This window comes from Asterias rubens, chromosome 4 (assembly GCF_902459465.1).
Source record: "Asterias rubens chromosome 4, eAstRub1.3, whole genome shotgun sequence".
Lineage (NCBI taxonomy): Eukaryota > Metazoa > Echinodermata > Asteroidea > Forcipulatida > Asteriidae > Asterias > Asterias rubens.
The window spans coordinates 19123366-19253625 of NC_047065.1; the positions used below are offsets into that span (position 1 = coordinate 19123366).

A 130260-nucleotide genomic window follows, 5' to 3' on the forward strand; every position below is an offset into this window, starting at 1 on the left:
CTGCTCTGGCCGTGCACTTTGATTTGGGAATAAACACTAGATTGATGAGTACCAGTTTTCACGTTGATCTTTATTGAAGTTGACATTTTCAATTTCACAGTGTTGTCAGAGCTGTCAGCTCTTCCTTGCTCTGAAGAAAAAAAAAATTATTAAGAAAAAAAAACCAAAAAAACTGAAGACACAATCAGTGTAGAGTTTGTCACACAATCTTGACCCGTGTGTTACTGGGGTGTGTAATAAACCATAGGGGAAAAGGTGACTGACACTGGTGGTTTTTTTTATGGGGGGGGGGGGGGGGGTTTGAGTACGTGAACTTTTGATCTAAAGTAATAAAGCTTGCTTTACATGCCCTTGGGATTGCGTTGTGTGAACTGAAACAAAGGGTTCACTACATGTACGTTGTGCAACTAAATGTTGTCGGACTAGCTTTTGACAACTTGGGTGTTAATGGGTCATGACTTGTGATGAAAGAGACTTTAGGGTAGCAGTGGGTTTGGATGTATCATCAGAGGTGTGACTTTGCAGGATTTTTTCTGATTTCAAGATTTTCTCAAAATCTCTGAGAGACTTCAAATTTTGAAGTTCAGTAATCCCAAAGTAGAGAGAAATTTGCCATGTTGTGTTTCCAAATCTCTGGTACTGATGTGCTGCAGACAACTTTCAAACCCCCCTAAATTGTAACAATGTTGGAGGTTTTTGGGGGTGAACAAAGAATTGACTAGAGTGGGATTCGAACCAATGACCTCCGGATTAACACGCCGGAGGTCGTTGGTTCGAATCCCACTCTAGTCAATTCTTTGTTCAACCCCAAAAATCATTTCAAAATTTACCCAGTCAGTTTCCCTTGTGGTTGATATTGATAAAGTTGGAGGTTCTAAGTTCTAAGAAGGATTTGACACATTATCAAACCTCATGTGTGAGACTTGAATCATGCTTGACCAGCACACATGGTGACAGGTAATGATCAATGGAGATTGTATTTTCTCAGCGGTTACACAAATCATAAAACTATTCCCTGCTTCAATCAATGTACTGCCTACAGTCCTATGCATGGAAATCAGTTAATTAATTGCAGTAAAGGACTGCGACAACCAGCTGTGGTGTAATGAAGCTGGACTTGTCACACTGTGTGTTCTTGGTGTGATGAAACCACATGGGCTGTATTAAAGGCAGTGACACTATTGGTATTTACTCAAAATAATCATTAGCATAAAACCTTTCTTGGTAACGAGTAATGGGGAGCTGTTGTTTCCCACATTGTGGGAAACGGCTCCCTCTGAAGTAATATATTAAGTTTTTTTCAACAAAGAAGTAATCTTCCACAAATTTGATTTAGAATTTGAGGTCTCAAAATCGTGCATCTGAAAGCACACAACTTCGTGTGACAAGGGTGTTTTTTTCTTTCATGATTATCTCGCAACTTCAACGACCGATTGAGCTCAAATTTTCACAGTTGTTATTTTGTGTATTATGTTGAGATACACCAACGGTGAAGACTAGACTTTGACATTAACCAAAAGTGTCCAATTTCTTAAAAATGCAATAGGATAATAAGCAAACAAATGGTCCAAAAGCCAAAGTTATAGCTAGCCTTTAAAGCAGTAGGGTTCAAGTCTGTGTTGAGCAGTAATACCCTAACAGTATGCACTGAGAATGCCAATGGCAGGCAGCATGTCAATGTTCCAGTTTATTGGCAGGTCATAATACAGCAAACACAATCAGCTGAAAACTACTCTGTGTTAAAGATGTACGTACTTCAGATTCAAGGAATAATTTGGGGTTGAGCAAGAATGAAAGTTGACTAAAATGGGACTTGAACCTGCAGCCTTTGAATTAACAATCCGATGCTCTACCAACTGAGCTACATCTACTAGCCCTGATTTTGGGTGTCCATTTTATTCATGTCAATAAGCCTATATGTTAAGACAATACCAGGGAACATGTGCAGTAGGCCTACATGCTATGTGATTGTAATGCAAGTAATATTTTGCACAGCAAATTACCTTTAGACTAAACCTAATGTGTGGACAGTTCACAGTATAAATGCTAATCAATGAGCAAGGGGGGTAGTACAAAAGCATTAAAAAGACTAACTAACAGAAAACTGCATGAGCTTTCATGAACAGCAACAACTACTTCATCAATATTGAGGCAACAGTGGTCCAATGGTGAACTGCAGAACTTGCAATCCCACTTCACTGAATAACTTGACATTGACCACAAATCCATGATTATTCGATGATGACGTCAGGTGATTTGGGTCAATATGAAGAATCTTTAACCAACATGTCATTCACAGTCAACAGAAAAAGAGAACTAATGTCCTTTTACTCATTTGCACAAGCCATTTATTGTACATTAACCTGAGTGTAATCCAATCTTAATGTGCTGATGGTCCTTGCTATTGGCAAAAACACATTAGGGACTGCATCAACACACACATTATTCTTCTCTCTAGATGAACCAATGAAAGTTCTTCAGAATTGTTGGAAGGAAGACGTCTATGATGGGGGTGTTATTAACAGTTCAAAGGACCCATGAAATCAGGGTCAGCGGAGTAAGACGAAGACGTCATTTGTGTAATCTCTGTTTGTCTAGCCAGAAATCATTTTCTTCAAGGGAAGGTTTTCTGATGGTTACTTGGAATTCACAGTTAAGGTTAAGGGGGAGCTTTGGAATAAATAAGAAAGAATCTTGAGCAGTCTTCTTGGAAAGTAGTTGATGAATACCTGTATGAATGTGGCCAACGTCTCAAGTGGCGTTTGAAGCTTTGTATAGTGTGAATAATTAGACATAACTTTAAATAAATAGTAAACTTGCGGACAGTACAACCATGTTAATCTCTTTTGAGGGAGTGTTGGTTCAGAAAAGCTGGTTTGGTTTGACGCTTTGAACAGTATAGGCATATGTACATGTACTCTGCCAACCCACAAGGGTAGGCTTTCATACCAAAAACTGAGCATGGTTCGTTATCACTCTTCTCTCCCGACCCACACAATGGAATATTCACAGGCTTGTTTTTCATGTAGATGGTTTGGTCACACAAAAAGATGACACTGTCTCTGTCTGCAACTATTTTGTCATAACACCAAGGTAACTTCAGATCAATAAAGTGAACATTCGGTCACACTATTCATGACCCATACATGGTTCCTATTCTTAGGATAACTCCCAGGGTCCCTCTCCTCACTAGAGATTACTTCATGTGGCCCCCATGTTGTTTGTTTTAGCGGCATCTTATATCTTGCATCAATAAGATGCACCATCCGTTCTGGATCCAATCAGAGGTACCTAGAAGCGGCAGTCGTCTCTTAAAGACACTGGACACTTTTGTAATTGTCAAAGACCAGTCTTACTTGGTGTATCCCAACATGCATAAAATAGCAAACCTGTGGAAATTTTCGTCTCAATTGGTCATCAAAGTTGCAAGAGAGAAATGAAAGAAAAAAACACCCTTGTTGCAATACTTTGTGTGCCTTCAGATGCATAATAAAAGACCTGACAGCTGAAGTTTTTTATGATTTGAATGAGAATGCTCACCTCTTTCTCAAAAACTACGCCACTTCAGAGGGAGCTGTTTCTCACAATGTTTTATGCTACCAACAGCTCTCCATTGCTCGTTACCAAGTAAGTTTTTATACTTACAGCTACTTTGAGTAATTACCAAATGTGTCCACAGTGCCTTTAAGACAGCAGATGAGTCTTCCGCAGCATCCTCTTCTTATCAGCGATGACCTTATAAAAATTGTTGAGCCAAATTCCGATCATAGTCTGCATTGTTTGAGCCTGTTACTCATCATTAAGATGGTTCGTTGACTGCATAGAAGCAAGGTTAGAGACAATTCTTAAGATGTTTTCAGCGAGATCAAATTAGGCCAAATTAAAAATAAAACATGTTTAGCGGCTTGACTTTTTGAAAAAAGGGAAGGATATATATTTTGTTATCCCCTTCCTATCTTCACAAAATTTCTGGCGGACACATCTTTAGAGCTGCATGGAGTATTTTAAAAACTTACTTTTTTGTGTCTGAGATCGTGAAAATGTATATTATATATATCCTTTAATTTTGTTTTTTAATAAATAGGAAAAAAGGAGGCAAGTGAGCAGGTATGCTAAACAGTTTTTTTTCTTATTGGCCTTATACAAGCAGTGCCCTGATGATGGTTATATGGTAGTGAAAAGCTCATCAATTAATTATGCGGAATCAATTTCAAAATTTCAATTATTTGGAGGGCTTTTGTTGGTGAGGATGAGGAGGATGCGAGGTTTGCGATGAGATTAAAATGAGATATATCATTAATTTTGCTTTTGTCTGTTGATGATTTGAATGATATAGGATAGATGGATAGATCAACTCTGCCAGGCAGCCTGGCATAGCAATTAGGATATCATGTGGTGAAAGCATGTTTGTGTTCTGTATGCTACTTTATGTACAGCAGATACTGCTGTGCACAGTTGTTCACCCAACCTTACACAACCCAGCTACCATTCACAACCCATGTGGTTCAATGATTGCAAATGGTTGGTCAGTTCGCTGGAAAGTGTTATCGCTAGCAGGAGGTCACACGGTGTGCCAATCTACCAACCTCTCCCTGATTAGTGTTTTGCAGAAAGTTCCCTAAATCATAAACCAATCTTTCCAGACCCTGAAGAACAAGTTTGAAAATCTACCTGACTAATATGGAAAGTTTGTCTCTATTTTCTGTTGAATATAATTCCAAATGTCTCTCTGATTTGGGTATAAAATCGCCCTGTTTGCAAAAGGCAAATGATGGCAGCTCTGTGTCTAGCCAGGAGCACCACTACACTAGGTTACCGGCCATTTCACTAGTCTAAGCTTCTAGGGGTGATTTTCAACACTGAAACCACTTGGGGATAAATTAAACTTGCCTTTGGACCAGCGGCCCACTGTTATGGGACGACTCTGGAGGATGGGTTTATTTATTTCAAGGCAGTGGACACTATTGGTAATTACTCAAAATAATTATTATCATAAAACCTTTCTTGGTGACAAGTAATGGGGAGAGGTTGATGGTATAAAACATTGTGAGAAACGGCTCCATCTGAAGTGCCATAGTTTCGGAGAAATAAGTAATTTTCCACGAATTTGATTTCGAGACCTCAGATTTAGAATTTGAGGTCTTGAAATCAACCATCTAAACGTACACAACTTTTTGCGGGAAGGGTGCTTTTTCTTTCACTATTATCTCGCAAGTTCGATGACCGGTTGAGCTCAAATTTTCACAGGTTTGTTATTTTATGCATATGTTGAGATACACTAACTGTGAAGGCTACATGTAGTTTTTGACAATTACCAATAGTGTCCACTGGCTTTAAGCAGTGAGATGTTGTAATTCTTGAAGGTAATGGAAGCAATGTTCTCCCCGGCTTTGCCAAAAACATTGTAGTGTGATGATGACAAAATCACCATCAGTCACATTTATGTACCATGAATGAGTGTTATTATTGGTAGAGCAAGGATTAGCCCACACAAACAAATTTTTTGGTGGAAATCGCTGTATGTTGACCTGTTCTGGTTAGCTGGCTTTGGGCATGGAGAACAAAAGCAGTAAATTACTCACAAATGTACCAAATGCAATTTATTACACTGTAGAATATAGATCCAAGATTAACCCATACATCAATTTGTGTAAAGCACATTGACCTGTGCTGTTCTCCTGGCTTTGCCCAACCAGGAAAAAGCACTAAATTACTCAAAAGAGAACCATATAAATGTTATTATTGTTCTAGAGCCAGAGGAGTACAGACCCTATCATTCTAAACAGATCAGCCTGGCCCTAGGGTGTGACTGCCACACTGGCCTGATAATTGCACTGTTTGTCTGATGAACAGGGTAATAAATCACATACATTCCACAGGCTTGTTTCATTGGGGCTTTTGTTAGGGACATCTGAGGACACAGGAAGTAAGTGCACTCCACTTTTTTTTTTTTTTTTAGAGACACAATTAAGACTGGGATTAGTCACTTGTGGTAGTTGTGAACTCTGTCATTTTGTATTGTCTACAGAATCAATCAATATCTGGTTATGGTTGCACTTGAAGTCTTCCAGTTGTTTGTGAGAATGATGTTTTTTGGGGGTTCTGTATTGGGGTTTGTTTGTGTTTTTGTTGATTGTTCGGGGTTTTTTGGATGGGGAAGGGTGACTATTTTACCTGGAAACTCTGGTTAGGCCCATCCTGGTGCCCCTCCAAAGAGTTAACTGTTGACCTTGAAGATTCTCAAATGGAAGTGGCCTCCACAAAATGATAATAGCCTTGCCCTCTCAAAGATGAAACTCCTTTTTTTTTTTGTTCCTTTTGATAAACTTTACTGTAATTATACGATCATATCATACATTTATGAGTAGTGTGGTGTTTTTGTCGTATAGGCCTACACTATTGAGCAAAAGCTTGGAGAACAGCCCAACAATACACAGTGCTTAACACAATGTCCTGTATGGACTTTGTAAAACCAAATTATATTCTTTGTCCTCCGAAAAAGGATGCAGCTTGTTTTTACTTTGCTCATTTCCTACATGGGTGCATTTTACAAAAGAACAAACAGACTTTGATGTGTTGGAAACCTTTCACCGTTACACCAACTAGAATGCAATGGTTCTCTGCACAATTGTATCTAAGATTCATGTCTCCCAACCAAACACAATGTAAGTCTTTGGACCAATAATTTCTTCCAGGCAGACAGACAGACATCATGTGGTATTGTTCCTGCATGGAATTAGTTTGTGAGCAGGTTCCACACAGTAATTGGTCAGCACAGGGACAGGGGAACAAAATAGTTGAGCCACAGTGATAGGGCCATGGAAATGGGTCTGAGATTGAGTGGCAGTCTCTGTGATGATGACCCTGGTACAGACATGTGAACAAGACCAGCTAACAATACGCTATTACCCAGGGTGAGGAGTGCAGGGAGCTGGTAATCTGGCGGAGGATTAAGGGATTAATATTATGAGGATATTTTAATAAAGGGGATTATAAAGCGGAGTCATCACTGGGTGTGATACAGCTGCCATGGTCCATTGCAGACAGTGGGTGTTTATTGCCTGTAGACCATTGTGGCTGGAGGCAATAAATGCTGCAATAGCCACAGTCCAGACATCCAGTGTTGGGGCGATAAGACAGCCCTAATAGTGGCAGCCAAATTGTCTCACACTTCAATGCTTCATTGGATTGAAGGAACTCGGGCAATTGCCACAGCCTTGGGGCCCCTTAAAATGTTCCAGTGTAGGAATTGTCAGTGACATCCAGTGTAGGCTGGTAGACTTTCAGTTTGGACAGGCCTTCCTGCCCTTCACTATAGTCGCCTAATTGTCTTTCACTGGCAGGACTTATTGATACTTTATTGAGGAAACTCAGGCAATTGCCTCCATGCCCTTGGTCATTGCCTTGCTGCCCCTCATAATGTTCCAGTACATGTGGGAATTAAAATTGTCTTCATGAAGGTGTCCTCTACTTTCAGAAAAAATTGATGTGCACTTATTCAGTATCAACACTCAGGCATGTCAGGTATGGAGTTACGTGGAGGCTATGGAGACCACATGGCCTTGGTGCCCTGGGTGCCCCTTATATGCTGATTGGTCTTTGGTGTCCCTTTAAAAGTTTCACATAGGCTTTGAGATTTGTTAATAGCAGTTCCCTTTGCAAAATGAACATGTTTTTGCCCTTTCAAAGATGAAACTATGCCTGTTGCATCAACAAAAGACCATAACAAGTGTGTGCACAATGTATATTTTGCAAATATTTTGTACACAGCTCAAGGTGAAATCTTTGCCAGGCTGTTTACCTGCACAATACACTTTCCTATTTATGATCGCTTCCAAACAGCCTAGGAGTTTGTTCCCCTCAGGAATACGTCTGTAGAAAAGGGGGGTGAAGTTGAGATACAGCAGGGAAATAAATTGTTTTTTATTGGATTTAACACCTGTCCCCATTTATTAGAAGTTAGGGAACGTTCACAAACCATTTTCTGTTTGAGTTTTGACATGAAACAGAACTGCTTTCAACACCTACCACATTTACAGACTGTAAATGAAAATGTCAAAAACTTGATCAAGCAGGCTTGTGATTTGTCTTGAGTTCAGGTTTTTCTCAGTCTTTTATTTTCTTTGAAGAAAAAACACAGTCAACAAAAGGAGAAAAAAATAGTTAACCTTGCCTTTAAATCTGTGTTAAGTCGGTGAACCTACTAAATTGTAGCGACTGGGAGGTTCTTGTCTAAAATAAAGAGAACCCAAATCATTACTCAATTTTGCTAAGAGGTAATATTGGTCTTAACTGCAAATCAATCTTAGTTGATAAGCATGATGTGACGTCACAATACAAATCACTGTGGCCATATTGACAACTCATCTTAAGTTGAATCTTGGAATCTTGGAACTTTGTGAAATGAAGTAGGGGCAAGTCATTTTTCAGGAATTTATAAATTTATAATAATAATAATAACAATTTGGGGGGCTAATCGTCCTTACTCGCAGCTAAGAGCTGAATTGCGAAGGACGCGGCTACGACGTGTTCGAGAAGCAGGCATGTAAGGGCGCATTCAGCTGCGAGCCACATCAACCCATTATGACCACGGAGCACAGCCAAGATCGAAAGTGTTTGATTTTTTCCTGAGGGAGGAAAACCGGATAGTCTGGAAAACCCTCGTGGCACAGCAGAGAACCAACGCACAACTCAACTCACATATGGCCCGGACCGGGAATCGAACCGGGGTCACCTTGGTGAGAGGTGAGCACTTTACGCACGTAAGCCAACCGTGCCACCTATTGGAATCTCAATCGTGAATAATGACAAAGATAATTATCTTTACTACCCCAAAAATGACAAGCTTGATTTTACTTGGCGTCCTAAAAAAATGACACAAATAATTTTCCTCATCTCATCATCATCCTGTCCAACTGAATTCCTAACATCTTAACCAGCCAGCAAGTGACAAGTAAAGACATCCCCTGAGCAATGATCGAGTTCACTCAAGATGTGAGAGAAACGGGCAACACTCGGCCTACATAAAGAGTCTACGTGGGGTACAATGCATTAAAGCCGTGGGAGAATTTCTCACTATTTTTCTCCTGGGAGAGTCCTTCTGTAATACATTGTAAATAACCGGCTCTGAAAAACTGGCCAAAAAAACCCTGAGTGTTACTCTTGCGTTCTTGGACAATACAATGTAGTGCGTCTACAGGGCAAACATGCTCAGAAGCACAGATGCATATTTGCATTTTAGAGAAGTCATGCCTTCAGCAGTTTGTATGTTTGTGGATGGTCAGTTAGTTTAATTCATATGCTGGTACTTGTCAAAGGGTAAGGTCAAATGTCTTAGTTTGTGTTTATCTTGGCATTGATGAGAAACAGGGCATTGTTGTTGTAAGTAAAGGCTGCTCAGCAGAAAGTTAAAATTACTATGTTAACAGTTCTAAATGACACAAGGTTCACTCATGAAAATGTTGCTTTAAGGTGGGGGAAATGTTCATGCTATCACAGGAACTGACTCATGCTGTTAAAATAAACACTATTCTTTACACTCGGTGTAATTTTGAAACCTTTGTTTCATTGAATGAGTGCGGTTTCCCCTGAGGAGCTTTTTGATAGTTTCTCTCCCTCATGCTTAGAACATTGAACAAGCGGTTAGAAGTAGGAACAAGTGTAGCTTGTTATACAAGGTGATGGTAGACCAAACATGGCTGGATACCATATGTGCCTAAATTATGATATTGTCTGGCTTGCAGCCCGCTGAGTGATTTATTGCGTACCTGTTTACCTGAGTAGTAGAGAGTAAAAAGGTTGGGGTGCGACCCCTTTGATGTTGTGGCCCCTATGACCACATTGGAGTCCCTTCCCAGGCTGTCAGGCAGGATGAATGCTGAAAGGGCCATGTGGCATCGAGTAAGGATTCTACCAGTCCCATGAAGGCAAACAGAAAAGCTGAGTTTGCTTTGCTAAAATCTTGCAAAATTACAAACTTGGACAGGACACTCCTTGGTCAATTGATCACAAAAGTATCACGATATACATATAAACATTTCAAAAAACCAAAATCTTTCAAATTGTTTAACTGCATTATTTTATCAACCAGAATTAAGTGTCCCTGACTGTCATAAAAATAAATATAAAAAAATAACAGTTGTTTTAGAAATTGCTTCGTACACTCTGAGGTCATTTGAGCGAAACGTGTGAGTTTGGAGAGTACAATGCGTTAACAATTTCGCCACATGGATTAAGCAAAGCTGCATTTATTATTACACCTCAGTTCACCAAGTGTGACAATTTTGAAGCCCAGGGTCATCAAGACTATATTTATCCCAGCCTCAGATGGCTCGATCATCGTTGAATGATGATCCAATCCTGCTCTTGTCTTCCCGTTTACGTCCAAGGAGGCAAGATTTGAAACAGCATCTTGGAAAATGAATATGACACGTGTGGTATCACTTGGAGTAAAGTAGAACAATCTAATTACAGGATGAAATTTTGTAAGTACATCGCCCTTTTGAAGTGAGCCGTGTCTTTGACTGTGGACTGTCCAGAGCAGTGAACTGAAGGATAATAACTGGGTGTGGCTCTCGATAGAACGCAGGCTTGGGTCCAGTTTCATAAAGACTGTAACAGGGGTCAAAATTAAATTAAATTGTTACTAGCTAGCAGGGACAGTCGAACAAAAATTTTACTTGCCCTTCACAGAATTTGGTGGCCCTAATCATTCAGAAGGATGCGGAGAAATTGTAAGGAAGATAATTTTTTTTTTCCTGTCCAATTGGGCCTTCAGTTTTTGTGACTTCGGTGGTCTGAAGACATTTTCACTGGTCTCGCTCATGCATGCAACCGACCCTGCTGTGATAATAAAAACTACCAAGTACACAGCCAAGGCTTTGCTAAACAGCAACTAGTTACCAGACAAATTTTCATTATACAGTTTACACTGTTGCAACTGGTGCCCCAATAAACAAATTTCTGAGCAAAGAAATTATCTCTGTCCAAAAATAAAAATCCTCCTAAGCAAGGTCAACATCAGTGAAGGAATTCAGGCTGATGTTTATCTTAATACCAGTATAGGATCTAAAGAAAGTCTGCGCTAATTTAATTAGCGCAAAAACGCCTTGGGATATTGACAATATTAGATTAAGATTAATGATAGAGAGGGAGATTTTAATATGATTGTTATTATTCGTACATGGCCAATTTCAAGGCAGCCATGTTTGAACGAAGCTTTGCGTTCATTGAAAGTCTCCTTGCTTTATCTGCTAACTCAATAAAATTGTATTCAGTGTTTGTTGGTTCTATCTTCAAGGGACAAGCTCAGTAGTTGCTATGGGCATTTCCATATTTAAGATAGTTAGACAATATAAAGCTGAAATTTATAGGTAAATAGTTGTCCTCTTATAAGGGACAATTTAATTTCGCTAGGCTATCTAATTTTATTTATTTGTTGTTGAATCTTTCTCAAAAACGTTTTGGGGTGAGCAAAGAAACATCGACTAGAGTGGAACTTGAACCTACGACCTCTGGATTAGCATGCCGGTGCTCTACCAACCAAGCTACATCTAGTTGTAGTTTTTAACAAATATACCATGATGACCTTACACACAGCTTAAAGGAAGGTTGCCTATTGGTCAATCCTATGCGCGGCATACAAGGTTGCTCATTGGACTATTTGTGCACTTGTGTGTTTCCATTGTTTCAGGTCCTCGCTTGACCTCTAAGATGGCGGCAGGAAGAGGTCAATCCGTAATATCCATTCCGCAATGGCTTATCATAATTGATGGGCAGCCATCTTGTTTAAAACCTTTCATTCAAACAAATGAAGCCAAATAGAGGCTGGAGTACCTAAATAGTCTGAACCCCCCTTTTGATAAAATGCTAATCAGTATTGAATATTGCTTGTGCAGGCATGGTCCATGGCAGGGGTTGGTATGTACACACATTAAACTGTGATCAAGGTTTATTGCTCATTGCGGATCAATCCACCTTGAATAATTCAGGTATAATCAACTTATAATATCAGCCGATACCGGCCAAGCGTGAAGACCTGTTTGTTTTGCCTCTGAGCAATTTAAAATATATTTTTTGGGAAAAACAATTACATGTAGCATGACGTTTTTAAGTTGTCAGTGTCGCCTAGCAACCAGGCCAGCTGTGGCCTCGTAAACAACTGAATTTTTTGAAAATGATCAAAATTTCATGGCCAAGCTTTAATTACTAACTGAATTCTGCACTTGTAACCATGATTCTAGGAGCTGTTAGCCTCAGAGGCTTCACTGGTAATCAGATCCATGAAGTTGGGCCCTACTGCCAATGTAATGAAACTTTACGCAGCTGGTCCGTTTCAACCGATTTCTTGTCTGAGTGATGCACAACTTGCGTGATCAATTTTGCACAAGTGAACTTGCATAAAGTTTCATGAAATTGGCTCTAGGGCCCAGTCTCTTAAAGCATGAAAATTCATTGTAAGATGAGTCGTAATGCCATAGCGATTTTGTATTGTGACATCACACTTTGCTTAGCAATTAAGATTGATTCACTCTCTCTTAAGAACAATCTAAGCTCTTTGTGAAATCGGCGTCTGGTTTGTTGGTTGGGGATTTGTGAGGAATGTTCTCAGTATGATAGAGATTTGTTGGAAAGTTGAGTCGATGCTTTAGTATCAATTATTGGTTTGTGTTGTAGAACTGTCCGTATATGATGCTTTGACTTTGGGCTTAAACTTCACGGTTCAGTTACTGGGCTTTCTGATTCACACAATCAATGTAACAAAATAGACATGATCCTATTTCCGGTCTATTTTGCCCTCAGAATATCATTGGAATCGATAAAACAAGTAATCGGCTAAAGTCTGTAAAAGCCTAGTATAAATGTACAGAATGTATGTTTCCTTTTTTTTTTTTTTTTTTGGGGGGGGGGGGTGGTTCTGTATCATGCTTTCTCTACCAGCCGGGTCTGGGTTCAGATACCGGTCATGTCATTTTGTGTCCCTAGCAAGATTCTTTAGACACCAACTCAAAAGTCAGCAGTGTTCAAGCGCAGGTACATGGACCTCCTGTTCGTCTGTCGAAACTGTCCATTTGACGTTAAAATACTAAGCCTACATGTATGTATATTCAATCGTGTAGGAAGGCTGCTGTGCTTTTGCACAATGAAGCGGTTCAGCAGAATGTTCTGGCGGTCCGATGGATTGGGGGTGTGTGTCCACCGGAACGGTCTATTCAGCCTAGAACGTGCCACAGACTTTAAAAATGCTCCTTTACCATAATTGCTCTTTTGTTCGGATATGAGATTATGCTGTAGGTCCTGCGTACATTTATTTGGGTTTGTAGTGCATGCAAATAGACCAGTACACTTTACACGTATTATGGAAGAGTAGGGGTTAACCCTGGTGTTTTTTAATCACAATCACATATTACAAGCGTGTTTTTTATGCAGGGTTCCTCAAGCTTGCATTCTGCACTGATTAAGTTCACTAACGAGGCATTCTTGGTTTCATTACCTGAAATAGACAGGAAATAATACTTTGATGTGATTCTTTATAACATGACAGGCCTATACAGTTGTATAACTATCACTGTGTACAATGATGTGATAGTGTGCATACTTTAATGCCAACATAAAGTGTGTGTGGAATACTGTACAAGTCCCATTTAAAGACCCAACCCATAATTTGTGAGCCCACTCCCAGCACAGTGTAACAATGAATGGGTTCAGAAACTCAGTCAAATCAGGGAAGGTGTGTACAAAAGACCCCAGTCCAGGGTTGCATAAAGGCCATTATCCGGGCTGTTTATTTTGGGATAGAGGGACATATATTGTGTTGTAGCCCTACACAATGACCTCTTGAATGACCCTTTCAGGGTTTGGATGATGAAGATGGAGAGTCCCATTGGCATGTTTTACGAGACATTGTCTGGCAGTTATAAGAGAAAACTAACATCCCCCTTAAAAACGATAATAGGGACAATGAACTGTATTTTTTTTTTGCATTTGACTGTACGATGGCAGGGTATTGCCTTGTCTGTGTTTGAACCGGCTTAGGAGATTGTGTTGCATTTCCTTTGCTTTTGTAGCAGTTTCATTGATTTTATGAACAGTTCTCGCCAGTAGTGTGCTTGCTCAGACTTACTCGCGCAATACTGAACCTGTGCGCACACTCAGAGCCGCAAAGAAGGACCGTTATTTCTGCTGCCACCAACCTCTCAAAAGTCTCCCACTGGAGACACTTTATAAACTAAAATGCCCTTCGAATATTCCGTGCAAAGTGGCTATGTCCTTTGGTTGTTTTTTTAAAGAATGAAATTATGGCCATGTGGAGCAGTGCAGACACCCCACTCTGTTCTCCACGGGATCATTATCTCACAGTAAGGCCAAATGTTAATCTGTCTCACGATTATTATATTTTCCCTCTTTCCTCACAAACAAGGCTAATGGCATTACGAGACGACTGATTGATAAAGAGGATTGGAGCATCCCTGTTCGCTCCACATCTGCTTTGAATTTTCAATATAGAGAAAAAAAAAACTTGATATTAAGTATCTCGATTCCTGATTGGAATGCATGGCAGTCTCGTTCAAATTTACCTTGCTCAATTTCATCGTACCGTGTGTCACTCTTACCACATAGTGCATGTACCGATACCATACAGTTTCCTTGTGTTCATGCAACCACTGGCTTAGTTTGTGCTTGTACGTTAAATTCTTCAATCAAAACCACTCCCAGTATCGAGAGAAGTCAGATTAGTTACTGTAGGTGCCATATATGATTTCATAACAAGTGTCAGATCGTCATGGAGACCTACATTAAGTACTAGGGTTTTACCCCTTGATTCTCGATCCTGTCACGCACAATGAAACAAAGTGCACGAGTCGCTACTACTCCACTTTTATTTCCATCCCATCATATTTTCTTGCAGACCTCATACACCGTACATGTACATCTCAAGGAGTTTCTACTAAATCAATTTGCTGAAGCACAAAAAAGTAGCTAAGCAGAACAACAGAATAAGGTTACCAACCAAAGTACCATTTGTGACTGGTATCCTGCTTATCTGTGCCTAGAAGAAAATTGTTCAGCAATATTTTATTTTCTGCTCACAAGCAGAGCCTAAACACTTGAGCCATTTTGAGTCATGGTGGACTCATTAGGCCTGCTGTAACATTTTGATTGGGTAAATTTGTCTGTATCAAAAAGTGTAAGCACTTCTATACATGTAGTGGCCACCATACTCGTATCTCAAAAAATGCTAATGGAATTGGGCCCAGGTTCTTTTCCTACACGCTCCTCCCCAGGCGGGAAGCCTCAATACTGCTGATGTCACCAATTCATGGTCAATGGCACGATGCTGTCTCCCTCTATTCATGAAATTTGAGGTGTCTTTTATTGAAGCCCTATTGACAACATTGATTCTCATCACCATGGGATCCCTCTTTCTCTACAAACTGAAGAGCTTGACCTTTGACACACCCCGACCTCTCTCACTGTGTGACCTGCTGGTTCCCTCCAGATGGTCCATTCCTTGCAACTAGTTTGTCTGGGAGGCACTTATTTCACAGATAATATATCGGTCTTTCCCATCATCCCGAACGAGTGAGAGAGAGAGAAAGTAACATATCATTGCATTAGACCAAATAAAAAATAAAACATGTTGTGAGTCCCTGCCGGCTTCCTTTCTAGAGGCCGCCTCCCCTTGTTTTCCCTTCTCCTTTTAAATGACCTTTTTCGAAATTAAAAAAAGGGATATAATAAAATGATATCAGCCCCCCAAAAAAAAAAATTAAAAAAAATAGCCCATCTGTTTGTCTTAAAAAATATTTTGGGCTATCACTTCAGAAAAAGAAATGGCTGCATTCTTTCTTTTTTTATAAAAAGGGAGGACGCTAAACATGTTTTTGTTCTGTAAGAAAACAGGTGCCGATTTGTATTAAGGGCAGCGATCCCTGAGAAATGGAATCCGATTTAAAGATTTGTTTTAATACAAGCGGGCAGATCCAGGGGTTTCTGTTTATTTGAAATGCCAACCCCATTGATTGGACCCGGTGTGGGATACATGTTCTCCAGGGTCAGGTTTAATGTGCTGAATTTAGCAGAGGTACTAACATTTCTGCCTGTCCCACCGTCCTGTGACACTGTGTAATGTAGTCGTGACCACTGATCCAATATAAGCTACCTGATATCTGTACCTGTGTTTCATTTAAAGAGAAAGTGTTCACATTACTTGAGTGCTTGGTTAAGCAAAAAGAATCTGATAGGTATGGTTCAACATTTTGCAACCTACAACATGTAAGCATTGAAATGAACTAGTTGTGGCCAATTTGTCCATATGAATATCCTGGTCTCGAAAATATCTACTGAATACTGGTCTTAGTCCTTGGCCCAGCTTTTTGTCAAAACATTGACTACCAGAATATGATGGATGCCAACCAAAACCCATTTCACACACACGATGTGTGACTGGTTTCCTGCTGATTGGACTTAGCAGAACTAAAAACATATTTCAGCTTTAAAGACAATGGACACTATTAAGCATTTTCAAAATCCAGTCTACTCACTTGGTGTATCTCAATATTTATGCATAAAATAACAAACCTGTGAAAATTTGAGCTCGATAGGTCAAAGAAGTTGCGAGATAACTATGACAGAAAAAACACCCTTGACACATGAAGATGTGTGCTTTTTTGAGGTCTTGAAATCAAATTCGTGGAAAATTACTTCTTTCTCGAAAACTAAGTCACTTCAGAGGGAGCCGTTTCTCACAATGTTTTATACTATCAACCTCTCCCCATTACTCGTTACCAAGTGAGGTTTTATGCCGATAATTATTTTGAGTAATTACCAATAGTGTCCACTGCCTTTAAAGCAGCTCTTTGAAATTAGGCCCAGTAGAAGTGCAGAATGCTTTGAACATTGCATTTTGAATTCACCGCATTAGAATTCATTCTGCATTTCAAATCCTTATGCTGTATGCTGGCCAGCGACACCGTGATGGTTAACAATGTTGCCTGCATCACACACAGTCAGCCCGTACCCTTAATGCATACCAATGTCGACCTGACGCTGCCAAGCACCAGCGAGCCTCTTAATCGCTGCATTCAATTCAACACGGCAATATCTGCCAGTGTCAATTTGGAATTGGCTAACAGATTACTAGGCCGGTCTCCATCCACCGTTCACTCTCTGACTCGCACTGGAGACTGTTTACATGTCTAATTAGAATGTTCATAGTGGAGGTTTGAATTAATGTCTGTACAGGTGCAATGGTGTTAACTGGGTGTGGCATCTCAGTGCATAGGGATAGAGTGGGTTCTCCCATGCAGTTTTCATCATCATACACCAGGCCCAGGGTTCTAGACATTATGGGGGCATCCTGGACCAACATTTTTGAAGTTCGGCTGAAGCATGTTGAATTGAAACAAGGTCCTCTGAATATTTGTACTTGGTGTATTCTTTGGGTTGGTTGTAAAAGCCTTTAGTGCAATCATCGACATTATAAATGGTGTTATCGTGATGAGTTTCATGAATATGTTTTTACCCCCCCCCCCCCCCTCCCATTACGAAAAAAAAGAAAGAAAAAAAAAAAGTTTATGTTGTTTTGCCTATTGGCCATAATTTTGCCTGTAGTTACCTTGCAATCTACACATATTATTGGCCTAGTAGGAGAACTATACATCTACATGTACGTAGTGCTACATTGTACATCAGCAACAAGGACAATTTTACAACTCTTTTAAAAGCAGAAGGAATTGTCAGATGTAGCGGAAATTTGCAAGGAAATCATGTGGATGCAAGGTACATGTAGGCAGCAACTTCAGCATACTTAAAATAACACTCACAATCTTAGCAGGTTTGCCCTGTAAATATTGTGATTCTGTCAAATGGGGAAATAACTCATGGAGTAAGAACGACTTACTGTAGTGCTTTTCTGACCATTATTCTTTTGACAGAATGGATTCTGATACTTCTTGCAGGTTTCTCCTATAAATATTTTGGTTACGTTGTCATTTAGCTTTCGAGGAAGACTCTGCTATGGTTGAAACATCAGGCCATTAACTAATATTTTGCATAAATATTTTGATTCAGTCAATGAGTAACTGATGGTAAATGTTTACTCCTGCTTTTCTGATACTTTTGTAAAAATGTATTCTGATAATTCTTGCAGATGTTTTTAAAGATAAACATTTTAATTCAGTCAGGGTAAACGATAGTTGGATGTTTATTACTAGTGCTTTTCCCGACTAAAAGTTCTTGCAGGTATTTATATCATAAATATTTTGATTATGAGTAATTGATGGTAGATGTTAAAGGAACACATTGCCTTGGATAGGGCGAGTGGGTCTTTGAAAAGTGTTTGTACCTGTTAATTATAAAATGCATATGAATAGAGAGATATTTTAAAAGTAGAATATAATGATCCACACAAGTATCACTCAAACACGCATGGTTTTCCTTTTACCTCGATGATTAACACGGTCGGCCATTTATTGGAGTCAAATTTTCGACTCCCATTAATGGCCAACCATGTTAGTTTGCAAAGGAAAAGGGCAACCACACAATTTCGAGGCAAATTTGTGTGGATCAGTTTTATTCTACTTTTAAAACATATCTTTCTAACCAATGCGTTTTATAACAAACGGTTACGAACGGATTTTTATTGACCAACTCGGCCGATCCAAGGCAATGTGTTCCTTTAACTGTACATACTTCTGACTATATCCTGTAGTAAAAATAATTTTGGTCATTTTTGCAGATTTCCCATTTAAACCTTTTCGAGCCAGTCAATGAGTAAACGATGGTAGAATGTTTACTACTTGTGCTTTTTCGACCATATCCTCTCAATTAATAACGCATGAGTGATTAAGAATGACAATAAAACCCGCGTCAATGGACATTAAAAGACACACGTTTGGGTTCATGCACAGTTTTACTCTACCAACACAAAGAAATTAAAACATGCACGCTGGTGATGCTGTACATGTTACGCGTACAGGTACATGTATATGCTTTATGACTGAACTGAAAAATACATGCACCAGTATGCTATAAAATGATGGATAGTAAATCATTAAAGGCAGGTGTACTTTTGGTAATTGCTCTGCAGGTTAATGACCAACAGTTACTTGATAATGAGCACTAGAGAGCTATTTATAATATAAAACATTTTTAGAAACAACTCCCTTTGAAGTAGTGTAGTTTTTAGAGAAAGAGATAATTTTGCATCAACAATATTTTGCACCCAAAATATTTGAATTATGCTTCAGGCATGAAGTCTAATTTGAAAGCACACAATTTTTTGTAAAAAGGTTGTTTCATCTTTCATTACTTTCTTGCAACTTCGATTACCAATTGAGTAAAAATGCTCACAAGTTTTTTTATTGTATGCACGGACACACCGATTGGGGATACTGCATAATTGACAAACTATCAAAAATACACCCTGTCTTTAAAGACAGTGGACACTATTGGTAATTGTCAAAGACAAGTTTTCTCACTTGGTGTATATCAACATATATACATAAAATAACAAACCTGTGAAAATTTGAGCTTGATTGGTCGTCGGAGTTGCGAGATAACTATGAAGAAAAAAAAACCACTCTAATCACACGAAGTTGTGTGCTTTTAGATGCTTGATTTGGAGACCTCAAATTCTAAACTTGAGGTCTTGAAAACAAATTCGTGGAAAATTATTCTGTCTCGAAAACCATGTCACTTCAGAGGGAGCCGTTTCTCACAATGTTTTATACTAACAACCTCTCCCCATTACTCGTTACCAAGTGAGGTTTTATAAGTGAAAAATTGTATAGGTCATTAAAAAAAAAAAAATGAAAAAACATACTTCAATCATGAAGTGATATTTCCGAAAGAATACAGACACACTGTGAGCTAATTATTAAAATATTAAAAAAAAAAATCCTCCCTTTAAAGTTCTGATTTATGATTGTTACATGTATGCTAACCTCTTGTCCTGGTAGAGACAATGGAAACGGCAAAGGGGAAGAGTGGGAGACAGCCCGTAGTAGTCAAAATACTGGGTATGGGAAACACTTTTAGTCTTAGGGTCAACAACAATGGATTGCTGATTGTGTATATGACCTATGTTCTTTGTAGGACCTTCATTTGGTCTAGATGCAAGATCAACTGATTATTATGGTTTCAATTTGTTCAATTGTCAAAACAGATTTGGCAAGTTTTGTTGTTGATGTAAAGGACTAAAAATAACAACTTGGGAAAATAAGTACTTGCAGATTACATATTATTATTAACAATAAACTGCTCTTGATAAAGTGCATCGTTGTCCAAATGTGTGGTACAAATATAGAGTAGTTAAAATTAGAAGCAGAAACTGGTCACTATTGAACACGTTGGTCTTGAGAATTGGCTCCAGAGTTTGTCCTTTTTTGATGTTTTCGGGAAGTTTGTTACAAATAGTAGAGATGACAAAGAGAAAGCTCGCTTACTTCGAGACCTCATTGATAACAAAGTTCATGCCAGTATGAGATTTGATTTTATCTACAGGTGCAAAACTAGATAACACGGGTTGCATTTTGTTTTGCTACACAGACTTGTTCGCAAACATTGCAGAACATAACCCATTGTTGCGCTTTGGTGACAGCTCTTCATAAAATTAAAACTGGTTTGAGGTTTTGTGAGAATCCTTGTATATGAATCTACAGTAACATTGTCTACATGACAACGCTCAGGTCGTAATCTGTGGAATGAATTTTCTTTCCATCTTAAAGGCAGTGGACACTATTGGTAATTACTCAAAATAATTATTAGCATAAAATCTTCCTTGGTAACGAGTAATGGGGAGAGGTTGGTAGTATAAACCATTGTGAGAAACGGCTCCCTCTGAAATGGAGTAGTTTTTGAGAAAGAAGTAATTTTCCACGAATTTGATTTCGAGACCTCAAGTTTAGAATTTGAGGTCCCGAAATCAAGCATCTGAAAGCACACAACTTTGTGTGACAAGGGTGTTTTTTTCTTTCATGGTTATCTCGCAACTCCGACGACCAATGAAACTCAAATTTTGACAGGTTTGTTATTTTATGCATGTGTTGTGATACAGCAAGTGAGAAGACTTGTCTTTATCAATTACCAATTGTGTCCACTGGCTTTAAGCAAAATATTACCAGCTTTATATATAACCATGGAGGTAGAAATGGTTGAAAACTCATTTTGTTTGTGCAGTCATTGAGAATAGCATTTTACCTTGGGTGAGTGTGTTTTCTATGTAATTAATTATTTGCATTTCTCATGCGTGCACCAGGATTGCTTTTGGGTGTACATGCCGCAGTACAATCTTTCATTATTAATATTTATCATAATGCACATAGTGTGCACATACGTAACATATTTGTACAATGTAGATCTACATTATGTCAGCGCTGCACCTATATTCATACTGTACAGTGCCAGCATTTGTACTTGCAGTGATCTGATGTTTGCAATATTATAAACAGGGCAGGTAGCGTTTAGTTAAAAACTGCGCTACTACAAATGCACCGCCGAGAGTAGGCCACTATGAAATGCCAGATACACCTGTACGTGACCATTGATTCATGTATTGATTCAACATACATTATGATCAATAGAAAGTGAAGAACGGGTTTAAAGTCCAATTGATAATTTTATATTCATTATACCGTAGCAGTACTTAGAACGATATGATTTCATCCAGCGATTTGCATGGCAGAATATAGACTGAACAGATTTTGTGCACAATGAATGGATAGGCCCTAAGTGTTGGCCTGGGATGCAAAGTTTAATTGAGTATTGAGTAGCAAAGGATGATCTTTGCAGGTTTGAGTAGCAATTGAAACATTTTGCATACTCATAGGAATTTGCTTTAGTTGCTACACACGGGAAGACAGAATACCTCTAGTAGGTAGCAGGCCTGATACATCACAGAGGCAACAAAGGTGATTGCCTCCATTGCCCCCCCCCCTTGTCATTGCCTTGGTGCCCTTGCAATAATCCAGTAGAAGCCTACAATTTACTCCAAGGGGACCCTTTACCAAGGGGAAAATACCTTGGTGCCTTTGCCCTTTCAAAAATGAAGCATAAGGCCTGAGGCAGTTTGTGGTGGTATACAGGTAACTGTACATTACACATAAAACCACACAGGTGAATTCGTAACCCCTTTTTTGCGATCATTATTGTCTTTACTCAGTGTGGAATAAATGAAGCCACATGTCCGAGTGCTCAGGAAGTCACGCATTTGTTGTCGTGGTAAAAATCTGATTTCTGAACAAACATGTCTGCGGCCGGCTGTTTGGTTGCGTTTGACTCAAGGCTCAGTGCTTGGCGGTATACTGTGCATAACATGGGGTCCTCCAATGGTGGTTCTGATGTCGTGCTTGAGTCAGATGAACTGAGGCTAATTAAAAGTAAACAATAACGATTTTGTGAATATTACACACTGGCCCGTACATGTGTAGCGTTAGTATTGGATTGTTAGACAGGTAGAAAATGCAAACTAATCAAGATTTATTCTAATAATTTTACGGTTTTTTTTTTTCTCTCAAAATTATTTATAAATGTATTTCAGCTGTACATGTAGCTACCATCATCAGATTAATTAGTAAACAAATAAATTATTAATAAATGCTAGCTAATTGCCAACAATTCGACAAAATAATAACGTTTACTAATTAATTTAAAAACAAATTGCAAAATGTTTGTATTCAACAAATTTTTCAAGCAATGAAATTTGTATGACACGATCAAGGGCACAATATCATAAAACTGGTAAGCACTGACAAATATTGCTGAGCAGAAATGGCAACCGGTCAAAATCTATAAAAACACACTTTGACCAGTGATCAAGTTTATCAAATTTACCCAGTCATCAATTTCCCTTGTGGTTTATTACTTAATAGCATTCAAAGCCTACATCCGTATGGACTGTAAAGGGGTTAACCCTGTTTCAGCCCTAGGAGTACATGTAGGTGGCAACGGCCTCTGGACACAAATAATGGTAGCCCACACCTTCAGGCCTTGTGTGTCAGGCGACTTGCTTAAAAAAAAAAAAAAAAAAAAAAAAAAAAAAAAAAAAAAAATCACTTTACATGTACCACACATTATTCAAATGTACATTGTAACTCACCCCTTAATGGCTAAGTGTTGCAAACTGTCAGTGGCCTATTCATCATTCATTTTCTGTATCATTGATAAATCATTGAAAAGTCCTGCACATGTGGATCATCCTCATACATTGTCAAATCAATTATTGTTCTTCATTTCCATTTTTATTTTTTTTATGTTCTTGCAGGTGCTACGAAAGAGCTTGGTGCCTCCCTGACAAGAATGTGTATCCGGCATAAGACTATCGAACTCAAGCTCAAGTCTTTCACAAAGTAGGTTTGACTTGTTAATAAAAATTATAATAATTATGCTGATCTGAAACACAGTTCAGAGCTCAAGTCCAGTGTGCTTGACTACTTGGCCATGACACGCCAAGCTTAAGTGGAAATGACTACCAGCAAAAATACAGTCTATAGAGTACAGATTACTCACAAATTCAGTGACAGTTTTTTTACCAGAATTTTTTTGCTTTAAAGAAAAATTGACTCAAATGAGATTTGAACCTGTGATCGCTAAATATATTGTGCAATAGTTATAAATGTTTTGTGACAGTTTCCACTTTTCAGTTTTCCCCCTCTATCCACTTCCAAATGTGCGTGTCTAGTAAGGGATACAGTTACCTTAACACTGCATGACATAAGCGCCCCCCCCCCCCCCCCCCCACCACCGGATATTGTTAACCACATGTGGAAAATATTATTCCAGAATCGTCATAAAGACAAATGAATCTAGACTAATTTATGCCATCAACCTTGAAGGGTGTATAGGTTTCCATAAAAGTAGAGCGAGCTTAACTCATGCGACAACAATAAAAAACTACAGGGTTTGGTCTCCCACTCCAGTGACTACCAATGTTGACTCAAGATAGATGTCAGAGGTCAACCTCCCAAGTCTAGTCACCGCGCTCATCGATTGTGTATACTCACAGTTTGAATCATGAGTCATGAAATTCGCTAGAAATATAAACGTGGTACCTGCAGAAAATAGCAAGTGTGAGGAAATGCATCCATGTGCACTTAATGTAGTGTCCGGTGTACAATGTTCTAAGTTTGCAGCCATGGTCGCTGGGTCTCACAGTTTGTGTCAGTTATCCCTTGGTCTCCCAGGTCTTATAAAAAGGAGTCTTTTTGTTGTGAATCACAAAGATTATTTCACAGAGCTGACTCTGTCTCTTTTTAAAGTGCAACTACATGTATTTGATATCCTCAAACTACAGAACAAATATTTTTTACACATTTTGGGTCTATATTTTGCTTGTATTGCCGTGCAATGCAGATTTCAGTGCACACGGTGAAATGTCTCGTCAATAAGTAACTTCATTACAATTGACTAAATTTCCACAATAGTACCATACCATCCAACCATAAAAAACAGTTTTTATAATAAATTAAATAATAAATAATATCATATTAAACGAAATATTGCCTATCTGTGCTCAGTATTTCATTAGAAGCAAAACGAAAGATACGGCACACTGCCTGCACTTTAGGTTGAGCAAACATATTTATAATACATTGTGAAAAGTGAGTTATTGAGTTTCATTCTTGGGTCCTTCTATCTCTCTTCTCCGCAGTGCCATCATGGAGTGCCTGGTGACTCCTCTACAAGAACGAATGGAAGAATGGAAGAAGATCACTACGCAACTTGACAAGGAGCATGCAAAAGGTAATTCATCACTCACCATGCGGACTAATGGTGGTTACTCTTATTACATGTTAGTCCTAGTAAAATACATCCTATCACACATGCACAGTCTTGAGAAAAGGATTCTCTAATTGTACCAAAAGTTCAATTTGTTAAATATGATTAGAGAATAATTTTTTGGGGGGACAATGTACATGAACGCTGTCAAGTTTTCATTATTTAATTGAGTTCAATGACATTCTGTTCCCTTTGGAATTCTGGAAATATATATAAAAAACCAACCTGAAATGAACCCTATCAGAAATTCCATTACAAGGGGGCGATTCAGAATAGTGTTAAACATTCTGTTTACTTTGTTTATTAGAACAAAAAATTGTTTCGACTCTGGACTAAACCAAAATTTTGACGTTGATAATTCTGATTGGCCACTTCAAAACATCTATTAAATACCTTGATATGTTTAAATTTTTCTCAGTAGCACAAATCTTAAGTTAAAAAATAAATAAAAATGTATTTCTGACTCCCGAGGTCAACGTAAGTCATCATGGAATATGCCCCTCCAGAGGGCCTTCAGCTTATTACACACATGTAGGTATACTGTAACAACAACATTATCAAAATATATCTGACATTTTTGATCAGTTATTCCTCTTGTACCCCTCGAAGGGCCTCAATTTCTCCCCATCCTGGAAACTCGATATCTTCATCCTCCATCTCCAAGAAAGCGAAAAAAGAAAACAAGAAAAAAAGATTAGAAATGCACATCACTGATGTCTCCTTATGAAATTTTGTTCCCCTCTGGGCAAAGTCTGGAATATTCACACCCCTTATCACATTAATCAGTCTAAGGATTAATGTATGAGGCCATGGGATGCGAAGGGAGTAAGAAACTCATCTCGTGTACACATCTTTGAGTAATGTGTGTTTACTTACGGAAAAGTTTTACATAAAGAAACTTGTGAGCATGGATGGAGGCTGCGTAACATGTCCTGCCCTTTTTTATTTTAATGGGGCAGGACTCGCAAATATTGCTCAAGATAGTTCTCCGCTGAGCAAGAAATAACAGAGAACCAGTCTGAAACTATTCACACGGTATTGCATTTTGGCTGGTAACCTGTATTGCTAAGCGTACATGTACCAGTAAATCTCAAGTTCTTACAATCTTAGTATTTTGGTCGTGCTGTAAAGGTTTTTAAATGTTTTAGCAGTTGACAATTTCCAACAGTTTTGAGACTCACAAGTTTGCGGTGCATTAATAGTTTTTAGCTCAGTAAAACCACAGTCTCCAATTTGATGTGAAGCTAAAAGGCTTTCTTAACACATTTGGTAGTAAGTTTGCTTAGCAAAATTAAGCGGGTTACCGGTCTCAAGGATACATCTTTTGGCTAAGCAAGGTACATACATGTACATGTACATGTTTTTTTGGTAAATTTGTGTTTTTAAAATGATATTATCTCCGGTTTCAATCATGCTAATTTGTCTTCAGTGTCTTATTGGGGAGTCGGGGCACTCTCTGCGAGACAATAGTTTTAGTTACTAGATAAAGATCCTCCACCTTGTTCTTTGCTCATTAAAAGAACACGTTGCCTTGGATCAGTTGAGTTGGTCTTTGAAAAGTGTTTGTAACCATTTTTTAAATATAAAATGCATATGGGTAGAAAGATGTTGTAAAAGTAGAATACAATGATTCACATAAAAGTGCCACAAAATTGCACAGTTTTCCTTTTACCTCGTTGACTAACACGATCAGTCATTCATGGGAGTCAATTTTTGACTCCCATAAATGGCTGACCGTGTTAGTTCACAAAGCAAAAGGAAAACCACGCAATTTCGAGTCAAATTTGTGTGGATCATTGTATTCTACTTTTAAAACATCTTTTTAACATAATGCATTTTATAACAACGCTTTTTATAGACCAAATCGTCCGATTGTTACTTTAAAAGAACAATGTGACCAAACTGAGGCTCAAATGCAACACAGTCAAGTCCCCTTTTGGGAACTCAACACAATGCTATTAATGGCTGTTGCACACAGGGAACCAGACAGTGTTTTTCTTACATGTACCTCTGAGGTAATGGCTTTGCCCATCTCAAATGACTAAAGTTTCCAAACTCAGTAAGTAAACTACACCAGCTTTTTTAATGGACAAAACATTTTACATCGACAAAATATGTGTAAGAGTTTGTACAAGTAGGTGTTGCGGGGTTTTACATGTATGTGCCGATAATTTTCTGAAGAGAATATTTTGAATTAGAGACGAAAAAAGCCACAGTATCTCTCAGATTTGTATCCGTGGATCGGTATCACAAAACCCCTGAGGGACCTCTGTACGATCCTTCTGAATACATCAATCTTGAATATAACGGTAAATGAAAATCTTGTGAAGATTAAGACGGAGAGTCTGTGAAATCTCAGCTGAGAGGGAGAGCAAGTTGCGCTAACTTCTTGCATCAACCTCGGGCCTGGCGTAGGATCCAAGCTCCCTCGATGGCCATTAGTGTTATACAAACTTGAGTAGTGTTCGTACGTTTCATTTTAATACAAAAATTATGTGTGGGTTTTCGCTGACAGTATTCAAGACGTTGCCAGAACGACCGCATTGTCTATGATGTTATCATGCATATTGCAAGTTTATGCCATTTTTCCTTTCTGTGTGATCAAAATTGAATTTTTAATGAACAGTACACACATTTTGTTTGAGCTCTTTTCCCTGTTTTCAAGCATACACTCACTGCAGGCCTGATACTAAACTGAGGTGATGGAGGAAACTGCCGAGAGGTCCTCTTTTTCTTGCCTTGGCGCCCCTTTAATGTGACGATATGAATGTTGAGGTCGCTCATTTGCCGTTAACTCAGAAATTGCCTGGAATGTCATGTTTGAGAGGGACAAGGCCATTCTCATTTTACAAAGGGCACTTCCAACGCAAAATCTAAAAATCTATGGACACAAGTAAAGAGGCACTAAGGCCAAGACCAGGGCAATGGAGGCGATGTTCTCTGTTTTAAAGGGTCTATGTACTCTTTGTAGGACAAACAAACACAATGTCCACAGGACAAACAAACACAATGTCCACAGATTTACACTAAACTTACAGTTACACAGTTTGAAGATAATTATGGTAGAAAGCTTCCCTTAAAATATTACTTGCTGATGTGCTGTAGTTTTTGAGAAATGAGTAAAACAATGTGTTGAAAATAATTTTCGTCTCAGTGATCATGAGACCAAAATTAATTTTTGCAATGTAAAGGTCGGCAATTTCTACTATCATTATCTTCAAGCGGTGTAAGTTCAATGTAAATCTGTGGACATTGTGTTTTGTGTTACAACAAGTACCCAAATCCTTTAATTCTAGACCTGCTTGATCTTACAGAAATGAAGTAGCAACCAGCACACTTGAATTGGAATCTTGATTTGCACATGTGCTATAGGGTGAATTTACACTCAACAAATGATGTGGTGTATCAGAAGGTTTCCTAGATGCTTTCAGTGCGGTAATTGTGGCCAGATTGACAACAATGCTGTGAAGATAAACACATGTTGCAATCAATTTACAAATCAATTGATAATCAGTTAACATGACCAATTGTACGGTTGGCTCATGCCTTGATGTGGATCATTATGATAAAAATGTGTCTTTTGCAGCTGATGCTTCAGTGTTTGATGTTTATAATGTTTGTTTCCTCGGACAGATTACAAGAAAGCCAGACAGGAAATCAAGAAGAAATCATCAGATACAATGAGACTACAGAAGAAAGCCAGAAAAGGTATTTTTTCAAGACAACAAAATGTCCCCTCCCCTATTTTTAAAGGTAAATTTTAAAGGGTGCGCACATAGAAACATGGATTGAAAATAGTAACATTAGCAGATTTGCATATTATACATGTAACTGACTCATTATAAAGATGGTCATGGTCAAAGATAATAGAAAGCCAAAGGCACAAGTTGGGAACTTGTGTTAAAACATTGTAAAACGTCAAGCCATTAATTATTTTTTGCTTAAAAAAAAATAAACTTAGCAAACTTTAACAAAAGTTTGTTTGTCTCTAACATAAAAGCAATGAACACACGAAGCTGAATGTACAGTAGATTTCTTGAAAGATCTACACTGAAAAATTACACACATTCCTGAATTCTGTTTAGGATATTTGACAAGAACTAGATGCTTTAAATTGACAAGTAGTCCACCATTAGAATTTGAATAGAAAAGCACTGAATGGGAATGTATTTGACCATGATGACCTCTGGATGCCATGGAAATAAATGATTGTGTGAAATGTGGTTTCTTCATGAGCTGCACAATAGGAGCTTTGGGGCATGTGGTAATGTGATGTTCCACATTCTGTTGAGCCGCTACCCAATGCAAACCGTACCCTAGAGGGTTCTTACAGATCAATGTAAAGATTTTTATTTTTTATTGTGGTTGAGACATGAAACCCTGTTGCGTACTTTGTGCAGTGTTGGTTAGCGTCTCACGATTATTCAAACGTAGCCATCTTGTTTTTGTCAGTGGCGGCGTAGACTGTGCCGTTATACGGACGCATAATGTGCAATGTTCTGGGCATAATGTCAAATGGCATGCATCAGCTGTCATCAGTCTGTATGGATAAAAATCAGACTTAATTTATTAGCTTCACGCAAAATCCAAGCAGCTTTAATAAAGGCAAGTTATACTTTTGGTTATTTGTCAAAGACCAGTATCATCATTGGGTGGACAGTATGTACATACCATACAAAACATTTGAATCCCAAAATCTGCATAAAATAACAAACCTGTGAAACTTTGGTTCAATTGGTCATTGAAGAAAAAAACCACACCTTGTTTCAAGTAGTTGTTATTCCCTCAATGCTCTGCCCTCAATTTGCCTATGCAAATTCTACAACTAATTATGTCGAGTAAACTAAACTTATCTGCCTGACATTTTGTAGACAGGTTACTCTATTAAGGTGTCCGATCGTCAAGAGATGACATTACTCATTCGTGACATTCTGCTCTCTCAACTTCCAAACATTTCCTGTTGTTCTGACTTTCCCCATGAACACTGCTTTTACTTCTGAAATAATCTGCAAGCTGTCCACTTTCCACCATATGCGACCCTCTCTCTGCAAAAAGTTCCCTGAAAATAAATAAATCTTCCCATGTTCAGATGAACAAATTTGGGAAATCTCACTGATTAATGGAAACTCTGTCCCTGTAATGTTAAAGACCTGCTTGAACGAAAATGTCAAGTCGTGAACTTTGCTGAATTCCACTTAAAATGTTTTCGATGAATGAGGAAATCGAGTCATATGATTATAAATAGGTTTCAATTGTGTAAAAAAAACAATCATTTTGTATGCCCTTGTCCAGAGCTTTTCTGCGAGATTTGCGAAAAGCCCCGTTACGTAATCACTCTCAAAACGTCATAAGTAGATAAAGCCGCTTTGTTGCAGCGTGGATGTATAACAAAGCAAACTCCCACAAATGACGTCAGCGGCATTGTCCTTTGACGCCCGCTCTCAACGGCAGAAGTGTTTTTAGTTTTTCAAAAAACCTTTAGGTAGGGGCCTGATTTTTTAATCGATAATTACGAAAAGTTCAGAAGTGTACACATATCAAAATTACATTAAAATGGTGAACAAGTACATTATAAACAAGTAAAAAATACCATTTCTGTTGAAAACATTCCGCTCAGGTAGCTGTTTAAATGTATTCCAGATGTCTCCTTGATTGTTGTAAAGTTAAAATCTCCCTGATTTCAAGATGCAAATGTTGGCAGCTCTGTTTTGTGTAAACTTTGGCTGTTTGTTGCTTTTAATACAAATACAAATTGATGCACAAATTACCTTTTAACACTGAGTTAATGGATGGCATACCTAGGTACATGCTTTTTATTGTAGCTACTCAAAAAATGAATCACCATAAAACCTCACTTGAAAAAAAAAAAACTTGTTGTTTTATGCACATGTTGGGATAAAGACCAAGGAGTCTTTGACAACAACCAAATGACACCCCTGCCTGTATTTAAAGACACTGGACACTATTGGTAACTGCCAAAGACCAGTCATCACACTTGGTGTATCTCAACATAATATGTTTCACAGGTTGGTTATTTTATGCATAAAATAACCAACCTGTGAAAATTTCAGCAGTTGCGAGATAACTATGAAAGAAAAAAAACACCCTTGCCACACAAAGTTGTGTGCTTTCAGATGCTTGATTTCAAGACCTCAAGTTCTAAATCTGAGGTCTCGAAATCAAACTTGTGGAAAATTACTTCTTTCTCAAAAACTACGTTACTTCAGAGGGAGCCGGTTCTCATAATGTTTTATACTATCATCCTCTCCCCATTACTCATCACCAAGTACATAAGGTTTTATGCTAATATCTATTTTGAGTAATTACCAATAGTGTCCACTGCCTTTAAGTTATGAATAATAACAGTATTTTACTATGTGTTTTATTAACAATGTGTTGTTTGTGAATTTTTATAATTTTTGTTTACTCCTGCCCTACTAACCGCCCGTCCTAGGCAAGGAAGATATGTCCATAAGACATCACAATGAGAAACTGAGTATGTTCTTCCTGATTCATTTTTGTTGTCTTTTGATTTTCGGAATATTAGGTCCAAAATCCGTGTGTCCGTCATCGGTGTGCAAACTGCGGGCCTTATTCTTCACGGAGGCAACTGGTCATTGCCTTTGGTGCCCTTGAAATGCTTCAGTAGAAATTTACAATTTTCGCATGCAGGCCATAGGGTGCTCTTTATCAAGGAGAAAATGCCTTGGTGCCCTTGCCCTTTCAAAAACGAAGCATACAGGCCTGAGTGCACGATCCTTATAAATGAAAATACAGTCAAAGTAATGCAAATTTGGTTTACAGAGAAATGTTACATTGCTGGCGCTGTTCTTTTGTTTTTAATTTATGCACTATTCATGACGGACACGATGATTTTAGGACTATGTTTGGTTCTGGTTGATTGTTTCTCTCTGATGTTTGAATGCCATTCTTCTTGTTTGTGGTGTTAAAGGAACACGCTGCCTTGAATCGGACGAGTTGGTTTATAAAAAGTGTTTGTAACCGTTTGTTATAAAATGCATATGGTCATAGAAAGATGTTTTTAAAGTAAAATACAATGATCCACACAAATTTGCCTCGAAATTGCGTGATTTTCCTTTTACTTTGCGGACTAACAGGGTCGGCAATTTACGGGTATGGCTACCGTGTTAGTCGACGAGGTAAAAGGAAAACCATGCAATTTCAAAGCATCTTTCAGTCTTTGTGTGGATCCTTGTAATCTACTTTTACAACTACATGTACTTTCTACCCATGCATTTTATAGCAAACGGTTACAAATGTTTTTTAAAGACCAACTCGACCGATCCAAGGCAACATGTTCCTTTGAATGGTCTCTACTGTTGCAAGTGTCTGTAATGCCAATGAGATGTCAAATGAATTTCACTTTCTTAACCTCTAGATCATATTTTTTTGTATCAAGCAAACAATGTGTCTTGGAATTTGTTTACATGTTGAACATGGTTACTGCTCTCTTTTGATGCGTGTATCTTGCATCACCATTGGATGAGTTTAAGACACTGGGGGCAGCAGACATACTGGTTCTGTTTTTGCAGTTCTAAGTTAGCGTGCACATGCTCAGTATTGTGCGCGTACATGTAGGCCTGAGTACACGCAATACGAGAACTGGCGAGAACTGGGAAAAAGAGACCGCCCAAAAGTCTCCCATTACGTGAATTCCTAGCTGTTTATTTTAGAATACTTGAAGAATTTTAAAACTTGTGAGAAAAAAAAGTGACAAAAATAATAATTTTTGTACAGTTTGTTTTGTAAAGCACTGTCTTAACTTGCAATCTGTAACAGTAGTTCGATTTCTGAGGGTTTTCTTTTTTGGGACTTTTGTTAATTGTTGTATTGTCATTTTATTTTTTTATCCTTTTTGTGGAAATTCATTGTCTGTTGTCAAAATGTAAAAAAAAAAAATTCACTGCACCACCTCCATCATGTCCATGTACGTATCGTGTATTTTTCTTTTCTCGTTTTTAAGTCGTTTGTGAGCTTTCATTGATTATAAATCAATTTTATTTACAAATGCGTTAATTGTATTCGGGCAACCAAACTCACTTGCGGGCAACCAGCAAATTTTCATGCCTTGCTATGGGTCTAGAACATGTATCTAGACTCCCTCCTTGCTTGTTAAAGACCAATGGTTGTTCTTAAGGGCAGGTATTAAGCCGATATCCAGTATAGATTAGACAGCGCAACGCAAGACGTGACTGACATGTATCTAGTGTATAGTACCCAGACTCCTATCTTGCTTATTAAAGACCAATGTTTGTTTTTAATGGCAGGTAAAGCTGATATCCAGTATAGATTAGACAGCGCAATGCAAGACGTGACTGACATGTATCTACTCCTAGAAGAAGCCGAGAAGAACGCAGTCCGAGGAGGAATGATCGAAGAGAGAAGTCGATTTTGTACGCTCATTACCTGCTTCAAACCTGTCGTGGTAAGATCTTATCCGAGCCAATTAAGAAGAAAAATACACCTGTTGTGCTTGAAATTTAACTCCATGGCTTACATTACATCGTCCAGAAGTATCCAAAATTTTGTTATGTGCAGGGCCCATTTTCATTCAGCATGTCAGCACAAAAATTGTCTTACATGTAGCACAAACAAGATGAGCTTTGCAAAAGTATCAGTATTGCAGGCAGAATACCATACAGTTACCATTGCTGCAACTGGTACCCAACTCATTTCTTGCTTAGCAAAGAAATTTTCTCAGCAGAATATTTTGCTCAACAGCTTTATGAAATTGGGTCCAGGTCTTTTGGGAATTGATGTGTTACTGGTACCAACTTGGTATTCACGTATTTTGTTGCGAAATCATTCTGAAAATCAGGTTGTTAGAACTTGTGACATTTATTGTGACTCTCATATCTGTTGATTGTACCAGAAAACAGCTACTTTTATAGATTTGAGAAACTTATAAGCTTTTATTTTAGGTGCTGCATGAGAAAATTTCTAATGATAGTTATAGTTAATTAGAAACTCAAAATTAATTCTTGACAGGGTCCTGACATAATCTCACATTCATCAGCCAAAGAATTTTTGGATGATGTACTCTTCAGTTATCATGGTTATTCATGATCTGTTCTTTCATATATTCATAACTTGTTGCATATTGATGATGTCTGTGTCAGGATGAAGAGATCTCTATATTGTCTGAGGCAGTCATGGTTATTCATGATCTGTTCATACATATTCATGACTTGTTGCATATTGATGATATCTGTACAGGATGAAGAGATCTCTATGTTGTCTGAGGCAGTCATGGTTATTCATGATCTGTTCATACATATTCATAACTTGTTGCATATTGATGATATCTGTACAGGATGAAGAGATCTCTATGTTGTCTGAAGTCACAAGGCTTGAGGCAGTCATGGGGGAGCTGGCAGAACAAGGCAAGGATCCCTACGTCTTACCTCAATCCAGCGAGCAGGTCATCTTAGACGTCAAAGGTCAAGATCTCAAGTGGCAGTATCAGGTAAAGAAACGCAAAGAGACTCTGAAAATTTGGGGACTGTTAGAACACTAGGTGGCAGCAGACTTTTGAGGCTCTGAAAACTGCGACTTCGGCTACAGCTAGATCAGCCTGTTTGCCAGTGTTGAGGAATAGGCAGATGCACGTAATCTAGCCGTAGCTGTAGCCTTAAGTCGCCATTTTGGACACTGCCTTCCCAGGTAAATTCAATGTTCTTGGTAATGAAGGGAAATTTACCTGGTCAGTCTGATGCCACCTAGTGTTTCAAAGTCAAATCTGTCAAAGTGCTTGATGCTTTAGTTTTTAATGCACATACTTTACATTTTAAAACGTAGCCTATTTTTTACTTAGTAACTATTGTTCTTGTTTGTTTTTTCTTTAGATTCCTCTTTATTTTCTGCACACTATAGGACTAAAAGTTGCATGTTGTAAATGATTTTTTTAGCAAAGATCACTCGTTGTAAATTTCATTCGGGCTGGGCTTTAAAGTTTACTTGTAAGATGCTGAAAAAAGCCTGGTTTTCAAGCAGTAACATCTTCCAGGCATGCAGAGACCACATGTTAAAGTTGTATTTAAAACTATTTTTGTTTCTCCCTGGTTGACAGACCCCACCTGGTTCCCCTTCCCAGTCGTCTGGTTCCCGGAAGTCAAGCATGTGCAGCTTAAGCAGCATGACTAGCTCCGACTCCCGTTCGAGTAGTTCGACCAATTCCCATTCGCCGGGTACCAACTACGTTCGCCACCGCAGCATGTCACAGCCCAACAGTGCCTACCGACTCTCCAGTGTGTCATCACAAGACTCTGGTTTCACGTCGCAGGATATGCTGTTCCCCAACCAGCCCGGTACCCCGCCACAGACTGTGCAGGAAGAGAATGCACAGGTTGGTGTTTGGATCTTAAGCGGTAGTTGGTGTCCATCTGGAACACTCTACCAAAGCCTGGTTCATACTTCCTGCAAATGCTTCATGCGAATTTTATTGCGTCACAATTGGAAATGTAGCGCGTACCGATTGTTTCGTCACCAAAATTATATTAACAGGAAGTATGAACAGGGCGAAAATCTCAGATTTATTATTTGAACCACAAAATTCAAATACAAGTATTTACAGTAAGCAAACAAGGATGATCACAAGCGCAGAATTAGGTGGTTTACAGAGCGATGAACTTGGGCCCAGATTGATGCCATTGTTAAAATCAACCAATCAAAAGAGTTTTCAATACAAATTGTTTCAATTATTTTGTAATTTTATTTAAAACTCCTGGTAAAGAAGTGAGGAAAGACTAAATATAGAACATTTATAAACTTCTTCTTGTTGTATATGAATCAATCACTTCTGTTTGTGCCCAGCAGTCTCTCCTTCATAGTGCGTCAGCCCCCTATGAGCTGGAGCACCAGTCTTCCAGTGAATGCAGCACCCCATCATCTCCAACTCCGCCCCCTTCCTCCTCCTCGTTTACCCTCCCCCCATCTCAAGCATCGCAAGGTTTTGCCCCACCCCCTCCCAGCTGGTTACTCAACTTCAGCCAGTCGGAAAAGATGCAACGACCTAAGAGTATACCCACGCCTATAACGGCCTCAGTGAACCGGCCTCCGCCCCCTGTTGTTGCCGATAAACCGTCTCCGAAACGGAAGAACAGTGACAGCAAAGCAGGAGGGATGACTTATGTACCTGACTTCAACACTCCCCAATCAAACCAAAGTGAGTTTTGATGCCAGAGTTGGGCATTGGTGTTTTATTTTCGTAACTGCCATTTAAAGGGACGGTACACGTTTGGTAACTGTCAAAGACCAGTCTTCTTACTCGCAGTATCCCATCATAACCATAAAATAACAAGCCTGTGAAAATTTGACCTAAATTGGTCATCAGAGTTGAGATAAAATGATGAAAGAAAAAACACCCTTGTTGGGCGAATTTGTGTGCTTTCAGATAGGAATAAAAGACTTCTAGCTAGAAGTCTTTTATTATTTAAGTGAGAAATTACCTCTTTCTCTAAAACTACGTTACTTAGTCATTTCCCACAATGTTTTATGCTATCAACAGCTCTCCAATGCTCGTTACCAAGTCAGTTTTTAAGTTAATATTTGTTTTGAGTACCTACCAAGCGTGTACCTTCCCTGTAACTGTTTCTATCGATTCCAATCAGAAAAATGAGCCCATCTATAAAAGGAGCGGATGTCAGCAAATTATCAAGGATTCAAAATATAACACTTCATAGCTCACCAAACCATAAACCACAGTCGGCCATATACAAAACTGGAACAATTCATGGTGTAAAGAAGGCACCATGGGCCCGATATAAAAAAGAGTTTCTGAAGCAAAGACATTGTTATAAGAAAAAAAACTTTTATGTTTTGCTGCATATTGTGCCACAGCACCTTGTAAACCATTACATGGTGCTATGTATAGGAATCGGTCTCAAACTTTAAAAACAATGCTCCACAATACCTTGCATGAAACAACTGAATGTTGAAGCGCCTTGATTGTCACTGAGTGGCGGATATAAGTTGCTGTATAAGAAGCCACTATGATTATTGTTATATATTTGGTTTGCGGTAACACCATGTGTGTGTCTACATGTACTTGCCTGGTAGAGTTTGTTCTTATAGAGAACTGTCTCTCTTTATTCTACTACCGCAGAGTAGATTGCTCGGGTGTTTGGGAGACTTCTCAGTTCTGAAAAGAACTGTCCTGCTTTTTAACTACATGTATTACCCTGGCGCATGGTATAGAAAATAGGCTGGGACTACTACTTTAGCTTATAGGATCGTGATTAACTGTACTACTGCAGAGTCAGTGAAATTGGTCTCAACGTTTCAACTAACTTGCTCTCGTCATTGTCAGGAGACTGAAGAATTTTTGGCCTCCTGGTAACTGATGCAAGCCAGGATATTTGACTTGTTGAATTGAAGTGTGTTACTGACAGTTGTAGATGACAGTTACATTGATTTATGAATACACCAAGTCAGTGTCTGTGTAATGCATACATGTATGTCTTCTGTTACGGTCTTAATATTGGCTAGTCCAACCGGCGTCGATATTTTAATTATTAACTGCACTCTTATCTCTCAGTTTGGTCAAAGTGAAGTGTATTTAATATTTATTATTGAGAAATAAGTGTTAGATGTTTTCAAACTGCTTATCAAACAAAAGGACCTTTTTTTCTTCTTCTTCTGAATCATTAGTTGTGCCTCGTCCTGTTTGTGCCGGCGGCCAGCAGCAGCAGGTATCAAATGCAGAACTATACAGACAACGTAGTGCTACTCTACCAGCTCGGAGGCACACCCACGTAAGTACCAACTGCAAACCTTAAATAAGGCAATCAGTGTGTGTTGAATCGGTTTTCAACTAGTGGTTTAAACCCGCCGAGGCCTGGTTCTTGATAATTTTACCTTGACGAATACCTTTTCGGTAAAAAAACACCAACACTTTTTGGTAAAAAAGTTAAATTCATTCCAAAATTTTAATTGTCAATGATTTCTTTCAACACAACAGCCCTCCAGCTATGAAATAGTAAGGCCCTCGGGTAAACAACTCCTAAGGGTCACGTACCACGTGATGTGGCACAACTGTCCCGGCCGTTGCTCTCGACCAATGGGAATGAAGAAACTGTTTTATAAGCACAGGTGCAAGCTTGCGTGTCACGCCCATGTTTCAACACTTTTTACTGGTCATTATCAAAGGTTGAAACACCCCCACGTGGTGCGCTCAATAGGAATAGCGAAACTGTCTAAGGTATTTATGAATATATATATTTTTGTGATTGATGACAAGAACATGTCTAGCGGTTTAGCTCACTGGACCCAAGCTCTGGTGTTGTCAGCAGCAGAGTTTAAGTTTGAATCCCTGTCATACATGTCATAACACTTGTGCTGTTGAGCAAAGACTTTTAAACCATAATTGCGTCGTAAAAAATTGGGAAGGTAGTGCATTCTGCATTCAGCCAGGCTCCTAGTGAGTGATACCCTTGCCGACATCATTACGGACTGTGTAGGGAGTAACCCTGTTTCAGCCCTTAGAGTGGGTGGAAACACGCCCTGGTGACAGCTGATCGGGTTGACAGCCCAATCAATAAAGTGTGACCCTCATTCGGCTTTGAGATGTTGGGCGATTTCTCATTTTAAAGAAAAAGAAAAAACTTCAACTTGAATCTAGAAAAATGTTCTTTGTTCAACCCAAAATGTTTCGAATCTTGTCACTTTAATGTTTTGTTGAGGTGTTTCTCGTTGTACAACCATCTTTCATAATGTGTGTACTCTTAGCACCCTCTTGTGGTAAAGGGGATGGCATGGGGATGGGGTTTGTCTAGCGTTTATCATTCACAACATTGATTTGTGTACTTTTTATCAACAGAGTTCTATGCCGTCAGCGATGTATTCTTTGGACACGGATGGCAATACGAGTAGTCACGGTTCATTGAGTAACTCTAGTGGATACAGCTCCCAGTCGACCACTGGTACCACAGGGTCAGACGATATGCTACCATCTCAAGGTATTAAAGGTGTTTCATTATAAGAGGGGGTTCAATGCGAGATTTAGTTTTGTCAGGCTCTTATTTTTCAATAGACGGAGTCTTCATGAATTTTGTGAAAAATCACCACCTTATGTCTCTACCTTCGGTTGAAATTGGATGACATTTCATTTTATTTTATACTCGGAATTTTGATGTCATCGGACATCAACAACAAATGGGTTTGTACAACAATACCGGATGAAAAAGTTAAACCCAATGCTATTTTGTGGTGTTCCTCCCACATCTAAAACTGAACATTTCTCCCTGTTGCCTTATCCTGTTATTTGCACTACATGTCATTGTGCTGTAATTGGATGTAAAGTGATATGAAAAAGAAAAAAAAAAGTAATTGGAATTCACATTACCATCAAAACAGGTTAGATTATTAATGGTACGTGATAATTTTCTTCTCAGATGGCAATATGGAAAACTACATGGACAGGTCAACAAGTGGCTATTCAAACACGACTGAATCAATGTACACGACGACCCCTAACCAATCGCCAACCAGACGGCCGATGTCCATGGCGTGTATACCCTCATCGTCAATGGTTGAGTCTTCGAATAGAAATACTGCTACGACACCAGGTGGATCTCTACGTAAGAGCAAACCACCCCCACCCATCAGGCGCACGCCCTCCGGCGGATCCCTGGCGGGTATGAATATAGTACCCGATGCCCAGATAGGGGTGCTGCCTAACCAAGGGAACCGAGGGGAAACTGGGGACGGCCACTGCGACCCGTCGGGGGTGTTTCGACGCCCTCACACCCCTGGGAGGGTACGGAGCCAGAGTACAGTACAAGCTCCTTACAGCTCTGAAATGCAGCAGCCAATGACGCAGCCCAAGGGCCGAGTCAATCGAAGCCACAGTCTGAAACTAGCCGGTGATGGAGTGTCCGGTGATATGGCTAGGATTAGCCTGATGGACAGCTTGAATGCTAAACTAGCACAGAGGACTCCTCGGCCTGGACCTGACACTGGACCCAGGCAACAGAAGCAGTTCGAGCAGCAAAACTATGCACAGCAGCAGCAGCAACAGCAGCAGCAGCAGCAGCAGCAGCAGTACCAACAACCTACGCAGCAGTATCAACAGCAAATGCACCAACAGCAACAATACCAGCAACAGTATCAGCAAGACTACCAGCAGCCTCAGTATCAACCACAGTATCAAGATCCCAACCAACCACAGTCTCCAACCTATTCACAATACAGCCAATCACAGGCCCCGTACCAGCCAACGAGCCCCCCTTCCCAACAAACCTACCCCCCTCCACCGGCTCAGAATACTTCACAGAGCTTCCAACAGCGTCAACTACAAGTAAAGCAGCAGCTGCAGCAGAAACTGCAGCATGGTGGTCAGTACGCCGCTCCGGCTCCGCAGACTAACCAGTTACGACAACAACATGATGCCCAGAGGAGTTATCCTAGCGCGGGAGAGCTGTTGCAGCAAGCCGCAGCGATGCAGCATGAAGACAGCGATAGCGACGATAGCGATGTTGGTGTCGGTATTCTTGGTGAAATCAAGAAAGGAGTTAAACTGAAGCGTACTTTCTCAAATGACCGGTCCGCTCCGAGAATCTGATGAAAAGCTTCTTTAAATTTAGGGAAAAAAGGTCTGTATTTACATTATCAGCTTTAATACTAAACTTTAAGAATTTTCTCAACAATTTAAAAAAGTGAAGGTGAAGATCGTTACTAGCAGGACACAATTTGATTGAGCTGCTTAACAGAAATTCTTGCTTGGCAAAGACGAGCAGGGTACCAGTCATACATTGTACATGTGACAGTGTGTTTTGGCTGGTAACCTTTTTCTGGTAAGAATAATCTTGTTGTGCTCAGTTGCTTTTTGTGCTTAAACAGCTCTGTAAAACTGGGTCCAGATTATGCAACAATTGTATTGAAAGTTTCTCTATTTATGAGTAAGCTTTCTGTGGCTGCTGCTTGAAAAATGCACTACTGCTGCGTAATGTGACCAAGTCGCTTGTTTGTATAAGGCTCTTCGCTTTATGGAGTTACAAGGTAATGGTGTGTATTTCACACCAGGTGTGTCCTATTACAATGCAACAATACAATTAATTAATAAAGCCAGTATTATAATAGCTAGCAAGCTTGTAAGAAAAAATGTACTTAACGATTGAGTGGCGTTCGCCTCTTTCATGGATTGTGTTTGAGAATATTCTAAGATAAACAATAAATTCAAAGTTATAAACAAAAACAATCACGTAGTAAACCGCCCCCATTGACCAAATATCGATCACAATTTCTTCAATTGTCTTTGATTATTAATAATTATTGGTGCTTCCTGTTAGATCAAGAAAGCTAGTTTTCACCCGTTTGTGACAAGAAAAAGGAATTCAGGAATTAATTAAGAAGATGCTTTTAGATGGAAATTAAGTATACTTTTTATAATTAGTTTGAAATTGTAGTTGAAAAAATATGTGAAGAGAATTATTTGTTGAATTGAAACATACAAAGAAACGATCAATCAAAACCAGCTTTTTTTATAAAGTGAATTTTTTGCTTTTTAACAATTTATAACTTGCCACATTTTAGCTTTTTGATTGAAACTACTGGCCTAACCAAAATAAATTGATAACTTGTAGAAATTTTGTTACAAAATTAATAAATAAGTATGATTTTTTTAAATAACTTGATTGATAATAATATTAGAATTGTACACATTTTTCATTGTATTAGATTATTATGTATTCTTGTGAAGCTTTGAGGGAAAGTGCAACATTGGTTACTATGGAAATGATCAACTTAACACAAATGCCTTTCAGGTCTCTCGCAATCAATCATCGGAATTTACTAGATTTGTAAAATGAGACCTGGTAGTCGAACATCATAACAACATTGCGATGTCATCGTCTTACTTAGTGACAAGAAAAAAAGGAAATATTTTATTGAAAATTGTTTCTGCAAAAAAAAAAAAGACTTTATCAGTAAATATGATTAAAGAAGAAAATTATTTCCACATCGACCAATGTAGCTCATTCACCTTAAAGTTATTCCTTGTTGAAATAGATGTAAGTGCATTTGATCTGTATTTATTATTTTTTTATACTGCTTATGTACAGCCAGAATATGTTTGTTTAACTTTCATAGGTAACTTTTACAAAACACTTTTGTGTTGAATTTACTGATTAGTTTGATGAAAAAAAGTATAAAATCATTTAAGAAAAAAAATTAATAGAACAAAAATTACTGTGGTGGAAACTTTTTGACCAAAAGAAACTTATTTTTCTTTGTTGGTAGTGGGATAGTATATCTGAAGTTTCTCCTTAGAATTGACAAACGTCATACATCTCAAACTTTCATTGTAACTGCTCTTTTCCTTTCCATTTGTCAGAACAATAATACATTTTAAAAGTTGATTCTTGAAAACAATGGTATGTGCCTTTATAAAACGTTTATAAAACATTCTAATTCTGACAAACACAATGAAAGATATTACAATTGTTTACAAGAAAAAAAGTTTTATTTTGAGTTTTTTAAAGTCGGTGTTGGTGCATTTTACTGATAAAGTTTTGAAATACCACGAGCGTGAACTGAAATATAAAACATTTTGTAAAAAGCCAAAGTGAAACAAGATTTGACCTGATTGACTTTTATCATGGTGTATTCATCTTGATTTGTTCTACCATTCAATACCTGGGAGTGCAATAGTCTGGTTCCATTGTTGGTGTGATGAGAATCAGTGTTCATTATTGTTGTAGTAGGCAGGGGACAAGACAAAGATGGATGCCACCTTAAAGGTGTGATGTGTGTCAGGGTGTTTGGATTTACTTATGATACCAGACTTGTCCCTAATCCATGGTATACTGAACGAGATATTTATATTCATCTACTTTTTGGATTTTAATCTTTGAATGGTGGTGGAACAATTCTGACATTAATATTTGCAGTGACGAGATATGATAAAAGCTGTCTTTTTGTATTTTGGGTAGTTCTAAAAAGAACAACTCAACATACCATGTGGGCCCAATTTCATAAAGCTGTTTGCAGAAAATACTGCTTAACAAATTTCTTCGCTAAGCAAGCAATTAGTGGGGCACAAGTGGCAACATTGTAAACATTGTGTTGGCTGGTATCTTGTTTTTTGCTAAGAAAGATTTTCCTGTGCTTAGCAGGTTTTCAAGCTTACAGGCTTTATGAAATTAGGTCCTATGTCCAATTTCTTGACGATGCTTTATGCAGAATTCTGAGCTTATGGCCCACAGAAGACTTCTAGTGCTTGCTTTGCATGGTTCTTTTAGGCGCATGGTTGTGTGGTATGCAATTCAAAGAAACTGGACCCCATTGTCACTGCAAACATCAGTCTCAAGATTTTATAATATTGCTATTTTTTGAACTGGTGCCCCACTTTCATTTTGGTGAACTCGAACTCGAACTCTATCATTGTATTATAATGCCCAACTCTTTTGTAATATTGGATTATTTTTTAAACTAAACTAACTGTTGTTAGTTAGAGTATTAGTTTGTTAAATTAATTTTGATAACTAGTTGATTAACCAAGGTTTAAGACGATGAGCTTTGTACATAAAGCATGCCGGGCTATTGCTGTTCTATACACTGGGAGTGGTTCTTTTAACTTGTAATTAAACAGTTAGCTAATTAGTTAAGCTACAGAAAGTTGCAACGAACCAATGTCATTATGTTCAATGTTTTTTGTTGTCGTTGTTTTGAAATGAAGACGTTTTAAAGAAAATTTAAATAGTAAATTTTTATTTATTTGAATGGTATGTGCACTGCCACTTTCTGGTTTTTCGGATCTTGAAAATATGTCAACTTTGTGACTCACTCCAATCTTCCTTTTTTTAGAAAGAAAAAAAAAACAATTAAGTTTATTGGAAAGAAACTATTTATTTGGGGAGGAGGCGTTGGTTGTGGAGTTTTGTTGGTTTCTCAGAGGTTGATTGTCAAAATATTCGATAACAGAAAGAAATGTTTGTATGAAAATGTTTCTTTTGTTTGGAAAAATGGTCAGAAAGGAGGGGGAAATTGTAGTATTTATTTGCAGGACTGAACGGCATTGGCCAAGGGGGGGGGGGGGGGGGTATATCTTGGATGAACCCTGACCCCAACCACCAGTTTGACCAGTCAGGCTGATTCAAGAAGATACTCAACTGTTAGTGAAAAGAAAAATAATTCTCGGCCTAATTATTTTTTGTATGCAGCTTTTTAGGTTGAAAATGCTTGTACAAAATAAACTTATTTGCCTCTACTAACATCAGTGACAGCAAGTTGAATTATGTGGCTTTTTAGCTTGTAATAATATATACTAAATATTAATGTGCAAAGCAAAATTTTGATGAATACGCTTATGGCCTTAAAGACACTGGACACTATTGGTAATTGTCAAAGACCAGTCTTCTCACTTTGTGTATCTCAACATATGGCATAAAATAAAGTGTGAAAATTTGAGCTCAATTGTTTGTCTAAGTTGCGAGATAACTGTGAAAGAAAAAACACCCTTGTCACACGGAGTGTTGTGCTTTCAGATGCTTGAATTCCAGACCTCAAAATGTAATTCTGAGGTCTCAAAATCAATTTTGTGGAAAATTGCTGCTTTCTTGAAAACTCTGTTACTTCAGAGGGAGCCTTTTCTCACAATGTTTTATACTATCAACAGCTCTACATTGCTTGTTTCCAAGAAAGTTGTTGTGCAATTTTTTTTTTTTTTTTAGTAATTACCAATAGTGTCCACTGCCTTGAATAGTTGATTAACAGTTGAGTAACAGGCATAGGATGATGTTGTTGTATTGTTTCACTAATTCATTGTCTTTGTCACCAGGATAAGTTTCCAGTCAGTGTTTGTTTTCTCTTAATATTTTAAAGTTTATGGTATTATGTTTCAGAAGTAACCTTGCTTTTCGTTAGACAGCGGGATATATTATTTAGAAATAAAAGTGTACTTTTTGTTTGAAATGTAAGTTATTTGAGTGCTGAACTAGAAAGTAAAGACACATTTCTGCAAGTACATGTTGTTGAGAACAAAGCATGTTGTAAAATAAACGTAGTTGGACCAACAGTTATTTGTGTTTTTGGTTTGAGTTTGTTCTGTGATACAATGTGCTGTATGACAGTGATCCTTTAATAATAACAATAACATGTATTTAAAGTGCGCTTTTCCAAAACTTGATCAAAGCGCATAGCAAAGAAAAGGATAAACTAAAACAGGAAACAAATCATTAATCTACTATTAATTTAGGAAAGAGAAAAAAACTTAAAACGTATCTCTGAGATACGTTTTAAGTTTTTTCTTAAAAGTAACAACACAAGAAGATTTACGGACATTAATTGGGGGATTGTTCCAAAGTTGAGCAGCAGAGTGTCAGAAGGCGTGTTTGCCATAAGTTAATCTAGATTCATGAGTGCTAAGCTGAGTTTTATCGGAAGAAGAACGGAGTTCTTTGGCGGTCTGATTCTTCACACAGACAGTATTGCCCCTGTGGCCTCTGGGATTGCCTTGATGCCCCTTGAAGTGTTCTAGGAGAAATGTTTAATGCCCTCAATGAGTTGCCCCTTATTTTGGAAAACTGCCTTAGTTTGTTTGCTGCTAATTTAGTATTTTGCATGTCTTTTTCTAGCAAAAGATAATCAGGTATGTATTGATAACAAATGAAACGAACAACATTTTTACAAAATAACAAATGAATATACTTTTTCTTTTTTTAAATAAATAAATAATTAAAGAAGGCAAAGGTTTAATGGATATAACCCCTGGATATTAAATGGATGAAAGTTTTAGTCTGTGCATGGGCTGTAAGGGTTCTCCTTTAAGAAAAAAACCTTCCATACTAGATCCAGTGGGGCGCATGTAGGCCTGCTCTTTTTTTCTTTTTCTTTTCTTAAAACAAACAAAAATACCACCCCTACCAAAAAAAATCAACAACACTATATGCAAAGCTTTCAACATCATTGTCACAACAACATTGCAACATTGTGTGATACACTGTAGGACTTGAATTTCATTTGCAAAGAAACAAGCAATCCATTTCCTACGAAAAAACCTCTTTCCTCAAGAAATAAAAACGTATTTGGAAGTTCTGATTTTTCTTGATGGTCATCCTTTTACCGAAAGTTTTGGTAAATACTGACCATAACAATTTACTTGGTAAGACGCACAGACTGTTGATATTTAAACTCTTTTGAGAAAGGATTTCCTTTGAAGTAATTTAACGATTTGGATAAAAAAAAAATCTACTATAAACATTTGGATCAGAGATTGCTAACTGATCATTGTGTCTTCGCCCCTCCTCGATTGTCTACTCATGACTGATTGGTGGAAACTGCGCAAGAACTTTGTTGTTTTGCGCAAATTAATATTCATTGAACATCCCACTCGGCACGGGAAAAAGGCGCAGCCCAAACAATCTCAACAAGAGAGGGCGCTAACATAAATAAATACTACAAAATACAAAATACACAAGATTTCAATTCATTTTGCTACGAAAGTTCTACATTAATATCCTGCAATTTCACCCGAGAATACAGGTAAGAAACTAATGCCAGTGGGCCTATGTTTAGCTGCTGCTGGTCGTTCCTGCTGCATGCCATGCAGACAAAACAAGAGCTGGGTTTTATAGCTCCATGGACGGTTTAGAAATTATTAACAGATAACTCTGCTGTCATTCAGTTTGAGTGTGACTGTGATGTGACTACTGTAGTGTAGTAAAGTCGATATGAGGCCCAACTCGACCGTCTGCGAACGCCGTGTGTCTTGTCATTTTGCACAGCAAAATTATTGTATTGACATTTGACAATACTATGGCAATGGTACATGTAGTTGCGATAACCATGATAACGTAACAACTAAAATGGGCATGGCAATGGCATGGTCAATGGGGGCTATATATGTCACAATCACAGGTGTGTAGTATTAGTAACTAATAATAGACTATTTAGGCTACTACTACCGGATATGTGCCTTTTATTTTTAAGTTTAAGTTTGTTTATAATATAAATAATTTAATAGGAGAAAAAGTTTCCGTATGGCGCCACCACTTTTTCATTCTATATGAAATAATATAGTATCTAATTTACCTCAAATGAGATATCCCTTTTTGTAAAAATGAGTGAAAAAGTGGTGGCGCCATACGGAAAGTTATCCAAGTAGGATACTAGATAGGCCTAATCATATGATCGATTTCGAACTCAAAGTAGTCGGACTGTCAAACTCAAATTCATTTGTCCACTTGTTTTTTCGTCGGACGTCAACATTACTGTTGTAAATGTAACAACACATCACACATTTTGATGAGTATTTTTAATCTTTGAAACGTAACTACTAACTCCTTAACTAAAGTTAACTGTTCTACTTGTAAGACTTCCTGTTTTTTATAAATTATTATGTTTGTAAGGTAAAAAAAAAGGAGACAAGTTAAGTATAAAGTCAGACCTACCAAGTCTCACACATTAGGCGTGAGACTCACGCATATTTGGGCTCTGTCTCACGCTCACACGCACAGCAACCATTTTCTCACGCATTGGGGCCAGACTGTTAAAAAATAAATAAAAATAAACGACAATGCATTGCCAAATCACGCTCGTGTGTAAAAAAAACGCAATCTACAATGTTTGCAAAATCTTCAGATTGCACGCAGTTTATCAGAATCATCAGCTTGAGCTGTCGTACAAACAGAGCGCAAATTCGCAGATTGCGCACGCTTTTGCTCTCCCAGCAGGTTCAGCTAAAATTGGGGGGGGGGGGGCGGTGGTGAGCTGTGAAAAATCTCACGCTTAGCTGACCTCTGGACTTAGCATCTCTGTAAAGTTCATTATTAAAGCCATTATATACTTTCGGTAAGCAATATTGTCCAAGTCCCACACTTCGTGTATCACAACTTATATATAAAATAACAAACCTGTGAAAATTTAGGCTCAATCAGTCATCGTAGTAGGAAGAAAATAACGGGAAAACCCACTCTTGTTTCCACACAATTCGCTGTCTTGACATGTGTTTAAAATAAATCCGTAATTCTCGCTATCGAGAATTGATTTTAATGTTTTCTCAAAAAATAAAGCATTTCATGGAATAAGATTTCAAGAGAAGTCTTTCACCATTGCCTTCTGTAAACCCCGTAAGTTATTAAGTAATCTCTGAACTTTTTGTTCTTTTCTGTACCGAAAGTGTATAATGGCTTTTTAAGTAATAACGCAAACTGGAACCTACCCGCACTATTTTTTTGTCAGAAAACTTATCTTGAATTAATAATAGTATTTTTATTCGTTTTCTTTAGATTGAGAGAGGCATATAATTATTGTTTTGTAGTTTTATTAGCAATAAAAAGGGAACTGAGACCAGTCATTACTTTTCAGTTCAGTTTATAATTTGGTCAAAGAGGTGAACACCAACGGTAACAGCGGTGTTAAAAATCAGCTGTTCCCATATCAAATCTGAAGGGTTATCAACTAGACTACTACTAGTACTATGAATGAAATTGTCAATTGTGATAATTTCAATACCATTGCAAAAATACTTCGTCTTCAACAAAAATAATTTTGTTTAAATTTATTTGTTTAAATCAATTATATTGCAAAAAAGACTTCTTTTCTGACAACAGGTAGGCTTCAACGTCAGTAACTTTGACAGTTGTTTTCTTATTTGACCACTAGGATTTCCTAGCCCCCAAAAAGCTTTCTCATTCTTAGTTGTCTCTCCGTTGGATGTGTGACGCCACTGATCTTGCATCACGATGGCGTCTGAAGAAGACATCACACCTCGTACCCTAATCAAAGGACTCTTAGAAGTGAGTAGCACTAGTAAAAGTGCAGGACTGGCTGCGAGATCACGGAAGAGACAATCAAACACCACCAGCAGGATCAATCAACTCAAGAAGGAAGAGACAAAACGACCTCGCTCAATCAGCGATCTCACCCCGCGTACTTTGGTAAGATTTCTGGTTTAAAAATCGTTTGAATTTAGTCAAATAATCACCTCTCAAGAGTATTATACATTGTAGAATGGTTTACAAAATTGTCATATAAGCAGCCACATGCCAAATTGGAACAATTTACAAAATACAATTTTGTTAACCTTCTTACATGTACTTTTACAATGTTATGTATCATTCTGTATATGTGTCACAAGTTTGGCTTGTGAAATACAATAAAATCTCCAAACGCCTTTCGTTATTTCTTTTGAATATCAGATTCAAGGTTTGTTGCAGAACACTGAGGTGGAACAGCAATCTCCCGCCAAGCGAGGGCGCCCAAACCCTCCTAATGTGCAGACGACATCGTCTACCTCAAGTACTCTCCAACAGTCATCAGCAAAGAGGCGGTCTTCAAGAGTGGATAATGTGGCGTTCCCAGAGGTTGACATGACCCCAAGGACGCTTATAAGAGGTCTCGTACAAGTTGGTATGTCACTTTGTTGAAAACCTCTTCTTGTGTATGGCGTGCACAGCACAGGGCCCAATTTCATAGAGCTGCTAAGCACAAAATTTTGCTTAGCATGAAATTCCTTCCTCGATAAAAACAGGAATACCAACCAAATTTCCACATAATTTTCAGGATAAGCAAACATCATCTGAATACAAGTATCAAGCAATATGCAACAAATGAAAATTTGGTTGGTAATCCTGGTTTTATCAAGGAAGAAATGTCATACTAAGCAAATTTGTGTGCTAAGCAGCTCTTTGAAATTGGGCCCAGGTCTGTATGCTTTGTTTTTGAAAGGGCAAGGGCACCAAGGTATTTTCTTCTTGGTAAAGAGCACCCCATGAGGACATTATAAATTCTTACTGTATCATTTCAAGGGCACCGCGGCAGTGACAGGCCTGAGTATCATATAGACCGATCCTAAAGACAGATCCATGCGCACAAATGTTGCACACTGCTGCTATTGCCTGGTCGCTGGCAGCACAATTTTGTTAATACGACGAAGACATGGGAAAAATTATCGCCTTTAGCTTTTTATGCAGAATTAGTTTGTCCTCAATGGTTTACATGTATACTTGTATTCCCTGATAGCATCTAAACTAAACACAAAGCGCTTACTGAAATTCTGTCCAAAGACGTTGCCGATAAAACACATTTTAGAGACACTATGGTGCAGTTCCTGTGTTTATCATAACTGACCTATTGTATGCAGCTTTCAGTTTAGATGTAAGAATTAAACATTTATGGTCAGTGTTCTATACATCATTATGTCCTGCTGTCCTGTCAGGGAAACTGGGAAAAACATTGTGAAATACACCAAATTTACATAAAGAATAAAAATGACAATGATTTTTCAATGTCTTAGTGTACAAAACTATGCGCTGCCAGTGACCCAATAGAAAATTAATAAACCTATGTTGAAATAAATATAATGATAAGCACTTTAAGATGCCTGTAGATAAAGCGCTTTATCTACTGCTTGTACAGCGCCATGAGCGTCATGCCTGATGAACCTGAGCGCTCTATAAGAGACCACTATTATTTATAAAGACTATTATTTATTACTCTTATCAACTGCTTGATATCTTTCAGCTCCTGTTGAGACTCCTGCAGTCCGTGCGAGACGGTCAACGCCTCGTCAGCCTGTTGCTTTCCCTCAAGTAGAGGACGCCATCCAGAGAAGTTCCAACAGGTTTGTTACTGAGCATAGTGGGATGTAGAACTTGTATTCAAGGGAATGATCTGGCTTAAAGTTAAAGGAACATGTTGCTTTTGGTCTGCCGATTTGGTCTTTGAAAAGCGTTTGTAACTGTTTGTAATAAAATGCATATGATTAGAAAGATATTTTAAAAGTAGAATATAATGACCAACACAAATTTACTTCGATATTGCGTGGTTTTCCTATGCAAACTAACACGGTCGGTCAAAAATTTGACACCCATATATGCCCGACCGAGTTAGTTGACGAGGTGTGAAGAAAACCATGCAATTTGGAGTCATACTTGTGTGGTTCCTTTTATTCTCCTTATGAAATATTTTTCTAATGCATTTTATAAGGTAACAAACGCTTTTCAAAGACCAACTTGACTGATCCAAGGCATCGTGTTCCTTTACAATGGACCCCAGGTCCAAGGCCAATGGATTTAGTGATGAGCCTGTAAAATCCAGACCAGACACTTCCAGCAGTCTTATGTTTTAAGATGAGACAACATTGTTGTGCTGAGCTACTTTTTCTTCTTAGAAAGCTCCATGAAGTTTGGTCCAGGTGGCAGTATTGATATAGAATGGTTATCATAGAAGAAGAATTTTAAGTGAAAAGGATTGTTGGTTTACATTAATTTTAAGTTCTCTTTTAACACAGTACCACATTATCACCTTATATTGGGGAGACGACTACCTTGGCTACCAAACAACGCTCGACGCTAAGGAAAAGACAGCCAATCAGCAGCGAGGACTTTGCTGCCGGGGTCCATGAAAGGCTCTCCCAGAGACAAGAAGGGGAGACGGATGAAAGAGCGGAACTAGTTGGAGATGGTAGAGGGGGAGTGAGCGAGAGGAATATGACAGGTTTCTCGGAGGAGGAGGAGGAGGAGGGGGAGGAGGAGGAGGAGGAGGAGGCAGAAGAAAAAGAAGAAGAAGAAGAAGAAGAGGAGGAGATGCAAGAGGAGCATGATGTGGAGGGGGCTGTCATGGATGATGACGCATCAGTTGATCGCGATGGTGCCTTAGTGGAGGTGGGTGAAGTAGCCGAGGATGCCAGTGGTTTGTCAGATGAGGCTGGTGATATGGCAAAGGACACTGGAGATATAGCGGGGGATGCTGGTGATTTGTCCGATGAGGCTGCTGATATGGCAGAGGACACTGGAGATGTAGCCGAGGAGGCTGGTGATTTGTCAGATGAAGCTGGTGATATGGCAGAGGACACTGGAGATGTAGCCGAGAAGGCTGGTGATTTGTCAGATGAAGCTGGTGATATGGCAGAGGACACTGGAGATGTAGCTGAGGAGGTTGGTTTGTCGGTTGAGGCTGATAAAGAAGCTGAGGAGGATGGTGATTTTCACAACAATGCGGATGGTGTAGCAGAGGAGGCTGGTGATATGTCACACGAGGCTGGTGATTCGAATCAGATGCCAGAGGAGAATGAATCAGAAAATGAACAGGTTGGAATTTTTTGTTGATTGACTTATTTGATTGTTGAAATACAATATTTCAGCCCTGATGCTTCGGCTTTTAAGGGGCACGGCAGTTTTGCCTTGACTTTTTGTAAAAATTTAGGGCACCAAGGCAATTTTCAAAAATTTGGAAGGGCATCACGGCAATCATAAAAAGTTGTGAAGGGCACGACGGCAGTTTGAAAAAAAAAAACCGAGTTGCCTGTAAAAAATAGTTCTTCCAATTTTTCCATTTTCTAACTGTTAACCAGTGAAAAAAGAAAGCATTCATCTAATTCAACAAAATAAAGAACAACTACTTACAATACACAATAAATAATTTTTGTTCATACGTAATCCTACTATTGGTCATGCACGTTGTGTAGTTTTTCGTAGAGACGCTAAAATTCCCACGTAACTGTGCGCGACGACTATGCTGTACATGATGGTACATCAAATGTACCAAGCATGGGGAAAACCACTATCCCAGCATGCACAGACACGTCGAGTCTTTGTCTCAAGGCGTTTAGCATTGGTTCGTGTAATTTTACCACTAGAGGGCGTTTAATCTCACGCTATCGCTTTGTTCCGAAACGCCCTCTAGCGTTCGATGTTTCGAGTATTTTTTGTCGCACGCAAAGAACAACGATTAACGGGCCTGAAATCTGCTGTTGTGCCTTACGTGCAGGAAATTGCGGTCCTACTAAAAGCCGACAACAAGCCAACAACAAGTCCAGAGCGCCGACAACACGCCGCCAACAAGTTTTTAATACCTCAAAAATGGCCAATAAACCATAGATTATTAGAACTTTATGTGTTCTGTAACATAAACATAAATTTAATGGAAAAACTTCACGAAAAGTGTGTATTTTTTAACCAAATAAAAACTTCACTTGCACGGAAAGCGGTCGGCGCCATCTTGGCTTAAAAACCGTGTTTGGACCAGACCATTATGATACGGGTAGATTTAGAACTTTCCAACAACAGAGGGCGGGCTTCATGTGAAGACCTTCACTGCAGTTTGCACAGTGCATGACGCCCGCCCTCTACTGCTAAATCTGGTTTATCCGCATCATAATGGACTGGTCCAAACACGATTTTAAGCCAAGATGGCGTCCAAACGTTTTCCGTGAAAGTTAAGTTTTTTTTCTGGTTAAAAACTCACACTTTTCGTAAAGTTTTTCCATTAAATGTATGTTTATATTACAGAACACACATAGTTCTAATATATCTATGGTTTATTTGCCATTTTGGAGGTATTTAAAACTTGTTGGCGGCGTGTTGGCGGCACTCTGGTCTTGTTGTCGGAGTTGTCGGCTTGTTGTCGGCTTTTAGTAGGACCCTGAAATTGGGGTCTATTTCGTTGCGTGAAATTTACACAGACATCGGGACTTTTTTGCTTATTTTCGAACTTTGACAACGTTGAATATAATTTGTTTTCGTTTTCGCATGGCGGCAATGATGAGAAAAGGGCACGGCAATCATTGCCGTGAAAAATTGGGTTTCTGAAGGGCATTGCGGCAATCGGTAGGGGCAACGACGGCAATTGCCGTCGTTGCCGTCGTGAAGTATCAGGGCTGATATTTGTGTACTTTTAAAGGTTGAACCCTCTTGCTATTGTAAAATTTTTCAACAAGTTGACCAACCATTATGGGGGTGGTCAGGTCGACAAAGTGGTACGTGTATCTTTCCTTGCCTTCCACCTCTATGACCCTGGTTCGAATGACGCCGGGGCCACTACCTGTACGCTGATTAGGTTTTCAGTCCTTACCTGGCTGTGTGGGTTTACATGTACCCTGACATAATTCTCTGGGGTTTTCCTCCAACATCTAAAACTAAAACTTCATTCCTTGTCTTTTCCATGGGGTTTTTGCACAGTACAACGATTAAGTTTGCTTTTCGGCGAACTCTTTGCTTCACAAGCAGAATAAATTAAATGAAAAAAATAAATGAATATGGCTGGATGACATTCAAAACAGCAGTTGACTATAATTATTGAATGGACAGTTTGAGGGATGACTATGCCCTCCGGGTTTGAAAAGCGCTATACAAAAACTGGTTATTATTTTTAGTATGCAAGGCTGGCAAAATTGTCTTTGATGATTTTTAATGGTCAGACAGTAGGAGGGTTAACTTATAGCCTGTATTCCATTTCTTTTTGGTTTATTCACAGTCTGGTTCAGTAATCAACACATCTCCCACCCCCTCCGCACAAGCAACACCCCTCTCGGATCATTCCATTCACTCCTCAGCCAATAAGCAGGCAGCCGATTCCACATGGACGGGTAGGGAGTCGGAAGCATCCATTCCAAGTCAGAGGGTAGGCAGCCCTGGGTTGATGAGAAGGATGCCAGATTCTACAGTGGGTGACTCGGCCAGTGATGGTGATGTGGTAACGTCAGACGAGCAACCGATGGAGTTATCTTCAGCGGAGAGTGTTGTGGAGCAGCAGACAGTTGCCATGGCACAGAGCAGGTTTGTCCTGTTTCCTTATTTAACCCTTCTACTCTTGGTACCAGTATCAGGCATTTTGACCAACCATTTGAAACCATCAAACTGCATGGGTTGATTATGGTAGCACATCTGAGCACAAAACTCCATCAGTTCACTGGTTCTGTGTAGATGCATTCTTAAAGGCACTGAACACTATTGGTAATTACTCAAAAACTTACTCGGTAACAAGCAATGGACAGCTGTTGATAGGACAAAACATTGTGAGAAACTGCTCCCTCTGAAGTAATGTAGTTTGCGAGAAAGAAGTAATTTTCCACGAATTTGATTTTGAGACCTTAGAACTAGATTTTGAGGTCACAAAATCAAGCATCTGAAAGCACACAACTTTGTGGGACAAGGGTGTTATTTCTTTCAATATTATCTCGCAACTTCGACGACCAATTCAGCTCAAATTTTCACAGGTTTGTTATTTTATGCATATGTTGAGATACAACAAGTTTAGAAGACTGGTCTTTGACAATTACCAATAGTGTCCAGGTCTTTAAAGGGTTTGGGAAGTTTGGTCCGACACGAAACACAAATGACCACAGATTTACCTTAAACTTACACAGATTAATGATAATCATGGTAGAAAGCTTACCTTAAAAACATTACTTGCTGATAGGATCTAGTTTTTGAGAGATGAGAAAAACAAGTTCACAAAAATAATTTTTGTCTCGGTGAGAGGAAAATTATTTCAGCACTTTTACATGACTTTCCTGAAAACATTGCTCTCTGATACAGTGTTTGACCTTTGCTGTCAGCCAAAACTCACCCATAATACAACCTGGTTGTTCCCTCTTCTCACATAGCAGAATGGGTGATTTCTCACCATTAGTTACTCCTAGGCTACCTGAAGGTGCTGGACGCCCAACGCCATTATTGAAGAAGACGCCTGCACCTGCACGCCAGCAAGCAGCTAACAGGTTGGTGACAAGTGCGCAGCAGCCCAGCAAATCTGTTTGATGATAAATAATAATAGAGGCTTCTTATATAGCGCGCATTTTTGTCACTCAGTGATGCTATTTTCCTGCAAAGTATGTGGGACTCCTTTTAAATAGCACCATGTAATGGTTTCCAGGTGCTGTGGCGCAACATGCTGCCAATCAAACCAGTAACACCATGGTGACCCCATTCTCTTTTCAAAGAAGTGCACTGGGTTCTTTTATGTGCGTTACACAACACAGGGGACCAGCAGCTTTACGTACCACTGAAGGACGAAGCATAAGGACACGGGTGCCACGACTGGGACTTGAACCCAAACTCTGCTGATCAGAATTTCAGAGTTTGAATCCGGTGCTCTTAAACGCTAGTCCATGACTGATTTAAAGAGAAATGTTTTGCTACTTAGATAATTTGTACGATGGTTTCCGAATGAGAAATTCATAGATATAACCAATGATAAATGTACTATGTGTTCAGGCCACAGGCATCCGCTTCAGGTGTCCAGAAACCTGCCCCTACAAGAAAGCCCCCAGTCCCCAAGAAAGATGGTCCCTGCCTACCCTCCAGTCTCACCAAGAGTATCCTAACGCACTTCTCTAAGGCTAGACTGTCCAAGGATGCGCTGGCAGCCGCAGAAAAAGGGTAAGATTTCCTTCTTGGTCCGTTTTCATGGCTTTAATGTCACACTTGACTACAGGCCCTAGACCGGTGATTGTATAGCCCTGGGTCAGTATACTTGAGACCAAACAAGTCCAGCGGTCTTGTATTTTTTCAATTGAATAGAAATAATTCCAGTGTAATATCTTTAAAGGCAGTGGACACTATTGGTAATTACTCAAAATAATTATCATCATAAAACCTTTCTTGATTACGAGTAATGGGGAGAGGTTGATGGTATAAAACATTGTGAGAAACAGCTCCCTATGAAGTGACGTAGTTTTCGAGAAAGAAGTAATTTTCCACAAATTTGATTTCGAGACCTCAAGTTTAGAATTTGAGGTCTCGAAATCAAGCATCAAAAAGCACACAACTTTGTGTGACAAGGGTGTTTTTTCTTTCATTATTATCTCGCAAATTCGACGACCGATTGAGCTCAAACTTTCACAGGTTTGTTATTTTATGCATATGTTGAGATACACCAAGTAAGAAGACTGGTCTTTGACAATTACCAATAGTGTCCACTGTCTTTAATTTATGTTCAAATGTTGACTTTGAGTTTGGTAAAACCTTTGGATTCTGTTACAAGCATCCAAGTATACATGTACTTACCTCAAAGACAAATTAGATATAATCTTCTTTCAGTTATTGTTTAAAATGGAAACAGTTTACACGAAACAAAGTTTTGGGAAATTTATTTCTCGCTAATACTCTGGTCTTGTAATATAAATTCTGATCCGGTAAAAGGTTTGTAGGCCCACAAGCTCAAATTCGCCAAATTTGAGCCCTGCTTGCCTTGAAATATCAGCTATTTTACTAAGGAGCTAAAATTAAAAATGCTCAATGCTCAACTGTCCCTGATTCTGCAGAAAAGTTCCTGGGCAATAAAATAAAATATTCATTTTTTGTTTATTAAAGAAAATTGACTTACACTTTGTACAGGGCTGAGGCATTCTTTAAGCGGCTTTCTAATGATCTGACAGCTTACAGTCACCATGCACGGAGACAAACCATCGAACAAGGCGATGTGGAATTGCTTATGAGAAGGTAGATATCTTCAGTTTTCGGGGGTTGGGTTGTTGAAGTGGTATTATTTGCAGGCATGATATATTCTTTCTACTTTAGTCTGAATTCTGATTTTTGTTTGCCCATGGAAAAATCTGAAAAATTGTGATTAAATAACCTCCGAAGTCTTTTGAAGCCTACACCATGTGTTCATGTTAGTCAGCCCTTGTTTTTAATACGAATAATAATAATATCAAAGTCTTATTCAGCGCACCAAACAAGGTACTCAAGGCGCTGAGTATACACAAACTTTCAGAAAGATGGGTTATTGCAGTGATGTATTCTGCGACCCAATTATTTAGCACCTTATAAGATATTTTACAAGGTGCTACAGCGCTTACAGCAGCCACAGCCAGGAACCAAATATCATGTCTGTATCTGTGCTAACCTTCCATTCATTAGGACCCTAGTTTGGGAAACTAGTTTGGATTTTCAGTCCCTACCTTCTTGTGAGGGTTTTTGCTGGGAATAATTCTCCGAGGCTTTCCCTCAACATGTAAAACAACAAATTTCTAGACCGAGAAATCTTGGCTTCACAACCAGAATAACAATATAAAAAAATAGGAAACTATAGACCTTATGCACATGACGTCATTTCAGTAGGGCGCCCTCACCCAGAGGTCAAAAGGAGGTTGTTCATTGGCAAATACTGTGTGCCGCGCGTACAAATCTGTGCATTTCGATTGTTTCGTCACCGTTTTTCCACTAAGATGGTTGCTGGATGACTCAATGCATAAGGTCTATTGGATTGTGTATTCCAGCTAGTGATTCTTCCTGCATGGATATAACGCTCAATTTTTGTGTGTGATATCTCAAAAACTCTACAACATTTCAAAATGAAATGTTTACAGGTTAATTTAATTTTATTCATTTACAATGTTTGTAGGATTGAAACAATTAAATGGTTCCAAAAACCAAAGGTGCTCTTTGCATTTCACAGTCTTTTTGTTTGCAATAATTTGTCTTGATTAATTCCTGGTATTGTGTCTTTTCTCAACCTCTAGACAAGGCCTTGTCCAGGATCAGCAATCACTGTATGCACTGATTGAGAAGTACCTGCCCCTGGAATACAGAAAAGAGCTGATACCAATGGCCACAGCTGGGAACAAGGTTACACCGAAACCAAACCATTGAGTGTGGACCTCCTCCTTCCCAAAGGAGAACACATGGATAAATACTACATGTATGCACTGGTTGAGAAGTACCTACCCCTGGAATACAGAAAAGAGCTGATACCAATGGCCACAGCTGGGAACAAGGTTACACCAAAACCAAACCATTGAGTGTGGACCCCCTCCTCCCCAAAGGAGAACATATGGATAAATACATGTACTATGCACTGATTGAGAAGTACATACCCCTGGAATACAGAAAGGAGCTGATACCAGTTGCTACAGCTGGGAACCAGCCAAACCATTGCGCCCCCCCCCCTCGGAATAACCAAAACCATGTATAAAAATGTAAATTATAAACTGAATTCAAAGTTTGTGGATAATGGACTCTCTCCATATGGTTGCTGGTTGCAGTTTAAAAAAGCACACAAACTGAAACGAGAAATTCTGAAGAAATTTGTTTTAATGTACATAAGGTTTGCAATAACACCACGATGTATATCTACTAGGCTGCGTAGTTGTCACGCTATTTATTCTTTTGCTGGCGAGTAGACTGTTACTCGCAGTGCTTGTTTTAAAGACAATGGACACAATTGGTAATTTTGATCTCAGTTGGTCATCAAAGTTTTGAGATAATAAGGAAAGAGAAAACGCCATTGTCACACACAGTTGTGTGCTTTCAGATGCTAGATTTTGAAACCTAAAAAAAAAACACCCCAAAACGGATCTAGTTTACAATCTGATTGCTCGGGTAAATTCAGCCATGAAGTAGGGTCCCATCTCTGCAACAATATTACTTGGGTGGGATTTGAACCCACAACATTTAGCTCAACAGCTCAAAGAAGTTGAGCCCTAGTACTCCACCCTATTAGTAAATGTCATGAACTCCGAGTCAGAATGCCTGTAAACCATTACAGTCTGCACTGGGCACTATTGGTAATTGTCAAAGACCAGTCTTCTCACATGGTGTATCTCCACATATGCTTAAAACCACAAATCTGAGGTTTCAAAATCAAATTCGTGGAAAATAACTTCTTTCTCAAAAACTACGTCACTTCAGAGGGAGCCGTTTCTCACAATGTTTGAGACTATCAACAGCTCTCCATTACTCGTTACCAAGTAACGTTTTATGCTAATAATTATGTTGAGTAAAAGTGTCCACCGCCTTCACTAAACCTATTATTACCATAAAGGCTGTATTGTTTGACACAATTGTTTCAGTGGATTGCAATTAAAAACAAGTGAAGTCAATTTTGTCTCTATTGATCTATATATTGTTTACTTGTCCTTGTATTCCTCATAATCATCAGAGTCGAGATCTTTAATGTTTACTTCCGATGTTTCTTCATCTTGTACATCATCTCTAAGATTCCTAAGCCGATTTGATTTGTACGAATCCAACTCTCCCATGTAGAATGCTGCTTGTTTCCTTTCGGCTTTGCTCAGTTTTCTCTTCTTCATGAACGCTCGGAATTGTGCAAACTTCTTATCGATATTTACAGCATCTTCCAGTCCCGTCAATGGGGCGTCCTCACACTCAATTTTCTTATTTTGTGTCCGGATCATTTGGTTCAGTGCGGCATGGTCGATACCGAACAAGCTCGGCTGAGCTATCCCACCGTCATCATCTTTAGAAGTCCTCTCAAATTTCTTGATAAATTCCATCTTCCCGACAGGTTTGAGTATCTCCTCAGCTTCCTCTTCAAGATGTTTTTCTTCCGGCAGCTCCTCCTTGGGTCCAAAATCCGCGATGGAGAGAAGTCTCTCTACCTGTGAGATGTTTGCACTCACTTTGTCTTTCATGAAGAAGATCGGAGGAATTTTTCCTAAAACTCGATGGGAGATTAAGGCTCTCCTGTAATAAAAAGATAAATAGGGAAGAAATTACCCTTGAGCGACACAATCGACTCTTGAAAAGCATAACCTCTAGGGTGATTTTGATTTTAGCAAAGGTATTTACAAACCGAAACGGTTGAAAAACAGATTTGTTGTCTAGCCTTGGTCTGAAGAAAGAAACCCTTCAGGTTTTATTGAAGAGCTACAACAGTTATTGGGGTAAATAACGAAGTGGTTGCATGGAACTTACATTATATGGCCATTGGGTTTACATTTAGTGGGTTAAAGGAACATGTTGCCTTGGATCAGTCGAGTTTGTCTTTGAAAAGCGTTCGTAACCGTTTGTTATAAAATGCAATGGTTAGTCAGCCATTTATGGGAGTCACAAAAATGGCCAACCATGTTAGTTGACAAAGTAAAAGGAAAACCACACAATTTCGAGTGATACTTGTGTAGATCATTATATTCTACTTTTAAAATATCTTTCTAATCATATACATTTGATAACAAACGGTTGCAAACGCTTTTCAAAGACCAACTCGACTGATCCAAGGCAACGTGTTCCTTCAACTTTGAGGCTTTTTGAGAACTAAGAGAACAATTGTTTTCTGAGTCTATAACAACCTTATAGTGTTATGCATGTATTTACCAATAAGGTTCTCAAGGCACTAGTTAGTTTGCATACCTGAGAGGACCTCTGTATCGGTTGAGAATTTCTTCAATTCTATCGTCTTCTTCCACTGAGCCGGTTGCCATCCAGAACACTCGGCATGCGCTCATATCACCAGAGACTTGTACCTATTGTAAGCAAGGGAAATGAATGTACTTGTAGAAACTATTGTAATTCCAAAGTCCATTTTGATAATTATCCAGATCCCAAATTCTTTTACCTATGCCTCACTCAATGCACAGATATACTTCTAGCATCACATAAGTACACGTAGTTACCCTTATTATAGAGACTTGAAGTTCTTCCAGTTCATCACTGACAAGGTTTGTAGTCATCATGTCCCTCAGATTATCAAAAAGAATCTTGTTGTAGGTTCGAAGACGGATGCTATCCTCCCGCTGCACCTTGGTCTTGCCTCCGCTTACTCCAGTTGCCTAGGAAGGATTTCAATTCAATCATTTTATTTTCATTAATTATTTATTTAATTTGCTTGTACTAACAGATTAAATCACCTGCCGTCGATTACACCAAACTCTTCCTAACTTAAGATCAATCTAAGGACTTGGGTTGAGTCCCAACCCTGCACTGTAGCAATGATTAATCCTAAGTTAGGACGAGTTACTCGCCTAACTCGTCCTAATTAACTCGAGATATGATTAATCCTAGCGTTTCGTGAAATCGGCTGCAGCAGCAGTAGCTGAAAGGTTTATATAAAAATTATACAAATAATATTTGTATCATTTTTTAAGTGGGAAAAGACACTAAATAATTCACAATCATTTTCTGTCAATATTACTTTACAGGTTTTGGACCCATTTTTTATGCATAATCTATATTTAACATAAATGCATAGAAAATTGGTCACAAATGTTAAAAGTAATATCAATGACAGAAATATGACTGTGAACCATTTAAGTGTCTTGTCCCAACTAAAGTTAGTAGGCCTACTTTTTTTCTCAGAAATTTGATGAATTTGACTAAATTTACTCCAGTTTCGACTTCCAGCTTACCAATTTTCCAAGCTGTGAAACATTCATTGGATCATAGTAGAATTTTTTCCTGAAAAAACAAAAGAAAACATAACGTTGTGTGAGAGAAACAACTTTGTAATACAAGTATTTTAGAGTTATCAGTTAGACATGAAAAGGTAAAGTTAAGAAATATTTCTCGGAACCCTTTTGGTTTTATTACGTGTACCCCCCCCTCCCCGTACATCTGGCCGGGTTGTTTTATTTAACAAGATACAGCATCAATTGTTTCGACGCTTCACATTGGAACCAAGGTCAAAAGCGTATCATGGCTGATAAGCTTAATGGCCAAACAGTCTATCGCGACAAATACAGTTCTGGAAGTTTTATCACAATCACATAAGGTTTATCGCGATTCAGAAACGCACTGCATTGTGGGAAGGAATATGGGGCGGTTACTATGCAGTTTGTACAACTCGTGCACGCAACGCCTATACCTTTGTGTGGGTTCAACAGCGCCCTCTCTTGATATTTTGCTATTCGCGATAAACCTTATTGTCATGATTGTGGATCTGTGGGTTCAAATATAAAAATTTAAGAAAAAAGGTGTACAAATTTTGAGGATAAAAAACCTGGCCTGGCGTGCCAGTCACTGGGTCTTGCTTAAATATTACTAATTTAGACCAAGTAGCAGTAACTGGGGCGCTCTTTTACAAAATTGTGGACCAACGCGTCATGACGGTGTGCACTGGACTGTGTGAGGAGGGGGCGTGGATAGCATCATCAGCAATGCAACAACAAAACCACACGGACGGACCGCAGAGGAACTTACTTTTTCTGAATAAGCATCTTTTCTAGCTTCCTTATGTTGTTTCTAGTGTTAGAATATTTACACAGACTTGGTGAGCTATGATAACTACTCCCTTGTATATATGAATAACACGTAGGGCCACTGGATGTCGAAATATTAACGAATTTCTTGCACATAATTCGACGCACAAGTGAGTTCATGGAGGCCGCCATGTTTAAAATGACCTGGTTTTCTCGCTTGAGGGCGCGCTTTCATACAAGAAATATGGCGACTCGCTGGGGCAATAATGAGAATGTGTCGGTGGAATTTTATCAGGAAACGCAGGTTTGTCAAGACTTTAATTATGTAACAGTTGTTGCGTTTTGTTCGCGATATTAATTAGAAAGGATTTGTTGCTTTTTAGTTTACATCTAATCATTAATGCTCATCTCACCACTCTCAGCACAGACCATGGAGGTAGAATGAGTTCAGACCGCCTCCGGCGCGGCCGGATTGTCATGAGTGCATGGAGGGGGGAGACAGCAGACACGCAGTGCACACGATGTACTGCTGTCTGACAATATGACATGTCTGAAGTCCAAGTGTCAGTGACTGAAATTAGGGAACTGACAACAACAGAACATGGCAGTGACTCAGTCACAAATAGCCCCACTTGTGTTGGCAAGGATAGCTGAATCCTTGGCCACACAAGTGGGGCTAAGTCACAAAGTGACACAGACAGACTGACAACACTGACACTGACACTAGTGACGGACAGTGAGACAGACCACTTGTGTTGGCAAGGATAGCTGAATCCTTGGGCACACAAGTGGGGCTAAGTCACAAAGTGACACAGACAGACTGACAACACTGACACTGACACTAGTGACGGACAGTGAGACAGACCATGGAGCGAATATGTAATAAATAAAAAAAAATAGTCCAAGTTTAAGAAAGAAGAGTTACTGATAATTTGTGAAAGTTTGTTAGTGTTTACTGCTGTACTGTACACAGCGCTTATTGTAACTTATTGTTACGGGTCCTACTAATAAAAGCCAACAACAAGCCGACAACGAACGCCGACAACACGCCAGAGTGCCGACAACAAATTTCAAATACATGTACCTCAAAAACAGAAAATAAACTAAAGATATATTAGAACTATGTGTGCTTTGTTAGGCCTTGAGACTAAAAAAGATAGATTTGCGTCCATCGCCCGCATGCTTTGAAAGCTACAGCGGAAAAATTTCGTTATTTTCACAAAATTTCATTATTTTCACAAAAAAGACTCTGCATCACAAAGGTTCAAGTTCAAATCATCGAACAAGGGTAAAAGGTTGTATTAAATTTACGCATTTTAGTAGTAGTACTATACAAGGCAAACATTCCGCCGCGATCATGATTGCGATCGCGATCGTTTTATTTGCAGTAAAAACACGCATCTGCTGTCGTTCATCTGCTGTCGTTCATCTGTCGAGCCAATCAACAAATTTGTGCAAAAATATTCTGCTCAATTTTTAATTTGGTCCGTTACCTACGACAAAATCTTACACCTTAGCGGAAGTTTTGACCAGGTACATGGGCTACATCATCGAGCGAAAGGAACCCTTGTTTATTGAACGACGTCCTAGGTGAAAATGCCCATACAGCGCATGCTATTGTGGGTGCTATCTTGTCCAACTACATGTACAAGGTGATCAGGATTACCAAATCGTCATATCACTCTCGTGTCACACAAGGGTTGTTAGTTTTTTAACTTTGCAGTGGGAAATCAGTCGCGCATGGTGATAACGAATAAACAACCCACGCTCGTAATTTTTGTAGCAAGGGACCCTGGCTACATTTTGGTCGTGTGAAAAGGGCTTTACAAAGCACACATAGCGCTAATATATCTTTGGTTTATTTGCTGTTTAAAAGGTATTTTAAACTTTTTGTTGGCGTGTTGGCGGCACTCTGGACTTGTTGTCGGCTTGTTGTCAGATTTTAGTTGGACCGATTGTTTTGGTTTGACTGATGACCATGGGTATCGTCGGTCACTTTGGCATCTTGCAAACTCCGTACCTTTTAAACTCAGCACCCACCCACAAACTCAGCACATTATATGCACATACACAAACTCGGCACCCAGTTGAAAAATTGGTTGATGTAAAAGCTGAAAAGTAACAAGATTGATCTGGAAAGGTTCTTTAATAACAAAGTATTAGAAAAATGGAGGGCATGGATACGCCCTCATCGACATGGACGCAAATTCATAGGCCTATGGCCTAAACAACATTTAAAAAACTGAACGTGCGGGCGTAAGTTTCTGGAAATCGAAATATTGTCATTATCAGCGCTTAGTTACTTGGTCTAGTAGTGTACTAAACTAAGTTCAAGTCGGTTTTTATTATGTGTTCGTGCGTTACTTTATTCATGGAGGAAGAGTTTGTTTGTCAAAAATAGGCTGGTGCTGATTTACTAATGTGCCGACATTCTTGGTGCTGAGTGGGTGTCGAGTTTGCAGGTGCCTAATTGCAAGGTGGCGAATTTGCGAGGTGCTGAAATGTCCGGTATTCTTGACCATTTTGTCAATATAATCATATTGAGGTAGAAATCTGTGGACAGAGCAGAGGATGTTTTAAAAAAAGATAGTGGATATTTTGCTTATGGGTACTTGCAAAGTTTAACTATACGCTAGACCCAGTGGAGTACAGTTCAGTACTTTAGAATGTAAGTGTACATGTAACTCAGTAACTGGGGTGCTACTGTATTATAACTCAGTTTCTTTACGATTTTTATGTCAGTCACTTTGTACATTGCATCGGTCTTTTTGTACCGTCAGCTGAGTCATTCTGCCCTCTACAGTTTTTAAGATGGCGCCGTTGTATGGCGACACGGTTTTGCGTGCTCTCATTATTTTACTATTATCGCTTTTTATCAACCCATCCTCTGGAATTTATGCTTATGGGAGAGAGGAACTTCTTCTACTTCGCACCACGAAGATAGAGCTGTCAAAAGAGGTACTTTCACGTCTTCGTTTGATGAACATGTTGTCAGATTGTGATGGGCCAAGTAACGATGAATGTACAGCACAACTCATACACAATCTCGTAGTGGATCTCGTAGTGGACGAAAGCGGGGTAAGCGTGGTGGACTCTTAACCAGATTGCGTCAACGTAACCACAAACCTCCCCTCCCAAGTATGTTTTTAGCTAATGTTCGTTCACTCAGGAACAAAATTGATGAACTTTTCTGCACTATTCATAATCGGAAAGACTATCGGGACTGTTCAGTGTTTTGTTTCACTGAAACCTGGTTGGATTCAACTATCCCTGACTCGGCAGTTACTCCCTCGGGATTCACCCTTTTTCGATCAGATCGTAATTTGACTGAAGTGGGTAAATCTACTGGAGGTGGTTTATGTTTCTTACTGAACAATTTGTACAATTCTGAACAACTTTCTACCATTATTACGAAGCATGAGAACGCAAACTCAGGTGCTGTTTTCATTGTTACCGGGGATTTCAATCATTGTAACCTAAAGAAGGGGTTACCGAAGTACTACCAGCACGTGGACTGTAAAACTCGTCAAGATAGAACTCTGGACCATTGTTACACAACAATCAAGGGCGCTTATAAATCGTTAAAGCGTGCTCCTCTTGGTAACTCGGACCACAATATGGTACACCTGGTTCCAGCTTACAGACAACGGCTTAAATCCAATAAACCAGTAAAACTCCTTGTTCCTCGATGGACAGATGAGGGCGTTCAGCGACTACAAGCCTGTTTCGACTGCACTGATTGGTCTTTGTTTGTAAACAGTTCAGCTGACTTGGATGAATGCACAGATGTCACAATGGATTACAAAAGTTTTGTGAGGAGATGTGCATTCCTAAGAAATCAACAACTCGCTATCCTAACGACAAACCTTGGTTTGATGGTTCAGTGGACAAGGCACTCCGCTCAAGGGACATGGCATTCAAACGAGGGGACAACGCATCTTGGAAACAGGCGAAATACGCAGTCAGGAAGACAATTAGTGACGCTAAACGCCGTTACCAAGGGCAACTAGAGGACGGTATTTCTTCTACCAATTCCAAAGAAATGTGGAAGAGTTTCAATAAAATGACTGGATACAAGCCCAAGTCCGTAGGTGTAACATCTAATGATCCGTTATTGCCAGACCAACTGAATGAATTTTATGCTCGTTTCGATCGCCCTTTGGTCAGGGCAACAATGCCTTATTATAGCGATGACCTTCTTCCTCCATTTCAGGTTTCGTTGGACGATACCCGCCGCGTCTTGTCCAAACTAAACGAGAGGAAGGCTCCTGGTCCGGATGGGATTTCCTCTCGCCTTTTGCGATCATGCAAAAATGAACTGTGTGACATTCTCTGTATTATTTTTAATTGGTCATTGAAGATTTGTCATGTTCCTAAGGTATTTAAACATTCATTTGTCATTCCTGTGCCCAAGCGTACACCTGTTTGTTTAAATGATTACCGACCAGTTGCTTTGACGTCAATTGTTGCAAAGTGTTTAGAGTCTCTGGTACGGCAATATATTTTAGCTAATATTCCACCTGCTCTTGATAATAATAATAATAATAGCGGGATTTATATAGCGCCATTCCATCTAGATCATGGCGCTAGCAAGCAAAGCAGATAAAGATAAATAATGGTCATACTGGAAACAGGTGAGTTTTTATATATTTTTTAAAATTCGAAACCGTGTCAAGTGTTCGGAGGTGCCGGGGTAAATTGTTCCAGAGCTTAGGACCAGAGATTGAGAAGGCTTTGTCGGAAAAGGAGTTTCTGGACCTAGACACTGACAGCCATGTTTCGTCATAACAGGAACGTAAACCAGGACGACCAGGTACATATGGACAGATGAAATGATTGAGGTATTGGGGAGCTGTGTTGTGAAGACATTTGAAGATGTGAAGAGCAATCTTAAAGATGATTCTTTGCCGGACAGGAAGCCAGTGTAGTTGGGAAAGAAGAGGCGAAGCCGATACACGCCTATCGACGGAAAACAGAAGGCGAGCGGCACGGTTTTGCAGTCGTTGGAGTTTATCTAGATTTTGTTCAGTGACACCGTACAGAAGAGAGTTACCGTAATCAAGACGCGACAAGACTAGCGCATGTATGACTTGATGACAGGATTCGAAGTCGAGAAATCTGCGGTGAGATATTGCGAAGTTGAAAGTGAACACTACGACTAAGGTTAATAATGTGGCTAGACATAGACATGCTCTCGTCGAAGCAAACTCCAAGATTCCGAACGGACTGTGAAGGTGTTATCTCGGCCTCACCAAGGTCCAGGGCAATAGGAGGTAATGTGCGAAGTGTGTGAGTGGAGGCTGTTATAAGAAATTCAGTCTTGGTGTTGTTCAGCTTGAGCTTATTTTGAGTCATCCAGCGTTTCAAATCTATAATGCAGGCAGATAACTTGTTGAGTGTAGCTTGTATTGAATCTGTGCTCTTGGGGTTAAAGGGGCAGTAGATTTGAGTGTCATCAGCGTATATATGAAAATGAAGACCATGTTTGCGAATGATATCACCAATAGGCTTGATGTATATGGTGAATAATAGAGGACAAATGACAGATCCTTGGGGTACCCCATAGTCAAGTGATTGTATGCGAGATAGCTCGCTGTCAATTGAAACTCTGCATGATCTGTTGGTGAAGTAGCTGCTGAACCAGGAAATAGCATTTGTAGATAGGCCGATTGATTGGATTAGCCTCTGTAAAAGAATGTGATGGTCCAAAGTGTCAAAAGCGGCACTAAGATCCAGGAGAACAAGAAACACTCCTTTGTTTTCACTAAGTGCCAGCATTATATAATTTTTTATTGCAAGTAGGGCAGTCTCTGTGCTGTGACAAGATCTATATGCAGATTGGTGTGATTCCCATAGATTAAGATCATCCAAGTGTGATGTGATGCGAGATACAACTACCTTCTCAATAACTCTGGAAAGAAAAGGTAGATTGGATACTGGACGATAGTTGGCTAGTACATTGTTGTCGAGCGAAGGCTTTTTAAGAGATCCTTATCAGTTTGCTTACAAGAAAAACAGATCAGTAGAGGATGCAGTGTCTCTCGCATTATTTAATGTAACACGGTTTCTGGATAAAAAAATGCCTAATTATGCCAGACTTTTATTCATTGATTACAGCTCTGCCTTTAACACGATTTCGCCTTTTAAATTATATGACAAGTTGACTCTTCTAGGGTTAAATTTTAATCTTTGTAAATGGGTTTTAGACTTTCTATTGGATCGTTCTCAGATTGTCGGAAACAATTACTCCAAACCCTTGGTTTTAAATACCGGGACGCCACAGGGTTGCATTTTGTCTCCTTTGCTGTTTACATACGACTGCGTCAGTACTTCAGCCAGCAATTTTATGGTTAAGTACGCTGATGACACGACTGTATGTGGATTAATTAAAAATGGCGAGACATCGTACCGAAATGAAGTACAATCTATTGTTAACTGGTGCACTGAGAACGATTTAGAATTAAATGTCAATAAAACACAGGAATTTATATTGATTTTCGCAACAATCCTGCAGCTATTGCTCCCTTGGTCATTAATGGTTCTGAAGTGGAAATAGTGAAATGTTTCAAATTTCTAGGTGTACATTTATCATCTGATTTGAAATGGGGATGTAATGCAGATTCAATTGTTAAGAAAGGTCAGCAAAGATTATTTTTCTTGAGACGGCTGAGAAGCTTCCATGTCAGTCAGCCACTTCTGTTGAAGTTCTACCGAGCGGTGATTGAGAGTGTCTTGACACAATCAATGATCGTTTGATGGGGCAATGCAACAGCCGATGACCGGAAGCGTATCAGCCGGATCGTTCGCACTGCTAGTAAAATCATAGGTTGCCAACTTCCATCACTGTATCTCTCTCGAGTTAAAAAACGAGCCCTCTCTATAGTAGATGACCAGTTTCACCCAGCACATTCCCTCTTTCAGCCCATGCGGTCTAAGAATCGTTTTCGTTCAATTAAATCTGGATCCAACCGTACTTTGCAGAGTTTTTATCCCACAGCTGTTCGTGTTCTAAATGACAGGTTTTAATCATGTATGTCTATTTCTGATTTTAATTCTATCGTACTATTTTTATCTTTCGTATTTCGCCTGTATATTGTAATACTTTTCAGAGTTGTTTATATTATATTTCCTTGTATTTTTGTAAATGGTAAATTTTTAGTGTAATTTGTATATAACATAATATTTTTAGACACGCAAAACCAAAACGAATTTCACTGTACTTATATTTGTTTTTTTTACAAGTGACAATAAAACATTATTCTATTTATTCTATTCTATTCTATTGAGCTAGGCTTACTAGTCTCTCTGCCAAATGAAACTAAAGTTGTGTTCCATTTCTTTTTAGGCCACCGCCATGGCAGTGGACAGCACCGGAGGGTTTGCTCTGCTGGCTGGGTGAGTAATATGCAATGATAAACATCGGACATCCCTATAAAAAGCATGGTTCATACATCCTGTGAATGCGAATACTCATGCTAATTTTAGCGATCACAAATTTGATAGGCTGTACATTCACGGAGAAGCAGAGCAGAGACGTCAAATTCACTGAAAAAGTTTGAACCAGGTTTTGGACAGTGCCTAATCCTTACATTGTTTTTAAAATTGTTTTTGAAATCATCAGGAGTTGACATGTAGACCAATTACACAATGCAGAATATCCCCCAAACATAACGATTCAATGCCCGCTCCATTTTCACCATTTTGGGTGCCAATTCCTTTGTGTACATTTAAAGACACTAGACACTATTGGTTATTGTCAAAGAGCAGTCTTTTCACTTGGTGTATCTCAATATAGATGCATAAAATAACAAACCTGTGAAAATTTGAGCTCAATTGGTATCAAAGTTGTGAGATAATAATGGTAGAAAAAACACTTTTGTCACATGAAGTTCTATGATTTCAAATGCTTGATTTCGTGACCTCAAAATCTAATTCTGATGTCTCGAAATCAAATTCGTGGTAAATGACATTTTTCTCGGAAACTAATTATAACTTCAGAGGGAGCCGTTTCTCACAATGTTTTATACCATTAACCTCTCCCCATTTCTTGTTAACAAGTAAGGTTTTATGCTAAAAATTATTTCTAGTACTTAGCAATAGTGTCCACTGCCTTTAAACTAAAAAAAAAGACAGACAGAATAGGCGCGTGTAAGTGGCAATTGCACTAAGGCATTTTTCTTGGTAAAGGGCATCCTATGGGGAAATTACCAATTATTACTGTCGGAGCATTTAGCATTTTAAGGGCACCAACATGACCAAGGCAATGACTATGGGGCATGGAGGCAATGACTATGGGGCATGGAGGCAATCACCTTAATATTAATAATAATAATAAGACTTGTAATGCGCACATATCCACCCTGCTGGGTGTTCAAGGCGCAGTAAAACCAAAAACAAAACAACAACAGAACACAACACAAAGAAAAACAGACACCCTGTGAAGTATCAGGCCTGAATGGTTTCTTGAAATGTTTGTAACATATTTTGTTTTGTCCCTCCTTCAGGCGGCGCGGGCTAGACATCATAAATTTGGACAACCCAAGTCTCCGTTTTCCTCGAGTCAAGAGGAAAGGCATGATGAAATGGGATGTGAGTGTGGTGGAATGGAACCCACACGCTGAAAGAAACAAGGAGTTTGTGACTGCAGTGAGTATTCAAGTTGGAATCAAATAGAATCTGAAAAGCAAGTTCAGATTAAAGGAGTGATTCTGCTTAGGCGATCTCTAGGCCCAGTTTAATAGAGCTTTAAATGATTAAAGGGACACGTTGCCTTGGATCGGGCGAGTTGGTTCATGAAAAGCGTTTGAAACCGTTTGATGGCATGTATGGTTAGAAAGGTATTTTAGAAGTAGAGTATAATGATCCACACAAACAGACAAATATGCCTCGAAATTGCTTGGTTTACCTTTTACTCTGCAAACTACGTAACACAGTCGGCCATTTTCAGGAGTAACAAATTTTACCCCACAAAAAAGCGTGCCATATTAGTTCACAACGTAAAAGGAAAACCGTACATTTTTTAGGCATATTTGTGTGGATCATTATATTCTACTTTTTAATCATGTGTCTAACAATAACAAATGCATTTCATAAGAAGCACTTTAAACCATTTTTTAATAGACCAACTCGCACAATCTGTATGGTGTCTACAGATGCAAATTTCTTTTAGACACACTTATAGCAGTCGTTTTTTAACACCAGGAACAAATTTGGGATATCTTTTTTTTGTTTACATGCGGAGAGCTGATTTTTTTATCCACCTGTGTCATGTGTTGAGGCAGGTCCCTTTTGTGTTACTGTGAAACTTCCCTGGAATTAAACCAAACTTTCCATGTTCTGGTGAACAAATTTGGTAAGTGTCTGGTGTGTAAATGCAGTATTTGTTTCCTTTTCCCTAGTCTAACCAAGTTGCTGATATTTACGTACAACACCACAATGACTGGATTCAAAAGAGCTCGTTGAAGGCACATACAAGAGCTATCAGGTACTTTCATGTCCAACTGATCATTTAAGACACTGGACACTATTGGTAATTACTCAAAATAATTATATACCATAAAACCTTTCTTGATTACAAGTGATGGGGAGAGGTTGATGGTATAATGTGAGAAACAGCTCCCTCTGAAGTGATGTAGTTTTCGAGAAAGAAGTAAAGTTCCACGAATTTGATTTTGAGACCTCAGATTTGGAATTTGAGGTCTTGAAATCAAGCATCTGAAAGCACACAACTTCGTGTGACCATGGTGCAAAAAGGGTGTTTTTCTTTCATTAATATCTCGCAAGTTCGACGACCAATTGAGCTCAAATTTTCACAGGTTTGTTATTTAATGCATTTATGTTGAGATACACCAACTGTGAAGACTAGTCTTTGACAAATTACCAAGAGTGTCCAGTGTCTTTAACTCCTTACCTACCATAAACAATTTTTTATCTGAAAACACTCATCTTTCCTCTTTCTTACCATAGACAACTGTAGCTGACTGCACTCATAACCCCTTAGCCTTACCATAAGTGACTTTAGTAGACTGCACTGGGTTCTCCACAAGCAGTCTGCGGCAGGCGTCCCGCCCGCCCAGAATTACCAAAATAATGTGCCCGTAAAGATTAAAAAATGTAGCGGCCGGACAAAATTGTTGAGCGCCCGCACAAATTTGTCAGGGCAAGGACAACAATCTTGAATAACGCAATAATTAGTACCCAAAATGAGGCAATAGGCGCACGTCCGCCATCACTTGCAGTGGCTGCGCCAATGGCCTTGTTTTGGGTTAGAACTGTGCCAACTCATGCATTAATATTAAGAGAGGCGTATTGTAGCACATACTGTAATGACTCAATAAAGTTTCACTATTTATTACTGTGGTATACACTTAAACAAAAACAATTATTTACTAGTAATTAAACAGTTCCTTGGATAGCCACTTTTCCCAATAAATTCATGTAGGTTCTCTTGCTTAGCAGTAGGGTTTAGGCAGGGCTCGGAATTAATACTGGACCATAAGTGACTTTAGTAGACTAGCCCAAGGCTAGTGAATTTCTTTGAGCATTGGGCAAGTTAACTTAAGACTGTAGAAGTCCGGCGGTTTTGTGTTTTTGAACGATACACCTCTGTATTTCTAATTCAAAGTGATTCAATGCAGTTGAGTGTTGAAGTTTTACCCATTCTCCAGTAAAAGTTACGAGCTTCAAGTCCTGAAGTCTTACAAAGTTTTCCCCTGAATTTGAGCCCCGTTTGGCAAGATTGCCTGGAGTGTAAGCAAAATCAGTGTAAGCAGGATAATGGCGGCAAGTGTGAATGGGATGTGAGATGGTGTTGGGTTAAAGTTCCCCAGGATTTGCCCAGGTTTGTACTTGCTGGGAATTGGTTGCAGTGAAGGCATAAAGGTAGAAGAGTGAGTCACCATCTCTGCGGCAGGCAGTGCAATATTTGCTTGATTTATTGATCATAGGACTCGATGCTAATCCAATAATCAAACATGATATCTTAATTGATATGTTTACTAATCACAAGGCCCCTCCCTCTAACCCCCATGGAGCTTCCCTCCCCAATGGAGCCCAGTGTTAGTTACTAGGATTATCTTGATTTCTTCCTGCCAGAAAGGTGTACTTAAGGGATTAACAATGTTGAAAATGATAACAGAGGTTTCTGTTGAAACAATGACATCGATATTCAGTCTATCTCTCCATTGCAAAAATAACTGCACATTCCTTTACATCTATGAGTGGTTGCTGTCCAATGTTAGGCAGCTGTTGTTTTATCAATTCTGAGAGACGTACAGTAAATGACTCAGCGAGTTAACACCTGAATTGGAGACTAGTTTATGCCGGAAACCACATCTGGAATGTTTTGTTATATGATCACTTCTTGGAAGAAAGGTGGTTTTGAGAGATAAGTTATGACACTTCGAACAGCATCCTTTGTCTTCTGCAGATGAGTTTTATATGAAACACCCCAACATTACGGATTATTCTTCTCTTGTTGTTGCAAAGTGCTGACAGATCTATTTCATTTTGGAAGGCGGACTTTTTATTGAGTTCTTCTTGAACAGTATTTGGACACAGTGATTAGAAGCTGTTTTTCATGAACTGAGCTACATTGTATAACATTGGCCTGCTCAAGTGATACTTGTGTGAACCTGGGCAAAAAACTCTAAACGAGGAAAGATGTTTGGCTTCATTTTGTGAGGGTGACGGCGCTGTATAACGGAACAAAAACATTGCGTGGAGTTCATCGAGATCACCAAGCTACTTTTAAATGCCTTGATTGGTTCTAGCTCCAGTGCTCCTGTTTTTTGGAAGTGGAAAAGCAAAAACTTGGATTTGAAGAAGAGGAAGAATTCATTGGTGAGCGATGACAACGGCTGTTCTTCAGGATCTAAGACAGCGGCAGAAGTTTCTTAGCATCGCCAATGTCTCCTGGAGGGTGGAGAGACAAAACAGACAGGAGGAGAACCGCTTGCAGAAGCGTCTCAGTGCGATCGAGAAGTCAAAGGTTCTGTCTCTGAGACATACCGAGGCCAAGATGAAACATTTCCAGTTGTGGTCGTATCGACTTAATATCCAAGCCTCAGACGGTGATAGCATACAAGGATCCAAGGAACTCTTCCTTCAAGGCGCTAGTGTCATCACCCAATATTGTACATGTAGACGGTGTTTAAAACAATGGCAGTCGAGCAAGCAGTGGGCTATGCGGGTCGATGCCGAGGAGGCTTCACCATCTACACGTAGCACTGCAAAGGATGTCTCCGTGTCTGTAAAATGCACGAAGCACAGAAAGATGTTCTTAAATGGGCAGTCGGCATCATCGACAGAATCAATGTTGACGTTATCTTCTGACTTATCACCAGTGGAATCCAATGCTACCCGTTTGCCGATCAGGGACCCAACTCAGAATAACAAGTTACCTCATTTGCAGCATAAAACAGATCTGGTCAAAGACACGCAAAGCAAGAATAGCAAAGCAGTCGCTGTTGTATTGCCAAAAGTTCATGATGAAGAGTTGCTGATGTCAAGAGTTGCCTTCCGTACAGCGAGCCATAAAGGTTCCAGGCATGTTTCTAATACATCGTTCCGTACAATCCACATGGCTAGGAACATACAGACTGCCAGGAAGTTAATCCGACCCCAAACCATGCCTGCAATTAGTGGGACACTAAGAACTTCAAATCAGTTGAGCTTAACTAAAATTGGTGACAGTTATTCTAGGTTTTAGTTGTCATAAATAAAGACAAAATTGAAAAGTCGCATCCCCTTAAGGTGATTCCCTGGCTGCCGCTTCCCAGGTTTATTCGTATTTTGGGTGTGATCCCTGGCTACACGGCAGTGTATGGCTTCTGACTGGCACCCTGAACAAAGATATTGACAAAATAGGGAGACTGCCAATATAGGGCTAGATAGATGGTAGAGTACCGGCACGTTGATCCGGAGGTCATTGGTTCAAATCCCACTTCAGTCAATTCTTTGTTCAACCCCCAAAATAATGTTAAAGACAAGAGCGTTGCATCATTGCTGACCTTTATATGTTGATTGAGTTGTTGTGATGTTTAAACTTGCCCAATACAGTGTGTACTTCAGAGAGGCACCTGGTCATTGCATTGTTGCCCCTTGAAATGTTCAAATAAAAATACATGTAAGTTACAATTTCCTCATAGTTATGCCATTTACCATAGACAAAAACAGACATTGCTCTCCTTTCAATAACAAAGCATCAGTCCTGTGCATGACTTTTAGTTTAATGTAAGGTTATTCGCACCACTTCACAAAGATCATCTCACTTTAAAGGAACACGTTTCCTTGGATCGGTCGAGTTGGTCTTTGAAAAGCGTTTGTAAACGTTTGTTATAAAATGCATTATGGTTAGAAAGTTGATTTAAAAGTTGAATACAATGATCCACACAAATTTGCCTCAAAGTTGCGTGGTTTTCCTTTTTCTTTGCGAACTAACACGTCGGCCATTTATGGGAGTCAAAAATTTGACCCCCCAAAATGGCCGACCTGGTAAGTCAACGAGGTAAATAGAAAACCACGCAATTTCGAGTGATACTCAGTGATACTCATTATATTCTACTTTTAAAATATTGTTCTAATCATGCATTTTATAACAAACGGTTATAACACTTTTTTAAAGACCAACTCGGCCGATCTAAGGCACTGGTTCCTTTAACAAGATATAACATTTAATTATTGTTTATAAGAATTGTTTTATGCAAGATATCATTTTTCTTAAAGTAAGGGTCGTATATGTACTTTGGTAGTGAGCCTGAAAAGAAAAGTAGTAATTTTTTTCAAAAACGTACTTGTTATTAAAATGGTAATTAGAATTGATTAGTAAAAATCAAACGATTGCCTGTAGGTAACTTTTAGAAATGTCCGTGGTGTCCGTTTGAATGCTGCCCTCCCATTGGTCAGAGATGTGGTGGGTACCCCATTATCAACTTGCTAAACGCAGATAATTCAAATTCAACAGTTTGTTACTCTTTTCTCATAAAGTAGACACTGTGTTCAACTAAAACTTACACAAGTGGCTTTATAATAGATGTTAAATTTGCATCGGGGATAAAGAATATTAATTTTGGTTTTTACCCATACACCGATGTGTGTTCGCACTGTATACTCAGTACTTTCTCGAGTCCTGTGAAAAATATCACAGGCATGTTACTCGGGTGGGATTTGAACCCACAACCCTTGCAATTCTAGAGCAGTGTCTTACCAACTAGACTACCGAGGTTGCCCCGCAGCTAGAGGCAGTTCGAATCCTATAGATGGTTTGGCAGTTGGTACCGCAACAATATAATAGATGCTGAATTTGCATCGGGGATAAAGAATATTAATTTTGGTTTTTACCCATACACCGATGTGTGTTAGCACTGTATACTCAATACTTTCCCCGAGTCCTGTGAAAAAAAAAGTGGCTTTAATTGTATCTGTCTTGATTTAGAAATGTTGCCTAACTAACATTACATTGGCAAAAATCAAATAGCCTTACTTGTGAGAAACTTTTTATTTTTCAGTTCTAGGTTTATTATCATTCAATAAAATAAGACAAAATGATAACAAATTTCCAACCAAAGAAGCCGTACAAACGCTACATACATGTACTGAACATTAAACAAGAAAACTGTACCCTTTTCAAAGTTTATTCAACACAACACTACGGGTATGTTCCCAAGCTCCTAATTATATCTGTTCGAATTGTTGAATGAAATAATAATCGGTCTCATTAAACCACGGTGATGTGTTTCTGAAATGCTTTTTTTTTTAAGTTTGAAAGATTTTACGTCTTTTTGAATACATTGGTGCTTTAACTTTTAAGCACCACTTCATTCAAAAGGAAACAATCTCTCCCAGTCATAGATTAGTAAGTAATCCAAATTGATCAAGCCATATATAATTGTTTTGTCAGACACATGTATATCATTTATTTTCCTAGACACTATCAGTAATTACTAAAAATACTTGGTAGCATAAAAACTTACTTGGTAACGTGCGATGGCGAGCTAGTGATAGTATAAAACATTGTGAGAAATGGCTCCCTCTAAAGTGATGTAGTTTTTTGAGAAAGGGGTGATTCATCACTCAAACAATAAAACACTTCAGCGTAAGACTTTTATTATGCATCTGAAATCACACAAATATTGCATCACAGTTGTTTCTTTTTCTTTCATGATTCTCTTGCAAATTCAATGGCCAACACAAATCTCCCTCCAATGACTTTATCTAACCCTTCCAAGAGTTTCGGTTTTGATCCATATTCGGAATATTGTTTTATATTTTTAATCCATCTTTTCAAAAGGACTCGCCTAGAAGCTTTTCCCGAATCTAAGGTGATGCTCTTGAACACTTGTAACCGTCTGTTTCATAATACAATATTAGTGAATGCCTACCAGCAAATCTTGTTAGTGTTATCCGACCCTGTTAGTGTAATTAGCGTTAACACAGGCAGGTCCTCATGCAACTAATAGGTATAAATAAGTTTGCGGTTGATTCAAACTGAGAATTGGTGGCCTGTTTGATCTGAAATACTACTAGTACTAAGCGGCAATCTTGAAAAAAAAATAAAAATGGTAAATAGTAAGGCCCTCATCCTCCTTCTTTTTTGAAAAATCCAGACGATCAACTGTTTTTTTAATATATTATTTGGCCTTAAATTACTTTACCCAGGTAGGAATTAGGTTTGTTATCTAAGGTATTGGAACCCCTAACCACCCAAACCTTTTGACCATGGTGAGTTACAAACAACAAAGGTTCTGATAAACAGCCTTAAAATCCTCTTTTCTCCATGTTTTCCTGTGTTTTTCTTGCATGTCTTTCAAACTCAAGCCTCAGCATTTCTTTTTTTTTCGAGGGTCAATTTATCCCTCAAAAATTTGTGAAGTATTTAAAGATTTGCTGGAATGTAACTGTTCACAGTTAGTCAGCCCTGAGATGCAGTTTCTACAAATTATTCATCAACTGGACTGAAAAGTTTTGGGCAAGTCCATTACTACCGCCGGGGATCAACTCAATGTTTATAATCCTAAAATAATGGATTTTTTTCAATTAGTGTGAATTTTAATCCCTGGTGTGAACAAGATTTTCTTTTAAGACCTATACAATGCTTGTAAATCTTTCACATTAATTTATTTGAAAATAAGAAAACTGTGTTTTTATTTATATGAATTGCGTACATCCCCCTCCAACAAATGGAATTTTCTGTGTGTAGATGAGCCTTAAGTAGCCAATACAGAGGGCTTATCTCAACAGATAATCTCACTGTTTGCAAATCTTCACTTAAGCTGATTAAGAGCCTCTGCTTACTAACCACATTATCAAGCTGACAAGATAAAGGGATTACAGAAATCCTCCCAGTAAATAATCTGTGAATTATTGACACTTAATACTGGAGAGCTTGTTTTCAGCCCTTGATCAAAACTTCAGAAACCCCAACAATACCGCCCTTCCCAAATCAATGGTTTAACATTTTTGTAGTAGGAGATCTGTGTGGAGAGATTTGGTAACTCCAAGAGATTTTGTTGCAAACTTGTTGGTCATGTCCCCTTGAGACATGCAATCATGAGGGTAGATTCACATTGAACAACACAAAGAGCCAGACTACATTTACCTTCAAGCCTCCGTTTGGGTATACAGACACCTATTATGGACACTGATGCCAAGAACAATAATGCATTATCCATCATAATGAAAGCTACAACTGAGTACATGATCACGACAACATGAATATTACACCAGCGGTGACCTTACTGATTTGGGAAAACAACCCTGGAAAACTTTCACCAGAACAAAAAAAAACAACAGCACCCGATCATTTAATACTCGGCTACTACTACTTTGTGTTCCCTTTGGAGTAGACCTTGTGTACTGAAGGTGTTCTATTTCCATAGCGACCTCACCCAGTCACTACAGTCTAGGTTACCAGTTGAACCCCACTGAAGAATGTGACACTAAGGTAGTAACTTGTCAAACACTGTTTATGTTGTTTTAACGTAGCAGTGTCACACTCCTGGAGTTGAATGGCAAGGGGGGATACCTCACCATGTGTACAACCTCCAAGGTCGGAGGTCAAACCCTGCACCCACAAGTCATGGTAATTTGATTATTGGGTTACTGTATCAGCTTTGACACCAGTGCTGGAAAAAGTCTGTGTTCTCTACAACAACACGGACTAATTTAACAATGTGTGAACTGCCTCATTACAAATATTGACTGATAGTAACATCCTGTTTTGTTTACACTGCAAGTGAGTTCCTGAACTACCTGTTTCTGATTGATTGGAAAATAATTGACAAGTGGAATCGGTTGCCAGGCATTTTGATGGTGGTACAGTTAGTACCAGCCTCCCCACAAAAGATCCCACTCGTCCGGACCTATATCTATGATCTCGGAGAAATCGCAGAAGTATCCCAAATTGGATTAATACTTTGCTGTTGCCGTCGTCGCATTGTTTGAATTTCTGCTTGGAATTAATTTCTACCCTCTCTTGGGAAATTATCGACGTCCAATCAGCTTTGGCTGGATTGGATTTGCTAAGAGGGTGTTTACTCAATGGTAGTGACAACCTTTGATTGCCATTGCAACTGGGCAATCTATAGTCGCACGTTGGTGAGTTTGAACAGAGAGGAGAGATAGAGCAGCGATAGTTACAATGTATCTGGCACAAAGCCTCAAGTGGCTTCATTAATTATTACAGATGGATTGGCTTTGTTCACAGTGCGTGCTCCTCTAAGCTTGTTTATTAGCATCAGGGGATCAATGACAGCATTCGTCAAAATGAGGTTTTTATATGCAGTCATCTATTTGTAGGAAGTATTTCGATCTACAATGTACATGTTTGATCCAGGGTTTAAGATGAAGATCTGAGATTTTGTTTCTTGGGCGGAGATTATTTCTTTTATAATTGGAGATGAATTCTTGGAGGTTGGAATGAGGACATCTAAGTGTCCTCAGACAATGCCCCTGGCACTGGGGCATAACACCCGCAAGGAGCTCGAAGCCAAACGGGTCAACAACAAAGAGGCGAACCGCTTACGCATCCAGGAACGGTTTTACACCCAGGCGCATCAACACTCTGAACGTCTCGTCAATAAAAAAATGCGCGGGTTGAAAGATGGCCTCGACCTACTGCATTCCAGCACTGGATTCCTGTCAACATTCACATCCTACCAGGATGCGCGAATGCCGCTGTTTATGTACGGACAGCGACTAGAGAGCCGTAAGTACAGCAAGCGTATGTCGCTGTTGCGTTTCTTCCATCAGCAGAAGAGGCAACCCGACTGCTCGATGGAGTACCACCGTCATGGACAGATGGACAACAGAACAGCCGATGAGATCTTTGATTCCATCCTCAGAAAAGTGGAACGCGATATCGATGAGATCTCCGAGCGTAGAACGGTCGGTTGGAATGATCCGTTAGAATGGTCAGAACCTGAGAAAACACCCCGCCCAAAACCCTCGTCCGCTGTGACCATTACCAAGCAAGGAAACACAAACCCCTCTAAGAAAACTGCTGCAATCTCCAGACCCAAGACGGCTCCGAGTGCCACCAGCGAAACCACGGCATCAGCATCTTATGATGAGCTGAGGAGAAAAGTAGATGCTATGTTACAGGAGACCTCCAAACCTGCAAAGGGCTCCCACTCTTCAACGAGAAATGTCAGCGTTGGATCGCGATGGATGATGATGACAGAGGCGGAGCTACAGCGTCGCTCTGCCTCCTCTGGAGCATCAACCTGGTCCGTTAAGTCCCGCCCCTCTTCCAGTCCACGATCCGAACTCAGCGCTCAGAGCCGCCACTCGCATAAATCTGCACCCAGCCGCTTCACCAAAATGGAGGACTCTTTGCTCCCCGTGGAGGCATTCATCCACAGTGATGAAGCCAATCCTCTGTTGCCATACCAACATGCCCAGAACAACAAATGGATGCAGAAAAGACCGAGTATATTTGCACCCACATTTTCGAGCAGACAGCATAGTCTCAGTTCAGTCATGATCAGTTCAAGCAAAAGAAACAAACTATCAAATTAAGAATAAATAAAAAGCACTTGATGGGGGTAACTACTCAACATACTTTTTTTCAATCGGAAAGTTACTTTGTAGGGAGCAATGGTGAGCTGTTGATAGTATAAGACATTGTGAGAATTGACTCCCTATTAAAGGAGAGCAGTTTATAGCTCTCCTTGTGTTTAAAAAATAAGTAAATAAATGCTGTTACTATGCAGTCTCCAATTTTTAAAGTTAAAGTCTAAATACAGGATTGGTTAGAAAGATAAACATAACTCGTTTTAATTTTAATCTAAAAGATTATTGACTTTGAAGTGAGTCCGAGCATCATTTTTTGGTGAATAATTTCCTTCTGAAATGAGAACTTTGAGAAACCTGAATCTCAAAACCGAAAACAAAAAAACTAAAAAACACAACGGCTGATTTTGGTTTTTCAACCAAATTTAAAGGCACTGTACACGTTTGGTAATTGTCAAAGACCAGTGTTCTCACTTGGTGTATCCCATCATAAGCATAAATAACAAGCCTGTGAAAATTTTGGCTCAATCGGTCATCGAAGTTGCGAGAAAATGATGAAAGAAAAAACACCCTTGTTGGACGAATTTGTGTGCTATCAGATATTAATAAAAGACTTCTAGCTAGAAGTCTTTTATTATTTTAGTGAGAAATTACCTCTTTCTCAAAAACTTTGTTACTTCAGAGCAGAGGGAGTTGTTTCCCACAATGTTTTATACTATCAACAGCTCTCCAATGCTTGTTACCAAGTCAGTTTTTAATTTAATATTTGTTTAGAGTAATAACCAAATGTGTACCTTCCCTTTAAGGACAGTGTGTTAAACATTTGTTTCTAAAAACTACTTTGATGAATTCTCACAGTTGAGTCTTAAAAGTTTTCCTTTGACAAAAAAAAGTTCTTGTCAAGAGATGTTCACTACTTAAAGGATTCGGGTACTTTTTCAAAATGTCAACAGATTTACATTAAACTTACAGGGTTTGAAGATAATGATAGTGGAAAGCTTCCCTTCAAATATTATGAACTAAGGTTGTGTAGTTTTTGAGAAATGAGTAAAACAAGTCACAAAATAGTTTTGGTCTCATGAGACCAAAACTATTTTAGCATGTAAAATCCCCTTAACCAGTTATGATATTATACCAAAACCATAGCATAACTGGTTAATACGTTTTTTCATGCTAAAACTAAGACGAAAATTATTACTTTTACTCATTTCTCAAAAACTACAACACCTCAGTAAGTAAAATTTCAAGTGAAGCTTTCTACTATCATAATCTTCAAACTGTGTAAGTTTAATGTATATCTGTGGACATTGTGTTTTTTGTTAGGAAAAAGTACCCTTTAAAAGGCTGTAAAACCAACCGAAAGGTTTTTGAGCTTAATCGGTTTATGTCGGATCTATCAGCTATTTATATGCACATTGTAAGAGCATTTATATGGACTTTCCACAAGCTGAGATAAATCCTTTCATTTGATATCTCCTTAAAGTCTTAAGTGATAAATAAGGATAAATCTACAATGTAGGACTCTTTTCTTTTGAATGGGAAGCCATATTTGGCAGCGATAAAAATGCAAATTTTCTTGGGACTAGTCCTATGACTGTTTATGAGATATGAAAAACCTAAGGCTAGTCCTAAGTTAGGATGAGTAACTAGTCCTAACTCGAGATGAGACTTAATTGTCTTAACTATTTGTGAAATCCATCCCTGATATTGTAGAGAAATGTTACCAACAGTTGTTAGAGAAGTTGTTGTGAGTTTATGCACACCAACATTACTCAAACTGTGTGTTGCAAAATGGCGAATAGGGGTTTTAAATTGTTGTTAAAAGGGATTTAAAAAATTTGATTAAAAAATTCAAAGTCAAATGTAATAACTGAAAATCGAAAATAAGTTTTCATAAAGGGAAAAAAAGAAAGTCAATTATCCAGCTGGCCAGGATCGTCAATTTAAACATGGTATAACTACAAAGATTAATTACTAAAGTTGTGTCAGGAAAGCCATTAAAAACTACATTGTAACTGATGTTTGAGACCTTTGATTTAAAAGATCTGGTTAAAATAAAATATCTGAGACATAGTTCTTCAGTGTGTAGATTACAAAGAGGCTATCAGATTTTTGGCCGATTTGACCTCAAGGTATTTTGATGGGGGTTGAGAAAGTTACAAGCTTTCATTTGAGCCCTTGCTCAAAAAAGCCGCCAACTAAAAATAAAGTGCTAAAATAAAGTGCAAAAAATAAGTTTTTGTCGGGATCCCGACAATATATCACGTGACCAATTCTTTTGTGTTTCATAAGAAGCGTTTTAAATTTTTGTCATGGTTCCTGACCATTAAAAGTAGAGCGGATGATGTAACTCTTTGAAATATCATTCACTCAAAAAATCTATTTTTTAATGTTAATCTGACATAGCATCTTAATATGAAGCCATTCAATAAAATTACAAAATTAGGGGTGGTTTTTTTTATCAAAACTTTTTTTTTGAAGTCACTTTTTGTTCTAAATGGTCCCTTAAGGATTTATTCAAGTTTTAAAGCACAAGGAACTCACTGGGGAAATATTCCAAACACATTTCTTGGATACGGACTTTGTGCATTGTATCTCGTGGAAATTGATTTATATTTTAAATAAAGTAAGTTTGGGTCAGTTTGTCTTTTGGTGTACATTATTACTGGATATATATTTTCTTAAATTAATATAATGAATATTTTAATGGGGAAACTTGTCTTAGTCATGTTATCTCTATGTTGGTTTAAAAATGAGAATAAATTACTGTTGATTATCAAGATTATGTAAGCCGTGTGATCTCATTTGGTCAATCATTAACTGATTTCAGTGTTTGTCCTTAAAGGCACTCGACACATTTGGTATTTTTGGCAAAGACCAGTTATCTGACTTTGTGTATCCTAACATATGCATAAAACAACTAACCTCAATTGGTCATCAAAGTTGCAAGAAAATAATATGTTAGAAAAACACCCTTATTGCATTAGTTTGTGTGCTTTCAGATGCATTATAATCAGGCTTCAGCTGAAGTATTTTATTATTTGAGTGGGAAATTACCTTTTTCCCCGCAAACTATGTTACTTCAAAGGGATCCGTTTCTCACAATGTTTTATACTATCAACAGCTCTCAATTGCTTAAAAACAAGTCAGTTTTTATGCTAACAATAAGTTTGAGTAATTACCAATAGTGTCCAGTGCCTTTAACTGATGCAGTATTACAGTATTAGCAAGGAGGACTTACTTGCTGTTTCACTAGTCCAAAATTGTTTTCATTAGTCCAGATTTAATATTCAATAGGAATGCTTTTCAAAACTGAGCTAGCCATCTGGACCACTTGAAGATAATTTACACTGGTTCTTGGGAGGAATGCCCACTGTTTGATGGGGCATACCTTGCTTCATGGTCCACTGACCATGAAGCAAGATAATTTACACTGGTTCTGGGGAGGAATGCCCACTGTTTGATGGGGCATACCTTGCTTCATGGTCCACTGACCAAATGCTAGTAAAACACCTGGGCACCAGTCAAAATCCTCTGCAAGTTTTCCACCTTCCTCGTTCAGTGTTGTAAAGCATCCCTACTTAACATGAAGTATAGACAACTGAAAAAGCTGACGGAATGAAGTAATTACATTTTTATATATTCCAATTTCATTGCTCTGCTGACTGCAATTCTGCACTACAACAATAGAATCGTCATGTGCTTTGCTGGCTCCTTACTGAAAAGATTAAGAGCAAATCAAACCTACTCTCGAGTTTGGACAAGTTGCCCATCTTAACTTCGGACTAGCCTTAAGTTTTGTATTTCTCCTAAAGCGACCCCTGCAATAATGATAGATTTTTATATAGCGCTTTATCACAGCCCAAAGGGCATATCAAAGCATTTCAAAACCTGTATACCTCTGTAGGTATCAGAAACTGGAATCCTGAAACCTGAAAAGGATTCTTCATGATAACTATTAATGACAATCTTCCAAATTCCATCCCTGGGTTTGCTTGATTTATTGTAGCACTGCAGAACTGAACTATCCACCAGTAACACCAAAGCTGCAATGGGTGCGTTTGATTAGCTTTCTTGTGTCGACCCCTCGGTGCTCACTGAGGTGAGCCCCTAACAAGAGCTAATTGAGCGATCACTCACCCTCTCCTGGTGACGTCATGCACCTGGGGTCAGCCCCAAGTGACCCATTCCACAAGCAGGGCACTTGGGTCTGACCCGGGTGAGCCCCCGGTATGACGTCAAAGCTATTCGAATGTACATGTTACAGGGGCAGACCGGGGTCGACCCAGGGAAGCTAATCAAACGCACCCAATGTTCTCTTGTTGAGTTTCTGACAAAATAGTACAGACATTTTTTGAAAAGCCTGCACGCAAAGTAGTGTTCTTGGGAGCCAATTTGTGTTGTTTCTCAGTACATCCCTACCAGTGGTTATTGACAAGAGGTATTTGGCGCATTGCCCATGGTAGCGAGGCTGCATAACCATAGCCTTTATTAGAGTGCCATGGCCGAGTGGTTAAGAGCATCAAATTCAATTTCTGGTGGTTAGGTCATCCGAGTGTGAGTTCAAATCCCGGCCAGGACACTTGTGTCCTTAATAATAATAATAATAAAGAACACTTAATAGAGCGCCGGTATCCGCCTCAGGAAGGCGCTCATGGCGCTTGAGGAGAGAAAGACAAATTAGGACTGAGGATTGTGTGAGTTTCTATAATTGCTTCTCTTCACCCAGGGGTATAAATGGGTACATGCGAGGAGAGAGGTTGATAATGTGAATGAAAAAGCTTTCGGAGCGCCACGGCAGCTCCGGGCTGTATACTTCTCGGGGAGCTGAGAAAGATTAAAGGGATGTTATTGGCTCAATGACCAGGACACCAATGTAAAGCGCATTAATACGGTTAATTGTGAAATGCGCTATTATAAGAATTTGTTCTTACTAATTATTCTAGCACCTAATGTATCTTCCTAATCTCCCCTTCCTCCTGTAGTGATTTGAACTGGTCCGTCTTTGAACCCGACGTCTTAGCGACGTGTTCCGTGGATACTTACATCTACCTCTGGGATACAAGAGAACCCAAGAAACCATCTGTGTCTTTCTCCACGTTCGGTGAGTGAATTATATGGCTGTGTTTGAAGTCTGAACTAGTGTTAACAGCTATAGATATGGCTAGATTGTTCTGCTTTATAATGCGTTGAATGAAGCACTAGATGCAGCCGCAAAAATAGATACGAACTATGTTTTGAAGTTCTGCTTGGGAAAATAGGTAATCGATAAACCAAACATCTATTTTGGAGTTTTTTTTCTTCATTCAACCCAATTTGTTTGTGGTTGACAAGTTTTTGAAAGAATGAAAAATGTTGATGCGTGTCAGTGTAAAATGTACAAACAGTTTTGTTTTGTTTGCTGTAAATATTTTCTCTCCTAAATCAATTTTATTTGTGTAATTTTTTCGTCTATTTAAACTGTGTATTTTCTGGATATTTATTTTTCCTGTAATTCAAACGCCTTGCCGCCAAAGTGAAAATTTTTTTAAAGAACAAACCATTAATGATTTAAAAAAAAAAAAAAAAATGTAAACTCCATTCTTGAAATGTTTACAAGCCTATTACATGTAGCTGCAGGTATCTGCTGCTACCATCTCTCTATATTTGACGTCAGGCCTTGATGTGTGTTGTGCTAAAAGGGTACAGTGTGTTATTGACAGGTTGAAGTAGTGTTTGATCTGAAGTGTTGGCATTATATTCCTTCTCACCAAGAGACGGATCATAGAATGGACTGGCAGTCAAACCAAATGCGGCACTCGCACACCCTCGAAACATTAGACGCCAAACCTGATGTCGTTTATGTTGTGTGTTTTTGGTATGCAAATGGCGCTAAGCAGGTAGTCAAATATTAGAATGCCACATTCAAACGTGCTTGAAACATTAAAGGAACACGTTGCATTTGTAACCGTTTGTTATAAAATGCATGTGGTTAGAAAAATGTTTTAAAAGTAGAGAATATAATGATCCACACAAATTTGCCTCGAAATTGCACGGTTTTCCTATTACTTTGCGAACTAACACGGTCGGCCATTTATGGGAGTCAAAAATTTGACTCCCATAAATGGCCGACCGTGTTAGTCGACGAGGTAAAAGGAAAACCGTGCAATTTCGAGGCATGTTTGTGTGGATCAAACGGTTACAAACGCTTTTCAAAGACCAACTCGACCGATCCAGGCAACGTGTTCCTTTAAATGAAAAGGTTTGGATGAAAGTGTTTCACTGTCAGGAATACGGATACTTTAATAAAATATGAACCAAACATGAAAACAAGAAAACTATTTTTCAATAATGAAATACTAATTCTTTTGAATATTTATTTTATTACTAACAGCCGGAGCTGCGCAGGTGAAATGGAATAAAAAGAACAGCAACTACCTGGCAACTGTGCACGAAGGAGACATCAGACTGTGGGATAAAAGGGTATTGTTTTCCTTACATATCAGTACTTAAGATTTTGAAGAACCCAAAGCGAATAAACAGCAAGATAATTCTCTACAGAACAAAGATTTAGGCCCTATCAAAAATACAGCAAAGATATATCCAGTGATGTGTTTTCTCTGTTTTCAACCTAAAATCTTTTTTTCTTATCTTTTCAAAACTAATTTTTGTGTGTTAATAGTTGAGATCAAATTCATAAGAAAATAAGTATAAAATCATGACAACACCCCGGATTGCAGCATAGGGCTTTCACAACCAAAGATATGTTAGCAGGCTTGGCAATCAGAAGCTTTTGCGCTCGCAAGCTTTCACTTTTTGCGCTCATTTTTTTTTTATAACAGCCTATCGCAGTTGTTACTGCAAACTAAAACTACATTGAAACCTAACCATGCAATGCTTCAAAAGTATTCTTCTTGACTTTCATACATTTGACGACACTGGACACTATTGATAATTGTCAAAGACTAGTCTTCTCACTTGGTGTATCTCAACATGATGCATAAAATAACAAACCTTTGGAAATTCTAACTCAATTGGTCGTCGAAGTTGCTACATTGTATACTGTAATACTGGAAGAAAAATTGCCCTTGTCTCACAAAGTTGTGTGCTTTCAGATGCTTGATTTCGGGACCTCAAAATCTAATTCTGAGGTCTCAAAATTAAATTCGTGGAAAATTGCTTCTTTCTCGAAAAACTACGTCACTTCAGAGGGAGCTTATTGCTCACAATGTTTTATACTATCATACGCTGTCAACAGCTTGGTTATTTTGAGTTATTACCAACAGTGTCCAGTGTCTTTAAACCTTTCAATTTTTTCTTCGTGTGTGAAACAGAAAACTAGCCAAGCAGCGCAGTACATCTCAGCTAGTCTGAGTAAGATCCATGGTCTAGACTGGGACCCAGGCAGTGAATTCTTCCTAGTAACAGCAAGTCAAGACTGTACAGCAAAGGTAGGCAGACAGTTTCAGGTCTGTATTGTAGTTTATGGCTTGATGTTTCAAACCCAGCAGAGTCTTTGTCAAAGGCCTTCAAGCACGCATATGATAATGTATTTATATTCAAGCGAACTTGGCACGCAGTAAGAACATGCAAGACACTGGGTTTGGTATGGGCCGTGCAATGTAGGTCAATATCACACTCCTTGTTGCTATGGATCGCCCAATCAGAATCAAGGATTCAAGTCTACTTGAAGATAAATAGCAAATAAGCATCTGGATATTTTTATTTTTGACATTGAATATGTATGAGTTATAGTACTATGCAATGTGAGTAAGACTTACTCAATGTTGAAAGACAATTTTTCCTCTGTTTTTTGTGTGTAAGAAATATTTTTTTCTTCTCAAGAGGTGACTGATTATTTTCTTTGTTGTAGTTTTGGGATGTTAGGGATCCGCGAACCATGGTGATGGAGTTACGAACCACTACACCACTGTGGAGAGCTAGATACACGGTGAGTAACCCCCCGACTCCATCCATCACAGAAACGCTCAACTTTTGAAAATAGTTCATATTTGTAGTTTCTTTGCATTTTCTTCATTAGTTTTTTCTTCGTGTTGGTTTGTTGTATGTTCTTTATGAGTTATGGGTGTTGGTTTACATGTACGTATGAAGTTAACCAAAATGAAAGATGCTATGTCAGATTTTTGGCCCCAAACATTAAAAAATTTATTTGTTTTTTGAGTGAATGGTACATGTATTTCAAAGAGTATCACCCGCACTAACAAAAAAAAGTTCAGTTTTACTTTTAATGGTCAGGAACCATGACAAAAAATTGAAACGTTTCTTATGAAACACAAAAGAATTGGTCATGTGATATACATTGTCGGAATCCCGACAAAAAATAATTTTGAGCACTTTATTTCACTGCTACTAATAATTGGCGAACTTTTTCGTGCAATGGCTCAAATGAAAGCTTTTAACTTTCTCGACCCCCATCAAAAGACCTATTGAATTTTAAATCAAAAGTTTTGGTTCAAATTGGCTAAAAATCTGACATAGCATCTTTAATATTCCTTAGCCCAGATGCAGATTTCCATATATTAAATTCTTTATGTTAGTTTGTTCCAGTATTTTGATCCTAGATTTTTTGTTTGTGTTTTTTTCTTAATTAAGTTCGTTTAAACTTTCTTCATTAGTAGATAGTTTTGTTGTTTGTGTTCTTGATCTTAGTTTGTTTCAGTTTTCTCTTGTTGCGAGTTTGTTTCCATTCTCTTCATTAGCTTTGTTTGAACATTTTTTTTGATAGTTTTGTTGTTTGTATTCTTTTGTAAAGTTTGTTTTTAAGTTTGTTTCCATCTTCACTTTCTTTCAATTTCTTCTTCTTCAATGTTGCTGGTAGCCATTTGGTGATGGAATCGTAACAACCACCGTGCCACAGTTGCGACGGGGTGAGAAGAGCTTATTGCTTTGGAGCCAGTCTAATCCCAGTGCGCCTATTCACTCCTTCACTGGACACACGGATGATGTGCTGGATTTTCACTGGAGAAAACAAAAAGAAGGTACAATCCAGGCCAGTATGCGTCATTTTTGAAAGGGCAAGGGCACCAAGGTATTTTCTCCTTATAGTAATGGGCACCCTAAGATAAATTTGTAAATTTCTACTGGAGCATTTCAAAGGCACCAAGGCAATGACCAGGGGCACGGAGGCAATCGCAATTGCCTCCGTGAAGTATTAAGCCTGACATTCAGTTTCGGTGATGTTTGTGGGACAAGGCCATGGCCTCTGTTTACCCTGGTCTTGGCTAAGGCCTTGGTGCCCCCTTCAAAAGTTTCTCATTGACTTTAAGGTTTTACTCTGGAAGTGCCCTTTGCAATATGGAAATGGCCTTGCTCTTTCAAAGATGAAATTGCAGGCCTGTATGTTTGTTGGGCATGCAGATTCAAGTTGGTGTATGATTGATTTAAAGGCAGTGGACACTATTGGTAATTGTTAAAGACTAGCCTTCACAGTTGGTGTATCTCAACATATACATACATACAGTACATGTAAAATAACAAACCCTGTGAAAATTTGAGCTCAATCGGTCATCAAAGTTGCGAGATAATAATGAAAGTAAAAAACACCCTTGTCACACGAAGTTGTGTGCGTTTAGATGGTTGATTTCGTGACCTCAAGTTCTAAATCTGAGGTCTTGAAATCAAATTCGTGGGAAAATTGCTTCTTTCTCGAAAACTATGTCACTTCAGAGGGAGCCGTTTCTCACAATGTTGTATACTATCAACCTCTCCCCATTACTCGTCACCAAGAAAGGTTTTATGAGAATAATTATTTTGAGTAAATACCAATAGTGTCCACTGCCTGTAAAGACTCTCTTACCTCTAACATCTTCGTAATAAATCTTGGTATTATTACATGTACATTATTTCCTGAGTTTTGTGAAAAACCACAGAAAAATCATTCAGGTTAGATTCAATCCCTGGACCTTTGCGTTGCTAGAGCAGATGTCTTACCATTAGACCACTAAGCTAGCCCGAAATACATACATGAAACTTAGGAAAGTACTGAGTATACAGTCCTTAATATACATCAGTGTAATGGTACAAATAAGTTAAACTCTTTATACCTGATGCAAAATTTACATCTGGTTTTGATATTGCTGTGTCAGTGCAAAGACATATTGTAATTATTATCTAAATTTTGCCCAAACCTTGTAATTTACTTTTGGTTTTATTTTTTTCAGCTTCAACGGATCATTTTCTGGTCACATGGTCGAAAGATCACAGTCTGAGAATGTGGCGTGTGGACCCACAACTTCAGAAGGTAAACTCACCTTGTAATAGAAATGCAATAACCTTTTGGGGGATGTTGTAGACAGGATTTACTGGTCCCATGCTCTCATAATGGTTGCGTGCGATTGGCTTCCCTGTGAGCTCCGCTGAGCCCCTGATAAGAGCTAATCGAACGATCACTCACCCTCTTGCGGTGACGTAATGCACCTTTGGTCACCCCAAAGTGACCCACTCCACAAGCAGGGCTCTTAAGGCTGACCCGGGTGAACCCCTGGAATGATGTCAAAGCTATTCAAACGCACCGGGGGCAGACTGGGGTCAACCCAGAGAAGCTAATAGAACGCACCCATAGTAAAAGAGTGAAAAACTCCATCTTTTTGTCCGCCATACCACTCTTTCTTTTTAGAGTAAAATTTGTATATTTTCAACTCGTTTAAGAGTGAAGTTCGTTCCAATTTCACTCAAAAAGAGTGATACAGATTGACTTTCACTCTCAATAGAGCAAAACTAACACCACTCAGACAAGAGAGTGAAATGTTTACTCTTTTACATTAAGAGAGTGTTTTTATCTGATAGGCACCGAAAAAACCAGGCACCAGTCCAATGATGTCAGTGGATACTTAGATTTCAATGGATACAATTGCAGTGACTTAAGGGACATCTTGCCTTGGATCTTGTGAGTGGGTCTATGAAAAGCTTTTGAAAACTTTTGTTATAAAATGCCTACATGTATGGTTATAAAGATGTTATAAAAGTAATAAAATAATGATCTTGAAGATATGCCTCAAAATTGCACAGTTTTCCTAGATGTCGCGAACTGAGACGACACTCCAATATTTTGGACTCCACAAATTGGCCGAGCGTGTTAGTACACAAAGTCAAAGGAAAACCACGCATTTTCAGGCATACTTGTGAGGATCATAATATATTCTACTTTTAAAACATCTTTCTAACAATACGCATTTCAAGACAAACAGTTCCAAACGCTTTTCACCGACCAACACCCTCCAAGGCAGCGTGTCCCTTTAAGCTTTCCATATTTGTAGAGTAATTGGCCTGAGGTGCATACATGCACACATACAGACACCCTGGGTTAGTTACCAAACCATGACTTTTGGAATCATTGACTTTTGTTTTTTTGAATCCCAGCTCTGTGGAGTAGACGTCCCCGAGCCGTTGAACTCTGCCGACTCCCTGATTGGCAGCTTCGAGTTTGTCGGCTCTCCCAAGGAGAACGAGCAGATTCCAAATGGGGGGTCCTCGGCCGGAACCCCCTCCTCCAGCCAGGGGATGAACGAGCTCCATGATCAGAACGGTTCAGGGGGTGATATGGGTGGGTTGGAACCCCCGGGGTCGGCCGGTTTGGTAGTGACGCCGAAGCTGTCAAACATTGAGCTAGAGTTTGCGTCTGCTATGAAAGTTAGCTTGCCTAATGTGACGGTGCAGAAGGTTAGTGCAGACAGCTGTCGGCTTGTCGTTCTAGCTGTTCATATCTGAATATAGCTGCTTACGTGTCTCTTTAAAGGCAGCGGTAATTACTCAAAATAACAAAATAATGATTAGCATAAAACCTTACTTGGTAATGATTAATGGTGAGCTGTGGATAGTATAAAACATTGTGAGAAACGGCTCCCTCTGAAGTGATGTAGTTTTCGAGAAAGAAGTCATTTTTCATGAATTTGATTTCAAGACCTCAGATTTAGAACTTGAGGTCTCAAAATCAAGCATCTGAAAGCACACAACTTTGTGTGACAAGGGTGTTTTTTCTTTCATTATTATCTCGCAACTTCGCAACCAAATGTTTACAGTTTTAATTATATGCCATATGTTGAGATACACCAAGTGAGAAGACTGGTCTTTGACAATTACCAATAGTGTTCAGGTCTTTAAAAGCAGTGGACACTATTGGTAATTACTCAAAATAATTAATGGCATAAAACCTTACTTGGTCACTAGTTATGGGGAGAGGTTGATAGTATAAAACATTGTGAGACATGGCTTCCTCTGAAGTGATGTAGTTTTAGAGAAAGAAGTAATTTTCCACAAATTTGATTTCGAGACCTCAAGTTTAGAACTTGAGGTCTCGAAATCAAGCATCTGAAAGCACACAACTTCGTGTGACAAGGGTGTTTTTTCTTTCATAGTTATCTCGCAACTCTGACGACCGATCACGCTCAAATTTTCACAGGTTTGTTATTTTATGCATATGTTGAGATACACCAAGTGAGAAGACTAGTCTTTGACAATTACCAATAGTGTCCACTGGCTTTAATGTGCTTTTAATTACATTCCTTTCTACATATACTTTGATTATCTAAGTTTCTTGAAACATCCTGTTCGATGATTGAATGCAAAGAACTGTCATTTATTTCCCTTATTAGTGCTTTATTTGTTCACTTATTGTCCTGTTTTCTTGTAAAGCATTGTGGTGCCCAGTGTAAGAGTGCTCTATAAAATCCTGTTATTATTTATTACTTGTAAGGTTTGCTTTTGCTGAAATTTTCTCAGAATATGTTTGGTCATAGATTAATGTTGCTTTAAAGGGAAGGTACAAGTTTGGTAATTACTCAAAACAAATATTAACTTAAAAACTGACTTGGTAAATAGCATACAATATTGTGAGAAAGGGCTCCCTCTGAAGTAGCATAGAATTTGAAATAGAGGTAATTTATCACTTATATAATAAAAGACTTCTGCTAGAAGTCTTTTATTCCTATCTGAAAGCACACAAATTCGTCCAGCAAGGTGTTTTTTCTTTCATAATTTTCTCCCAACTCCGATGACCAATTGAGCTCAAATTTTCACAGGTTTGTTATTTTATGCACATGTTGAGATACACCAAGTAAGCACACTGGTCTTTGACATTTACCAATAGTGTACCTTCCCTTTAAAAATGTAGTACTATTATTATTATTAATATTATATGATAACAGTAGCTCACAAGCCTGAGGAAACTTGCCAAAAACACTGCCAAAACATGGGGCATTTGATAGGCCTAGTTTTCATAGGCCTCCTTTTGATAGGCCTAGCTGTAGCCACTGCCGAAGCCATGAATTCATACATGGTATATTTCTCTTGGATTGACCTGACTTCTGTACCTTTCCTTCTCACAGATGGATGTGGAGGCAAGGTTTTGTACAGTCTCGGCTCTTTCACGTCGTCATATCATGATCCTGAAGATTAACTTCCCTTCATATCCCGAGAAAGCCCCGCCCAAGGTGATCTTCCTACCAGCCACAACTCTAGACAGCACCCTGAAACATAAACTACACAAGGTGAGCTTTGAGGCAGGTTTTTCAGGTTCACTCCAAGGCCCGAGTTTTTATTTGCCAAGAGTGATATTCAACTGTATACATTTCCTTTAAAGGCACTGTACACGTTTGGTAATTATTCAAAATATATATTAGCATAAAACCTTACTTGATAATAAGCAATGGAGAGCTGTTGATAGTATAACACATTGTGAGAAACGACTCCCTCTGAAGTAATATAGTTTTTGAGAAAGAGGTAATTTCTCACTAAAATTTTGAAAGACTTCTGGCCAGAATCCTTTAATTCCTAATTGAAAGCACACTTTTTTGTACAATAATTGTTTTTCTTTCATCATTTTCTTGCAACTTCAATGACCAATTGAGTCCAAATATTCACACGTTTGTTATTGTATGCATATGTTGGGACACACGAAGTGAGAATACTGGGCCTTTGACATTTACCAAACATGTTCAGTGCCTTAAAGAGTGTAAAACATTATTTGTTGTCTCCTCCTCCCCGCTCTCTCACCAAAACCTTCCACCCTTCCTCACAGAAACGCTCCTTAGATTAAATAATTTTTTCTATAAAAGCCCCACTCCTATGAAGGGAATTGTTTTGAAAATAAATTGCATACATTATCCACAGCTGCATTGCTTTTTACCAAGTAACTTTTTTTTAAAGTAATTACCAAAGGTTTACCCTCTCTTTAAGGTGTTGTCAGAGTGTTAACATTCTGCAATGTTTGTAAAAGGAATACTTGGCAGAACAAGATATTCTTTTAGTCTGATTGTCTCATTATCCCAAGTAAATTAAAAACAAAATGAAATGTTAAAGGTGTACATTTCAGAGAGATTGCTTGGACCTGGGCCCAATTTCATGGCTCTGCTTACTGTTAGCACAGAATCGGCGCTTATGGAAGCAGGGAATTATGTGCTTACGGCAAGCGTATTTCACGGATAAGCAGGGAATTTTGGCTTTTGCGTGTGCGTACTCCACATTACTAGGCATTCTACGCTTACATATGTTACAAGGCTTGCGCAGAAATTCTGTGCTTGCCACGTAAACGCAGAATGTTGATCGTAAGGGTAGAATTTGATTGATTTATGGACCACTTAATAATTATATATATCTCTTTTATTTTAATACACAACATTTTTTAGTAAATATTTTATCTATTGCCCAGTCTCACTCATGCATAATGCCAATGTCCCTCTTGTTTGTTAGTGTTTGGCTTTGTGTAAACTGTCCTTGTCTTTAGGGAAAAGGGGAAAAAAGCTTATTGCTTCTTCTTTTTCCTACATGTTAACGTCAAGCTAATTTCTATTCATTGTTCATTAACTGGATTAGGTTTTCCTAAGTACAAGTTATTATATGTTTTCTGAACAATGTTATCACACTGTATTGATTGATAATGACATGAAATAAATGTTTTTGAAATGAAAAATGAATTTGACGGTAAACAGAGCCATGAAATTGGGCCCAGGTTGTCTGTAAATTGTCTCAAGTGATTGTCAATTAAGAATATACAACAAGAGTTCTCTCATCAACCCCACCACCTTCACCCCTCCCACATAACCACTCCAAACTAGTAGGCGTGTGACCCTTGGGTTTGCATGGTAAAGTACTTTTTTTGGTGGTTCTAACAGCTGTTTTCTACTTTGTCGCAGATTCTTGAAGACACCTGTATACGACAGGTAGAGAATAACCAACTGTGTCTTGAAGCCTGTCTCCAACAACTGTCAGCCAGTCTTGATGGAATGAAGGTACCCGTCTATTGTAACATGAATGGAACAAAAGCACCTGGAGTTGTTTTCCTGTATATATGACACTTGTCAGCACAGACATGACAAATAAACACATCCATTAATCTCACCGTGTTATTGAAATGACCAGTCACAATCTCAATATTGTTGTTGTTGTTTCTATTTAGTTGGGTTCGGACATCCCAGCACACTCGTCAAAGACGAAGATGTCTCCCGGCCTGAAGAGGACCCCATCCTGTCTAAGTAAATATGGCAGCCCCATGGACAGTAACATTCCATTCCCTCGGACATCCGGGGCTCGATTCTCTGGAGTCGGTGAGTAATATTTACTGTTGATCTTGTCTTGAGCGAGCAATCTAGAGAAGAACACGGGCAGTGCGCCATATCATTACCTCTCGTAACCAACCACTGATAAAGATGCACTCTCAAAAAAAATGCTGATTTGTTGTCAAGGGTGACTTCTTTGCGTGCATGTTTGTTAACCAATTTTGAGCTCTTGCATTTCAAAATATATCGGCTAAATCTTGTGTTTTCTTATTTTTTTTTGTAAATATACTGGCTAAGTCTTGTGTTTTTTTGTAGATAAGTTGGTTGTTTTTCTACGACCTGGCACAATCAGAAAAAGTGGTGGGCATCACACTACACCAAGGTGAGGAGTAACAAAAGTTCTAATGATGTGAGGTATGAGGTCGTCGCTCATACTTCAAAGTGACCTTTCTCAATTAAAACTCGCATTTATTTCCATACATGTACTTCATGAAAATAGCTTACTATTTTATTAAATTTTTGGCATTTCCTATGTGATTCATACAGAACTGTCAATGTACATGCGCCCAAACTGGCATATCTAGATAGTTCACTTTGTGAAATTAAATTAGTTTAAGGGTGTATGTACTTTTTGTAGGACAAAAAAACACAATGTCCACAGATTTACACTAAACTTACACAGTTCGAAGATAATGAAAGTAGAAAGCTTCTCTGAAAATATTACGTGCTGAGGTGCTGTAGTTTTTGGGAAATGATTAAAACAATGTCATGAAAACAATTTTCGTCTCATGAGACGAAAATTATTTTAAGCATGTACAAACGTATTTTCATGGCACTGTTTTACTCATTTCTAAAAAACTACAGCACCTCAGTAAGAAATATATGAAGGGAAGCTTTCCACTATTTCAAACCCTGTAAGTTTAATGGAAGTCTATGGACATTTTGAAAAAGTACCCAAATCCTTTAAATACAAAACTATAATGTATTAATTACTGAAACTTGCTGAAAATGTAACGGTTAAAAGCATATCAAGAATTTTGGTTTTAAAAAAAATAAGAAAAAAAAAATTGAGATTTTTGTCAGGTATGTCAGTTTGTGATGTAAATATCACAGTGAGATTTAAAGTGATATTCCTCCATATTGAATTGTGAATTTGTTTGAACATGTTCCAGGGCCCTGTCAATACTCAGCACAATCAACTTGTTTAGACCATTACCCATAGGCCAGGGCCCTAGTAGCCAATCCACAGAGGTCCTGTCTTTAAGCAGCTTCTACAAAGAAAGAGAAAAGGTAAGGTCTTTTCTGAATCAACTGACTTTGGATATGGCTGTGGTTGTTTTCTGTGAGCTAGCCAAAGCCACTCTCGACGCCGCTTGGTCCACTTTCACAGCACTGCTTACTACTAATAATAATATAAATACTGGGTGCTTTATCACACCCGATGTGGTTCTTTTTAAACTGTTAGGGGAACCTTTTAAACCTTTGTGTCTTTTGCCAATTTTAAACTTTGTATAAATATTAATTTTTTTGTTAAGAAGTTAATCGTTGCCTGGTTGGGGGGGGGGGGGTATTTTGCATTTTAACTCACTCAGCATCATTGCTTTGTAGCATCTTTCTGTTGTTGTCTAATGTTCTTAATGTCTTTATAGATTTATTGAAAATAATTATAGATTTTCAATATATGGCCAGGGATATTGGAATGGACATGATTGAAGGCCTTCAGGCTACAGCTTTTTTGTAAACTTGTTTAATTCCAGGCATATAATAATAGTGGCTTTTTATATAGCGCTTAGGTCCTTCAGGCAGTGACGCTCATGGTGCTTCACATTATTACCCCTGGTCACTGGGCCTTAAATCATTCCCTAAACCATCTCATCTCCCTAGGGAGTATACAGCCTGTAACGCAATCAAGGCTAATGTGGAGTGGGCTTTTGAATATGGGACTTAGTCCTGTACAAAACACCATGTAATGGTTTACAACGTGCTGGTGCAAAATATGCAGTCAATCAAACCAGGAACACCATGGCAAATCCCTTCTCTTTACGATATGTGCACTTGGTTCTTTTATGTGCGTTACACAACACACATGACTTCCACTTTTACGTTCCATCCAAAGGGACAGCAACTATGGTTAAGTGTATTGCTTAAGTGTCACGATTGGGACTCGAACCCACACTCTCCCTCACACACTCGGTGGCTCACAGTTTGGCCTTTTCAAGTAATTTGGTCTTGCATGAGGGTGGCCAGTTCGTCTGTTGATTCTACACCAGTGTCCTTTTGCAGCACGTCCTTTTGCAGCACCCTGGTGCATGACATTTTTAATTTTCCTTGTCTCCTGTGCCAAGAGTTGGTTTCCAGAGAATGACTACATGTATGAACACCTGAGCTTGGGTCAGGTGTTCTTATATCCGCATGGCCTTGACACCCCAAAACGTGCTTACTAGAGAGTTCTTCTTCAATACCTGCTTACTAATGTATTCTGTGCTAACTGGTTACTATTGCACCAATACAAGATACATACATACATACATACATACATGTACAAATAAATATTTATAAAGCGCCTTGTCATAAAGATCAAAGCGCTGGAAAGAGCAAGACCAATGGAACTATAAATACAAGAAATTACATCTGATACAAGTGAGTTTTGAAAGATTTTTTGAACAATGGCAAAGAGTTATAAGTTCTGATGCAGACTGGGAGGTTGTTCTATATTCGCGGAGCAAATAAGGAGAAAGTCCGGTTGTGAGCAGATGAGAGTGTTCTGATGGTTGGGTGTTTGGTTAGGCTCCAAATTAGAGAGCTGATAAGAGGTCTTGTTAAAGCTTATAGTAACAATTAACTTACATAACAACTCTATGTTGTCAAATTTTTACTAGTGTCTTTCTTTGATAACAGAAACTGCGCCGTGTAGGTAAACATCGCAAGAGAGGCTCTGATGCTGCCCTGTCGTCTAAAACCTCAAATACGAGCAACTCTGCCAGCAGTGTGGTGGTTCTCTACAGCGCTGTGGGTTTAACCCCTGTCCATCAGCAACTAGCAGAGACATATCAGTGAGTACCAATTAGAAAGGAAAAAGAAAACAGTTACTGTTAGACCTCAAACGATTTTAAAGGAACATTACAGACTTGATTTGATTTTTGGCTCAGAAAACAGTTGCTGGCATTGTAAGCATTTTATGTAAATCACTCTTAGAAATGTCTCAAATTGTTTTTTTCTTAGGTTTATCCCAAACAACATTCCTCTGATGTGCAGCCTGAATGCCAAGGCTGCTGCTAAGGTTGGTCGGTCTGATCTAGTACAGGTAAGTGCCTAGGACACGTCTAGTCAAGCAATAGCAATCTTTATTCCAGATTTCCTCTCTCTCCACAATCAAAAATCTGTTTCGGTCTACCTGTAAGTGATGCGTCATGCAAACCATAATTTCCTGGTTGCTGCTCAATATTTTGCTTTACCATGAAATTGTTCAACCCCCTGTATTGACCCCTTGCACGCACGTCACAGGCGGGGACTGGTGCCACGCTCACTATGTTGGTGGGCAAGTTAGGTTACGTGTATTAACGCCGCGTCGCCTAAAATGCGCACTTCACTGCATAACGCACAGCATACTCTATCCATATGAAAACGCACAGTGAAATTGCCCACCAGTATGGCGCATTCAAGATTTTTCTGATGATGACGTCAGGTGAAATGGGTCAATATCTCTATTGGGAGAAGTGTATCAGCTTGGACAAGCCCCATTGTGGTTTTGTGGTTTCAAAGAGTACAGCTGCTCTTCCACAGAAAAAAACCTATGAACACTTCACACAAAAACACAAGTAGAAACAAAATTAACCCGCAAGTTCACTGGTAGTTTAATTCCTATTAAATGTACAGTACCGTATCAAACTAAGGCCAAGTAAACAAAGAAACATGTTTAGCGTCCCCGCCCGCTTCCTTTTTACAGGCCGCCTCTTTTTTATTAAATTTTTTATTTTGTTTTTTTATGCACATTTTTTTTTTTTTTTTTAAATAGGGTTATTTTTAATGATCTCAGCAAAAACAATCTGAATGTCTTGTCTGAATACCTCGACTGTCGACTAAATTCTTTCATTTATGTTTTGTGTATTTCAGCAGTAGAAAAAACAATGGATATTTGACATTTTAACAAAGAATGGCGGCCATCTTGAAATAAAAAATAAGAAACAAAAAACCCTCTTGTAATATACCTGTGGATTATTTTCACAGGACTTTGGGAAAGAACTGATTGTACATTGCTTGTTTATACTAAGTACATGTATACAGTGCTTTAAATAATCAGTGGGTTGGTAAAATTAAATAGTATACATTCTATACAGTTCGTATGTGCTGCTAGATTAATGTGATCATAATTTATTTTAGCTGGTACATTTGTACACATGTTGCCTGTAAAATGCTTGTGTTTGATGTTCCAACTACCAAGTAAAGCTGTATAAAGAAAGTACGTCAACTTTGACCCAAACTGACGATAAAAATGGTGAAGCTCAGTTTAATGTAACTCACTGTTAAAACCTGCATTAAATATGATTGTTGTTCATTCTCTGTATTTATTGTTGTATTAACCATTTTAAAGATGTGCATGATTAATTTTGTGTGTAAATTCATTTTGTATTATTGTTTTGTTTGAACTATGTTTTGATTTCTTGCTCTTTTATCATGTTTCTTATTATGTTGCATTTATCTATTTATTGCAAAATGTTGTGCTGTTTTTGTAAAATAATTATTAAAAGTAATAATATTTCATGTAAGCTTTACAATGAATGATGAATGCTAAACATTATAAAGAGAAACTTTGACAATTAGATACCTTTTCATGTAGCCTACCATTTTTGATATACATGTGGGCAAGAGTGAAGTAGTAAATTCTCTATCCAATTATCAATATACTACAGAGATTGGTTTAAAGTTCAGATTTAAATTATTCTAGCATGATACAGTCTTTGACATTGTTGGGAAGGGAGTTCCATAGTTTAGGTGAAGTATATTAGAAGGAATATTGACAGTACAACTTTGTGTGGACAAGTTTTAATCTTTTAGCATTTTTTTTTTCAAGGAGTAGGAGAACTAGGCATAAAGCTAAGATGTTCTGAGTGTAGGTTTTTAAGAAGCTGACACGATATTTTCTTGTATTTATTTGATGTATAGGTCTGGTCATTAGTAGCGTTATCCACGAGCAATGAATTAAAACCGTCGTCTGTTCCTGATGATGAAATACCGTGGGCTCAACATCCGTTTGGAAGACAGTTACTACAGACATTGTAAAGAGAAAAATGACTCTCGGGGTACATTAAAGGCAGAGGACATTATTGGTATTTACTCAAAATAATTGTTAGCATAAAAACCTACTTGGTAACTGTCATGGATAGCTGTTGATAGTATAAAACATTGCTAGTAATGGCTCCCTCTGAAGTGATGTAGTTTTCGAGAAAGAAGTAGTTTTTCACGAATTTGATCTCGAAATAAAGCATCTGAAAGCACACAACTTTGTGTGACAAGAGTACTTTTGCTTTCATTTTTATCTCAACCAATTGAGCTCAAATTTGCACAGGTTTGTTATTTTATTCATAGTTGAGACACACCAAGTGAGAAGACTGGTCTTTGACAATAACCAATAGTGTCCAGTGTCTTTAAAGAAACACCGTTGTCCTCACCCTAACCTTAACTCTCACCTGAAACCCCTCCCCCACCTTTGCCTTTCCTTTACCTTGCCCTCCACCATAGAGTTATTTATAAGAACTTGAGGGCGCACTGGCCTATATACGCGCCCCAGCATGTGCGCAGGCGACCATTTTCTAAGTTGACAAAACAGCCATCCCACAGCATGTGTTTGTGCGGCCATTTTGTAAGTTGAACAAACAGCATCGCGTGAGCGTTCAATAAAAAAACCTCAAACGTGTATTTCATATTGAACGCGCGTACAGAATGGCGCGCTTGTCATCTTGCGGTCCCGTCGCGTTTGTGCAAGCAGCATCACCAGTGCGCCCTCTAGTTCTTATATATAACTCTATGCCCTCCACCCACATTGTAGCCCCAACCCTCACCCTACTGACACAATCACCTCCAGTTACAATAACTATGTCACTGACTATTCACATTGGTTTTACCCATATACACAGATGTATATTAGCACTGTATACTCAGTACCTCCCAAGCTCTATGAAATTAAAATCACAGGCATATTACTCGGGTGGGATTCAAACCCATGACCCTTGCAATTCTAGAGCAGTGTCTAACTGTACCAACTAGACCACCGAGATTGCCCGGTAGCTAGAGGCAGTTCGAATCCTGTTTTAGCAGTGGGTACTGCAACGATTTAGTACATGTAGATGTTAAAGTTGCATCGGGGTTAGGAATTTTCGTATAGACTTTTATTACGCTGTCACCATCATGGTCAGGTCCCTGTTTCCATAACAGTAATGGTTATGGCTAACATTCATTGAGCATGTCACCAGACTATTATTTTGCCCAGCCTCAGTTTGGTTACAATGAGTTGGAATGGAGCAAAATCAAGTTGACCACGCCGTGATAAAGGTCTATATTAGTGTTAGCACACCAATGGTGTGTTGTTCATCATTAGTGCTTGGTGCTTCGTTTGTGTTTGCCACATCCTAGTTTTTTGGGGTGTAACAAAATGTTCATCGTTTCTTTGTTGTGCGTCATTGTGTTTGACAGGCTCTTAAAGACCGTACAAAGGACAGACACTCAGATTCCAACATGATTCTTCAAAATACCATACCTTGGAGGCTTTTAGATTAAACACCGACTGTCTTCCTATGTTCGGCAATTAACCATTTTCAACATGTATAACTTTTACGTGTGCTTACCTTTTTCAATTCAATTTAATTCAAAAATACATTTATTTCCATACTCTATTGGTTTTACCCATTGACATCGATGTGTGTCGATCAAGACTAATGAATCAATGTGATGTATTTTTGATTGTCTCTCTAGGTTGGATCACTACAGTAGTATACATGACATACAGACTCTAGCCATGTTATGCTGTACGTTTGGATCCATCTCAAGGAGATCAAACCAGCTCATGAATGGAGTGGATAAGAATATCAAATCTTTCAAAAGCGTAAGTTTACCTCAAAAATCTTCCCTCCGAGTTCAGCCATTTTTTGTTTGTGCCCATCAAAACTTTAGTAGCTGTTATTTTATCTAGGATTTGAGGCATTGCGTGGTCAATATATATTTGGTTTGCAGTAACACCATGTGTGTATCTACTTGCCAGGTAGATTATGTTCTTTAGAGAACTGACTAGCTTTATACTCGACTACCCCGGAGAAGAATTTCAGAAACAGGACACTTCTCAGTTCTAAAAAGAACTGTCACTGCTTTTTAACTACTACCTGGTTGGAAGGTGGTTGTTAAATAAAGATGTTATAATAATAATAATAATAATAAGACATTTGTAAAGCGCCTAATGCAAAAGCCTCTAAGCGCATTAAAGAAACAATAAAATAAACAATTAGAGAAAGATACAAGATACAAATAGGCAAATTACAAAAAAGAAGCTTTAAACAAATGAGTTTTCAACAAGGACTTAATACATTGTAAAGTATTAGCTTGGCGAATATGCACAGGAAGACTATTCCAAAGAAACGGTGCGGCGTAAGAAAAAGATCTGTGGCCATAAAAAATGGAAGAAGCTCTAGTAGCAGAAAGCAGTGACTGTTGAGATGATCGTAAAGTCCGAGTAGGGGAATAATGATGAACAAGTTCAGATAAATAAGCAGGAGATTGACATGTTTGAGCCTTGAAAGTTAACAGAAGAATTTTGTAAACTGTTCGAAACTTAACTGGGAGCCAATGCAATTGCATTAGTACAGGTGTAATATGGTGAGAACCAGGCAGACAAGAAACGAGGCGAGCAGCAGTGTTCTGTACACGTTGAATTTAGCAAGATCTTTATCGGGGAGTCCATACAGAAGTGAATTGCAGGAATCAAGTCTAGTAGTGACGAAGGCATGAACAAGACGAAGAGTAGTTGCTTCATCCAGGTAGCGGCGAATTTGTGATATTTTCCTAATAGCCATGAGAGCTCCTTTGGAAACATTATCACAATGTCTACTCATGCACAATGATGAATCCAGTATACAGTAGTATCATTATTTAAAGAAATATTGGTCTTTGATCTACTTATCTAGCGTTGAGGATTGTTTTTTGTCACCACTAATCTGATTTTTATGCACATATATAAAGAAAGGATACAATACAAGTAGTATGTGCAGAATACAGTGCCTACTTGCTGAAAAAACTGTCACAGTATTTTTACAAGAACATACAGAATCACAAGTTTAGCGATGTTGGCAGCGGGTACCAGCCACATCATCTCTGGCAGCAGCATACGCCAACGGACACCAACCCTCGGAAATCTGAGAAATGATTCATACATAAATGGTTTCTCAAAATTTCAAATGTTTTTCTTGACTTCTAATAAATGAGGGCATTTTAGAGGGAAATAATTTCACAGGACGCTTACTACCATTACATTACTATCTTTATAACAGTTAGTATTCCGGATATCAATTACTCAAGTATGGTCGGGCTATTGCCAAAGTATGACCCTATCTGTAAGATTTCACGCAGTGGTATCAATCCTTGCCTTCCACTAGGACCCCAGTTCGAATCCCATAGGGGACACTTTGGAATTTGTTTTCGGGGGTAACGTGGGAATTTTTGTTTGTGCGCATGCGTACTCCACGTTACTAGGCGATCTTTGCTTTATACACAGCTAGCGCAGAAATTTGGCGCTTGCTGTGCGAATGGAGAATGGTGATCAGTAAAGCCATTGGACACTTTTACAAACAACTTACAGGGGTTACAGAAGGTAATGGTGAAAGACTTCTCTTCAAATATCATTCCATGAAATGCTTTACTTTTTGAGAAAACATTAAAACAATTTCCAATTCTCGATATCGAAAATTCTGTATTTATTTCAAACACATGTCGTGACATGGCGAAACGTGCAGAAACAAGGGTGGGTTTTTCTCGTTATTTTCTCTTGACTCCAATGACCGATTGAGCCTAAATTTTCACAGGTTTGTTATTTTATATACATGTATAAGTTGTGATACATAAAATGTGGGCCTTTGGACAATACTGTTTACCGAAAGTGTCCAATGGCTTTAAAGTAGAATTTGGTGGTAAGCAGGGCCATGAAATTGGGCCTGAACGATTCTCTAGAGTTTTCCTCCCACATCTAATAATGACACTTCTTTCCTTTGCCTTTTTTTTTCATTGGGTTCTTGAAACAGTAATGCAGTGACAGTGACTAAGTTACTAAGTTCAATGACTAAGTTCGCTTTTCTGAGAATCCTGGACTTCACAACAAGAATGATAAATGAAATAAAAACCAATAAATGCTTTAATGTTGCATTTCTTATGTCACTGTTGCTAGGTGTTATCCTAGTCCAGGTTACCTAAGCAACAAATCAGGCCATGTGCCGCATCACAACGACTGAAGTGTGACAAATTACAAGCGAGCATTATTAACACAGTTAGTGATTACATTATTTTAATGGTTGCCCTTGGGAACAAGTTAATGAAGCAATTAGGCAGTTCATAAGTTCCCCCAGCCATGACTTTCGCCTGTCATGCGTTGATTATAAATATTTTTTTCCAAATTGGGTATTGTCAAAGATTATTTATTGACTTGTTGACAGCAATTGTGGCGAAGGAGGTGAACTAACGATTTTTTTATTGTAGGGATTTTGGGGAAAAACATTTCCAGGATTATCATGGTTCTGCCCAGGTTTTCTGAACACCGGTGCATTCTGGATCAAAATTGATGATGTTTGGTCAAAGCATGCTGAACGGAAACAAGGTCTTTAGAATGTTTGTTATTCAGGTGTTCTGGGGTGGATTTCACAAAGTGTTAACACTAGTCTTAGGATGAGCTATACGTTTTTATTATTCCCTAAGTTAGGACTAGCCCTAAGTTAGGACTAGTCTAAACTCTTTGTGTAAATCGACCCCTGGATCATTCTGTATGGTTTATTTTTGTGTGAAATTATAAACATTTTATTTAAATACAAACTTTTTCTTTGTATAGCTAAATTTTTTGTTTGTATTGGGCAGATACTCTGCATGAAGAGAACCCTATTTGTCTACCAGGGAATGTTATACAGTGTTACAAGTGTTACCGTTGTAAACCTGTGTGTGTATGTGTTGTTGTCATTTAGCCTTCGATCGAAACATCTGGGCCCAATTTCATGGCTGTGCTTACCGTAAGCACAGAATCGGCGCTTACAGAAGCAGGGAACTGTGTGCTTACGGCAAGCGTATTTCACGAGTTAGCGGCAAATTTTAGCTTCTGCTCGTGAGTACTTCACGCTACTAGGCATTCTACGCTTACAAGGCTAGCGCAGAACTTCGGCGCATGCACGTACATGTAAGCGGGGAATCGTGTTCGTGAGCGCAGAATTCGGCGGTAAGCAGAGCCATGAAATTGGGCCCAGGTCATGAACTATTTTTGGCAAATAATAAACAAATAGATGAATACTACATGTACCTGTAATGACATGTCCCTGAGCAAGATATTTTACTATAATTGCTTCTCTTCACCATGTTCACCCAGGGGTATAAATGGGTAATTGCGAGGGCAGTGGTTAATATTGTTCATGAAAAAGCTTTTAGAGCGCTACGGTTGCCCATGCTGTGAGAATGATTGAAGGAATGTTATTGTGGAAGTGTCGTGGCCGAGCGGTTAAGAGCACCGAATTCAAACTCTGGTGTTTCTGATCAGCAGAGTTTGGGTCCGAATCCCCAGCCATGACACTTGTGTCCCTAAGCACTTTACCATTGCTTTGCCTTTGGATGGGATGTAAAGCCGATGGTCGCATGTGTTGTGTAACGCATGTAAAAGAACCCAGTGCACTTATCGAAAGTAGAAAGGGTTCGCCTCGGTGTTCCTGGTTGTAGCACCTTGTAAACCCTTATAAGTGCTACATATCTGGGTCTCAGAATCCATCACTGCAATCACCTATCTTTTTGAAAGTTTGTATATACTCAGCGTCTTGAGTACCTTGTTGGTAGATACATGCGCTATATAAGACTTTGATAATATTATTGTTATTATTATTATTGACACAATGACCAGGCAGGGCACTAATGTTATTGTGAAATATGCTATATAAGAACTTTTTATTATTATTTAAATTATAAGTACACTTATTGAATTGATTACTCAAGTTGGTTTCTTTACTTGATCCGCTAGTATCTCGTGACGGACCCGAACGATCCGATCTTCACTAGTAAGTGGTCCGACGGAGCAGGTTCTTCTCATCAACAGTTGAGTTTCTCCGATTCACCGGATGATTATCGCTTTGGTGAGAACCGAGATCCAGAACAGATTGAGAAGGAGCAACACACACTCAGCACTCAGTGAGTAGTGGTTTGTTTGGCCAGTTTAGACTTAACTCACTTGCTTTGAGTCGTTTGTGTGGTTTGCACGGTTTTGCACTACTTTCTCTTGACTCTTCCAACAGATTTATCAGCCCAAATTTTCACAGTTTTGTTATTTAATATACATGTACATCAGTGATAAGCACAGGCAAATCGTGCTTACATTAACTAAAACAGATAACCAGCCAAAGCTTTATTGAGTTTCCATTGCTGTATCTAGATCCCAGTTTTTGCTCAGCATTGAAATTTGCTAAGCAGTAAATACTGCCTAGCAGCTCTAAGAATTGTGGCCAAGTTCAATCATTGGTTCAGCTGGTGACATACTCTAAAAAGGAAAAAAACTAAATATGCTTAGCGACATTCTTTGTGAGTTCAATGAAATAGGTCCCTGTTTATGAATATGATTTGGTTTTAATCCATATATAAAAAATATTCTGTATCATATCATTTCATATCCATTTTCTTTTTCTTTTTTGGTTATTGATGTGGATTTTTTTGTACTTAGTGCACCCTAAAGGTTAATTTGCATATAAATGATTTTTTTCCATGTTTTATCTTTGGGGGTTTGTTTTAATTATATATAATTTGTACGTGGTTATATATTACGCGGTTATACATGGATATATAAAAAAGTGGGGTTTTCTTAAACATTTAAATTGTTAGTTTAGTGAATGTTTTCAGTACTTTCTTACTTCTTGTTATTATTTCTCATTTATATCTGTTATTGGCAGTTAACCCTGTTTGTTATCAATGAATAAATATAAAGTATAATACAAAATATATAAAAATATCCCAGATGCAAATCTACCATTGACAATGCTTTGGCATCCTACAGATTACTTGAGCCCTTGCTGTCTGTGCAGTTTGATGCCTTCAAGAAGAGCTATGCAGACATCTTGTATCGATGGAGATTGCTCCAAGAAAGAGCACAAGTTGTCAGTTACATTTCTTGCCCTTCATTCACCAACAATGATCTGTGTAAGTAGAGAATTCACTGGACACCTTTGGTAATTGTCAAAGACCAGTTTTCTCACTTGGTGTATTCCAACCTAGGCATTTAACAACTCTGTGAAAATTTGGGCCCAATGGGTCATCGAAGTTGCAATAAAATACTGAAAGAAAAACACCCTTGTGTCACAAACTTGTGTACGACACCTGAGAAAGGCTGCAGGCCTGAAGTCTTTTCTCAGATTCAAATAATGACTGAGAAGTTACCTCTTTCTCAAAATATAGAGACTCCTTCAACACTGGGCTTGATAGCTCAGTTTGTAGACGACAGGGACGTTAATCTGCAGTGTATTGGTTCAAATCCTGCTCTACCAAAGTTTTCTTTGTTCCAAATTATCAGCAAATGGGTTAATCTTGATTTTTTTAAATTGTTTTGTTCTTCTTTTTTTTCCCCAGCGTTTTCTGATTTTGGTGTGGTCTGCCAGAAATGTCAAAGGCGATCGTACAAGGTACAGTGTGAACACTGTAGGAGTTACAGCTTCCAGTGTGCTTTATGCCATACGGCAGTCAAAGGTAGATAGTTTAGTATTTTGATATTTATTTACTAGACCAAGCAGTACTCAAAATAATAATATTTCTGATATCAATTTAGTTTTCTAAAGAATGGCTCTACCTTTAGGGGTTAAAGGAATGTCACACTCCATTTAAGCAGTTAGTTGTGATGAGGTAAAGTCGCAAAACAAAGGTTTTTACTCTGGGAATTAAAGAGTGGTCACTCTGTCTTGAACTTTCGTTTAAAACCTTGCTGGGTCGTAGCCATGCAATAAAGGACGGGGCAGAAGCTAGGTCCTTTATCGCATGGCTACGACCCTGATGTTCAAGACCAGGTCACCACTCTGTTATTCCCATTCATAATTACCCTTTGTTAAAAAGCATAAACATTTTGGAAAAACTATCTTACATTTGTTGTACATTTTCAGTTCTTGTCATGATCTCATGCACACGACGCTCAACTGCTATAATACACACTCGCGCACTTATACATGTAATTGTAAATTGATTACTGGTATATGTAGTGCATTGCGTGCAGCCAGCTACAAGCTTGCGTGCCATGCCTATGTTTAAACAATTCTAGCTGTCTGGGGTATTTAAAAAAAATTATATATCCCGCTTTTATCCTACAGGTTCTTCCAGTTTCTGTCTAGCGTGTGGCCATGGCGGCCATACCACTCACATGTTACAATGGTTCAAGACGGAGACCGTCTGCCCGACTGGCTGTGGCTGCCTATGCCAGACCAATAGCAAACAAGCGTGTGAAAATAGTCCACTACCTCAAGATGCACTCATGAGCAGGTGATACTCGGCCATGAGAAGGAGGATGTAAGATTTTCAACCTTGTTCCCATGGTGAACGACCCTGAGGTCTTTCCAAGAAAACATGAATGTTTCACACTTCCATTTGATGAGTTTAAGCCAGGGGGGGGGGATAAGCCAGAGATTTGAGGCAGGTGGCTGTATGATACATGTAACTCATAACCCACTGCATTAAAATCATTGTGGGTATTTAAAGCGCCAACATCCGCTAATTTAGATGTGCATGGCGCTTGAACAACTTCTGTCCTGGTCACTTAGCCATTTATTTCATCCCTTAAACCATCTCAGCTCCCTGGGGATTATACAGTTTGTGGTGCTAAAGATGTAGTGCACCAAGCTGTAAGTCAATCACAAGAACCATCTCTGCCTTCACAGGTATCCATTTACCCCTTGGTGAAGAGAGGCAATTATAGTTAAGTGTCTTGCTCAAGGACACAAGTGTCAAGACCGAGATTTGAACACCCTGACGACCCAACTGCCAGAGCTTACATCACATGCACTAAACCGCCCGCCGACCACACTCCACTAGTTGGGCATCCAAACTTGTGTAATTGCTTTCTACTTAGCAGCTCTTTGATTGCGTTATTGTAAAACTAAATTGGTTCCAAAAGAGTTATCTACTTTAATAATGGCACTGAAAACCAAAGCAAAAGCAAGCTTAAGCAAAAAATCCTTGCTTAGTAAAATCAGATTACCGGCCAAGACTCCACTCAACTGTTATGCTAAGTGAACAACAGCTAATTACCAGTCACAATCAATATATATGTGGTTTGTGGTGTGATTGAACACCATTGGGGCAATCAAATTATAGTAGAGGTTGAACTTAATTCCCTGAGTTAAGCTGAGATTTGTTTTCTCAAGGAATAATTTGTAATGACTTTGGATAACCTGGGGGTAATGATCAAAGCCATGGTTATTGTTTTGATAACTCAAAGGCTTCGGTGAGTAATCAAGGTAATTCAGTCTTATCCGTTCGGTGCGCTGTTTTGGTAACTCTCATTCAAAGTTTGAAAATCTTAAAGGCACTGGACATATTCGGAATTTGTCAAAGACCAGTATTCTATCTTAGAATATCGCAACATATGCATTAAATAGCAAGCTTTGGACTCGATTGGTCATTGTAGTTACAAATACAAATTAAAGACAAACATTCCTGTTGTACAATATGTTTCTCTCATTGTTTATGAATAGCTCTCTATTGCTCGATATCAGGTAAGGTTTTAAGTTAACACTTATTTGGAGTAATTACCAATAGTGTCCAGAGCCTTTAAAATATTACCAGGTCATGGCTTTGACCACAGATTAAACAGGTTATAAGAAGGAATGACAGTCACGCCAACTGAATCTGTCTTGTGTATTATGCTCTTTGAGAACCAAAGGTCTACTGATGATTTCACCAATTTACTTTTGGATTAACCTTTCTGAAATTATGTTGATATAATATATTGTATACAATTTATAGTACTCTGTTGGCCAATGGCCATAATTATTATGAACAATGTTATGTGCATATACACAATAAAATATCTTATCAAGTTTATTTTTTACAATTATGTGAAATTACTATCTTTTGCAAGAGCAATAAAATTACATTATGCAAACATATAATTATCATATTTTGGTTGCTTTCCTGTCATTGTCATTTCTATAATAAAGTCGTAAAAACAGCTCAATTTACTACTTATCGTCATTCTCCAACTGACATTGAGTTGAAACAGCAATTACAAACCATTTTTGTATTACAAATTTGTAAACAGCAAAGAAAAATTAAAAATACTATGAAAAACCAATTCATTACCCAATAAAATCAAGGAAAAGACAAACAACTAAGTTAACCACAACAACAAGCAAACAGGCAAAGATAAGGGCGTCCCCTAAAAACTATTAAAAAAAAGAAAATTTTCACTGGATTTTGTTTGGATTCAGTTGGCCTACATGCGTTACCGTAAAAGCTGTATATAGGTGAATTGGTTGCATGGATGTGCATACTGCACAACTGTTCGTGATCAAACAGTGGTTTAAAAATGGAGCTCGACCCGTCAACTTCCTCTCGCCCTTCAGCAAGTTCAAATGTTTGATAAACCATGAAACCGATATAGATTGGAAATTCACGGAAAAGGCGCACACCCTCCGGTCGAGATAGGCCATAACCTTTTGACGCGGTATACGAGCTGTGTGTGCACAGTAAAGCGCGGTATCTGTATTGATGGTTTATTTAAGATATCAAGAAAAATATTTCTATGAATCGCTTGGTTGTAAATAACAGACTTGGAAAGTAGTTCGAGGAAAACTCTTCCCCACCTTTGCGTCATAACAATATCAAAGGCCTGATTGTTTTGTGGCATTATTCTCTCTCTTCAACTCTAGTTTACCGTACAAGTTCATGTGTCTGATTGTTAATCTGAGGTCTTATTGTTTATGTGTGAATGAGTTCAATCTGAGGACTTCAACAAATTGGATCAGTTTTCTGCACGTAGGCCTAAAAGCTGTAATTGCTCCTTTTCAGTGTGTAGGCCTACTGGACTTCACCTCAAAACTGGTTATATCTTTGGGTGTAAAGTTATAACTTCTGTTCGAGGAACTGTTGGCGTACGTGCGAGTCGTATAGAACGGGCGTCACCATCAATTAATTAGCAAAGCTTTACCCCATTTCTGTCATTCCTTCATTGCGGACTATCCGCTCAATCCGTTGCCGACGTGTGTTACGATGCAATCATGCAATACTCGTTTATGAAAAAGAAAAAGCCCGAATCATACTTACTGCGAATGCGGTCGCGAAATGCGATACGAATTTTGACGACACAAATTAGTCGGGCAACCCTTGCCCAACGTCCACAGTGCGACTATCAGGGCTTTGACGTAATAATTCGCTTCGCATTTCATAGGAAGTATGAACTGGGCTCGACGCAGGAAATATTTACACCGTCGTCAGGTTAAAATGTTTGTTAAGATTTCATAAAGTCTGTAAATCAAGTGGTGTCTCTTTAAGGTGCGAAGTAAACGGGTCGGGGGGGGGGGGGGGGACGACGACAAGATGATAACTTACTCTTTGCGATGAACAAGTCACTGAAACAGTGTTCATATCAAACTATTTGATTCAGACCGAATGGTTGATCAGCTGAATCGGAAGATGAGTGGAGAATATCATCTGTGTTGTAGAGAAGTGATAATTGTTTCGTCTTTTTTTTTACAAAGTCCTTTTTCACACGACTTACAACCATTATTCCTTGCGAAATTCTCTCATTTTTTGTAAACATATTGCAAAATGCGCTTCGTGTGAAAGGACAGCTTGAATCGGCTGTACGATGTGATCTTTGAAAAATGGAGTAAAATGAATTTACTCTTAACACAAAGTACCCCATGCGGCCGAGATGCTATACCATTGGGATTAACGTGATTTTCAGCAGCGGTCTGCTTGCGGATCGTTCAATATGATAATAAATACCGTTTGTTGATCGTTAAAGGCACTGTACACGTTTGGTAATTGTCAAAGAACAGTGTCCTCACTTGGTGTATCCCATTATATAAGCATAACATAACAAGCATGTGAAAATTTGGGCTCAATTTGGTCATCGAAGTTGCGAGAAAATGATGAAAGAAAAAACACCCTTGTTTGACGAATATGTGTGCTTTCAGATAGGAATAAAAGACTTCTAGCTATGGAAGTATTTTATTATTTTAGTGAAAAATTACCTCTTTATAAAAAACTACGTTACTTCACCGGGAGTCGTTTTCCACAATGTTGTATACCACCAACAGCTCTCCAATGCTCGTGATCAAGTCAGTTTTTAAGTTAATATTTGTTTTAAGTAATTACCAAACATGTACCTTCCCTTTAACCTGGGGAAATTTTTCCTGGGGGCGGCTTGACAAACTCGACCCCTATTTCTCCCACAACACAACCCAGAGACTTTATGCTGTTTTTAGTCTGCTATACGACGCTGTTACCAGGCAAGTTAATAATTATATAACTAGCATTTAAAGACACTGGACAATATTGGTAATTACTCAAAATAATTGTTAGCATAACAACTTACTTAACTAACGAGCAACGGAGAACTGGATAGTAAAACAGTTTGAGAAGCGGCTCCCTCTGAAGTAACGTAGTTTTTGAGAAAGAGATCATTTCTCAAGTAAATATTAAACAGTATACTCCAGACCTAAAGCCTTTTTATAGGCATCTGAAAGCACACAAATTGTGCACATGGTGTTTTTTGTTTCGATATTCTCTTGTAATTTCGAGGACCAATTGAGTCAAAATCTGCACTGTTTTTATGTATGCATAGTGTGTTGAGATACATACACCAAGAAAGGTGTCCAGTGCCTTTAAACTCATAATGCGCTGCGTAACTCCAGGCTGCACTTTGGCGTGACTTTAGATAAGTGACTCAAATTCACCCTTGGGAGAGGCCTTTACTAGCAATTAGTGTTACATTCTTTTTGCATGGCTAAGCTCCACAAATACACCCACCCAGTAAAATCCAAATTAGGGACTTGTTTTTGTTGACGAATAATTTTATGGGCTTTGGGTGTAGAGGTGAAGCAAGTTTAAATTTAAAAGTACATCATTATTTATGAGCTCACCAAAAGGTTTCACTGCTATTGGCCAACTTAAGGGGCCATTCATGATTTTCAATGTTTTAAAATTTCGATTTCTTTTCGAATTAGTGGGTGGGTGGGTCAGAAGCATCTGGAAAAAAAAAAAAAAAAAAAAAGGAAAAAAAAACAACAGAAAAAGAAAGATCGTTAGACTTGCCTTCCATGGAGGTAGCAACTGCAGACCAAGCAAGTCTCACGCTTTTCATGCAACGCAACCATTTTCTCACGCTTAGGGCCGGACAGTGAAAACAAAATAATATATAATAATGCACAATCTTCAGATTGCGCGCAGTTTTTTAGAATTATCAACTTGGGTTGGAATACAAACAGAGCGCGAATTTGCAGATTGCGCACGCTTCTGCTCTCTCACCAGATTCAGCTGATAATTCGAATTTGACAAAGCGCAAAACGCGAATTGCGCACAAGTTTGTCCCAATCCGTTTAGCAAATTTGTTGAAGGCGCCCCACGTGCATATAGACCATAGAGTTATATATAAGAACTAGACTCAACACATGAGGTAGAAGTCATGAGCCGAGGATTTTGCACATCATTTTAGCCGGAAATTAATATTCTTGGGGGAAATATTCTCACATCTCCTGTGTACCTCATGTGAATGTGAAGTAAACAGGACAAATTTTTCATGCATTTTTAAGAAAAGAAATCCTCCACACAAAAAATTCTGCAAAATTTTTGTATTTAGCCTATATTTTCCTTCCCCAGGGAGCAAGTTTTTTTGGGGGGCGGCGATACCGTTAATTTCAGATTAAAACAAAATATTTGTTTAGGGGGGTTGAAAAATCTAAGGGTTAGTTGGCCTTTGTTGAATGGCACTGGTCTTCACAGGTTTCGGTAACAATAAAAGTTGATAAAAGTTTTAGCCCAGGGCTAAAAGAACTGGGCCTGCGGTCCGGTGCTAGGCCCGAACGTGCATTAATAACATCCATGATGCAGCGCACACGAGAACAAGTACCATGCAAGTAATATGCATAATGCAAACCACATGCAGATTTATTTTTAATACTGCACATAACAAATCAATGTTTTTATAATCGAAATTAGGGGTGGGCGGGTGGGTCAAAAATCTTTGGAAAGGAAATCGAAATTTTAAAACATTGAAAATTATGAATGGCCCCTAAATCCACCACTGCCAACAACATCATTGACTATGACAACCTTAATTAGAATAAGAATGGCAAAATGAGAACGCCGAACGCGCAAGAATGTGATTGGCTAAAAGATTCCCTACAGCGCGCGCGTGACAAACGACACACACAACATAACCAAATTAGGAAATCTATGAGGTCTTGTTTATCACGTTCCATCACCTGTTGAATGATTTTAAGCCAATCAAAGGCCTCGGATCGATACGCTCATTTAATATGCAGCGGGAAAAGCTTGTGGGAGGCCAGTTCAGTGACGGACTAGGTTGTTGGATGAAAATCGATAGGGTCGAAGTACGCCAGACCACTTTAATCTGAACGGGATTGTGCATCATCAGTTTTATTAGCTTCCATTCAGTGGCTATCAAAACAAAGAACAGTACAAATCAACCAACCAATAACATTTTCATTAGAATTGATACTGCAGGATTTTACAATTTTTCGTATCTGACTCAATTTGACATCGCTAATTGAATTAAAGGTTGAAGTGATTTTTGTTGCGGTCTTCAAAATAATGCTGTTTCGCCATCGATAATTTCCTTTCTCGACTTTTGACAACATTTTAGTCGGAAAGTTTCTCTGGAGACTAATCTCAGTTACCTTCAAGATTGAAACAAAACATGCCAATCCCAAATACATGTCTTTAAATTAATTCCAACCCAACCCTGTGATCCCAATCCCAAAGCACAGTTTCTATGTTTTGTTTGACTCGACAGAGCAATATTCAATTCCGAGAATTAATAATGTTCCCGATTGCGTCCTTAATGACTCTTGCTGACATACCCTCAACATTTCCAGGATGGGTTACTGTTTCGAGCGACGAGTGGGGAAATAATAGATGTGTAGTCTTGCCTTCAAGTCAGCGCAAATACTGTTCTGTTGACCATAGTGTCACGCTGACACTGTGTAAACACCGCGTATTGACTCGGGTGTTACGCCGACACACAGTGTAAATACTACGAGGTTGTGTGATAGGCAATGCAGCGCAACCGTGAAGTAGTGTTTGCCTGGGTTTTAAAGGTCATCTGTTGAAATATAACGAAGAGGGGGGGGGGGGGGGGGGGGGGAGGTAATATACACCAATGTCAGAATGTAAGTGAAAAGCCGAGCGTTTACGGCTTAATCAATAATTTATAGCATTTCTTATTTAATAGATGGAATATTTGTTTTTGTTTTTACGTGTTAGCACTGTATATCTCAGAAGCCCGATACCTTACCGAGCTCTGTGAAGAAAACTAGTTCACAGGCATACTACTTGGGTGGGATTCGAACCCACGGCCTTTGCAATTATAGAGCAGTGCATCACCACCTAGACCTAACCCTAGTAGCAGTGGGTGCCGCAACGATTCAACAAACAGAAATTTTATAGTTAATTACCACATTTGTAGAAGTCGTGATTTTTTTTAAATGTAATGAAATGAATCGCTCCACCCAATCTAATCGTAAATCCTTTCGACCTCGATCGTTGCGAACGTGCCACGCATGAAGTACTGTTATATTATTGTGTCAGTATATCCCGGTGCGGACTTACGTTGAAGGATACATAACATCGAATGGTCACGATTACAAACAAAAAGACAAACACGTGTCGAGATGCTAACTCTGAAAGCTTGCTGTATTTTTATTGATGCTTTAGGCCTATATTAATATGTACAAAAGTATATATCACATTTCTTGGCACACATTCATAAAAAAAAAAATGCATAACTTTGGAGCATTATATGAGCATTAAGTTTATTGTTGCAGATGTGGATTTCACAAAGAGTTGAGACTAAGTCTTATGTTAGGACTAGGATTAGCCATAGGCCTACGTTTTTTAATATCCCATAGACCTTTGTGACATCGACCGCAGTTATAGTTTGTGTAGATCATTGTATTCTACTTATACAATATCTTTCTAACCATATACATTTTACAACAAACGGTTACAGAACGTTTTTCAAAGACCAACTCGACCGATCCAAGGCAACGTGTTCCTTTAAAAAAAATACAACCACGACAATATAGGCCCAATGAATAATAGGCAGAATTGTCTATGAATCGTATAGGATTGGGGAACGGGGGGGGGGGGGTCCATAATGTATTAACTGGTATTGTTTTCGAACTGAACTGCACGATGCATGCGGCGAGATAATTGTTACACGAGAGCTATAAACATCTTCAGCTTCTCAGACAAGCCGACATCTAAACAAATCACGTACTTGCAAATTGACGAAACCTATAACAAGAGATAATCAGGAAGATTTCTCAGAAACGCAATCACTGTCTTCACTATAGGCCTAGAGTAATGATTGTTGACAAATGTGTTAAGCTGCAGCTTTTGTTTAATAAACAAAGCCAGATAATAAGCTTAATAATATGTTTCAACTGTAATAACGCCATATGCCGTTTATTTCGGGTTTGTAGGAAAAGTACAGGATTTGAAACGTTGCAATGGTGGAAAAACGATATAGTTAGGTCGTATGTATTGATTTCCTCTAAATGAGCTGGCGAGGTTCTGAAAAGAACCGTAGGTTTAAACTCGACGTTTCGATCAGTATGCTCTGATGGTCTTCTGGAGAAAGGGTTGAGGAAAGTGAGCTTTTACTGAAACTTACGACAGGCAAGGAGGGCAAGACAACCGAAAACTTATATTTGATTTTGAATACTTATTGCAAGTTATATGTAAAAGAGTGAAAAACACCACTCTTTACAGTCGAGCCGTTCTCCATACGGCTCTTCAAAAAGAGTGGCGGTTATTTCACTCTTTTAGAGGGGTTAATTCGCTCCAGGACAGAGTGACAAATCACTCAAAAAGATGCAAAATTCAATCTAAAAGAGTGGAAGACCACTCGAAAAAGAGTTATCCTTCATATTGGGTCTTCAAAAAGTGCTTTTTTATACTCTTTTTCATTAAGAGAGTACTGGAAACTTGTATTGCATAGATAGGTAAATTGGTAGTTTCAAAAGAAGTCATCTGATGGTATCCTAGTCAAGGTCTTTGAGTCCCTGCTCGCCTTATGGTGGTCTGAAGACAGGGCAGTCATGAACGATGTGGTCGCCTTATGGTGGTCTGAAGATAGGGCAGTCATGAACGATGTGGTCGCCTTATGGTGGTCTGAAGACAGGGCAGTCATGAACGATGTGGTTGATGGTTTGTGGGTTGCACTTGCTCAGATTTAAGCTGATAGCTCCGATGCTATGGAGGAGCGAGGTATTCAGCCCAGCCAGTTCTAAGACAACTGAGCTAGTTAGACCCAGGCCCCTTACGAGGAAGATCCCAGCTTGTAGGTCTGGAAGATGGGGTTAGAATGAAGTTTTATAAATCAATTTGTTATTTCAACCTCTAGGCCTAAACAGCAAATTATTTCCCGAACATCGCAATTCTGAGTGTCCAGGAAGTAACGAGCAATAACAATTTGTGTAGTCTTCGATTCATTCGGTCGTGCTGGATATAGCCTCCGAAATCCAGCTGCTGTAATGACATCATACTGCTTCGCGTGACGTCACGGGTAAATTTTGAAACGCGGGTGAAGCAGTTCCCCCTTATTCATTTTTTGTTTTATTATTCAGAGGCTTTATTTTGTTTGCAGTGAAGCTGCATTCAATTGACTCGTAATATTTCTTCATTATGCAAATGTAAACGTCCAAAATGAACATAATTTTTTTGTCCATGGAGGAAGGAACTCCAATACTCAATGTAGAGGAATTTGACGCCCCCTCAAAATCTTAAAGGACTCCAGTTTTAGCAACGGCTGTAAACATTTTCTAGTTTTTTTTTGCGCCCTTTAGAAATGTTCTTCTTATCTTCTGTTCGTGTCTTCAAAGCATCAACATTTTCGCCTCCCATTTTGTCCACGCAGTGTTTTGTAGTTCAAGAGGTATTTGGAGCTGCTATGGTTAAGCTATAGCTAAGAACATTTGAAAAATACATTTTATGGATATAATTTGACACAAGTTTAGAATATATTGATTTTTTAACTTTTTAGACGTTTTGACCTCTAAATGACCTTACAATTCAAAATCAAGCTTGGCATCCACCCTAATTGTATTCCTGAGCCCATGATCCATACATCTAGCATGGATGCCAGCCATCAAACTATGCCATCCAAGTATACTATAATGTGTAATTATAGTGTAGTTTCACACTTTGGCTGGCTTACTATTTTGAGGGAGTGGTCTGGTCTACTTCTCTAAAGAATGAATTTTGTTGTATTTCGGCCTAAACAATATTATTTGCTATGTCACTAAGAATGAAAGGGAACATTGTGACATTTTGTTCTACAAGAAGGACTCTCAGCCAAGGACTCTCAGAAAAGTGAACTTTGATTGACTTCCAAGAATCAAAATAATGTTAAGAGAAGACGAGAAAGGAAGTTTCAGTTTAAATTGTAAGGGGGACACCCCACAGAGAGGTAATCCAGGGACAAAATGGAAGTGTAAGGTGAGAGAAGAAACCAAACCATACACTGAAAACATCACTTAGTCAATTGTCTAAAAAAAAAATAGTCATTTACATGGTTTAATTTGACTAATCTTTAATTGGTCACTCAATCAAAAGATTAGTCAATACACACTGAAATGACAAATTATAGTTTGTCTTTGAAAATGGTTTAAAATGACTAATTGATCTGGAGATTGGTAATACACGAAATTAAATTAGTCATCCAAGAAAATTAATTAGTCATGCAGCACAACTATTTAGTCTTTCAATTAGTCTGACAATACCAATAATTAGTCTTTTACATACTTCTGTTATAATTAGTCACTGTAAATTTATTGCAAATCCAACACAACTCCAACTGAAGCAACTTTGTTAACCATCAGTTCCTTTGAGAACAATCTGCTGAATAACTACTGAATCTCAAAAATTGTTTAACATTATTAAACAAACTTCAATAGATTTTTTTTCTCAACTTGCAAAGTTAAAAAGTTGTTTTAACAACCCATTAGTCCCACCTACAGTACACACCGTGATGACAGGACTTTAATAAAGCGGTATTTAAGGTCAAATTTATCGACAGTGAAACAATAATGAAAGTAAACAAGTATCACAAGTCTCTAATTTTACGTGAAAACCTGTAATGTTGTATGCCCTTACAGTGCAAAATCTTGAACACAACTTCAATCGCTGCCAACAATAACTTTAAGAGGTACATTCCATAGAGGAATTTGTTTGTTAAAAAGTTTAATTTAACACAGTTTAGACGCAATATTATGGAAATTTAGTATACAGAACCATATTAGAATTACATGCTCATTGCACACGCTTTGGGGGTGCTAACAGATTTTGCACTGACAGCGTATCAAATAAAGTTAAAACTTACACAATTTAATAAATGTAAGATTGGCCATGCTGATTTCTTTCTTTCACAAGTGGACTTTGACTACTGACAAATAATTGTACTGTTTTATATATGGTTAAAGGGTGTGTACAACATTGGTAAGAATGAAAATATAAATGCTCACAGATTTGCACAAAACTTACATGGTACAAAAATGGTCATGGTAGAAAACTTCCCTTGAAAAAGTTTTGCTTGGAATGGCATAGTTTTTAGGAAGTAGGGTCATATCTTTGGATTCCGTGACCATTTAGAATATTGCGCAATAAAAAAAGTTCCTATCACATTTCAGAGGTTCATAGGAGCTTATTTTCTTTTTAAATGGTTCCTGACGTCAAATCCATCGAGAAAAAAAGGTAGCAAATAAATGGTCACGGAATCCAAAGAATATGAACTATGAATACCAGTCTGGTCGTCAATCTTAAGAACACCATATTGATAAAAAGCATTTGTCGTCACTAGTTCTGGGATGTACTGCAGGTGAAATACAAAAAACGAGGAAATGTAGCACGCGACTGCTGTTGTTACATCATCAACAACAGAAACTACCTCGCCTTCTGCAACTAAACTGCTCACAAAAAGTAAGGAAACTTTTTTCAATCCAGTATATTTGTTATTGTTTAATACTCTCTCTGTATATGGTATATATCAATGCAAAGCTGAACCGTTTCTCTTTAAAATGATACCACATTTGCAATGATTACATGTTGCTGAACTTGGCTACACGAATAACAATGAGGCAAAGTCACAAATCAAATGTGCCAAAATTACTGTTGTCTGTGAATGGTCAATAGGCAATGCTCAATAATCGAACCGATCAAGCTTTTCAGAACCATTAATGGTTTACACAATGATTTGCACCAGTGAGCTCATCGGACACAATTTACCCTCATCTCATGAAAAACACCTTGTTTGATGGGTATTTGCAAGACGATATTCTACAGCCGAATGCAGTCCCATACTTGCAGACTCTTGGACCAGATGCCATCTTTCAAGATGACAACGCTCGCCCCCATCGAGCCCGACTGGTGACTGACTACCTGAAAAAAATGTTGGGGTGCACCAGATGGAAAGGCCTGCTAACAGTCCAGACCTGAATCCCATGGAACATTTGTGGGACCAGCTTGGCCTCGCTGTCCGTGCCAGAACCACCAACACATCAACTGTGGCTGACCTAACCAGGTTCCTTAATGAAGAATGGAACGCCATCCCTCACTCAGCGCATCACAAGACTTGTGTGCAGCATGAGAAGAAGGTGCCAGGCTGTCATCAACGCCTTCGGATCATCCACTTTTTACTGAACTTTTTGTATCAATAAAGTGTATTAAGATCAGTAAGTTGTCTTGCTCTATACCAAACTTCTTGTCTCAATAAAGTGGATTAAGATCAGTAAGTTGTCTTGCTTGTTTGAATTACAGTGTCAATTTGATTGTTCACACAGTAACACAAAATTGCTAATTTTGGCACATTTGATTTGTGACTTTGTCTCATTCTCATTAACGTGGTCAAGTCCAGCAATATGTAATCATTGCAACTGTAGTATCATTTTAAAGAGGAACAGTTCAGCTTTGCAATGATATATACCACATACAAAGAGAGTATTAAATAATAACAAATATACTGGATTGAAAAAAGTTTCCTTTACTTTTTGTAAGCAGTTTACTTTAAACTCTGTAGACACATGTGCCGATTTTTCATCCATTTCGATGTACACAGGATGTGCGGTGTCTTCATCCTTCAATAAATAAAAGTAAAAAGTAAAGTTACTCAATATTGCTGTAAGCAACCAGATGTCTTATTCATACTTCAAGTAGTAAATGGACAAAACTTAATTTATGCTACAATACAGCACATCAGTGCTTTGAGAAGCAATTTTGCAACATTTTTTTCTACAATTTGAGACCACTGCATGACATTACATAACACTATTAGTTATTATACAAGCATGAGTCGAGTGGAATACAGAAAAACACGACAGTGCTTCTGCGTCCCATGTCAACATGGGATGCAGATTTTTTTGGGGGTGCATATTCCACGAGTTCGTGGGTGATCACCCCCACCCCATTTAAAGGAATAAACCATAAATAGGCAAGTTTTCCACAAATTTGTGCTAATTTTGATCAGAATTAAATACTCTAATCAAAAGTCCTTAAAATAAGTAACAAAATAACCATGAACTTTGACACAATACCTTGACCTTTGACCCAGATTTAAAAAAAAACATCATTCCGGAAATTTCATGAAAAAAACTCTGCTTGATAGAGCAGATTACCACGTACAAAAACCATTTAAATTTATTTGGGGTCATAAAATGAAGGTTCTGTGGTGGTTTTGCCAGAAAGGAGGTGGGGTGCATGCAAGTAGTATTCAGTTGACATACATTACCGCTTACACTATAATTAAAAAAAAACACTCGATCCGTGTTTTGTGTACAAAACATATGGACACGCGTCTAGGAATCAGACGTCTGGTTCCCAGACGCGTGTCCATATGTTTTTGTACGTAAAGCACGGATCGAGTGTTTTTAAATTCTAGGACAAACGTGTGTAGATAATTCTCCACGTTTGTCCTGGGAAAAAAATAATATGCGCAAAGTGTTTGGGTACTTTTTGTACGACCCAAAACGCAATGTCCAAAGGTTTACATTTAAAATTAAACTTACACAGTTTTAAGATAATGGTGGTAGAAAGCTTCCCTTAAAATACTTGCTGTGGTGCTGCAGTTTTTGAGAAATGAGGAAAACAATGTCACAAAAATAACTTTCGCCTCAGGATACAAACATTATTTTAGCATGTACAGCGTATGTACCAGTAGCAGTACTGGTATTTACTATTTAATACGCGACTCTCGTGAAAACATCGCTTTGCCCTTTGTGATTTTCACCTTTTTCCCAAAAACTTGGCGACTATAAATCATGCTAATAGAATTTTGTTTTTGTTTAGTTTGTTTGTGACTCACAGCTAATTTCTGAATTGCTCATAACTTGCCGTCACTGCAGTGAACTGGCTCAACAGAAACCGGTTGCTCGTGTATGGTGGTGTATACAATAGCAGTTTTATACTACGTACATCAGTACAACATACATGTACTCCGCAGTACGTTAGTTCATGAAACTTTTTTGAGTTGAGATTGAAATTTGAAAAGGGAAACTAAAAATGTTGCTTATGTAAGTTAACGTTTGTTCATTCTCAGCCAGGCAAGTCCTCTATTATGGAACGCCAAAGAGGCATTTAATCATCGGTGATGGTCTTTTGCAACCGGTGATCAAATTTGTCATCGGTGGTGGCCCTATGCGATCGGTGATCAACTTTAGCGAGCGGTGATAAAACACGATCGGTGGTCCATTTTAGCGATCGGTCATGCATATTCATGATCGGTGATGGTATATAGCGATCGGTCATGCATATACACGACCGTTGATGGCTTTTTGCAATCGGTGGTCAACTTTAGTGATCGGTGGTGGCTTTTTGCAATCGGTCAAGTTTAGGGATCGGTGATGGCTTTTTGCAATCGGTCAACTTTTGCAACCGGTGATCGGATTTTGGGATATCCGAATTTTGCGTCCGGTCGGTGCAGGCCTACTTCAAAACCTATGATTGTGTAGATTGTGGATATTAGTTGTCGTTATTTTCTAGTTCACACCACCATGGAGGAATAAATTACACTCACCAGCGGGTTGACTGACTTGCCAAACATTTTTAGAAGAGTACCATTTTATAACTATGTAAGGGAGAACGCAACAAACATCAAATTAATCAGCTCTTTCTAAAAAGTTAATAATAATAATAATAATAACAAATGGGTAGGAGAGGGTGTGGAAGGGTTATCTATGTCCCACAATTGGTTGTCGTCTTCCGGAAATGGTGTATGCCGGGGAAATACAAATATTTATATTCAGTGAAGGGAACTGTTTTTGAACAAGATTCTCTACCGATAGTTTTGTGTGTAAGGGGAAATCTGAAATCATACAAGTAGCCCTGTGTAAAATAAACAGACCCGGGGGTGAGAACATTACGACCACACAAAAACCGTTTTGATGGAAAACACATATTATGTGCATCATGAATGTGATGGACAAACACAGACCGGGACGCACTCAACACGTCTGATAAAAGGCTAGGTAAAGTATTATACAAATATTTCCTTGTAATAAACGGAGAGGCACGTATTAATTGAATCCAAAGCGAAAAACGTACTATATAAAGTTCTTAATTTAGGGGGGGGGGTGTATAAAGTATAAAGATAAAAGAGTTGAATCTTATATAAAATTGAAGCTTGAAAATAAGCTTTACTCTAAACGTAATTTTGTTTTAAATTATTAATTAATTAACCATGTGATCTTCATTTGCATATTTAATTAGTAAATCTTAGTAGAGCGCCATATCTCAAGAAGTATACTTCCGGGTCAACTGGAAGTTGGCCCATTTTTTGTTTTACACAATCAATCTTCATTTTTTGTTTCAGTTATAGACTCCTTTTAAATTTTTACTTTGGAAAACCGTGACCCCATGTTGACCTCTATTTTCAGGTCAACCTGAATTGGAACCAGATCTCAAGACCTATACAACCTATTTCAAACTTGTTCCAGTTTCCGCGACCCCATGTTGACCTCTACATCCGGGTCAACCGGAAGTGGGACCATATCTCAAGAACTATACAACCGATTTTCAAACTTTTTTTTCAGTTGCACACTCCTTTGTGTTAAATATTAACTTTGAAAAATGTGTCACCTTGTTGACCTCTACTTCAGGGTCAACCGGAAGTGGGACCATACCTCAAGAACTACACCACTAATTTTTAAACCCTTTTTTACTTAGAGACTCTTTGAGCATTAAGGATTAACCTTAACAAAATTTGGCCTCCATATTGACCTAGCTCTACTTCCAGGTCAACCGGAAGTGGGACAATATCCCAAGAACTTCACAACCTATGTTCAAACCTTTTTTCAGTTATAGCCTAACAAACAATACAGTATCGGGCCAATGGTGGCATGTACCGGCGTCGAGTTTCGATACGGTGCCGTTAATTATGATGATGATATTGAGCCAGAATTGGGCCAGTGCTGGCCTTCTTCCGGTCAAGCGTCATGTCCTTGCTAGTAAAGTGCCCACACTGGGCCAATGTCGGTTTTATAGAGGCAAACTATTTTAGTTAGGACGGAGGTTTGCCTGTCTTGGCCAATATTGGTTTTGTGCGGCACACCGTTTCGGCAAAATGATGAACCTTTAATGGGCCAATGCTGGTTTTGTAGCGGTGCACCATTTTGGGAAAGTGGTAGAAAACCTGCAGTGGTCCAATACTGGTTTTGTGGCACACCATTTGAGAAAACAGGCAGAAAACCTCTCATTGAGCCAATACTGGTTTTGTAGCTGCACATATTGATTAGTAATTTCATTAGCTCAATTAGTAAAAATGTTTCCTATCAGTTAGTTCGGATTGAAAAATTAATCATGAATGGAAAGACTGATTTTTATTGCGTAGTTGACAATTTTTTTCTCCAAATTGACTACTAGATGTTTTCAGTGTACACCAAGCCGAACATCCTCATTACAGTGAAGGTTTTATGTATAATTGGGTTTAGGATAATTGCTAATTTCGTCCCCATCTGGCCTTTAAAGGGGGTTATTTACTAGATGTATGTCTTTTCATTGCTCAAAAACATGATATACACTGGACCATTTGGTTTGTAGGTTATTGAGAATTTGAGCTGGTGCTGATTGGCTGTTTTGCTGATTAATTACATGGGAGACTTTCGTCGCTAGGTGGCAGCAGACTTTTGTTCTCTGTATTCGCATGCTCGGAACTACGTAAACAATGGAGTTTTACCTGGTAAATCTACTCTGACTCAAAATGACGCCAGTGAGTGGCCTCAAGCATAGGTAAATCCCCGCCCATAATCACCTTTCACCTACATTTAGATGCAGACGACCGAAAGTGCAGCTGCCAAACGTCACCTCGGACCAATCAAAACAAATCCAATAAAACCATTGAATCCAATGAAGTTCCTGGTTCTTTTTGTCTTTGCAGATAAAGACAGGGGACCAGTCTACACCATACTTTGCTGAACAATTGACACTAACACTTGAGATCAACTTTTAGCTCTTTTCATGAAACCGAGCCTATTGTAAATAATTTGATTATTCGTAAACAAAACATGCGGTGGTTCAATTATGAAACTCCTGTCGACAGGATAAGATGCGACCTGGAGGAAACTGAGTGATTTTCCCCCGTATCCAGGGTCTGCGCTTAAAGACACTGGGACACCTTTAGTAACTATCACTGCAGACCAGTATTCTCACTTTGTGTATCCCAACATAACGCTTAAGTTAACAAACCTGTGAAAATGTGGACTCATCTGGTCATCGAAGTTGAAATAAAATGATGCAAGAAAAACACCCTAATTATTGTACGAGTGTTTTTTCAAAAAAGGCTTCTGTTGACGTCTTTTAACATTTTAGAGAGAAAATAACCCTTTCTCAGATTGTTTTGTTCACTTTAGAGGAAGCCATTCTCACACTGTTTTGAACCATCAATCTCTCGATTGCTCTTCACCAAGTACGTTTTTATGCTTATGTTATATTTATTTTAGTAGTTACTTAAGTGTATAGCTAGTGCCTTTAAGGCAATCTCCCTGTACACACTGACAGGTGGCTTTGTCGCCCGGACCAAAATACAAAAGACGAAAAGAAAAAAAGAAAGAAAAAAAAAACCCACACTAATTTGGATGAGAATGATTTAATGTCCCGAGGGGTGAAAGTGGTTATATTTTTAGAAAATAAAGTAGGCAAAGGGTTAGTGATGACTGATTTATTGTTCCCGACTGGCACGTTTTGGGAATTAATTAAGTGCAAACGGGTATTAATTAGTTCCCATGGCGAGGACTGTTCCTCGATTATTATGCATGGATTGAATGAGAACAGGTGATATTGTGAATAAGCTACTAATTAAAAAACAAAACAAGGATCGTCACTGGTTTGCGACTTGCACAGCAGCATTCTCTATATTATAATATTTTCATTGGACCACAACAGCACAGCTACGAAAAATGCAGGGAAAATCGAAGAACTGCAGAAAAACAAAACATAAACAACAAATCAAGAACTTCAATGGCCTGACCTTTTATTAGAAACATCAGAAAGCAAAGTACTCATGAAGATGATGACAGGAGGGCAACTATAGATGAGCAAAAACATGGACAAGCAAAAGGGTTATTAATTTGACAGTAAGATTTCACAGAAAAGGAAACGAGAAACGTCTTGCACCAAGACTAGATATCAACCCGCATTGATGTTTGCGTAAACTGGAATGACAGATAAGTCACTATTTATTGTTTTCATTCAACTGACCAAAGACAACATTTCTGTTCTATAAACCCATACAATAAGCGGATGTTTACGTCTACCCGACATTTTACTTTTGGAGTTGTTATATATGAGCACATCCTTGAAAAGCCATGGGAGATATACAAAAGAAACAACGGGAATAATTGTATTTGTTTTCCCTGAAAGCAGGAGTAATTGGGACTGATCAGAGTTCTTGAATAAAACAAGGAAGAGCATCTCCGCCTAAAGATGCAACAAAGCAAGACAATTTTATTTGACCATACCATTATGAAGTTCAAAGATGGGCCTAATTGCACAGAGCTTCTGTATAGCAGAAAATACTAACTTTCTGCTTAGCAAAATATAAATACATGAAAGTGTATTTTGGAGTTGTTATGAGCACATCCTTGAGGAAGCCATGGTTTATATAACAAAGTAATAATAACAATAATTGTAAAATTATAGACTAAAATATGCAACAGAGCAGGACTTTTGATGAGTGCGTATTTTTTAACACTATAGAAAATTACGAAGAGGGACCTAAATTTATAGAGCTTCTTTTTTCAGAAAGTGCTGCTTTACTGCTCAGCAAAATTAGGCTAATAAGCAGGTCACCAGCCACATATAGTACATTGAGATGGTATTTTGGCTGGTAATCTTATTCTGGTAAAGCAAAATGCCGTTGTGCTTATAGGTTATTTCTTTGCCTAAACAGCTCTGTAAAATGTGCCTCTTTTGTAAGTTATTTTCCTGTTCTGTTGTATTGCTTCGTCTCGTTCTTTCCTGTGCCAGAGACAGTGGGCACTATTGGTAATCAAAGACCAGTCTTCTCACTTGTTGTATTCAGCATAAAATAACCAACATGACGTGTGAACATTCCAGTGCAATTGGTCGTCGAAGTTGCTCAAAATCTAATTCTGAGGTCTCGAAATCAAATTCATGGAAAATTATTTCTTTCTCGAAAACTACATTACTTCAGAGAGAGCCGTTTCTCAGAATGTTTTATATTATCAACAGCTCCCCATTACTCGTTTACCAAGTAAGGTTTTTACCACTGCCTTTAATGTTGCCATATATGTTAACAGTTTTGATGTAACCTTATAGTTGTCTTTCACCGACTTTCAACTGTTTTCATCAACAGTAAAATTATTTCCTCCCGCGAGTTGTTGTACCAGTTGGTAGGCCTAATTTAAAGCGAAAAGGTAAGTAATC

The 130260-nt window shown here is 38.6% G+C and overlaps 4 protein-coding genes across 4 annotated transcripts; 3 read left to right on the top strand and 1 right to left on the bottom strand.

Annotated features, from left to right (window-relative positions):
• Positions 1 to 23267: 23267 nt before the first annotated feature.
• On the top strand, positions 23268 to 44178 carry LOC117289117 (protein MTSS 2-like). Its single transcript, XM_033770088.1, has 11 exons — positions 23268 to 23348; positions 24650 to 24741; positions 28411 to 28485; positions 31232 to 31273; positions 33066 to 33223; positions 34112 to 34264; positions 34868 to 35143; positions 35614 to 35962; positions 37447 to 37550; positions 38615 to 38753; positions 39189 to 44178. Exons 1-11 carry the CDS (start codon positions 23299 to 23301, stop codon positions 40355 to 40357), a joined length of 2607 nt encoding a protein of 868 aa, XP_033625979.1. The 5' UTR covers positions 23268 to 23298; the 3' UTR covers positions 40358 to 44178.
• A 2000-nt stretch (positions 44179 to 46178) lies between these two features.
• LOC117289158 (centromere protein T-like) lies at positions 46179 to 58733 on the top strand. The gene is made up of 11 exons (XM_033770155.1): positions 46179 to 46275; positions 48397 to 48671; positions 48933 to 49143; positions 50257 to 50356; positions 51026 to 51260; positions 51297 to 51824; positions 53989 to 54290; positions 55121 to 55234; positions 55731 to 55895; positions 56853 to 56957; positions 57980 to 58733. The coding sequence occupies exons 2-11, from the start codon at positions 48477 to 48479 to the stop codon at positions 58107 to 58109; spliced, it is 2085 nt and encodes a 694-aa protein (XP_033626046.1). The 5' UTR covers positions 46179 to 46275; positions 48397 to 48476; the 3' UTR covers positions 58110 to 58733.
• A 432-nt stretch (positions 58734 to 59165) lies between these two features.
• LOC117289061 (putative ribosome-binding factor A, mitochondrial) lies at positions 59166 to 62575 on the bottom strand. Its single transcript, XM_033769990.1, has 5 exons — positions 62394 to 62575; positions 61604 to 61652; positions 60872 to 61027; positions 60609 to 60721; positions 59166 to 59942 (listed from the first exon to the last, which is right to left on the bottom strand). The coding sequence occupies exons 1-5, from the start codon at positions 62570 to 62572 to the stop codon at positions 59366 to 59368; spliced, it is 1074 nt and encodes a 357-aa protein (XP_033625881.1). The 5' UTR covers positions 62573 to 62575; the 3' UTR covers positions 59166 to 59365.
• A 69-nt stretch (positions 62576 to 62644) lies between these two features.
• LOC117289062 (GATOR complex protein WDR59-like) lies at positions 62645 to 112261 on the top strand. Its single transcript, XM_033769991.1, has 24 exons — positions 62645 to 62696; positions 69738 to 69787; positions 70897 to 71038; positions 71791 to 71876; positions 86389 to 86507; positions 87777 to 87865; positions 88717 to 88833; positions 89256 to 89333; positions 90222 to 90381; positions 91564 to 91643; positions 92762 to 93061; positions 94726 to 94887; positions 96532 to 96627; positions 96795 to 96942; positions 97210 to 97276; positions 98067 to 98184; positions 99793 to 99947; positions 100117 to 100198; positions 102058 to 102170; positions 103864 to 103993; positions 108137 to 108303; positions 109160 to 109302; positions 109729 to 109845; positions 110457 to 112261. The coding sequence occupies exons 2-24, from the start codon at positions 69747 to 69749 to the stop codon at positions 110627 to 110629; spliced, it is 2883 nt and encodes a 960-aa protein (XP_033625882.1). The 5' UTR covers positions 62645 to 62696; positions 69738 to 69746; the 3' UTR covers positions 110630 to 112261.
• Positions 112262 to 130260: the final 17999 nt, after the last annotated feature.

Excerpts from the sequence above, each read along its gene's own strand:
- LOC117289158 (XM_033770155.1), top strand. The coding sequence starts at position 48,477 with ATGGCGTCTGAAGAAGACATCACACCTCGTACCCTAATCAAAGGACTC. Across the intron at positions 49,144-50,256 it reads AAGAGGTCTCGTACAAGTTG|CTCCTGTTGAGACTCCTGCA; the intron begins GTATGTCACTTT and ends GATATCTTTCAG. Across the intron at positions 55,896-56,852 it reads CTGGCAGCCGCAGAAAAAGG|GGCTGAGGCATTCTTTAAGC; the intron begins GTAAGATTTCCT and ends CACTTTGTACAG.
- LOC117289062 (XM_033769991.1), top strand. The coding sequence starts at position 69,747 with ATGGCAGTGGACAGCACCGGAGGGTTTGCTCTGCTGGCTGG. Across the intron at positions 71,039-71,790 it reads ACAAGGAGTTTGTGACTGCA|TCTAACCAAGTTGCTGATAT; the intron begins GTGAGTATTCAA and ends CCTTTTCCCTAG. Across the intron at positions 109,846-110,456 it reads ATGCCATACGGCAGTCAAAG|GTTCTTCCAGTTTCTGTCTA; the intron begins GTAGATAGTTTA and ends TTTATCCTACAG.
- LOC117289061 (XM_033769990.1), bottom strand. The coding sequence starts at position 62,572 with ATGAACTCACTTGTGCGTCGAATTATGTGCAAGAAATTCGTTAATATT. Across the intron at positions 61,028-61,603 it reads TTTCACAGCTTGGAAAATTG|GCAACTGGAGTAAGCGGAGG; the intron begins GTAAGCTGGAAG and ends AATCCTTCCTAG. Across the intron at positions 60,722-60,871 it reads TTCAAGTCTCTATAATAAGG|GTACAAGTCTCTGGTGATAT; the intron begins GTAACTACGTGT and ends TGCTTACAATAG.
- LOC117289117 (XM_033770088.1), top strand. The coding sequence starts at position 23,299 with ATGTGTATCCGGCATAAGACTATCGAACTCAAGCTCAAGTCTTTCACA. Across the intron at positions 37,551-38,614 it reads CAGCTCGGAGGCACACCCAC|AGTTCTATGCCGTCAGCGAT; the intron begins GTAAGTACCAAC and ends TTTTATCAACAG. Across the intron at positions 38,754-39,188 it reads CGATATGCTACCATCTCAAG|ATGGCAATATGGAAAACTAC; the intron begins GTATTAAAGGTG and ends TTTTCTTCTCAG.